General features: G+C 45.1%; 14 protein-coding genes across 26 annotated transcripts in view; 8 read left to right on the top strand and 6 right to left on the bottom strand.

The window, feature by feature from the left end:
* The first annotated feature begins 12,910 nt into the window (after window positions 1-12,910).
* Window positions 12,911-19,337, top strand: ncln (nicalin). 4 transcript variants are annotated; one of them, XM_029827599.1, is made up of 15 exons: window positions 12,911-13,188; window positions 13,844-14,034; window positions 14,226-14,370; window positions 14,449-14,543; window positions 15,302-15,382; window positions 15,544-15,647; window positions 15,732-15,820; window positions 15,894-16,033; window positions 16,426-16,604; window positions 17,047-17,134; window positions 17,224-17,262; window positions 17,431-17,591; window positions 17,701-17,754; window positions 17,947-18,025; window positions 18,146-19,337. In XM_029827599.1, the coding sequence occupies exons 1-15, from the start codon at window positions 13,014-13,016 to the stop codon at window positions 18,206-18,208; spliced, it is 1,683 nt and encodes a 560-aa protein (XP_029683459.1). In that variant the 5' UTR covers window positions 12,911-13,013; the 3' UTR covers window positions 18,209-19,337. The 4 variants fall into 4 exon arrangements, with proteins under 4 accessions (XP_029683459.1, XP_011613161.2, XP_003974248.2 ...); XM_011614859.2 differs by having other exon boundaries at window positions 17,428-17,591; XM_003974199.3 differs by having other exon boundaries at window positions 16,426-16,652.
* cers1 (ceramide synthase 1) lies at window positions 19,215-35,920 on the bottom strand. 2 transcript variants are annotated; one of them, XM_003974198.3, is made up of 7 exons: window positions 34,795-35,920; window positions 26,332-26,491; window positions 24,009-24,189; window positions 23,763-23,924; window positions 23,499-23,646; window positions 23,239-23,399; window positions 19,215-22,410 (listed from the first exon to the last, which is right to left on the bottom strand). In XM_003974198.3, the coding sequence occupies exons 1-7, from the start codon at window positions 35,041-35,043 to the stop codon at window positions 22,368-22,370; spliced, it is 1,104 nt and encodes a 367-aa protein (XP_003974247.2). In that variant the 5' UTR covers window positions 35,044-35,920; the 3' UTR covers window positions 19,215-22,367. The 2 variants fall into 2 exon arrangements, with proteins under 2 accessions (XP_003974247.2, XP_029683460.1); XM_029827600.1 differs by lacking the exon at window positions 34,795-35,920 and adding an exon at window positions 26,863-34,166.
* A 324-nt stretch (window positions 35,921-36,244) lies between these two features.
* cope (COPI coat complex subunit epsilon) lies at window positions 36,245-42,030 on the bottom strand. The gene is made up of 10 exons (XM_011614857.2): window positions 41,870-42,030; window positions 41,668-41,730; window positions 41,449-41,549; window positions 40,992-41,144; window positions 40,594-40,647; window positions 40,343-40,424; window positions 38,748-38,903; window positions 37,378-37,446; window positions 36,731-36,805; window positions 36,245-36,350 (listed from the first exon to the last, which is right to left on the bottom strand). Exons 1-10 carry the CDS (start codon window positions 41,969-41,971, stop codon window positions 36,297-36,299), a joined length of 909 nt encoding a protein of 302 aa, XP_011613159.1. The 5' UTR covers window positions 41,972-42,030; the 3' UTR covers window positions 36,245-36,296.
* Window positions 42,031-42,797: 767 nt separating this feature from the next.
* On the top strand, window positions 42,798-54,861 carry tnfaip8l1 (tumor necrosis factor, alpha-induced protein 8-like 1). Of its 2 annotated transcripts, none has more exons than XM_003974174.3 (3): window positions 42,798-43,145; window positions 52,979-53,258; window positions 53,541-54,861. In XM_003974174.3, exons 2-3 carry the CDS (start codon window positions 52,987-52,989, stop codon window positions 53,827-53,829), a joined length of 561 nt encoding a protein of 186 aa, XP_003974223.1. In that variant the 5' UTR covers window positions 42,798-43,145; window positions 52,979-52,986; the 3' UTR covers window positions 53,830-54,861. The 2 variants fall into 2 exon arrangements, with proteins under 2 accessions (XP_003974223.1, XP_029684337.1); XM_029828477.1 differs by lacking the exon at window positions 42,798-43,145 and adding an exon at window positions 47,270-47,385.
* Window positions 54,862-60,047: 5,186 nt separating this feature from the next.
* LOC115247236 (uncharacterized) lies at window positions 60,048-70,259 on the top strand. The gene is made up of 3 exons (XM_029828361.1): window positions 60,048-61,747; window positions 64,066-65,111; window positions 70,035-70,259. Exons 1-2 carry the CDS (start codon window positions 60,710-60,712, stop codon window positions 64,987-64,989), a joined length of 1,962 nt encoding a protein of 653 aa, XP_029684221.1. The 5' UTR covers window positions 60,048-60,709; the 3' UTR covers window positions 64,990-65,111; window positions 70,035-70,259.
* Window positions 67,804-72,864, bottom strand: mydgf (myeloid-derived growth factor). The gene is made up of 6 exons (XM_003974197.3): window positions 72,633-72,864; window positions 71,831-71,881; window positions 71,282-71,343; window positions 70,979-71,060; window positions 69,736-69,808; window positions 67,804-68,929 (listed from the first exon to the last, which is right to left on the bottom strand). The coding sequence occupies exons 1-6, from the start codon at window positions 72,780-72,782 to the stop codon at window positions 68,850-68,852; spliced, it is 498 nt and encodes a 165-aa protein (XP_003974246.1). The 5' UTR covers window positions 72,783-72,864; the 3' UTR covers window positions 67,804-68,849.
* A 3,414-nt stretch (window positions 72,865-76,278) lies between these two features.
* On the bottom strand, window positions 76,279-81,355 carry loxl5a (lysyl oxidase-like 5a). 4 transcript variants are annotated; one of them, XM_029828331.1, is made up of 9 exons: window positions 80,210-81,355; window positions 79,751-80,066; window positions 78,126-79,347; window positions 77,872-77,980; window positions 77,345-77,482; window positions 76,919-77,075; window positions 76,749-76,844; window positions 76,556-76,671; window positions 76,279-76,473 (listed from the first exon to the last, which is right to left on the bottom strand). In XM_029828331.1, the coding sequence occupies exons 3-9, from the start codon at window positions 79,252-79,254 to the stop codon at window positions 76,467-76,469; spliced, it is 1,752 nt and encodes a 583-aa protein (XP_029684191.1). In that variant the 5' UTR covers window positions 79,255-79,347; window positions 79,751-80,066; window positions 80,210-81,355; the 3' UTR covers window positions 76,279-76,466. The 4 variants fall into 4 exon arrangements, with proteins under 4 accessions (XP_029684191.1, XP_029684194.1, XP_029684193.1 ...); XM_029828334.1 differs by lacking the exon at window positions 78,126-79,347 and having other exon boundaries at window positions 79,751-79,825; window positions 80,014-80,066; XM_029828333.1 differs by lacking the exon at window positions 78,126-79,347.
* Window positions 81,356-81,492: 137 nt separating this feature from the next.
* On the bottom strand, window positions 81,493-84,376 carry mibp (muscle-specific beta 1 integrin binding protein). 3 transcript variants are annotated; one of them, XM_029828337.1, is made up of 8 exons: window positions 84,216-84,376; window positions 83,533-83,623; window positions 83,074-83,119; window positions 82,660-82,834; window positions 82,171-82,242; window positions 81,985-82,091; window positions 81,824-81,909; window positions 81,493-81,734 (listed from the first exon to the last, which is right to left on the bottom strand). In XM_029828337.1, exons 1-7 carry the CDS (start codon window positions 84,245-84,247, stop codon window positions 81,824-81,826), a joined length of 609 nt encoding a protein of 202 aa, XP_029684197.1. In that variant the 5' UTR covers window positions 84,248-84,376; the 3' UTR covers window positions 81,493-81,734. The 3 variants fall into 3 exon arrangements, with proteins under 3 accessions (XP_029684197.1, XP_011613157.1, XP_029684198.1); XM_011614855.2 differs by having other exon boundaries at window positions 83,074-83,122; window positions 84,216-84,375; XM_029828338.1 differs by lacking the exon at window positions 83,074-83,119 and having other exon boundaries at window positions 84,216-84,267.
* Window positions 84,377-86,872: 2,496 nt separating this feature from the next.
* atcaya (ATCAY kinesin light chain interacting caytaxin a) lies at window positions 86,873-92,746 on the bottom strand. Of its 2 annotated transcripts, XM_029828336.1 has the most exons (13): window positions 92,238-92,746; window positions 90,769-90,868; window positions 89,797-89,855; window positions 89,461-89,706; window positions 88,750-88,920; window positions 88,541-88,643; window positions 88,344-88,475; window positions 88,176-88,262; window positions 87,938-88,036; window positions 87,589-87,624; window positions 87,382-87,450; window positions 87,244-87,296; window positions 86,873-86,887 (listed from the first exon to the last, which is right to left on the bottom strand). In XM_029828336.1, the coding sequence occupies exons 2-12, from the start codon at window positions 90,843-90,845 to the stop codon at window positions 87,272-87,274; spliced, it is 1,104 nt and encodes a 367-aa protein (XP_029684196.1). In that variant the 5' UTR covers window positions 90,846-90,868; window positions 92,238-92,746; the 3' UTR covers window positions 86,873-86,887; window positions 87,244-87,271. The 2 variants fall into 2 exon arrangements, with proteins under 2 accessions (XP_029684196.1, XP_011613156.1); XM_011614854.2 differs by lacking the exons at window positions 90,769-90,868; window positions 92,238-92,746 and adding an exon at window positions 90,297-90,669.
* Window positions 92,747-93,968: 1,222 nt separating this feature from the next.
* zfr2 (zinc finger RNA binding protein 2) lies at window positions 93,969-105,802 on the top strand. 2 transcript variants are annotated; one of them, XM_011614852.2, is made up of 19 exons: window positions 93,969-94,233; window positions 95,085-95,340; window positions 95,503-95,617; window positions 95,790-96,023; window positions 96,361-96,689; window positions 96,935-97,123; window positions 97,260-97,503; window positions 97,647-97,846; window positions 97,968-98,087; window positions 98,708-98,853; window positions 98,963-99,089; window positions 99,174-99,364; window positions 99,998-100,166; window positions 101,012-101,186; window positions 103,422-103,513; window positions 103,600-103,695; window positions 103,945-104,056; window positions 104,373-104,470; window positions 104,698-105,802. In XM_011614852.2, the coding sequence occupies exons 1-19, from the start codon at window positions 94,181-94,183 to the stop codon at window positions 104,869-104,871; spliced, it is 3,120 nt and encodes a 1,039-aa protein (XP_011613154.2). In that variant the 5' UTR covers window positions 93,969-94,180; the 3' UTR covers window positions 104,872-105,802. The 2 variants fall into 2 exon arrangements, with proteins under 2 accessions (XP_011613154.2, XP_011613153.2); XM_011614851.2 differs by having other exon boundaries at window positions 95,500-95,617.
* Window positions 105,803-105,952: 150 nt separating this feature from the next.
* On the top strand, window positions 105,953-113,443 carry matk (megakaryocyte-associated tyrosine kinase). Its single transcript, XM_003974193.3, has 14 exons — window positions 105,953-106,160; window positions 106,246-106,332; window positions 106,418-106,468; window positions 106,780-106,893; window positions 106,990-107,105; window positions 107,330-107,549; window positions 108,139-108,232; window positions 108,310-108,375; window positions 108,451-108,550; window positions 108,623-108,707; window positions 108,993-109,066; window positions 109,152-109,347; window positions 109,467-109,553; window positions 111,174-113,443. Exons 4-14 carry the CDS (start codon window positions 106,780-106,782, stop codon window positions 111,339-111,341), a joined length of 1,320 nt encoding a protein of 439 aa, XP_003974242.2. The 5' UTR covers window positions 105,953-106,160; window positions 106,246-106,332; window positions 106,418-106,468; the 3' UTR covers window positions 111,342-113,443.
* Window positions 113,444-115,914: 2,471 nt separating this feature from the next.
* Window positions 115,915-121,909, top strand: rx1 (retinal homeobox gene 1). Its single transcript, XM_003974173.2, has 4 exons — window positions 115,915-116,140; window positions 116,654-116,978; window positions 118,788-119,041; window positions 119,533-121,909. Exons 2-4 carry the CDS (start codon window positions 116,669-116,671, stop codon window positions 120,019-120,021), a joined length of 1,053 nt encoding a protein of 350 aa, XP_003974222.1. The 5' UTR covers window positions 115,915-116,140; window positions 116,654-116,668; the 3' UTR covers window positions 120,022-121,909.
* A 3,045-nt stretch (window positions 121,910-124,954) lies between these two features.
* haus5 (HAUS augmin-like complex, subunit 5) lies at window positions 124,955-130,303 on the top strand. Its single transcript, XM_011614850.2, has 20 exons — window positions 124,955-125,115; window positions 125,193-125,291; window positions 125,372-125,434; window positions 125,529-125,561; window positions 125,795-125,819; window positions 125,962-126,094; window positions 126,203-126,362; window positions 126,444-126,537; window positions 126,945-127,036; window positions 127,138-127,192; window positions 127,285-127,412; window positions 127,515-127,596; window positions 127,686-127,840; window positions 127,981-128,137; window positions 128,312-128,392; window positions 128,503-128,648; window positions 128,818-128,914; window positions 129,384-129,522; window positions 129,641-129,773; window positions 130,025-130,303. The coding sequence occupies exons 2-20, from the start codon at window positions 125,194-125,196 to the stop codon at window positions 130,125-130,127; spliced, it is 1,974 nt and encodes a 657-aa protein (XP_011613152.1). The 5' UTR covers window positions 124,955-125,115; window position 125,193; the 3' UTR covers window positions 130,128-130,303.
* Window positions 130,304-130,516: 213 nt separating this feature from the next.
* The window catches only part of sin3b (SIN3 transcription regulator family member B), an 11,672-nt gene continuing 10,885 nt past the window's right edge, over window positions 130,517-131,303 (top strand). Inside the window, exon 1 of the mRNA XM_011614848.2 lies at window positions 130,517-130,993. Within this exon, the coding sequence (XP_011613150.1) occupies window positions 130,883-130,993 (111 nt within the window). The 5' untranslated portion in view covers window positions 130,517-130,882. The remainder of the gene's footprint in view (window positions 130,994-131,303) is intronic.

Here is a 131,303-nt window from a genome sequence, read left to right as displayed (position 1 = left end):
CACGCACGAGAGTAAACACGTCTGAGGCCTTCCAGCCAAAATGTACGTCATGGGGCTAAACGAAACAATGATCCAGCCGCGGGTGCTGGCAGGAGCACAATGCATGACAGTGCATGATGGGAAATGGCACCGCTGCGTTAACTCCTGCCAAAGGAAACCTGAATCTGATAGCAGCACCCATCTCAGCTATTAGCTAAGAGCTGCGGATACGCTGATAACGTTTGGAAAACCTCTCAGAAACATCCTGGGACCGAAGCGCAGCCGAGCAACGAGCGAAAAACAGGCGCAGAAACGCAGCAGGGGGGGCTCGGAGGTCATTTATGCCCTTGGAATGTGTTCTGGCGCGATGGAGTTAAAGAGGGTTCAGGACGCGGTTTCATACCTGTCTGAACTCAACCGTTTTATTTTGGACACACCCTGAACATCCTGATGTGCCCTTTATAGGTCCTGACCTTCTAGAATTGTGGTCAACGGTGACAGCGGGCGGCAGCGGCGGGACGGCCCAGCAGAACATCTCTGCTATTGGAATTCCCGAACGTCCAGGGCTATTTCGACGTGCCTGCGAAGGCCGAAAGGAGTTGGCGCGTTGGAATCGTGACCTCTGGAACACGCAGGGTCCCTCCCACTCCAAGCATGCAAGCTCTCCACAAACGAATGCCTGTTTTTCCACAACACATGGCTTCAATTGGAGGGCCGCCGCCGCCACCGCCGCCGCCGCCGCCGCCACTGCTGCCGTGTCTGCAAATGAGAGGAAGAAGAAGAAGAGGAAAAAACCAGGCAGGCGATCCTCGACAAACCTGATTATAAAATCAGAGGCTGGTAGACAAATTGAGCTGGCAGCATCCTTTTATCATGGGTGGGTTGCCAGAAGATGATTATAAGCTTCCCACCCCCCCACATTTAGGCTCTCACATATATTCTCGCTACACAAGCTGTTTACTGCTGAGATGGTTGTAAAAAGGGAATTTGAACCAGCCGGCGCCTGTCGAAGCCTCCGTCATTTGCTTCCCCCGACCACGACTGCATCGTGTGCCTGGTGTAACCGCCCCGGCTGTCCTGTGCACTTAAACACTCCTGGAGTGTAGGAGAAGCTTAAAAGACCACACACACACACACACACACACACACACACGCACACGCACACACACACGCACACACACACGATATAGACGTGTGCTAATACTCCAATAAACTCTCATGTATGACAACAAAATTATCGGCCAAACTCAAATAGCAAACATCTGCTCAGTACGAGACAACGCCCATATCGGCTGCCAAAGGGGGGGGGGGGAGACAAAGAACAAAGAGAAAAGTGTGCATTGTTTGACCTTAAAGTAATGTGCAGTTATAGTTGATAAAGATGGGCGATGGCAAAACCATTAAAAATATTGATTGGAATGACCAATGTGCTGAAGTATTTGCGTTATTCAGCTTCATATCTGACAAAAGTGAATGTTCGTGTTTACATTAGCTTTTGAGCATTCTGATACATCACCTGCAAAGAGGTCGCTGCCCTGCGTGTGTGTGTGTGTGTGTGTGTGTGTGTGTGTGTGTGTAGGATGAGCCCAGCGGCATGGCCCTCAAATGGAAAGACATCAAACATGCTAAAAGCTCCTCTATCTTCTATATGATATTTCTGCATTAGACATAAAGAGTCCCACATAAAAGGTTCCATTAGCGTTAGCTTCATGTGTGACATGTCTCATACACGTGGGAACAGCGACTGTGATTGCGCAGACCCAGATAAAGCCTTGGAGCGTGCTCAAATATTTCAACTATTTGTCCGGGAAAAGAAGTTCTGTGCTGGAGGTTGACTTCAGTTCATCATGTAGGATTCGTTCTCCAGGCTGTGGTGAGATCACAGGGTTCAACAAAGTAAAGTCTTTATTGGGCAGAGAAAAACGGTGCAGGAACTACGCAGGTGGCTTAGCATGGCTAAATCCACTAGCTTGCATGCTAAATTTGTCTCAAAGTAAATAAAGATCTTATCTACATTCATCTCTTATTTCTTTTAAAAAATGCATTTTCCCACAACAATCTGTGAAACGAACCTCCTTCTGCACCCACATTTACATGCCTGAATGTGACAAACACAAAGTTGTTATTGTTTTTGTATTCCATGAGTCAGCGGCCGATGAAAAATACAGGTTAAAAGTGAGAGGCGCATTGTTACTCACCCTCTCTGCAGGTTTTCCTCCTCCTCGATGAGCCTCCTCAGAGTTCAGATGAGGATATTGGGATAGAAGGAAGGCTTGACCCTTGGAGGAGGGTCCCGCTGGCCAGCGTACAGCCGGTCGGGCTCAGCGTCTGATTGGCTGGTGACTGACAGCATGACTGTGCCAACTGTACCACTTCACATCCAAGAACCCTTCAGCTGTGCAATCCTCATAAAGCCCCAGTCCTCTGTCCTCTGTCCTCTGTCCTCTGTCCTCTGTCCTCTGTCCTGTGCAAGGGCTGTAAAAGTCTGATGGGAACCAGAGGTTCCCACAGTCGGGGGGAAGGAGAGGCTGCTCTGCTCCTGTGCAGGTCAGATGTGGAGTTAACACACCACTGCTGCCTGCCCTGCTACTGGAATTGTCCCTCCCTCCCTCTGTCTCCTCCCAGCAAACCTGATAAATCACTCTGGAGACACAGCAGAGCACCGACCCACTAAGCCACACACACACACACACACACACACACACACACACACACACACACACACACACACACACACACACATTTCCAACCACTTGCCTCTGGAGACCCTCTGTCCATATGAGAGTCTGGAGGCAGAGCTGTCACTTTTTCTCTCGCTCCCCTCTGTCCCTCCCTCCATTCTTCCCTCCTTCTTCGCCTCTCCTCTTTCATCCCCTACAGCTCTTTTACAGCCTCCGCTGAGACCCTTATTGTGGCAATTGCATTAGCCTTTAGCGAGCGAGGAGCGGCTCTTAGTGCCTTAATGCAATGTTGTCTCTCTCCGCCTTTGTCTCTCTTTCTTCTTATCTTTCTGCACCCTCCTCCCTCTCTCCAAGCGTCTGCCAGTTCGTCATGCACACACCTCCTTTTATTCCCCATTTCCCTTTCTTCTTGCGAGCGTTCCCTCAGAAAGACGCCGTTTCACCCTTACAGTGGTGTTTTCAGGGGAGCCCAGGTGCGGGATTGTGTTTCGATTTTGTTGCGTGTCCCAGATTTCCTTATTTACCAGAGTGCAGCGACAGCTGGTAAAGTGGGACCCACATTTGTGTGAGAAATGAAGATGGCACGAATCAGTGCCCTCGCTGACAAAATGCCTGATAAAGTGCAAAAAGGTCACGAGCGGCTGACGCCAGACAACGTGGGCGTGGCCTCAGTCTCGTCACCTGATCTCTGACTTACTCTGCAAAAAACCTCAGCACTGATGCAAAACAAAACAGAACAAAACACAGGACGATCCGACCAGTCAGACCAAAGAGTCTGTGTACATACACAGGATAAAACACACACACACACCCACACCCACACACACACACACCCCACACCCACACACACACCCACACCCACACACACACACACACACACACACACACACACACACACTTACCCTTCGTTACATGTGGATTACATCATTGGGATGAAGCCTGAAGGAGGAATTGACCAGTTCAAAATCATTGCTCATACAATAACAGTGTAACAGTTCCATTGGATTTGAGCTAATATATGATATATTTTCGCTATTATTAGATATATTGTGTATCTATTTCTTTGGAAACTGCAGAGTCACATCCGTTCCAAGGTCTGACATCAGTAAGGGAATCACGGTCAACAGAAGCAATAAATGGCTGACAGAGTTTCGTCCGCACGACCGATGCAGCAGTTTTGGACTCGACGCGGTCGAGTGACAGCAGGCCCCAGAGAAAAGGACAGATTTGAACCCCCCCACCACCCGCAATCAGTGAGTTCTCAACCCGAAAAGGAGCCATCTTGTTTTGGAAATGACTGAACCCTGTTGAGGAAGTTGATATTATTGCATCAAAGGACAGAGGAGAGGAGACATCTTAATGATGTGGCTCTGAGGTAGAAATACGGCTGCTGCTGCTGCCGTTCTTGGCTGTAAATCTGAGATGATTAGTGCCAACAGCCGAGAGTAGACTCTATTTCAAAGATTATTACACGTCCAGACACAACATTCATTAATTAAACTGCTGCGTTATCTTTTAACATAAGATAATATCGTGCAGAAAAAGCTGTTCTAAGGTCCGAAACCTCCTTAAATGTTCTCGGCGCCACTAACGATCAGTAGCTGCACAAATTCAGACGTTGGTGCCTTTTTCCAAGATGGGTTTTTGGCCTTTCTGAACCGAGGTTACTCATGCGTTAGAGTCTTTCTGTCGCTCCAATTAAGGCCATTTCCAGCAGCCGCAGGTAGCTCTTTTCAGCAGGAAAGCACTTGAAATTTCTCTGACTGAAGTTAACGATTAAACTCTGGAGCATTTAGCTGCATGACTGGTTCCCTCTGCTCCGAACGGCTTCGCCAGCTTCACAATAAACTCGCTTTCCTGCACTTTCATGGGCACTGGGGGGGTGATCAGAGATCACCGAGTTGTTGCCGCGTCTGCACGCAGCGGGACATCTTGCAGGGAACCAATTGACTCTCGTTTCCCAGGTTTTCATGAAGTTCCTTAGAGTTCCCCTCTGGACCTGTTTGTTTGTTTAATCTGGTCTGAAGCCTTGAGACTTTCCAGCGCAGCGAGCCAAGATAAAGTGGCGAGGGAGGGCGACCGGCTGAGCTCAGACCTTCATTTTCAGCGACTAAATCCAAACATTTGCACAAAAAAAAAGCACACCAAAATAGGTGGTTTTGCTATGGAAGGCATGCCGCGCAACACACACATAAACACCGCCGCGTGTTGTTTAGATCGCGCTCGCAGGGAGAAGCTTCTGGTTCATGTGCCTCGAGGATGGGATTCTCAATCTGCCTCAGATTTAACCCTGAAATGATCCTCAATGGCCTCTGCTGCAGGCAAATATGGGGGTTCACATGTTGGCAAATGGGGCACACAACAATTGGCCTGAAAGTGTTGGGCATCCAGTTTTTAAAGAGGTTTTTCAAAACTCGGATGGATTTCAGTGGATCAAGATGAGAACTTGGCCAAGAAAGAGCTGTTAAATTTCAATTCAATTACAGCTATCATCTTCAGTGATAACAGCCATGTTTTGGGAACATGATTTAAAGGGCAACCAAGATGGGGAGATTTAAATCCCCTGAGATGTTGATGTGGTGCGCTGATACTGGCGTTTTTAGTTCGTAGTTTTCTGTAAGAACGATAAAAAAAAAGCTCATTTCATCTTTGACGTTTTGAAATGAAGGTGGGTATAAAGAGCATCCAGGCTAACCAATCACAACTTTTCTGGTCTTAAGCTAGCTGTGTATGGAGCTTCAGCAAGTGCCCATTTAAAGCCATCTCCACGTGATTTAAGTGCCTCCCTGCGTCTGCTCAACTACCTCCTGTTGAATGCTTGAGGTCACTGACCCACCATTACCTTTTATATCTCTCTGATCTTTCCTGATTGGTTACTTTCTTCCATTCCACTGAAAAAAAAAGTCCTTATAAAGTTGTTTTGAGTCGCGCCCTTCATACAGATGCTGAATTTTCTTCTGTCTGTCCTTCGGTGCCTTGCTCCTGTCACAACCGTGTCACTGTTGCTGAAGCGCGCTGCCAGAGCAGAGAGGCTCAGAGTCGGGACTGAAGACAGACTGAGAGGGACAGACTGTCTGGCTGCCTTTTCCAGGGTGGGCTGAGGACAGTGCCAGGGGGGATGCCGTGCATGCTGTGCCGGGAAAAGTAGCCTACACTTGAGAGGAGGAGTGGAAAAAAAATCCTATTTATGCATGCATGCACACACACACAGGCGCGCTCACACACAAGTGAGCCCAATGTTCTCTATAGTAAATGCTACGCAAATCTGCAGCATGCAAACACACGTGAACACATGGATTTGATTGGAAGTGCGGCGACAAAGCAACACGTGCACAAACACACATGCAAATGAGCTCTATAGAGGCTCTGTGGTATGTGGCAACGGCCCGAGTTCGCCTGCCCACATCCTGTTTCCAGCCCTAACCAGCGCTCGCCTCTTCAGGGAAGATTAAGGATCACACTGTCCCAAAAAAATGACTTTTTGAATGCAGGTCTCATTTTTCACATTTTTCATTACAGGATTCACTCGTATTTTCTGGTATTTTGGATGCATATAACACACACACACACACACACACACACTCATACACACACACACACCCACACACGCACACACACACACACACACACACACACACACACACACACACACACACACACACTCAATCCCAACCATCACAGCTAACTCCCCAGCCCTAATCTAAACCCACTTCTAACCTCAACCTTAAAACCATGTCTCAACCCTCAAACAGTCCTTTGAAGTTGTGGGGCTCCACGTTTCAAACATGGCCTCACTTCTCTAGTAGATTGATTATTTTGGTACTCACTGTGTAATAAATGTGACAACACACACACACACACACACACACCCAAACAGATCTGTTAAAGGGTTTTAAGTGAAAATGGACACATATGTTCAGTAAAGCTGCTGAACCTTTGGCAAAAAGCCATCAGAAGACGGGAATTGTGCACGTGCATGCTGCCTGGGGGTCTCTGTCATAGTCCTTCAGCTGAAGTTTCTAATATTTCTCAGGAAAGGCCGTCTATAGCCGGGTTTACAGCAGCCACATGTGCGTCCATTTCAAACACACACACACTCCTCCACTCTGTCCAATGCAATAGATTACACATCTCTTTTTGTGTTTTATGAGACAGTTTTCCGATTCTTTGGGATGAATATTGGATTTCTCATAGCCTGAGAAGACTGGGTGTAACTAATAATGTTAACAGTGGTTCAATTATTTCTCAGTGTTTCGGTCGTGGCTGTGAGGCAGCGTGAACAATACCGAGGCGCTGGGTGCTGCAAACGTTATTAATTACACTTGCAGTCTCTCTCTGCAACGACTTAAACAGCGATTGGCAGCTTTAGCATAGGGACATAAAACTTTAAATAAGGATGTGGGTGCATGTGAGTGCCTGTGTGTGTGTGTGTGTGTGTGTGTGTGTGTGTGTGTGTGTCAGCACACAGAACTGGCTGTGTGGCTCTTCTAGGGGAGCTCTTCTCATGTGAGGTTTTAGCTCTCCTCCGCCCCCACATCTGGATGGCACATTATTGCCCGGCTTAAGGAGCTGAGGAGGTGAAACACAGGTGATTGGGTGGTATGAAGTGAGCACACACACACACACATATGAGAGCACACACCTCTTAAAAAGCTTTAACAACAGTGTCTAATTGTGCAAAAACTGGTATGTTTGGGATTGATGAAAACAACTCAATACAGCTTGATAATTACCGTGAAATTGTGTAAGGAGATTTATGGAGCCCACTGACATTAATGATCTCCTGTTTTTCCCTCCGGCAATGAGGCAGCTTTGTATTTGAGCACAAAAAAAGGGAAAGAAGCTGATTAACTAGACTTAATCAGACGGTGGATTGAACATAAAGATGGGCAAAATAAGAGCTCACAAAAATTGAAATTGCAAGTGTGAAGGATATGAGAAGAATGTATCATTTTGATTTGATTTGCAGTGTAATTTTATTTGAAAATCCAACGTCGGCGCAGTATTCATTATATGACGCGTTTCAATTATGACGATGGGATAATATGAAAATGAATTGCTCTAATATAAGGAGGAATGTAATAAGTCAGCTGTTGATAGGCCAGAAGCTCATATTGGGAGGAGAGTCACCATTGGAACAAGTGTGAATGTGATTCTGCTCTCATGTCCCGACATCATGGGGGGCTGATCTGCCCAATAAACCCCTGAAATTGTTGCGCTTTCATAAAAGTGAGGACTGAGAGCTGCTGCAGGTTTGATGAAGGTAAATAATGAAAAGACTCGCTTCAGTGGGCACTTCCAGTAGAATCTGGGTGCTCCTCCACCAGAACCTGATTAAAAAAAAGGTCCAGAACCGCGACACTACATGAGCTCAAAATAAAAACTTCGGGACTTGATGGTTGTGACCTCTGAGATGCAAATTTTTAAATGTATCTACCTGAACAAACTATCCATCATCCCACCTCAGAGGCACTCGTGGGATCATGAAAAAGTCCGTTTTGTTTGTTGCTCATTTATAACTGTCTGTTTCCGTCATTTACTTAAATATTAATGCAAATTTCTGCTGACTCAGCGCCGTTATCCCACACTTAGTTGCCATAATGGCAGTAAAATAACTCTTAGACAACTGCTGAAATCACTTGGCATTATTTTCAGTGTTATGCTATAAAAGGCACGACTTCACCATGATCACATGACCAGTCGATCTCAAAGTTGTCTGAGTTAGATAAATGAAACCCTGGATGGATCAGGATCCTATAGCTGATGCCTATTTTGTCTTTCTCTTGATCCATCACTTCACCGGTGGGTCTGATCCCTTTAATCCTTGAAGTGAGACCGAGCACCCAGCTGGGGGAAGGGGGGGGGGGGGGGGGTGCAGAGCGCTCCTTCTGGTGCTCCTGGGCTGTCGCCCGGCCCAGTGCCGCTCCTTATAGCCTGGCACCAGTGATGGATGATCTGCAGGGGGTGATGAATCGGCTCCTGTCAGCCTTCGACCTCATCTGGAATTCAGACATGAAGACAGAGGAGCGTCGCCATCATCCCGCTTTGTGCTTAAAATACAGCTCGTATTTCGGGACGGAGGGATGTCCGAACCGTGGGACATGTGAGGAGGTATCGGGGACGCTGGGGGGATTCATTTACAGTTGTTTTATTGAAATGTAAAGCTTTCATTGTATTAAGAGCTCCTATAATGTTTTAATGCATTGTCGTGCATTTAGCATTATTAAAATTTGGTTTAAACAGTTGTAGAGTATGAGAGGACTAAAAACAAATCCTTAGATGATCCATTGTGGAGCTTCACATGGCACTTTGGAACGTTTAAATATTTAAACCTTCACAGAACTGACTTTAATCTCGAGATAAAAAAGCATAAATGAATAAATATATTGCGATAAGATAGACTGTGCTCTTTTCTCCATGGCCGATTGTTTTGGACCGTCCCAGATGTGGTTTTTGGAAGCAAAGAATTTCCTCGCATTTTATCAATTTCCTGTGTGCAGCAGGCGGATGGATCCCGGTTTGGCTCCGGGCCTGAGCGAGCGGACGTCTTCGTGGTAGACAGTTTGAGTGGTCGGCAGGAGCCGGAGAGACAGATGTTTCATGTGCTGATTACACGTGTGGCGCGTCAGTCATGTGCAGGAGAGAAGAGATGACGTGTGGGGGCTCGCAGAAGCATACGGAAGCCATTCCCTCTGTCCTGCACGGTTTGGTCCAAATTACATCCTGAAGCTTCACCAGAATCTTAATCACGTCCACCTCCTCTTTCCTCCTGCGCTCTCGCGCTGCCTCTGTCAGACACCGTTGGATGTTTATATTCATAACAAAGGATAAATCCACATGGTGGGTCCACAGCCGTGCTCAGAGGCCGCCGCCACGCCGGGCTGTGGTGTTCTCCCCTCATAAAGCTTGTCAAACAGGATGGATGGAGGAGAGACTCCAAGGCCTCAAAACCCGCCGCACTGGCCAATTACAGACCAGATGTGCTGCAAGATCCAGGGATCAGGGCTGATCGGAGCATCTCCTGCTGGATCCCAGGTGTTGATTTAACCAGATTCGATTGTGCCCGAACAGTCCCAAATGTTCTGCAAAAGTTCGAATCGTTACAGTATTTATATTGAAAATATTGGTGCGTAAAAACGAACCTATTGCGGCTTTACGGTTGCTCTGTCTTACACACACTTCCTGTTCATGCTGGTTCACCTCACAGTGACTCCAGGAAGTTGAAAAAAAGAAAAACAATATTGTGTTGAACACTAGTATAAATAAGATCTGTGCTGAAGATAAGGAACCGAAGAAGCCTTCTGGATAGAAGACGGTCGCACTGCAGATGCTTCAGCTGATTTCTCTAAGAAACCGACTTCACCAGCCTATATAAAACTCATTTCGTGACAAATTGAGCCCTAAATACGTGGGCGCGTGTAACACTGCTTCGCTTTAATCCCTGCCACCTGAACAACTTCAAACTACCTGGCAATCAGTCGGCAATCAGGCCAATCAGGCCGGCAAACAACCAAAACAAACAGCGGGAAGGTGAGCGATGGTCGCCCGGTGCTCCCGAAGGTCTGACCTGACCCCGGGAGGGGGCGGCCTCATGACTAATGGGTGTTTAAGCTCAATCACAGACGGCGTGCTCCACTTCCGCCCGCTAAATGGCTTCATTCTCTCTTTCACACCACAGGGTCTCCAGCGCCCCCTCCTTCTGTCTGTCATGGCTGAGGAAGGGAGGGTGGGGGGGGCACCGTGGGACTTTAATTGCCTCTGACTGCCGCACAGCCAACTTCATTACATTAACAGCTTCGACCCACCTTTGATGCATGTTTCTGATCAGTCGCGATTTATTTTATTTTACTTTTTATCCATTAGGCTGGGGGGGGGGAATCATGGAGGAGGAGGTCAGGTGAGGGACTGATACACAGAGGCAGCTGAGGTGGTCATGGAGGAATAAATGCCAGGAACATTTGGACATGCGCCGTACTCGGCCTAGAGAACACGCCGAAGCGTTTCACGCCAATCAGCAAAACGTCCTTCAGTAAAATGACCAAATACCAACAAACTTCCTGGCAGATCTGATCGCTCTGTAACAGCGGCCTGACAGTAACAACGGAAATCACAGAACATCCTCACCCAGTTATGCAGACATTCCCTGAGTTACGCAAGAAGAGAATCTCACACACCCACACACACACCCACACCCACACACACACGCACACACACATGCATGCACACACATGTCACCATTCATGAAGTCCATTCTGTTCTCTCAATTCCACACAGTGACACACATTTCTTCACCGTGGACTTCCAAGTTTACTACACAAGCTGTGCTAATGGCTCAGAGCCACACACACACACACACGCGCGCGCGCGCGCACACACACACCTGAAAATAATCTTCTGTGTTGCCTTCTCCATTCAGAAAACTGTGAGTACCCCTTGGGTGTGCGTAACGACTTTGGGGGTGGTGTTAAAAAAGGTCACGTCCTGATGTCAAGCGGCGCCACTCGCCATGGTCAGCGGCGTCGGGGAGCGGTGGAGAAACAATCATACACAACGACTGCAGGAGGGAGGAGAGAAGCAGGCCAGCTCCAGCAGGAAGAGTGAGTGCCTCTGAAAGTGGATATGAAGGCGGATGAGCCACGCCAACCTCCTCTGACCACATTAACAAAACCTAATGGAACGGCTGGCTCCACGAGGCCTCGTCATCCATTATCTGACTGTTGCCCCACGCAACCAGATAGGCTCGCAGCCTCGGCGGCTGCAGCTCGGTCGCCCTGCGCAGGGATCTGCCTTTTCCTTCTGTCCTGTTTTGCTCTGAACTTAAAACAAATGATTGGTAAATGAATTGGCTGGTATGTAAAGAACCCGGAGCAGAATTACCTCCGCCGGGCCCGTGGCCACAAATCACTGTAAGTCATCAGGGGAGGAAGGAAGAGAAAAGGATCCAGAGCAGGTCCACTGGGGCAGGTCAGGTGGAGAGCAGCCACAGCGCAAACGTTAGTGGATCAATGTTTTTCTTTATTTGGTTGGTTGAAGTTTCTGGTTCCAACGTCAGGGTTTTCACCATATTTACACAGGTGCTACCTCTGATTCTGTTTATATGTGTTTATAAAAACCTGTTTACTTTATAATAGATAGGGTGGAATAGGTATGAAGTTCCCTGTTGAGATTTCAGTAGCTCGTGGCTTCAGCACGTTGTCCTCACAGAAAATTCCCTCTCTTGCAAATATTTATCCTGCTAAATATTTGGTATTTTAGGTTTCACGGTGGTGACGCTCTGATAGCAGGATGTTGGGAATTCAAAGAAGATGATTTCCTCTGGAGGCAGTTAGCTAAAAATTTTCAGCATGTTTCCCCTTCAGCAGCTATTAAAAGGAATACATTTTCCACCGTGTGCAATTATTACAATTAGTTTTAATGTCCGTGTAGGTTTGTGGTTTGCTTTCTGCTTCCCCTCCATCACCACCAGGGGCCTGGATTACTCATAGAACGGGAAATAAAGACGCCAAAGTCCATTAAGTGGGCTGGTAGGACATCAGATCAGCATTAATCTGGCACTTAGTGTAGCAGTCCGGGGGGGGGGAGAGACAGACAGAGAGGGGTAGAGAGAGAGAGAGAGAGGGGGGAGAGAGGGAGAGAGAGTTGGGAGAGAGGGGGAGAGCAAGAAAGGGAGAGAGGAGGGAGAGAGAGAGAGAGGGGAGAGAGAGAGGGGGAGAAAGAGGGAGAGAGAGGGAGAGAGAGTTGGGAGAGAGAGAGGGAGAGCGAGAGAGGAGAGAGGGAGAGAGGGGGGAGAGAGGGAGAGAGAGAGGGGGAGAGAGGGGTAGAGAGAGAGAGGGAGTGAGGGGGAGAGAGGGAGAGAGAGAGGGAGAGAGAGAGAGGGAGAGCGAGAGGGGGGAGAGAGAGGGGGAGAGAGGGAGGGAGAGAGAAGGGAAGAGGTGGGTGACAGATTGAAATGTTCATTTGAACATGACCCCACATTTACAGGTTTCCCCCACGGTAAACAGCGCCCCCTAGCGTGTAAATTTAAAATAGCCAATTCGCTTATAATCGTCCTCGAAGATCCCTGAAGGACCTCTAATTTCAATTGATTCGGTGTAACGACATGATTTCTATTTATTACCACTATTAAATAATTACTTAATTTCATCCGGTTACATTCTAAAATTAAAAATAACAACAACTCAATAATTGTAAAGCGATTCTACCCCTGACCCGCGGTTATTAGTCGTCCAGTGATATGCCTGATCAAAAAGGTCCCAGCACTGTTGGCTAGCTTGCTAGGGTCCCAGTTTGGCAGCGCTGAGAGGTGACAGCTGAGTCCAGTCTTGTTGTTGTGTGCCGAACCAAATCGCCACGATGTTTGAGGAGGCCAGCGAAGTATTCGATAACATGTTTAAATCTTCATTTCCCCTCACCTTCATCGTTTTTATCCCCGCGGTGCTGATTCTGGTATCACCACTCCCGGCTGAAGCGGCACATGAGTTCACCGTTTACCGCATGCAGCAATACGATTTGCAGGGACAGCCGTATGGTGAGAGGGCGATTTCTCTGTTTTATTCGTTCCGATATGTATGCAAGATTTTGTGCATATCAAATCATATCGATACCTTCGCAGGCGCCTTCATGTAATTTTCTGCAACGTTTCAATGACAGTAGCCTGTGTAGTACTAGCCTGCGAGCTGCTAATGTAGCTTAGCCTTGCTAGTAGTTATCAAGCTAACTAAGTCTAGGAGAAGTTCAACATATTTGTGTATAAAATGAAATCTCTGTGACACAAAAAATGGAAACAATATAGCCAGTGTTGGCACAAAATAACAGTAAGAACGCCGAAAATATTTGAAATATTGATTAAGGAATAAATATAGTGCAGATTGTGTTGTTCACTAAATGAAATATTGAAGTTAGGGTTTATATAAGATTTTGGAGCAAGATAGATTTGATCTCTGTAGATCACTTAACCTACAATGTAGGACTTACTGAAGCTTTTTGCTAAATGAGACATCTAGATCAATTGTTTTTAATTCAGTTTTATTTTACCTTAATTTGGTAGCATTTCATTCCATGCTTCAATGTTATGAACAGGACATATAATCCAATCGTGTCAATGTATCCAGAAATGGTATGGCTGTACACCCATTTGACTCGCTGTGTCCAGACTAACTAGCGGCTCTGTATGGAACCCCCAGGTACCAGGAATGCCATCCTGAACACGGAGGCCCGTACGGTAGAGGCAGAGGTTCTAAGCCGTCGCTGCGTTATCATGCGGCTGGTAGACTTTTCATATGAAGAGTACCAGAAAGCGTTGCGCCAGTCGGCTGGGGCCGTGGTCATCATCCTGCCCAAGAACATGTCTGCTGTGCCACAAGATATAGTACAGGTACTAATGTGATTTAATTCAATAATTAGGTATACTTCACATTCATTCTATATAGTCCCTCTATCAAAAGTATTTTTTTTAATTGAAGCTTATATCAGGTATTTCAAAAACTTGGTGGTTTACTTTTTTAACATTGTCTAGTCAAGTAGGAAGCATGATTATAAAGACCATGTTTTGATTATCATTTGCAGCAGTTCATGGAATTGGAGCCAGAAATGTTGGCTACCGAGACCATCGTCCCCATCTACTTTGCCATGGAGGACGATGAGCTGCTGTCCATATACACTCAAACCCTGACCTCTTCCTCATCACAGGGGTCTCTATCAGCAGCTGAAGGTAGACATTCATCTGCTACAGGCTGGATGTTCTCTGAGGAATTAAAATACATTCAGCTCTGATGATTTGTGTCTCTAGTTTTGCTGCATACGGCCACAGCCAACGGCTTTCAGATGGTGACCAGTGGAGCTCAGAGCAAAGCCATCAGCGACTGGGCCATCACCAGCTTAGAGGTGAGTGACTACGTAAATCACAATCTCTCAGATTCATTGTGTTTGCGACAGATTACGCTTTCACATTCTCTCAGAATTTACGGTAATTTCTTCTCTCAGTCAGTGCTGTTCACTTTAATACGTTTTTCTTTGTGTGGTGACGCTCTAGTTAGTCCCTGAATCTCTTCGGTTGATTCATTAGGCTGTTTATCTGGACCATCTTGTTCTTAACCCGGTGACAAATAAAGCAAAGTTGGAGTTCTGCCCACATTCCTTAATGTCAGAGATAAACACACAATAGATCCCTGAGCTCATGTTCAGCAGGACGCTGGGCAAAACGTTAGAGATGCTAACTGGACTTTACAAGGCTACAACCATCTGTGGTTGACTGCTTCCAGCAGATATTAGAGTTAACATTGTTCAGAGTGGAATGTAGATCCTTTTTTTAAATTATTAACCTACAAATTATTCTTATGTGGTGCACAAGAGAGAGAACGGAATAATGTGTAAAAAGTTGCAGCGTCAGACGGCATCAAATTTGTCTCAGATCATTTTAAGTCTGAAAGGCTGCGAAACCAAGTAGCATGAACAAAAGCGTTAGAGTGGCCAAATCTGGAGTTTGTGTTGAAACCAAAGGGAAAGTGTTTTAATCAGAGCAGAGGGGATTAGGAGACCGAGGTGAGATCGTGGTCAGGAGGTTAGCATAATCTGGTGCAACCCTTAAATTAAATACGCACAGATATTTTAGTCTTTTCTTCTCGTGTGCCTTTAATCCCCAGGGTCGACTTGCTGGAGTTGGAGGAGAAGATCTGCCCACCATTGTCTTAGTTGCTCACTATGACTCCTTTGGCGTTGCCCCGGTGAGCTTATATAAGCCTTTAAATGTATTTATTTACCTCACACAGCAGTCAAGCTGATGAAATGTCAGGGAAATGACCCGAGCTTGGTCGCCTTTGGCAACCGTGTCACATGCACAGTAAAAACCAGTAGATTAAGCTGACTGTGAACCTGTCGTGTCCAGTGGCTGTCCTACGGCGCCGACTCAAACGGCAGCGGCGTCTCCATGTTGCTCGAGCTCGCTCGTCTCTTCTCGAAACTTTACACGTACAAAAGGACACACGCTGGGTGAGTAACCATGATCCCTGTGGGACTTTACTCACTACCAATCACCTCTGAGTTGTAGATTTATTCTGATTATGTTGTGTTCAGGTACAACCTGCTTTTTTTTGTTTCTGGTGGAGGGAAGTTCAACTATCAGGGTACCAAACGTTGGCTGGAGGACAACCTGGACCACACGGGTACTGCTCGGTCATGTATTTGTGTTTCCTGGCGTATCGTGGTTGATATATTTAACAGTCCTGTGTTCTGCAGACTCCAGTCTGCTACAGGACAATGTTGCTTTTGTGTTGTGTCTGGACACGGTGGGCAACGGAGACACCCTGCACCTCCATGTGTCCAAACCTCCCAAAGAAGGAACGCCTCAATATTCTCTGCTCAAAGAGCTGGAGTCGGTAAGGAGAGCAACACGCTGAGTGCTGAAATAGGGGGTTGTCCTTGTCCTAACTCAGGCCTCAGGAGTCGCTCACAAAAACACACATTTTAGTTATTCAGGGCCATTCATGATTGTAGTTCTTCAGTAATGGGGGAAGTAAATGCAGCCTTGGTGACGTTTAAAGGGATACTTACTTATAAGAAACCCGATCTCCTCTATTTCTGCTCACTTTCTAATCTGATTTCACAAGTGACAACAGTTTCCTGCTCGACAGCTTCGTTTCACAGCAGAATAAACTGATAAAGGAATCAGTTTCATGATCAGATTGTTTGGATCACAGGTCTCTATTGTTCTGGTTTCTAAGTTAAAAAAAATAGGACTTTGTGTTCTTTCCCCATCACTTCCTGTCAGGTGGTGGCCAGCCAGTACCCAGAGGTCAAGTTCTCCATGGTCCATAAGAAAATCAACCTGGCTGACGACATGCTGGCCTGGGAGCACGAGCGCTTCGGCATCCGGCGGCTGCCAGCCTTCACCTTGTCCCATCTACCCTCCCACCGCTTGGCGCGGCGATCCAGCATCATGGACGTGCGGTCAGTGTCCCCCTCCTCTCGCCATGGAGCGGGAGAGCCCCCTGCTGGGTGGGTTCATTACTGCAAGTTTCTGAATTAACGAAAAAGTAGTTTATGGCGGTACGCAGACCTGCTCCATTCCACGCTGTCTGACTCACCTCATTTAGTCGCTTAACGAGACGCTGAGCGGTGCGTAGGTTATACAAGTCAGCCCCGTGTGGTGTAACCACGCGAGGTCTGCTTTACCATTTTCTTCCCCATTCACTCTAATCTTGTCCTGCTTTTCTAACCCTCATTTCTGAATCTCTTTGTCACTTCAAATAAAGAGCCTCCGGACTGACATTTGACCTTTTATACCCACTTTTTCTTCCCATCCTTGCTGCGCAGGGAATTTGGCGTGTCTCCCCATGCGCGAGACTTTCAGCCTCCTCTAACTGTCACCACACGGTCTTGTGTCTTACAGGCCTCACGTAGACGTAAAGAAACTCAGCAGGAACACCAAGGTGATGGCAGAGGCCCTAGCCAGGGTCGTCTATAACCTAACTGAAAAGGTGCAGGACACAGCGGACGGCCGGTTTAACCCCTGATACCATCTCTGCTCTTGTGAAATGACCTTTTTCATTCTCTCTCCAAACCCAAGGGCACCCCCGGTGACCTTCAGATCTTCACTGAACAAATGGTAAGTGGGGAGGGTATAGATATGAGATGAGGGGGATGATGATCCCGGTATAGACATTTTCAGCTTCATATTACATCATTGTTCGTGAGCAGTCAGCCGTTACTGCTATGCTGGTTTACCACTAGGGGTCAGTCTTGTCACCGTGTAACTGAGTGGTGGATCCAGCAGGTTCAGGAGGAGCAGCTCTCAGCAGTGGTGGACTGGCTCACAGCTCAGCCGCGTGCCGCTCAGCTGCTGGACAAGGACAGCAGCGTGGTGTCCACCCTGGAGTATCACCTCGGACATTACCTCAAGGATGTGAAGAGACACTACGTCAAAGCTGATAAAAGGTAAAGAGGAGGGCCGTGGAGTGAGTGAGAGTTTATGAGGAAGTAGTTTATTAATCAAATAAATAGACGTCAAAATGTGACTCGTCCACTCAACCGATGTTCTCTTTAGGGACCCAGAGTTTGTCTTCTATGACCAGCTGAAGCAGACTATGAACGCATACAGGTGAGTTTGACAAACTGATGGATTGTGAAGACTTCTGCCCTCATAGAGGACAAGTTTAGTCAATGAAGGACAGTCTGAGGACATTTTCCTTGGTGACAAATGTTGTGGTTGACATATGAGCTGTAACTCAGTGAACCTTTCATGTGATGATCACTCATTTTCTCCTTTGCTCCCGTCTTTTTGCTATTTTAGAGTCAAACCTGCCATCTTTGACCTGCTACTGGCCGTCTGCATTGCAGCCTACTTGGGGATGATGTATCTGGCAATCCAGGCAAGTCAGAATAGTCGTTCCAGCTGTGCTTCCCCTGAAACCCGATTGGTTGCTCCAGCTGTGTGTGCAGATGTTGAACCCAAAATGAACATTCTCTCCTGTCCTTCGGTGTGTTCACAGAACTTCGGCTTCCTGTACGGCGTCGTCCGCAGGGTCACCCAGCCCAAGACGAAAGCGCATTAAGGTGCAACCCCCCCTCCTCTGATACGACCTTTGTTCTTCAGATCAAAGACTTGAGCCAGTAAGAATACAGATGTTGTGTCGTGCTGCTTTTTTTTTTTTTCCCATCTCGATCCACAAACAATGATGTCAGATCCTGTCCTGCTGCCAGAAGACTCCTTTGGCCTCCCGGACTGGTTTAATCAGGAATCTTTTTTTTATTTTTTTTTTACTCGAAGTCTAAGACAGCTGTGTCCTCTGTCCCACCACCCCCCCCCCCAGTTCACTCCTCAAGAATCGAGTGTGTGACGCTCTTGTACCATCGATGGCTCCTCAGTCTTCCTCTTTACTGTTCATTCTGCCAGTATGAGATCGGGCGTCGCCACGGGCAGCTACAGGGGGAACCTGACATTAGTCTGGACAGATGTGTCCACCCTCCCGTCAGATCCTTTCACATATGTCATTTTAAGTAGGGCTATTGTTTAAAATATTACTAAAATTCACTCCCAACGGTCTAAATTGAATCTAAAATAGTGTAATGATGTAATGTTTTGGTGTGGCTGTGACCTCCTGGGTCTTTTTCATCACTTGATCTTTGTGTAAATGAATCAAAAAGGTCGATAAAATCACTTGAAGTCTCAGGTCAACAGAAAAATAACCCAACTTGTGTAAGATTCCGTGTGGAACACTGCTACTTGCTCATTTGACGGGGAGGGAACGTGCTGACGGCGGCAATAACGTGATGGTTTTTAGGGCCGTTTCCCTCGGTCGGGGTCAGCGCTGCAGCATTTCTACACTGGGGGGTCTTAAAAATAGGCAATAACACAAAGGGTGATGAAACAAAAGGGGCCAAATATCTCAAAAACATGCAAAATAATGTGTTCATGCAGCGGTTCTTTAGCCTGGTTCTCTGCGTGATTGATTCTTTGCTGTTTTGTATTTTTCCATGTCAGTGCATGACTTGACCCCCACCAACGCCCCCACCCACACTTTGATCTCGAGTGGGGCCGAAAAAACAGACTCGTATGAATTTTTAATTTATTGAAGCAGTTTTTGTGCATCTGGAATAAACTGTTTCACCTCATCTGCAACACTTCCATCTTTGTAACGCAAACGACATCAGTTGTGATTAAATTAAAGAAAGTGAACGAAATCACCCGTCTCATTTGTCAACATGATTTTATTTTGGGGGAGGGGGGATGAAACGATAACATCAGCTGGATGGTATTAAAACTGCATTACAAAAGAGCAATTGTGTGTTTTTATCAAGTGGTCAGATTGGGGGGGGGGGGGGGGGATTGTGGATACAACATGTCCCACTAATCCAAAAAAGAAGCGCATGCATCATTAAAATACACTTTAGGTACAATCGTTCAGAAATTCATACAAATCCCCAAATTTCCTGAAAATTTTTGATCGAATTTCAAAGAATAATAAATTACAGTGCAATTGATAAGAAACTCCTCCTTTTACTCAACACCATCTCAAAAACCCCACTTCTGTCTGAGTGGGCATTTTGGCACAATCAAACCGTTGGTGAAGATAAATGTGCGTGTTGAACCACCTGTCTGGTCCGGGCCTGTGGTCCGGGCCCGGATCAGGAACCGCTTCCCGATCTTTCTCGCTCTAAAAAATGCAAACCAGGACTGATGGTTTCATTTCATCGCCATCGCTGCTGCACCAAGTTGTGTTTGCAAAGGTAAACGGAACAAAAATACAAGATTTCTGTGTGAAAGGTGACCACAACCGCGTTGCTGCCCTACATGCTTATTGCACCCTTTAAAAGGCAAGAGGCCCCCTATAAATTGCATTGAATGATAATAACTTCTTTTCAAGTAGATAGAGGTGAAAGGGGACAAGAAAAATGCTCCTTTTAGAAGATATTTGCCAATCTAGAATCTTTGTGAACTCCCCAACAAAGGAGGGAAACAATTTCAGGGCGATCAAATATGCCCAGTGCCGTCATGAAGACGCCCCAGATGGAATTCTGACCAGCTGCTGGTTTCTAACACTGTTGGTTTCTGAGAATTGCACCTAACCTAGGTCACTGTTGTCTAATGTACAGCAAAAACATCAGCAAACTATAAAAACCTCTGGTGGAGCACCTCTGGACGACTTCAGAGGTCAGATCCTGGCTCAGGGAGACGCTAGCGAGGCCAACGCCGCGTCCGATAAACCTGTTAACGTACGGCGCAGATTTATGACTGCGGCAAAAAGAGGCTGAAACAGCATCCAGATGTAAAGGAAGAGATTAGATTTGATTATTCCTGATGTAGATGAACACAAATGCTCTCTCTCTGGTCCCTGGAAACATTGATTTGATTATCACCAACTCATCTGCAGCAGAAAATAACAATACAGCTGAGTACCCGCGGTCTGAACGAGCGGGGCGTCCAATAAACAACAATGAGAAGTTCAACCAAAGCAACACCAGCGGCAGCTTCAACCCAAATTAAAAGTTGACTTTTCTTCTGATAGCGGATTAAGAGATTGGTGAAGAGAAACCAAAGCATATAAGAGTGGACAGATGACATCTGCAAGCCTGCTCAAGCACCACAAGCATGCCGTTCCTCCAAACAAAAGCCCGAATTTGATCGAGAAGCAGAAGAGAATAACTGTTTTTTTGGGGTTGTCGTTTTTTTTCTTTCAACTTTTCTTTTTTGAATGAGTCCAGCAGCTGTTCCCACTGACACAGCTGGAAAAAACCAGCGTCCTTAATGGGGGATCCCACTGGTGTGTATGAAGTGTGTCCAGTGGTCACAGCTACTCTATTAGAAAACAACAGTTAGGACATTAATAAAGACATGATTACATAGTGAGAGATTTTTTCTCTTCAATGTTTGTTCATAACAATTTCATAGCATATCGCCTGATTCATTCAATGTCATGCATCCCTCATTACCATAACATGTGCATACATATGTTGTTGTTTTTTTATCCTCTTCATTTTTAAAAGAGCTTTGGGCTGTTGTTCTAATTAGCTGTGAACCCAACAGCCACCGATCTGTCATGGTGTCACAATCATTGTGACAATTAAAACCATGGCGATTGTACTGAAACTCAATCAATTCTAGCCTTTTGCTGTCATTAAACCAGCATTCAGCTTGTACGCCTTCATGTCAGTGCAGCAGCAGACACGTGTCGCACACAAAGACAAACTTAATCAAGAAGCTATTTTCTATACATCATTTTCAAGTAAATATTCATAATACCTGTTGATCATCAGTACAAGAAAAATAAAACTGAGAGGTGAAATGTTGTGAAACTAAAGAGTTGAAAAGATTAAGCTACATGCTTACTCACTCCATACACGCGCGCAGACACGCACACGCATACGCATTCAAACTAAACAACCCAGTGTGCACGTTGAAATATTGGTGCAGTACCACAATCGGCCACTAGAGGTCGATACCAGTCACATGTACGTACACACGTAAGAGTTGTGAGAGTTATGGAGACAATTACTAAAAGAAACAGGACACTAATTTGAATGTCTTTTTTTTTTGATAGATCTACGATTATTATAATAAACGGTAAATCTGCTTTTGTCCCCATGATGCAATTAAAAGAAGCAGGCGTTTACCATTGATGGGTTTTGTTAGTCTAACTAACAAATGGAGCTGGGGCCGTGTGGTTACCGCCGCTAACGTTTGCAGTGATATAAAAATCAATACATGCGATAAAACTGCAAAATGGAGTTTGTAATGGGAGCGCTAACTTGGAAGTACTCAGTGTATCCCGTTGTTAATAACAATTTAGGTTTTTGTCTTCGCATTTGGAACCAGAGGGGACGGACGGAGGATTTCTTGGACTGCTAACCTAAAAACCAGGTTTTAAAGTTTACTACCACTGACATCCACCACATTAGCCAAGGTGCAACACTAACTTAAACTGGTTTGCTCCCTCTGAACTGAGAACGTGTAAATGCCGCAATAGTATAAAACAAAACAAAATACTGCTTATGAAATGTAAAATTAGCAACCACAAGACAAAAAGACTTCCAAAGTAAGATTCACAGTCAAACCTGGAAAAAAAACTGATGAAATGTCCTAAAACAAATGAAATGAGACGCATCGCAGCCTAAGTTTTGAGACACTATTCCCTTTAGCCACGATGATCATAGGCCATCTCTTTCTTGGTCGTCCTGGGAGCCTGGTGCCGGGCGGTGGCGGCGGAGAGCCTGTTATAGATGTTTGTCCTTGGTGATCCCGTTCTGCACGTGCTTCCTGTGAACGACAGAGGACGGAGAACTGAGTCCAAAGGAGTCTCTATCAGGAGGGGAGCGAGGAGGAGAGCAGATGCTCGTGAGATGATCAGGAGATGTGAGGCATTAGCGGGCAGAGAGGTTATCGTCAGAGCTCAACGCCCAGAAGATAAGAGGTGCCACGTAGTCACATGATCATACGGCTGAAGCACTTTGATCTTACACGTGAGGATGGCTCTTTGCTCTTTAACTCTCTGAACAACAATGAGGGGACTATTTTTTTTAGAGTAAAAGGGAGTATCAGACTTCAGGATCTACTCAGCAGCAGCGTACACATGACATGCAGTCAGGGGATAAAGGTAACATCACAGATAAAAGCAACTGAATCTATATCTTTAGATAAAGAACCAATGCAAAACCATCCTGGGTCCAGTCATGTTAGCATTCTATAGTTTAAAGATCACCGTTGTTGCGCACGTTTGCAGATTTGGCTGCGACACCATACTGTGGAGGTCGTTGGGGGTTCTTGCTACACAGATTAAACCACTTACATATTCCTATTATAGAATAACACTGCTGCACATGAGGCGTTTGCTGAAGTTCTATGAAATAAATATTCTTTCCACACAAGTGTCCTATGAAGAGCCTTCTGCCAGCGAACAGATACAAACCCCCAATTAAAGTAAGACTGTCGTGTTGGAACAGTACTTTGATAATTGTGATAACAAGGCCATGAACTCCTGGCCCAGCTGTGAACTTGCACTCACTGATAAGTTATTTTTGGGTTATACGAGGAGCGCGGAGGCTCAGATGAGAGCTGTCAAATTAAAAAGGAAAAGGCGCCGCTCACCCCTGAGCAGCGACGTGATGTCCAGCACCATCATCCTTGTTTGCCGCCCCAGACTGGCCGAGCAGACCCGCTGCCGCCTTGCTGTCCTCTTCCTCCTCGTACTCCCTGACGTCATTCACTTCCTTCACCTTCAGCACCTTGACTACGAAAATCACGATGAACTGCACGCGGCAGGGAGGGAAGAAAGCACACAGAGAGGAAGTGATGTCACAGAACTTGAGACAAACGGAAGCAGGACAAACGACTTGTGCAGCCCTCACCAGGAACCAGTAGATATTCATGAGCAGCAGTGAAAAGAGGAGAGCGTTGAAGAAGAAGTAGAAAGGGATGGTCGGGACGGACCGGATGCTGGACACGCAGGTGGCATACAGCACTTTCAGAGGGAACCAGTAGAGACGGAACCAGAACCTGAGACAAGACGAAAACACAGTACATGTGTATTCAACTTCCTGAGCTCTGCGTTAAGGAACCAAAGCCGGTGAGATAGGAACAAAGAACAAATGAAAGCTTTTGCTGAGACTGACCATGTGATACTGAAGCTGACCGAGCCCATGTTGGACAGCACGTCGTTGAGCAGGTAGTAACCTCCTCCCCTGGACTTCAGGTAGACGTTGAGCTTGGTGAACTCCAGCTGGATGTCATTGATGTCGTGGAGAAACAACACCAGGATCCCCACATTGTGGTACCTGAAGGGCGGGAGGGGGGGGGCTTTAAATGCTTGTTTTGAGCGCGATTATCAGGGATGAACATGAAACCAGAGGGGAAACTACCTGAAAGCGAAGGAGAAGCAAATGAGGGCCAGCGTGATGATGTGGTGCACCACCATCACAGCCGAGTCCTTCCGCCACGCATCCATGTAGATGGTAGCGTAGATCGAGTGGCCGTAGAAGCTGCCCTGGATCAGGTAGGCTATGGCGATATCAGTCGGCACCGACATGCCACTCTTCCAGTCTAAAGAAAGAAACAAAATACGGTCGAATTCATGAGCTTGAACCCTGTCCTACGTCACCCTGGGGCTTTATTTCTGATCGGCGTCCCGATAGCGCCAACATTCGACCTCTAGATGGCAGTATATCAAAGCACGCCCATGAATTATCAATGGCTAATTACTCTTTGCGGCGTCTCTGGGGTGCTGGCATTTCTCCCAGCTGACACTGGGCAACGGCAGCGGGAGGCTCGCCGTGGACAAACCGCCAGCTCATCACAAAAGCCTGATAAATGTAAAGAACCATAAATCAGGTTTTAGAAAAACGCTGGTTCAGGTGGATCTAAATGGCTTTAAGCCATAAGTAGATCGCGCTTTGGCATTTCTGTTGTTCCTGGCTTACAGTTGACACCGTGCTGGAAAACGTCATGAGTCCAGATTGCGTTGAATTTGTTGGATTCAGGGTTTTCGGGTTAGCAGCGAGGCTCACAGGGAAACCGATCCGATGTAGGAAACTTTCGCCTCCGATGTTGTTGACTCGAGTTTAGCAGGATGGGGTTACAGCTGGATCCTGTGTAATGTTTATTGATTGGCCCTTCTGTCATAAAACATTGAGAAGGAAGCTGTTAAATGGACGACATGACGAGAGCTGTCAACGGGGGGCATGAGAACGCAAGGCTTTATTTCCTTCTTCTGGAGCTCATGTTTCCTTGGCTTCCCCACGATACTCGGCCTTTTTATTCTGTCTTCTCCACATTCTCACCTCCTTTTTCAGCCCGCTACTCTCTCCCTTCTCCCTTACATTCCAGCCACACTACACCGCCTCTGAGCAGACCTCAGGACGACAGCCATTAGAGATGCTGCATCTATTAAAGATGAGCCTGATACCATCAACCAGGTTTCACTAGTTTCCCTGCGAGTGAATTAGGACGACGCCATTACTGGTGGAGAAGAACAGGAAACTATAAGAGGCACGTATGGATTAAAAGTTAAGGGGCCGTCAGCACTGACAGGGGGAAATTCCTTTTAGTTACATCAGCTTCATGAACTGCGTGGGGCCCCGTCACTTTAAACAGTTTTATTTGACACAAGTGAATGATAAAATAAATAAATTAAGGCAGTGAGCTGCAGTTGAGGTAAGCTAAACAACAAAATGGGCCTAAGATGAAGCAAAAGGTGATGCAAGCTGCAAAATGTTTCTTCTGAAAGGAGAACCTGGCCTTTATGACTATGCAGATTCTGCAGCATTAAACCAAAATGCCGCACATGACTCAGAAAGCCTGAAAAGGGTTCTACTCAAACAGCCATGGAGATCACCTCCAAGCTGAGAACAAGACCCCAACTGGCTAGAATATTAAATCATGATGCCGCCATGGTCATTCAGATCAATAAAATGACTGTTTTAGAATATTTAAATGTGTGGATTCAGATATGACAGGAATGACACAAGTGAAAGAAAAACATTCCCCTTGGTGAGAAATGTGCTCCCAGAACCACAAAAAACAGAGGCTTCTTTACCAACTGGCATCATTATAACAGTAAAATTAGCGTTTCCCATGACAATCTGTGAAATTCTTAGGTTGCATTAGGTAGAAATGCTCCTGAATCAATCTGAGGATCCTGATAAATGTCTCTAGATGAACATTTAAACGTCTCTTTTTGCCCATGCAGACTGTCAACAGACTTAGCTAATGAGTGCTTCATTAGCATAAAATGACTGCAGCAGCCTTGTCTGAGGTGAGACTGGCTTTTAATGTAATGTGGAGCAGATGACAGAGTGAACAGCAGGACATACAACTGAGACAGTCTGAGTCAGTTAAATGATCTCAATCAGGCCTGACCACACACCTGATTAAAACAGGAAACACATTCAACTCCGAGTCAGTTAAACCTTAAATCTGCCTGCTGAAGAAGGAAACCCAAGTGTCTCTGAAGCAACTTATGTGTTGGCACAACTAAAACAAAAAGACGTTTGCTCTCTTTCCACTTTCTGACTGTTTCCTCTCCATCTGTGTTGTTAGAGCGCCTGCCGCAGCCCTGCATCTGCTGCCAGTGAAATGTTGATTCATAATCATTTGCAGGAACAATTCTAAGAACTTGGACTGGCTTCCTGGCACTCAGGCCCCTTAGTTGTCAGCAGAGTGGAGCCACGCCGGTGTGCATCTTACTGTAGAAGACAGAGGGCGGGTCGTGGAAAAAGGAGTAGGACGTGAAGAAGAGCAGGTAGGTGCTGTATGACCACGACATGGTGTAGAAGACCAGCTTCCATGCGCTCTCCGGCATCTTGGCAGCATCTTTGGGCATCAGCCTCCACCACCGTGCAAGAGGCTGCAGAGACAGAGCAGAGAGAGGAAGTTTGAGCCACTAATACATGACTGGTTCCTGCAGGCCTGCAGCCGTCTGCAGCGGCTGAGGGAAAATGTGAGCGGTTGCTAGAAACATAGCCAGTGAGAGGAAAAAATAAACAGGCACGTTTACTTTGTTAAGCATCTGGTGCAGACATTTTTGTGGAAAAACGGAAGACCTGGAGGCACATTTAGTGCAAAAAAACAGAGGCACGAGTCCATTAGTCCGTCACAAAGAATGTCAGAAACATGATATTTGCATGAGGTGCAGTGACAATGTTTGAGGGGATGCTCTGCTTCACAGTACGATGACTTTTGTGGTGATTTTTGCTTTTAAAAAGTCCAATGACTCACTCCTGGCCCGTTAAATGATGCAGCATCCGAGAGATGACGGCGCTACCGACGGTGTCGGGATGTCCTTAAGATGCCAGATTTCTTTCTTCCTCTCTCTGTGCTTTAGTAAATTGTGCGTGAGCTAAAATAAATTAAAAACACACAACACAGCGTCCGCCCACAGAAGCGTTTTCACATGTCTGCTTATGGTTTGCAGCACAAGCAGAAGCAGAGGAAGCTAAAGGAGGCTTCTGATGGCGCCTGATAAACGTGGCCCCGCCCCCTCCCTGCCGAGGACGTGTTGCTTGAGATAACCTCCCTTATCTTCAGCTTTCCACGTGCCATCTCACACCACCCTGAGCTCACCAATGTGTCAGCAGAAACTCGAAATCAATTATGATTCGTCATTTATCTCAGGTTTTTTGGATTCTTTTCTTCCTTTTTTGGTTCTTCCTCGTCACATACGAGGTGGGGAAGGAAGTGGAGAGGCCTGACAGATAGAAATCTAACAGCAATGGACGGGGCGGGCACCCTGACAGGATATGAGTGTCCTGGACTGGTTGGTTGGGACGCGTTCGGTGATCACCAGAGCACAGGAAACTCTGCGATCACGAGTCCCTCAGACTGTATCGCCCCCCCTCCCTCAGTCGTCCGCTTTAACACCTCCCTCCCTTGTTCTTCCTCTCAACCCACAGGTCTCCCCCCGTCTGTGACATTTATTTATAGTAGCCAGCTGTCAGTACACAGCGTGCCTTCCCGGTCCTCAACTACACCCCCCGCCTCTGCATAAATTCATAATAGTCGCTGCAACATGCTGGTGGTTTCAGCAACTCCCCATATCCTATTGTCTTCACCACTGCCTTTGCTTTGTTCCGCTCTTGTATTTACTGTAACACCACATGGCATTTCTAAAAGAACGCCCATCAGCCCCGTTGCCATCTCGCATATAACCCTGTGTAGGCACCAGCCTGCAGGCCAGCTCTGAGGGCCTGAGCTAAATTAAGGAAGACAAACTTTACCAGCATCTCACAGTTTAACGTGCACCGCAACCGTTTCCTGTCATTTCTCACACGCTCTACCGGCACCCTCCAAAGCAGTTTTATGCAGCATCAATGCAGACCATCTCTGGATTGGCACCTGTTGTATGGTATATGCGTACATTGTGCATTCCCAACATCTGCAGGGTGATGGGGACCAGAGGACTTTGTTCTCTGAGGGGCAACAGACCCTGGACATGCTGCCGTTCATCCAGCTCATAGAAATACGTGTGTGTGTGTGTGTGTGTGTGTGTGTGAGCAGCACCTCTCGTCCACGGGTCGTCCATGTTTAGCTGTGCATCAGTCAGTCTCACTCTTGTGTTGACAGGATCACGACCTCCGTTTCTATATCAGAAATTAGTTGGGGGAATATGGATTTTTTTTCTTTGCTTGCAGAGTAACTCTGCCACAAATGCAGGTCGTGAGAGTGCGTATAACAGCCTGCCAAGAGCTCCAATTCTGGTCGGGACGATCTCCTCTGTGCTGCACCATTCTACAGAGTATGATGACAATAGTGGGTCAAGGACACCGAGATCCTCGCTCGTTCTCAGTCTAGTAAAACACCAGGACTTGGATGAGTCTCATTTGGGCCCTACAAATCATGTTGCCTCTTTTTTTCTTTTCATCTGACAAACAAACTCTGGCTGAACTCTTTTTCTTGCTCGGATCATGAAAGAAAGCCAGAAAATTTAAATAGTAAAGAAAATTAGAGCGAGAGAAAAAAAAAAACCCTGAAAATTAACCCTTTGCAGCTGCTGGCAAAGGGAAGCAGGGAACCGTAGGATGTGGATAAAACCCTCTCCAGTCCTTCCTCATCTGTCTTTCCTGCCCATCGTTGGAAGCTCAAATACAGCTGCATCCTATTGCTCTCCATTTCATCCTCCACCCCTACAATCTGCCCTTCCTGGAAGCCAGTGATGACAGAGAGGATGAATGGGCTCCACTGGCCTCTTGTGTAAGGAAGCAAAGTGGGCCAGTGAGTCAGGATGCTGGCTCATACATGACTCCATTCATTAAGGATCCCACTCGCCTTTCCTCGTGTTTGTTCCTTAAGCTCCGTCTGATTTTGGTCTTCTGGGTTGGTCCAACCTCACAATGACCCTCTCTAGCTCGTTTCTCATCCACAGCCAGTAATTTGACTTTGTACAGATGCATCCCGACGAGGCCTTTGAGGGGTTAAAAATGCCCCCATTTTCTAATTAGGTTTGGAAATATGTTGGTAGGACAGACATCCAGAAGAGATATTGGACATAAATTTGTTCATAAATTTGTCTGTTCTCTTTTGTTCAAAAGGTAGGAAGTCATTATTCAAATCATTTTCCCTTTTAATTACCTCCAACCAGTCAGGCCATTCTCCTCTGTCTCAGGGCAGCAAAGCATTCCCACTGACCGGACATTCTCTGGCTTTTAGGTCATTCTTTGTAAACCTTATATGGTTATCTGTGCAAATCCCAGTGGATCTGTTTCTGGAACCCTCAGAGCAGCCCCACCTGCCACCAACAGTCAAACCCTTCTGGGTCATTTCACTTGAAGCTGCTTTTGCTTTCAGGTGCCCAGAACCTCAAGGCTTTTTACATCACTTTCTTTCTCACTTTTGGTCCAAACTATTGTGAGGAAAACCATAATATGGTATTATTTCAGTCCCTCTTAAAGAAATAAACAGGACGTATTGATAAACTACAGAATATTCTTCAAAAAAACCCAAAACCCTTTGTAATTGTGACAGTTTCTCCAATGCATCAGAGGTACGGCTGTTAGCTGTGGGTGAGGCCAACTGTGCGGCCACAAAAGCAATGATAACCCAACAGTTGTCAGCTAAATTAAATGATGCAGCATCCGAGAGATGACGGAGGATTACAAGACGTGCTCGTGCGAACCTGCACGGCATCAGCCTCTTCATGGAAAATCAGCAGTTCGCAAATTGGCAATTAGCAAAATACCGTAGCTTTGGATGTGGTTTGAGAGTGATTTAATTAGCTGATTTTCTTACATTGCTGCTCAAAGAGCACAAATAGATCAGACAAAAAAAAGTGCTGAACCACTAAAGAACACGTATTCGTGTGCTACATCTTTATACCAGCGCACACAATTACACATAAGCACAGTGTCACCACCAAGCGTTAATATATTCACACAAGCTGTCCACATGGATCACTGCAGGACATATGGTTGTGATTCATAATGCACTACACTTGTCCTGCAGCAAAACAGGGAAATGGAGGACTGTGTGGATTCAGCTGGCCGAGCCACAGTATGTCCGCCTCAGCGGTTCACGGGTTGAGCAGCTCGCAACAACAATCCCACTGCTTCACGTGCACAATCATCATCAGGCAGAAAGAATGACCGCTCGAGACCGCTAATCGACCCCCCCCCGGGATCGATGGATCGGAGCGTGGAAAACCAGCCACCAATCGAGCTATTCTCAAACAATTCCGACAGTGTTGCGGGACAGATTGGGACACGGAGCCTGAATCAGAGTGGTTCTGACTCACATTCAGGCAAAATGATTCCACGCAATCTGCAACTCTATAATTGCGGCTGCGTGTGAGCGGGACTGGAGTCCCAGTTGAGCGGCGATGGAAAACAAATGGCGGGTGGAGACACGGCAAAGACGAGGAAATGTAGCAGCACTGTGAAATATGTGAGATGAGGTAAACCTTTGGCTCAAAAGGAACAAACCACAGGCTGTTTTTCAGTTGGCATCTGCCAAAGGCAAGTGGGTGTTTTCCGAGGGTGATTCCGTGCAGATGCTCCAGAACGCTCCCGACATCCGAGCCACAGCAGTGTTGGGTTTCCTCGGACCGCTGGGATAGAAGGGCCCCGGACGGCTTCCAGTTGTGCGCACCGGCGTTGCCGTGCACCGGCCTGTTGCGTGCGAAACGAGTGAGCGCCTGCTGGGGCGGCGATGAGGAGGCTGCGCTGGTCAAGGCCAGGCGGCGCATTCCTGTTAATCAACAGAGGCTCCGAGTGTCACCGTCAGCAAACAGAGCTGGTTCACGAGCTGACTGTAAAGGTGCCAGGTGCACACGGGCGCTCTGGCTGTGGTTCACGCTTTAAAATACCTCACAATCGCTCGCTCCACTCCTTTCTTTGGTGGAATCATTGGTGGGGCTGTTTGTGTTCATGGCTGGAACAACCCAGGACTCATCCAAAAAATACTGCCCTATTTAGGAATATTAGTCTCATTAAACATGGAGGAAAACCCCAGAGGACCGCGTTTCATCCTGTTTACTTAAGTGGCCGCGAAAGAGAAAAGAGGCAACCAGTAAGCGCCATGTTATAACCCGGAGCAAAGAAAGATTTGTGTTCCGGAGGAACGAACTTTAACATCGATTGATCCGTGTCAGACAAACAAATGCGCACACATCCGTGCATCCGTCATTGTGGAGTGTCTACAAGGTCCAAACTTCAGGGTGGAAAAAAACATTCCGATGCTGCGTGGTTTCGGTTCCTCTTCAAACCAAAATAAACTGGTGCCACTCATGAATATCTCAAAAAAAGACTTTGCACTTGAAGAACAAGGCTGAAGGCTCTGCTCCTCGGGCTTGCTTGTGAAGCAGTTTCCCATCAGAAATGTGTCAGGAAGCAGATCCACCAGCTATATGGCCCCATCAGAGGTGATAACCCTTCAATTATCGGCCAAATCAACTGTTGCATCTGACAGAATAAAAGGATTACCAGATGTTCTCCTGCGGGCCTGCAGAGCATTGATGTGTTTAATCTATTATAACAGATAGCCATTGGCCACTTTTGGATAGTGCACTGTATTTGTGTGATCAACAGTTAATTGGTTTAGTTAATTTGATTTCCTTTCCTTGTCAGCCCAGGTCAAATGAAAATAACAGACCGCAGACACAAAACAACCCACGGAACTCGTTAAAGAAGTGAGATGCATATTCTGGTCCTCGCATGTTCCAGAAAACACACACAAACACGCATTTGTGCAGGAGTTTTTTTGATTAAAATATTGTTTTCTTCAGGTTCCTGTTGACAAGAAATAAACAAATCTGCATGTATTAAAGTGACAAAGTAGGATTTATGGAAGTGGGACTTAAATTGGGGAACATAAGAGGCTGACAGGCGTCTAAACGCACCTGCTCAATATTTATGATAGACGCAGGGAGCAGTAGATCGTGTGTCAGGTGATCGCGAGAGTGCGCCTCAATTAAACGCTATGTGATGATGAATTAGATCTACAGTTACTGGTTTTTGAACCATTAGCATATTATATTGAACCATTTGATGGAATCATTAAGAGAGCAGGACTAAGAATAATCTTTTCTCACAATCAGTGTCAAAATAACAAGCAACTTTTACCTGAGTGGGCACTTTTGGCTGAAAGGGTAGCACTTCCCATGCACCACAAATCCAATATCAGGTTTCGGTCTGTGGCTCTAATGCACACCAACGAGCACGTGCTAAATGGAATGTGATCTGGGATCTGCGGTTGGGGACTTGTCCAACCTCATGCTGCTTTCACGTATAGAACAACAGGAAGGGATAAGATGCTGCTCCGCTTCGTGTAAGGAGATAGGAGATGTGTAATGGGCCCAGAATGGCATCTATCCGGTTATAACATAGACCCTGTGTCTGTTTTGAGGTAGGCCAGATTTATGGCCGGTACTGAGAATTGATCCTGGACATGCACTGTTTATATTTCTTTTCCTAATCTGCTTGAGTGAAGGATGGGCAGCGGAGTTACTCATTGGCTGAACATGCTGAATCAGCACGCTTGGCCCCAGCTATATGACCCAACAGCCCACTTCTCTTTTCCGTCCCCCTTCCTTCCTTCCACTATCTGTCCTGTTCCTCTCGATTTATTTATCCCCTGGCAGGAGTTCCAAATACAAGTTAATGACTGGCAAAATGTATGCAAACGAACGCTATATGTGCACCCATATGCACACATTCACATGTGACGGATACTTTTAAACTGCAGCGCGACACGTGCGTATGTAAATCATGCAAAGAAGTGGGCATAAACCTGCCGACGCTCCGACAGACGGGCAGGGGGATGTAGAAAATGCTTCCTCACAGCAGTGGGACCAATTTCATTTACTCTTGAGTCACTTACTGCGAGATTAATGTTATATATATAGGGTTAGAACTAAATTACCCTAAAATGTCTTTTCCATTTCAGCATGAATTAAAAGATTAAAAAGTTCCTCAGCCAAACACAGATTGAATCGACATGGTGCCGCTTTCCTCGCAGTTTATCCACTCGACCTCGGCTTCCTTGGCTCCGCCCACAGCTCTGGAATGTGACTTGGCTCGCTGTGTCTCCACTTCCAGAGTATCTACGATGCTCAAATCCTTTGTTTTTCCACAGCTGATGCCGTAGTCTTCTGTGGACACATCAACTACTTAGCTCGGTTTGAGCTTGCGGATGTTTTTCATTTTTCCCCACCTGTGTGCGTTCGCACAATCGCTGTGTTTGACCCGTTGTTGTTGGCTGATCCAAAATGTGCTGAAATTTTGGCCCCGGGGCGGAGCATCTTTGTGGTGAAAGGCACCATCAGATATCTGTTAGGATGTATTTGAATTCATTATTTAACTGAGCACAATGGAGATTAAATATTTGCCAATCTGTAATGAAGACACTGCAAACATCCACGGCAATAACTCTCCGTCCACGGTTTTTTTCAGGAGTAAAATATCGATTCCTCTCGTGTGTCACAGGATGCCGGCGTCGCTTCCACAAGATTAATTGATTACATGATGCTTTGTCCACAACCATTCTAATGTTCGTGAGGTGTCATTAGCTCTCAGCCTAATTAAGCGATGTTACTCCCAGTTGATCCAGGATAAATGCTGGGAGGCACGGTGGTCATGCAGCTAAACAGGGTGGACTTTACATCCGGGAAACATCTCGATTTCTTATAGTCGGTGAATGAAAACTACAAATATTGTGGCTCGTCTCGCACTCCCTCCCCCTAATATTCCTACACATGAGCTCAGCCTGGCTGACCGGAGCTCTTCATCTATGATGTAAACACCGTAACGGTGGAATTACACACACACTAAATCACCAAAGGTGCAGCGGCACACATTTACAGTTCACCTGACATTTAAAGCCTAACATCGCCTTCGCGGCCCACATCGGGGCCTCTGGAGGGGCCTCGTCCCATGTTTCACAGGAGTCAGTGACTCATAGGCTGAGACATGTACGAGCCACATTCTCTGCATTCCCAGGCCACATCTGGATTCACACATGGGGCCCAAACTACAGTAATCCAGCCGTGAGCATCCGCATCCCAGCATCCATCACATAGATAGATGACCCCTCATTCTACCGGCCTGTGGTGACCACGGTGGAATATTTCTTTATAGATTCTTTCTCACACTCCCAACAAACAGCCAACGAGAGGAGAACGCTGTCAACACTTGAGATGAGGGGCCAGAAGAAAGAGGGGGACAGTGGGAGGGTTTCCAAACTGACATATTGGGAGAGGTTCCGTTTTATAAAAGAGCCGAGACCTCGGTCATCATCACAAAAGAAGAATCTTTAATATCCTTGTCGATGATTATTGCGTGGCGTGGACACAATAAATAAAAACGCTGCTCTGACACCATCCAAACAATAATATTAGATTTCTTACTTCACTTTATCTTTAATCCCACACCTGTTCACTTCAAATATCTACCTGACCGGGATGAAATATCAAATTTACTGAGCAATCCAGATCTTAAACCCACAGCCTGAACTCGTGCAGCACCCAGTCTCACCTGTTTATACACACAGTGTTGCAATCAGCCCGCGTTTGGCCCCCTCAACTCCAGAGGGAGGGGAGACTCTGGAGGCCACGCTTCTGCAGCACTGGGGCTTTATTTAGACAAATTAGCTTCTAAATTCAGTAATTAAATAATCAGACCAGTGGGGATCAGTGACATGGTGTGTTGTGGTTGTATCACGCACCTTAAATAGACTCTCCGTGAGTCTCCACCTGATCTGCGTCCACAAATAGGCGCAAAAGAAGAATAGGGCGATTTCGGTCATGGTTATGTACGCGTTGTCCAGAAGAGTCCTCTTGGAGAGCTCCAGACCACATGTAGCACAGTCCCTCCATGCCCCCAGTATTACGGTAGAAGCTTTGGTGATGAGGTCCAAGTATCCCGGCATGGGCTCCACGGCCCCCGGCCCGGTGTCCCCGGCCAGACTGTCCATTCTTGTGTCGCTAAGAGGACAGAATCCGATAGAGTCCGGGACAGAGGGAGTGCTGGAGTCCAGACGGTGCGAGTAATCCGTCAACCAGGTTGCTAGCTCACCTAAAAACCGATGGAACAAGCTTATCTAACCCGCTTACTGTTCAGCAGCCTAATTCTTTGTTTTCCAAATTGACACATGGGCCACTCTGCGCGCACGGAATAGTAGCATCTAAAAAAAAAACCCAAGATAGACAAAAGCACAAACTGCGAGTCACGCACATCTGCTACAGTAGACGGAGCAAGAAAAATATTAAACGGGCTCCTGAGTAATAATCGGAGCGAGGGCTTGGTGCGGATTTCCTCTGCTCATCATGCCGCTCCGGCCACCACCAGCAGCGCGCTCAGGTTAGCCGCTTAGCTTAGTCAAATCAGACGCGCACACTCCTAAACGGGCCACCATTGGCAGCAGCTTCCTCAACACCGAGCTACTCGGATTAACTATCACCGACCTTGATGTCGTGGCTCCCGTACAGGTATTCAGCCGGCGGGCCCAGCCGTCAACACACGCCGTTACTGCGCCGTGTGCGCGGCCGCATCTCTGTCCGTTATTCGCCTTATATAACCCGCGTGCTCTACGCTCACAGCGGGGGACGCGCCGGCGTCAATAACAAGAGACAACGTTGTTCCAACGAAGACCAAAAAGGCAGGAAAAAGCCGTCCTGGCGGGGGGTAAGATAGGTGATTTTCGCCGCCTCCTCCGGGTCCACTGCCGCTTAGCGTGACCAGAGCGGCCTCTGACAAGTGGCGCTTTTCTTTCAATGGGAATCAACTAGTCCGTCAAAAACAGGACGGCGCGGCGAGGACGTGGGGAAAGATGCGGGGCGTGGCCAATTTAGGGCCGCTATCTCCTCTTTTGAGGCCTTTGCTTGATTCGTGGAGGGTTAAAGGGGACTTAAAGAGACAGTGCAGACACAATCTGGGAGCACCACCACATGCCTGGGTCGGACATCTGTACAGTGTCAGAAATAAAGACTCGGAAACACCACATCGCGGACACGGTTGCTAAACATTTATTGTAATCTCAAAGAGGAATGCTTTGATAAATGGATGTTATCTTCCATTGAAGCGCCGTAAAGCGTCGAGAGAGAGAGAGAAAGAATGACTTCTGCTCTGGGTTTAAATAGAACAAGTAAAAACATCAAAAACAAAGAGGGATGTTGAAACGACTCGGTGCTCTAGTGGACCAAGGTGGAGTCCCGGCCGACGGTCTGTCTATGCTGTCGCAGTGGGAACGTACTGCATGGCTAGCCGTTCAAACTCATTCTCCTAGCGGGAAAAATGACAGCAGATTGGTATAGTTAATTCCAAGAATTTAAAAAAAAAAAAAAAAAAATTTGAGCTGAGGAACAGCTGTGCATCACATGCCTTGTTTTGCATCAGGACAACCCAGTTTTCGAGTGTGTATTTACATTTACCCGCTGTGTAATCACAACAAAATGTGAGGCAAAGGTTAAAGATTCAGAGTTTAATGCACCCACTGGATTTGCTCCAAAGACACCTGCTGTCTAACTTAATCAAAATCCAACCAAGCAAGATAATTATATCATCGAGGATTCTGTAGGCTTGGCAAAAACCCCAAGTGGGTCTAATGAGTTCCAGGTACAAATCAGAGGCATGGCTGACTCAAGTAGAAGCAAGCAATTCACCTTAACCAAATAATCTTTGAGGAATGGATGAGCTCTGTGGGCATCTTTTAGCTGAGAGAGATACCGATTGGTGACCTGGAGACAGATGAAAACACATCGCATTTACTCAGTGTTTACTGACATTAAGCTAGAAAATAGGGGGAAAACACACAATAGACACGGACTGAAAACATCTGTCAAGACACTGTTCAAAGGATTTAATCAAAAGTTACAGTACTAATGCTTCATCTGTGGGTTGTTTACTACGAACATTAATATAATGCCAGGTTACCTTGACCAAACTGTAATAACTACTTATCACAGTAGTGATCTTTTTAATGACAGCCTTGAGTCAATAGTCGAAACTTAAGAGATAATTGACGTTTTTATCTTATGAACTCTGAGTCCATGGGTGTTAAAGTCATAGGCAGCACTAAAGCAATATAAAAGATTATTACGCACACAGAGTAGAAGACAAAAATGATCAGGTCTTTGTGCTTGGTTGAACATGTCATCCTGTTGCAACCAAAGCAAAAATAGCCATAAAATGGCTAAGAGCAGCATGATGCGAACTCAGCACAGAGTGGCTGACGCTTTTTATCATAACGAATGTGCTTTTGTTGATAGGACAATCCAAACTGATGGCTGCTTAAAGAGCAAAGTCTCACCTCAGGAGCTTTGCCCAGGTGCTGGGTCAGCACAATAAGGTTGATCAGTGTCTCAGGGTGGCTGCTGTCCTGAAGGGAGCAAACAGAAATCAACATTGTTAATTATTGCCTTTTACGTATAGCGACGATTATTTGTTTAGATTGTCCAATATCACACACAGCAATCAATGAGGTGGCTGTTAGAGCTCTACAGCTACAGTTGTGTCTGTCATTGCAAAACTGTTATTATTACACTTCAAATGTTGCCATGGTGAAATGCTACTTCAGAGCAGCGTGACGACAGCACCATAAAGTCACTGCCAGCAGAAACTTCGAGGTAGGGGTGGTCCAATTTACTGATGGGTTCAAGGTTGCACAGCTCAGGTGAAATAACATCTTAGACAAGGCTGAGACATTTTAGAAAGGCTACTTTCAGACATTTAAAAGCTTTGGCTTTATTGTACCACTCAGTGGACACAAGCATAAAAAAATGATTAACAGGACAGAGGAAGCAAGAGAAAAACAACCAGTTACACCGTTACTAAGCTTTACGTTAAACTGTTTTATGGATTTATTGTGTGTGTGGGGTGTAAGATAACTAATGCAGTCTGACAACATGTTTATGAAGCGCCCAAACTGTCCCTCGATCATTTACATTGATTTTGATGCATTTGCTCCATTTATAGCCGTTCTGTTTGCTCTGCTTTATTGTGTCTGTATTAGCACTGATATAAAATGATATTAGACTCTTTTCATTGTTCCAGCGGAGTTTAATCAGAGTCTGGTTAAATGGTGACCATAGCAACGGTCCTTCAGCAGGTTTAAAGGAAAAAAGATCCAACCCCGATAAAAATAAACAATCTCCTGAAATCTTGTTGCTGATTATAAATTAAGATATTCCTTTTAAAAGTAAATAAATAAATAATAATAATCAGATTCCGGCCTGTGCGTGGCGATTATTTTGAAAGAGTATGTGGTGCCACCTGCTGTTAGATTACCCGCAATCAAACAACACATGCTGGGGAAACAATGACCAAACAGGAAACATCTGGCCGCACTTTTCAGTCTTGTGACTTCAAAAAAAAAAAAAAAACACTAGGTCAACCAAAACACGTGTTGATACTCCATATACAGCGACATATAAAACAATAAGAATACCAATTCTATATATTTCAATGCATATATTAAGGAGATGGAGATGAAATTTCTTAGCCAAACTTTCAACACCAAATAAAAATCCACTCTGCTCACTTGAATATAAAAGCATCTTAGAATGATGTTTAATTCTATATTCACTTGATCTGGCATCTCGCAGCATTTCAACGAGGTCAACGAGGAAGCTGCACAACAGTTTGAGTAATTAAGAGAGAAGCTGTACACGGTCACCTCACCTTGTCGAGTGCCTCCTGAAGTACCCCCTCAGCCTCCTCCCACTTGCTCTGAGCCATGTAACAAGCTGCCTGACCATTGAGGAGCAGCAGTGTAGAGGAGTACTTGTCGGACATCTCCTGGAAGATGTAGTAAGCATCCTGCAGCTTCTCTCCACCCTACAACAACGAGTAGAATAATTCAGAAAAGTGAAATCAGAAACTGTGATGTCTCTTCTGGAACACAGAAGTAATGACGTAATAACTAGATTTTAGAAGTTCGTGTGTGGTCTTGATATATTCACTTATCCTGTGTTAAAACAAGAAAGATTCTGTCAGTCAACATGAACAATGTTGACCAGGCTCACAAGGGAAGAGTGAGCTTCATCTCATGCATGACAACTGACAGCAGAGCGCCAGTGTGTGATCTGGAGGTCAATAACTTAATGAGACTCGTGCTTGCCACGTCCAATGTCTTACAATAATTGATTTTGGTCAAACACTGTGGTCTGAGCAAATAAGATTAAGCTACAGCAATTAATGCTTATTACATAGATATTGACATGCGGCCAGGTTCCTACAATTGTTAGCATCTATAATTAGAAAACAGCACCCAGAGATTGCAGATCTCTGCCAAGCAGGTTGCTTGACCATCTGTAGGGTGTCACACCTGTAGCAGCGTATATATACTATGTATATACTGTATATAGGCAGCAGCGATGCAAATGACATAACATGGTATGTTGCTTTATGGCCAAACCATCACCAAAATCGAATCCGCTTTTCCTTGAACTATCATCATTTCACACCGGCAGCCACATAAGGTAACAAGTTGACACAGCATATTAAGATTTATTTGACGCTCTTTGGCATTTCAGAAGCAACATTTAACCACATCAGAACCTGGAAGTCATAGATTTAACAAAGATTTTGTGAAAATTTATAGCAATATTTATTTTCATCCTGTTTACATGTTCTATCTCTTGTAAGAACAAATCACTAACTTTTTTCTAAGTACAGTGATCCCTCGCTATATCGCGTTTCATCTTTCACAGCTTCGCTGCTTCACGGATTTTTTTTGCGAGTCGTTCATTGCAGTTCTCAAATATAATCGAAGGTGGCATATCCGTTTATAAAAATCTTCTTGCTCAGAAAAAGAAAGAGCGCCAACAACTACCCATAACAATGTTCTTCTCTCGGAGAAAGACTCCTGCGCCTTCAGTAGAAACAGACGCTCCAGCGGAGCGGAGTCAGGACGAAGAGGCACAGCTGGGACTGAAATACGCCAGTGACAATGTTTCCAACCTTGTATTACTATATTAAAATTATTGTTTTAAACAAATTTTGGGCTTTAAAACAGGTTTTGATTTTTGGTTTCATTCTATAGTTCAGTATTGCATTGTAAAATAATAAAAAAAAATGAAGCTGACTACTTCACGGATTTCACTTTTCGCGTGTTATTTGTGGAACGCAACTCCCGCGATAAACGAGGGATCACTGTAAATGAATAACAAATACTAAAGTAATTACATTTACACTGTTCTGCACCGGTTTTAGTAATAGAGGGTTTTCCATCGGTAAATCATCTGCCAATGTTTGTGAATGAATGAACGACTTACCACAGCAATGTTAACCCAAGCGGTGGCCAGCTGAGTTAGAGTAGCATCCTCGTCCTGTTCCTGCATCTTCTTCAGCTCTTTCCTGACCATCACAAATAAATAGAAGTCAGTGTTACTTTTAAAGAAGGCTGAGCTTGAAAACAATTGCCTCTATTCTTGTTTGAGAGAAGAACAGGCCAAGATTTATTTGATGTTTCCTACATGTCTCAACTGAGTCAACTGCATTGTTTGTCACATGCTTTATCTCATACCTTGCCAGGTCAACACGATCCAGGCTCAGCAGGATCTGAATGGTCATGGCCATGCTAAAAATACACAAAATGTTTGCAAAAGGTTGATCATTTCCAGGTCTTTGGATTGAAACATTTTTTTTAAAAACTTTGGGGGGGAAAGTAGGCACAAAGATCCATGTAAAGAGCAAGCACTGAATGTTGAAATCATAATTTGAAGCTAAAGTAGATGAGGAATAAGCTCCACATAGAAAAACAATTGGTATCAAAAGTATAAGTTTAAGATCTGTTTAATGCAGAATGTAAACCAGATGTGGTAATTACATCCATACGAACACATATTTTCTGTGATTTCAAACGCGGTTTTGGTCAAATTTCGCAGCAACTTACTTCAAAGCAAAATGTTAGACCCTTCTTACCATTCCAGACTTTCTCCTTGGTGCAGAGTCCTGAGGGCAGCATCAGAGTTCATCTCATGGTAGTAAATAGATGCAGACATGAGGAGGAAAATGGTATTGGCAGCATCCACACTCTTAGCCATCTTCTTGTCTAGATCAGCAACAATGGCATCCCTGCAGGAAAAGAGAGACGTCAAGAGTCTGTCTGCTCTATATAAATTTAAACTAATAAAAACTTTAATTTCAAAGGTACCAAATCAGCAAGAATGATAGGCTGTACCCCCCCCCCCCAAAGAAAGGAAGATGCATAAAGAGAAATTAGTGTTTCAGAGCAGATGTCAAAATTAGTTCTAACCTAATTATAATATCATTACGATGTCATGCCTGTCTATACAACGCATCGGCTGGTAATCTGTATGATAACATTCATCCACTAAGAACTTCGAAGGTTTAGTGTAAGACAATCCGAATCAATTACCTTTTGCTTTCACTGGACAAATATTCTGCAAACATCTTAACAGCCTGGAGTTCAGGCCTTGAGTTGGCCTTGATGTCATCCAGAACAACAGCATACTTTCTCTACAACAGAAATCAGTTCATGCTGAACATTTCTTAAACATAAGTGACAGCTATAAACGTGCGTATTATTTAGTAATGGCATCATAATGAGCCGGTAGGCACTTGTTGAAAGATTTACCTGGGCAATGTATGCTCTGTACAAAAACGTGTCCCTTTCAACCTCCTTTTCAGGCGAGGACGGCTTTAAAAATGAAACACAGATTGTATTTTAGATTTTTATAACAAAAATGCTAACATGTAGCTTAGCGCAGGTGCATTGAGATTCATGGATAAACAGAGCTGGATGCAATAAAACCTTATCCTGGTGATTAATTACCTACCTTCACCTTCTGTGCCTCATTAATACACTGCTGATAACTACCGATATAGAAGGCATTTTTAACGTCAAAGAGTTCATCAACATCGCCCTGTTGTGCCGCCATGTTGACTAGAGAACTTCCTGACACGTAGCAAAAACACGTCCTTTTCCTCTTTCAGCAAAGGATTGTGGGAGATTGAGTTCAACTCCAGGGACGGCGGGTTATAGAAAACACACTTAAGAGATACCTCAATTAACCACTTGGGAAATTAAAATATTTTTGTTTTATTCCACATTTTGTACGTGTCAGAAGTTGGGTGACCATGTATTTTTTTTATTTCTCGGAATCCACAATAAAATGCAAAATACGAAAAAGATGTAACTATGAAACGTTAAGGTTAAGCTGTAACTGTGAAACGTTAAATTTTGAGGGTCCCCCCCCCCAGGCTGTACAGTATATCCTCGCTAAGCATTTTCCATGTCCCCCATTAATCACTTTACACCACTAGATGACGCACCAAATCAATTTCTTTGCTGCAGTTTCCAATGGCTACTTTAGCCTGAACATGGACAGCTGTGGTGTAATTTAACAAGCACACTTGGCATGAATACACTGCAAACTACAAACGTAATTACTTTAATAACGGTGATGCAACTTGCGTCTTTATTACAATAACAAGCGTGGCTCGGCGATTTATTAGTCTATTGAGCTGTGAAATAAAAAATTGCGTCACACAGTTCCTGTTCATTGTTCCCTAAACACCATTTCCTCTGGGTAATATTCTGGTTTGTGGCTAAGGACTGGACAAGGATAATTACTGGAAACCCTAACGGGGGCAGGGAATGTGTTGGCCGTAAATGCTCTTTTCTTTTGGGCTGATTGGGCTGGTCCACTCCCGCCGTGGCTCAATCATTGGCCCGCACCAACATCAATCTGATGATTTCCAGGTTCCCTCAAGTTTGAAACTTTGGTGTGTGTGTGTGTGTGTGTGTGTGTTTTCCCCTCTAACGTAGAGGAGGAATCGAATTTCAGCCCACTCTTGTAACCGATCTCGCAGGAGCAGAGAGAAGAAAACACTGTTTCAATAATTTACACATCTGTGCCCGGTACACAAGCGCGGAACATAAAAAAAGAAGGAGGGAACATTTGTTTATCAGTGGATTCCTAACAGAGCACATAGAAAACATGCTGTGAGGCGACTGTGGCTCCCGCACCGCTAAGATGAAGACTTGAGGGACTTTGTTGGCTTGTCATCTTGTTTGCTGGCCCCTTTCCCCCCTCCCGAAGTGAAACAAAGGTGAGTTTAACAGCCGACCGGGTTTTAATGCAACACCGCACCGACGCTCAGTCGTCGTTTGTTATCGGAGGCCTCTGATACGTCGCCGTTAAAATGGCATGTTTTTTAATCAGATGACATAATCAAGTTGTTTTGTGTTGAACGGGACTTTTTAGCGGGAGGTTCCGCTTTTTTTTAAAGAGTTTTGGTCCAAAGTTAGCGGAAGTAACGGTTATGACCTGTTTCAAATGAGCGTTTTCTAATGAAAACGAACCCCAAATGCCGATAATGATTTTTATGCTAAACGCGACTATGGTCGGTGACGATAATATTTCTAATTTAGTGAGAAGAGTAGGTTCTAAAAACACAGATAAGGGGGGCCCAATAAAAACACACGGATGGTTTTGTCAGCCCTTCTAAATTCCGACTCTTTTGTATGCAACTATGATGGAGAGGCGTAATGAGATTCTTTATTAGAGCATGACAAAGAATACAGCTAGCCATTCTTCTCTCTTTTTTTTTTGTATAATTATAATCCACAGAACCCAAGCATGGAGCATAAATCAGGAAATACAGAAGTATCAATTGAAGGGAGGGGAAATGCTGTCTCTGTGCTGGGTTGCAACCAAATGAGCCACTGCAGATCCAAACCTGAGGTGGTGAATGCATGTGCTCTGAAAACATAGATGTGTTTTGTGACACATTACTGTGTTTATGTTGTAAATCTTCTCCCTGGAACAAAGCCGGAGCGTGAATGAATGGCTTCACTGTGCAGCCGAACCTCTGGCAGGTAGCAACACACGAGTGTGCACGTCTGAAGCATGGCAAAGGGTTCCAGGCCTCAGGTCAAGACTCTTGCATGAGCTGAACCAGTGTAGAAATGACTCGTTTTCCCACCTGTATCTGTTTTAGTTGCCTGTGGTCTGCTCGTGCACCTGTGTTGTCAGCAGCGATGGTGACAGTCCAGCATGGGCAGAGTTACAGTCACACATTAACCACAAGCCTTTTCAAACCGGCTGCAGCTGTTTCGTGTACATCTGAAGCCAACCTGCCAAATATTTGTGAGCATCGGTTGTTTTTCCTTTTAGCATCACCGTACAGCTACTTGGTTGATGAAATATTTGGTAATTCCTGGAGGTTTTATTGGCCAAAACTCACGTTTCCCCTTTTTTGATTTTGATGTAACCTAAATTTCTTTGCTTTTTTTGGTCGGATCACGTGTTGTGCAAAATAATCTATGAAAGCCACTTTATCAGAGAATCCCGATGAACATCAGTGACTTAAATAAAATGATCATTAGAGCCTTGGACTAATCATATTGTATACATTGCACTGGAAACAGCATCAAAGGGAAATTTAAAATAGAAAATGAAATTATAATTAAGCTGTTGACTTTAGATTCCATCCATCATTGATTTTAATTATTAATTTGTTTTTATTAATTCATATTTTTTTAAGATCTATAGCAGTCAGGGCTCAACAGGATGGAACCAGTTTTCCTATGCTTCATCTTTAGAAGCTTATTTCAGTGAAATTGTATCCATAGAGCGAGTGTCCTTCAGGGCAGAACAATAACCATGTCACGAATGTTGGGAGCGGGTTCTGTACTGGAGAATCCATGGCAACTTGTGGACATGGCTACAGAGGTGTTTGACCTGCTTTTACTGGGCTGCAAACTTCAGTCGCACAGGCAGGTGGCCTCCAGTTTCCCTGGAAACCTGAAACACTCGGTGCACGTAGCCTTGTCTAAAAATGCACAGCTGACTGACCAGAGCTCTTTTTGATATGAGAGTGAGAGTGAGCGTTTCTCCAGCAAATGGACTTATTCAAGATCACACGCTACTTTCTGCAGACGAGCAGTGCGGATTGCTTGAAATGATCCCTTTCCCCTCGACTGCAGTCGTCTACAATTAGTAGCAGATTCAGAGCATTTGATGTTACATATTTAAAGATTTACCACGGTCACAACGCAGAGAAGCAATAAACCACGCTTCGAGTCGAGCACAACGGCTTTTTGTTGTTTAGACTAAATCTCGAATCCAGAATTCTGTCCTATTTTAATAATAATCCAATTTATAGATATGTGGTGCTGTATAATCTGAAGAGGCTGTCACCCACCTCCTGGTCACAGTCCCAGCTGGCCTCTTTGTTACTGCTGTCAGGTCAGCTCTGGTATTTGCCACTTTGCCGACATGGCGGGGTAACAAATTAGGCTCTCTTGGCTCCAAGTGAAGAAAATTACACGTGCCTTGTCCTGCTCTTAGGGTGGGCTTAATTAAAATGTCAGAGGACCAGGCATCGCCCAAGCGCCATTTAGCACAATGATCGCTGTATGTCTTCAATTAGTCACACCGTTACCCGTGTGCCAAATTTATTGTATGTTACATGCGGATGAAATCTCCTCTTGGCTGTCGCGTGACGTTATGTGTGAGTGGACTGGTTTGTTCATTCTTCACGGTTGTTTTTAGTCCAAATAAGATCAGCTGTAGCCATAAAAAAAAAAGTCTGCCCACTCATGAATTTTAATGACAGAACAAATGTTGTCAGCGAGCGTTGTGTCAACTGGGTTGTGGGCAGCACCGCAGCTACTGTATTCCCAGCCTCATTATGCATTCGTTACGCTTGCTGCTGTTGCTAAATGAACGTCGGAGCATCTTCCACGTACTGGATGTGCTATCGGTCCACTCCTCTGGCACCACCTGTTGCCTTAAATCCTCCTCATTGTGGTCTATTTTAGTCTCAATCGACAGGCTGAATTATTAAGCCCTGATCTATTACATGCCAATGTGTAAATAATTAATAGCTCGGCAGGCAGATCTGAGAAGAGTGTGAAGAAAAGGTAGGAAGGGACGGGACCCAGGGTCTGTGGGAAAGGCACTGATTGCCTCCCCCCTCGGGTCTTGCAGGAAAGATGAGCAGGCTGAGGGTTGCACATCCATCAGGGCATGGCCTGCTTCAGGCCAGGCATGCGTGATCACATGTTGGTGTGTTGCGGATCAGGTCAGGGCTCCTGAAAGAGACACCATTTCCTGCTACGTACTGTTGTTAGCAGACACTGCCTTATTAGCGTTCAGCAACTCCTTTGTTACGTAACATCTCAGGAGAAGAGCGAGACAAACGGCGCCCGTTGAAAGACCAAAAGGCAGCGTCGGCTCGTAGTGAAACCCGACTAGAGCGGTTTCAGTAGTGCAGCAGTTAGGCATCGTCCCTGAGCATAAAGCACGGATGTTGCTTATATAACGATCCAGGGCTGTCTATTGTTTCTCAAAGTGGAATTATGCCACCTAGTCTGGGAGAAACTGTGGAGTTTGCTCATTTACACAATCAAGATCAGGAATTCTGTCTCATGGACACAAACGGCTCCTGTCTGAGGGTTTTCTGTGCAGTGTTGGAAAGTGTAGGATTGTAGTTGCATATTTTACCCCTCTTCACGCCATGTATGGTCTTTTTCCTTAATTTTATTTGCCTTTGGCTCGTGGGAGGTCTACCAAACGGCAACAAAGCAAATACAGCATGTTCCATCTGTGTACACAGAACAAATATTGTCCGGTCCAGTTCAACAGACCTGCAATAAATGCTACCTTCATCATCTGTGACTTTCAGTTGCTAGCAATGGAGGGCAATTTTCCAAAAACTATAAAAGATTGTGTCACACAAAATAGCTTTCTTTTGACTTATTAGAATAACTGTAAGCCAAAACAGGCCAATTCATATCAACCGCTTTCAAATCTTCAAGCCTGAATAAGAGATTTTCTTAATGTTTTAAAGTATTGCCTGTCCAACTAGAGGTCTTTAGGCCATAAAGGTATTTTCTATGTAGCAGCATGTTTATTGAATGAAGAAACCATTTCCTGGATTGTGTCTGATTGTGTCTGTTTTGTCTGTGAACTCGAGAGAAAGACACGAGAGGAGTCGATTTTGCCATGTTGCCTGTTTAATCCCAGTTTTCTCAGGCGTCACGTGTGTGCAGGCCTGGTTGGTTCATCACTATTGTGAGGCAGGAGAACGTGATTGCGCATCGACCAACAAAATCATTGCGTAAACTCAATGCTGCAACTAATTTCTCAAGTCATTTGGGAAGGGGGTGGAAGTCGATCCAAAACTGACTGGGTGTCGCCAGCAAACCGTCCGTTTGTTGTAATTCAGAAATAACTGCGCTCGTGCCTGCGTGTACCAGGCTGTTATTCCACGTCTGCTGCTCTGGAAGTAAGCAGATCCTCACCGTCTGCTGAACCTGTTTGGATGTGGAGAAGAACACACGGTATAGGATCATCTAACTTCCAGGAGCTGCTGCACTGCCATTAATTATCATTAATCTACATCCTGTTGGTGTGTAGCTAATCAGTGAATCAAATTAAGCTGCTGTGCATAAATGCACACAGGTGCCTCTCTTAGGAGAAGCTTGTTTGATTTCTGCTTCTGTGCTTTTTGCCGCAGGTAGTGTCGTGCTAATTTGCAGCATTACTTCACCCGTATTCATTATTAATCAGAAAAATGCTAATTTACGCGGCTTGATCGACGAGACGGAATATGTAGATGCTTGCACGGGAGCGAGGTGCAGTGTGTTGCAGAGGCATAAAGGGGGGCCACGGTGCTCCACCTGTGAGACGTGAAGCTCGAGCTGGTCACGGAGCGACGCCCGATAACAAACATTGAGGCAGACAGTTGTGCGAGGAAACTACAAACTGCAGAGATGGTGGGAGATGAGGAGGAAGTGAGCAGATCCCACCTAACGGGAACAGCAAATGCCTCCTCTTTTCATGTCGTGCTAAAGTCTCAGGAGCAGTGAGGGGTGCACTTTCCACGGCGTTTCACGGCGTCTGTGCAAGAGGTTTGGGTCTGAGGCAGCTATAAGTTGAAGGGATAAATCGTCGGGAAAATGGCTGCGCTCCGCTCACGACAGGGCAGGTTACAGCATGGAATAGTTGCAACAATGAGTTTTCGATCTTGGTATCAATCAATATGTGCCTTCAGCGTGACTGGCGTCTTCCCCCGGATGACAGTTGGGATATATTCCGTAAAATTCCCAACATTTTTCTTTTGTTTAATCTGAAAACTCGGGTTTTAAATAATCTAATGCAGGTTCTTCCACCTCCTCTCAAAGGTTTAAAAATCTGACCCATTTGAATTCGTAACAGCAAAAGCCTTCTGGCCTTCTTAAACGATTCTGTTTATAGTTTGCATTAATTGAAGAGCCTCCAACAGCAGGAAAGAGGGAGTCTGGGAGCCTGGAAGATGATCTTCCAGCCTCTAACTGGGGATGTATGAGTCCGGGCATATGTGTTCTGACAGGTGCATTATGTCAAAGATCAGGATCAATAAAAAGCTTCCCTTGCATTTCCCACCTCCCAGACACCGGTTGACCTACGATTCTGAGTGTTCACCTGATAATGTTGAGAGCAGGTGGAAGTCAAATACCAGAGGTAACGATGGCTGATGACATGGTGGGTTTATCAAGTGGCTGCGACTCTGGAGCGATTTCTCCCAACTCTGAGCCGTCCGCAGTAATCGGCCCCATCTTCTAACAGTGCAGTTTTTTCCTCTGCTGATAGAGTCGTGGCTGGCGGGGTCACGGTGGCCCAATCTGTGTGACTACTGATCCCAGCAGAATATGAAAGTCGTGACATTTTCTGCTGCCATCAACCAGTCACTTCTAAGATGAAGTGTCATGGAAAGTTCTGCAATCTGTGCCAAAACCGTTTTAGCAACTCGGTTTTCCTCCTTCCTGCTGCCTGCTGTCACTCTGCACCGGTTATCCTCACCAGCAGTTAGCGCGAGGATATTTTGGGCACGGCGGCCTGTCTTTGGATGGAGCCATGGAGCGCCATTTGTGGATCCTCCGCTCTCTTTCCAGGCTCGATAACCAGTTTACGTCGCGTTGGATGATTTAATAAGTATGTTTGAGTCAAGTGGAGACGAGGACTCGCCATTATTACCGTTATTCTTATTACTGTGAATCCTCAGGGGCTCGTGGGTGGTTGTCGCAAATGCTGTGGACAGAGCATCCACATGCACGTTTGAAAGGTCAGCATAATGGCAGAGCTTACTGACCTTTGGGAAAATCACTACTGTGGCAGCTGAACGTGAAGGAGGGTGCCGGGTTGATGACTAGCCATACGCACCGTGGACTACAGTAACTTAACGGGAGATCGTTCATACATGTGTAAAACCTGTTTTTTGGAACTTGCATGTGACTGTTTGATCGTCTGCACCCAGTCTTTCCCCTCTGTTTTCTAATCGCTTATTAATGTCATATCCAATATTGAGTGATCATCAGAGCTGATGTTGTGGTTAGTCTTGGTTGCAAGGTTACAGCTCCTAATATATGGACTTTATGGAACATCAGTGGGGGATTTAACCACCCGAAGAACCACTGAAAAAGCGGGTGGTCCCTGTCGAGCTGTAAAAGAGCCGAGTTTATTAATCTGGCAGTCAAAGGAAGGGGATTTCTTTTATTTATTTAGTTCCTGCTGTGAAACCTCACTTTACTTTTGAAGCGAGGACGTGTCGGTATTCAGTTCTTCGCTATAAAGCTGTTCTTGCCTGTAACGGACTGACAGTGTAAGCCAAGATCCCTCGCCGCCACTAGAATCTACGCAAATGCTGTAATTCAGCCGGGCTTCTGGTCAACCTCTAATTTCAGTTTGAAGATGAACCAGTGTGGAGCCCAATACCAGAGGGAGCATTCCTGCTGGTGTGAGGGTGCTTATGTGCACCACAACACAAATGTGGAGTTGAAAGAAATGCAGACCACTTCCTGCTGTTATGGTCAGTCTCCAAGTGATGCCCCGGGGCATTTCTATTGGACTGCGTGCCAGAAGAAGAGGGCCGCCATTGTGGACGGCTTTAACCTTTAACCTCCACCAAAAACCGCGCATAGAAACTCAACCTAAAAGAAAATTCCAAAGGTTCTGACCCAGTTTAATGGTACCCATGAAAACCAGACTCCCTCACCCAGGTGCAGCCGACCAGGCCGCCTGTACCTGGCGACGGCCGCGAATCCTCGGCTAAAACTACACAGCCTGCCTCGGTGTCACAAGACCTCCACCCAGCACTGCGCGGGATCCGGTTTCGTTTCCATGAGTCATGTTTGCTCAGCCCTTATCGTTTCAAGAGATTGCACACGGGTGCGTTTCCAGGCGAGGCGACGCGTCTGCAGCTCGTCTAACCGCCTGTTTAACTGCTGCCAACTGCCCCTTTCCTTCATTTCCAGAAGCCTGACCAATCGGCCTCATCCGTGCAACTGCTAGAGCGGATGTATATGTATAGTTTAGTCACGGAGACCCTTATTTTTCTCATCTTGAAGGAAAATAAGAGGCAGAAAAGCAACCCCCCCCCCCTCTTTCCTTAAGGTAACAACATCAGGTGTCTGTCTGAGACAAAGCGTTTGTGTTTCCTGAGTGTGAAAGACAAAACCGCTCTTCTTTTTCCATTGTTCGCGTTGATGGCTCCTGTCTCAGACAGCAGCAGGATTTAACGAGTGCTGTAAAATCACTCCGCCCCCCCCACCCCACCCCCCCTAGCCTGGATGAGAAGGTCCTTTTGCTAATGTGCCCATTATCCAGTTGCACCTCGATAAACAAAGTCTACCAAGACAGCAGACAGACGACGGCGAGACAAAGCGTCCCTTCTCAATCGCCATTCAAATTCAAGCATCTCTCACCCCCCCCCCCCCCCCTTTTATCCTGATGTGGCCCATCTCTGTCTTTGATTTCTCCGTTTCACATGTATTGCATCAGGGCGGCATTTTCTCATAGTTTAGAATTGTCTTAGCGGCGCAACAGTTGGTGGAGTCCTCGCCCAGCAGAGCAAGAGGCCCAGTTATACAACCAGCACCGAGAGGGTACCGGGGGTTCGCTCCGGTCCGGGAGTTCGCTCCGGTCCGGGAGTTCGCTCCGGTCCGGCCTTTCGCTCAACGCTCGCGTTTCCGACATGCTTGAGGATTGATGTCTTAACACACCTCCCGGCCTCTCTCCCCGGATTGCTGTGTCTCTCACCTTTTGCTCTCGCTCCTTGCGCGTGTCTCCTCCCTGGTAAGAATCCTGCTGACACGCTCTCCGGGGAGTCTTATTGATATTCTTGGAGGGGGGAGGCAGTGCTCAGCAGACACGCTCGCTTCTAATACCAGCGGAATGAAAAATCACAAGTCACCCAGCGAGGATATGTCACTGTTCTCTCTGTTGGGCCCACGGAGAAAACCTGGGATGTTGGTTATCCTCCAGCACGCTCGCCGTTAAATCGCCCCTTTTTACAGATTTCCAGTCAAGCTTTTGGGCGGCTTTCGTGTTGGGGGTGTGTGTGTGTGTGTGTGTGGGTGGGGGGGGGGGGTGTACATAAAGCTCAGCTCTCTAATGTGACATTTCTCTAATGTGTAGTTTCTTAACCCTAATTATGTCATCGTGACAGTTGTGTATTTGATTATATTCAATGTGTGGGACCCACTTATTGTTTTAGTGCTCTAATATATTTGTCCCACATTCCGGGGGGTGGGGGGGGGGCAGTGAAGAAACTGCTGTGCAGTTAGATTTCTGTGGGTGGCGAGACAATGGCGGCGCTTGTTGGACGATCTTGTCATTTTAGTTGAAGTAATGCAAACGGCTCTGATACTGTCGTGGGTAATGTTTTCCAAAAGGAGGCCCAAACCTGCGGTTTGTGCCCCCCCCCGCCACACAAAGGCTGAGGTTTAGTGAACAAAGATGGATGAGTCAATAGAAGATGGCTCTAATAGGATTCGCTGTGGTGAAATTTGTCTTTTCTCTGCTCCCTGAACCTTTGTGCATCATGTAAGCTGCAATCATGTTGCTCCTCTCCAGAGACTGTGAAGGAGAAAAACCCATCCAGAAAGCACCACATGTGTCTCCGTGCAGGTCTTCCTATGTGTTTTTTGTTGTAGCCGGACTTTTTAATTGGGTTCATGGATTATTTTGTCTTTTCATGCTCTTTCGCCTTCGCTTTCTTACATAAAGCTCTTCATTGAAACCCCATTTAGCAAAGCTCATGTTGTTTTCCTCCTGCTACCTTTTTTTAACCGTAAACCCTTTTTTAAGGGACAGAATGTTCAAGAGGGTCACCCAGGAGAACACGCAGTTGGAGCTGCTGTAATGATGTCCTGTGCTGTTGACCGCCCTCATTTCTGATGGGATGTGATGGGACGTGAGTGGTCTTCACCTCTCTGACCCGGCTATTTGTGCACCTCTGTCCCGGGCACAGTCCTGCCTATTTTGGCACAAAAGCACACGCTCGGGAATCGGACAACAAGCCCGCACCAAATGGGTTCCCAATCGCACTCTCGGGCGCGCACACCCTGTTTCTCGAATGCATTCGCCACATCCAGATGAAGTTGTCTGCTTAACTGGCATTATAACATCCTCTAAGTTCGTTATTAGCCCCGAGTCGGATCTGCTGGGACTAATTTGACAGCTGCCACGTCTCATTATCTGATGAAGGAGACTGTTTCTGGCCCCGTGCTTGAAGCTAGTGTGTATATGCAGTAACCCCAGTACAGCGCGAGCTGTCCTTGGGTTATAATGGGACTGTTTTGCTTTGCCAGTGAAAGTCAGACTGTACCTAAGAGCCACTCTCTTTTTTCATTAATATCCACTCAAGAATTGTCTGTACCCTGTTTACTTTTGAAGGTGAGTATTTGTTTTACTGTTGCGGGTTTTTTTCCCCGATGAACTGATTTGATTTGCGGTCAACATATTTCCTACAGTGATGTCAGGGTTGATAAAGTCTCTTTCTGGCCAGTCTTCAGTGAGGCCATGATGACCAAAAGGAGAAACTGAGAGCATAGTTTGTATTTTGGAATTGGTGTCTCATATCAACATGGCAACTCCTCCGTTCTTCTGTTCCAGCCTCGAGGATGGACTCCTTCAACACCAAGAACTTAGCCCTGCAGGCACAGAAGAAGCTGATGAGCAAGATGGCCACCAAGAGCGTGGCCAGCCTCTTCATCGACGACACCAGCAGCGAGGTGCTGGACGAGCTGTACCGCGTCACCAAAGAGTACACCCGCAACCGCAAGGAGTCCCAGAAGATCATCAAGAACCTGGTCAAGATGGTGGTGAAGCTGGGGGTGCTTTACAGGAACAACCAGTTCAACACCGAGGAGCTGATCCTGGTGGAGAACTTCAGGTAGGCGTCCCATCTTCTGCCTGCTGGGGCGAAGAAATTAATGAAATTATGTTTTCAAATAACTCAGTAGAAGTCAGCGTGAAAGCGTCTGAGCGGAGACGCAGCGCGGAGAATGGTGATTATCATGGAGATGTGGTGCTGTGAAGGACAAGGCTATAAATGATGCTGTGGGGGTGAAACTCGTGAAATCCACAAGACAGCAGTTTCTATTTTTACTCGCCCGCGCCGCTCCGGTCAGACTCAGAAACTTGACAGCCTCTCGTCTCCCCGTTTGTCTCACAGGAAGAAAGCCCACACTCTGGCCATGACGGCGGTCAGCTTCCACCAGATTGAGTTCACCTTTGACCGCCGCGTCATGAGCGCCATTTTGAATGATTGCCGCGAACTGCTGCACCAGGCCATCAAGCGCCACCTGACAGCCAAGAGCCACTCGCGAGTCAACCACGTCTTCAATCACTTCGCCGACTGCGACTTCCTGGCAGCTCTCTACGGCCCCTCTGAGATTTATCGCGCTCACCTGCAGAAGATCTGTAATGGGGTCAACAAGATGCTGGATGACGGGAGCCTCTGACCCTTCAGGTTCCTTTACCCCTTCTCTCCCTCTTTTTAAAAAAAAAATTCCCTCATATCACGCGTTTTTGTTTTGAAGGCGACAATCGTGAACATTTACGTCCGTCTGTACCTTTTCAGCCTTATTCTGACACTGAGGACACGTTGGTCCAAAGACTTTTTTTTCTGTACTCCAAAGTAACCACCACCCAGCAAATGTCGTGCTCTCTCTCTAAATGAATGTAAAACGTTATGCTCTTATCAGTAAATTCAGGGGTTAGTGCCTTGACAGCTGTGCCTTGGAAGAAAAATATATTTTTATCTCCACTCCAAGGGCACCATTTTTGCTCTCATACTTAATCAAAAAGACGTGAACCCGGGCTCAGGCCTTTGGTGTATGATGCTTTTAATGGACGAAAATGCTCGGGGACCACCGGGAGATGAGAGACACGCGTTTCCTCATTTTCGTGAATACCCAAGGACATTTCTGTTTCTTTATTTTTCTACCTTTTTTTAAAGTGGTATTGCACTCGACCCCAAACAAGCGCTGTACTGTACTTTCCTGCATGAATGAAAGCAATGTGAAGTGTGGCGTCTGAATAATCCCGCTTAGCCCGCGTTCCACGGCTTTTACCGTAAAGTCCTTTGTCGAGAGAGCAGCCAGTTGTTCAGAAAGCCCAGAGAAGCCGAGTTTTGATTTAATAGTCTGGTTTATAGCCACCACATTAATGGGGAGGTATCTGAGGCATAGAGGGACCATTAGCATGAAGGAATTTGATTGCGTTGTGCATTGCTGATTGTCTCAGCGCTGACTCAAATATCTGCTCCGTACAGGCTCAGACTTATCTCTTTTCTTTGGGGGGGGGGGGGGTCATCGGGGTAGTTGTGTCCAAGTGTAAAAGGTTTGCTTGGCCAGAGTTGTTTGAAACACAGAAACGGTTGCCCGCCTGTCACAACAGGTGTTTGATCCCGCTGTCGCCTGCCTTTTCAACTCGCCAGCATCGCCTTGGGTTTATAAAAAATACTGATTAACCTCCGGTTTGAGTTCCGACAGCCCTGAACTGAAAAGACTCCCAATGAGCTGTCGGATGAAAGGCTGGACAGGAGCTGCAGCTGGATGCGCACTGTATGAAAAGCACCGCGCAGGTTTTAGAGATTAGAGCACAGACCAACGCAATGCCTGATCTTACTCCCCCCAAGACCGCCACCATCCTGCGACGTTGGGTTGAATCACACGACAGCCCAAGATGAGCATCTATAAACATCTTTGATTGCATGAGATGAATAAATGATGTTTTTCTTTCCCATAAAGGAGCTGGTGAATGGCTACTACTATCTCCTCTAAACCTCACATAATGCCCGCCTCTCCCTTTTGTCTGTATTTTCTGTGTCCCTGAGCCTGTCTGGGAGACTGTTTTGTGCCGCGGCCTCATTTCGCATTCTGCATGCGAGCGTGTTTGTGTGCGTACCTGCGAGAGGATTGGAAATTGAGCCTTTCAATAAGCACCGCGCCTCTCCAGATAGGACTGCTGAAAAGTTTTAACTTCATCCGCAGCCGCTCTGCCAAAGAACAAAAAAACGACTGGTCCTTCTCCCACTTCAGTCTCCTTCCATTAGAAGGGGGGTGTAATTGTTACCCAGCCAGCAGTGATAATGAAGACAAAAGTGGTTCCTGTACGGTGTTTCAATGACCTCTCTCAGCTTGTTTTCATTTGAATTTAAGACCCGTTTGACTTTGCTGACATTATTTCAGGAGGCATTAAAGCAAATCCGTCTCCCCGAGTCCCTCGAAACAGACTTTAATTGTTTTTTCGATGCCATTTTCTACAATCCCTTCACATCTCAGGGTCAGTTTAAATGTCCATCAGTATAAAATCCCTGACATTTTAAGCCGAATTTACAAGGAACCTCTGCTACAGCGCCTTTTGTTTCACCGTCTCCATTTTTTTAAACGAAGTGTACTCGCCATGTTTACTGTTGTGTGAATCGTGAAATGTTTTGTCTTTTTTGGCTCGTGTACAAATGACTGTTCTGTGTCTCTGTATCCAGATGCAACAATATACCATTTACTTTTGTAAAAGAATAAATCTGTCGTCCTTTTTCTTTCTTTCACTGCAGTCCTCGCGGTAGAGTTGTCTGACCTGGATTCCTTCGCTCAAAGCCCTTCTCGCTGCTCCCGGCATTGTTGCGAAGCAATGAAAGCAAACACGATCCTCTCTGGCAAACAATCAAACTTTTGCGTTGTTGTTTCTTGTCCACTTCCTGTAGGACCCCCGCCGCAGTCAGCTGTAGAACAGGAAATGAGTCATCCGGAAAGAGTTCTTGCGTCTTTTTTTGGAAAACTAAACATTCGAGTCAGCTGCAGCCTTGCCGATGCTCGGCGTGGTTTCGGCCTGTGTGTAATCTTCTGTAGACTCTGATTCCCAGACTGTGGAATGATAATTTGACTTGTGCATTTGAAGATCCTCCCCGCAGTACACTTGAAAGGCTACGGCGGTGCCAAGTGCCCGATCATTATCGGCGATCATCTTGGCGTGCATTTCAATTCCTAATGCGAATCCACCTGGGACGTGCGGAGCTGTAACCTAACTAAACCTCAGAAATGTGTAGGTTTAGCTCGAGTTGTGTTCGACGCATCAGCGTTGGTGAATAGGGCAACCCCCCCCCCCCCCCCCCCCAACATCGGGTGTAATGAATTTCCTCCTTCCTGCCGTTTTAGAAAGTTGTCTTTTCTGTCTCAAACTGTTAATAAAAATTAGAATTTCAGTATGAGAGTGGAGACTCGATTATCAGTGGAAGTGACTGAGAGCTTTTAATGTATTTTGTCGAAGCCAGCTTCCACTGGGGCTCAATTATCGTTTCAACGTAATGAAGTGACTACAAAGGAGCCGCCCTGCATCTTAAGAAGAGGGGTTTTGGGGAAAAAAGCGAGGGCCCATGACTCTCTCCTCTCATGTTTGCAGATTAACAATTTATGGTCTGCTGTGCAGGCGTTGAATGTGAGCAACGCCAAAGCAGAGCAGCATTCTAAAGGAGGGGCCACGCACAGGTGCAACCCTGGGGAAGGACAAACTGGACCAGATCACCATCGTCCATCACCGCAAGGGTACGGTCGGTTGGTTTTGGCATGACTGCTGCGAGCGTCGATACAGGCGCAAACACCCAAATGTTTGATCTCTGAGCGCTGCGACAAAACAAACCAGCAGCGTGCGGGTTGGGGTTTTTTCCCCCCTAAACACCTGACTCAGGCACCAAAGTTATATCTCTAGATTTCCCCCAGTGGCCAGTGAGCAAAAGAGGACAAGGACTGCAGTTCAGAGACCAGCGACACTGGAGAAGAAAAATGACTGCCGCTTTGACGGTGGTGGGAACTATGGTGAAAGAAAGGCCCAGATAAAAAGTAAGTTGCAGGGAAAAGGCAGCTAATACGTACAGTATATAATACTGTCTGGGTGTCGAAACCTACAGGAAGTAGAGGCCCACATCTCAGGCTAATCAATCCTTTTCACGCACGGCCTTTATTGACCTTTCAAGCACATGTATTTGTTCATTTCTCCACAGCGGTCTCATGCATTTGAGCTGGCAGAGTGAACATGGCTTATTACTCGACTTGTGCAGTCGCTCCACATCATTACTCATCCAGTATGCTTAGAGGTGCTCTCCCCTCCGGCAAGCACTGCCATGACAGTCGGCACGGAAGTTGGAAATCTTTCAAAACTCCCGTTTTCTGTGTGTCTTTACTCTTTCTTGGTGTCCCCACCTCTCTCTGTTCCTCTCCCGCTCTAATCCACAGAGAGCACCTGACTGACGTGCTGTTCAAGGATGAAAAGCGCAGCAGAGGGGGAATCCGAAAGCAAACAATACAAAAATATACACGGCAGGATGAGGAAGATGGCTCTCTGCACGCACACACACCCACACACACGCACACACACACCCTGAGGATTATCACCGGCACCGTGCTGGACACTTCAGGGAAGACAGCATCTGTTCACATCCATATTTATGCAACAATAAAAGAACAATGTGTTCTAAGAAAAACTCATTTTCACTTTGAGAAAACAGAATACAGCTGTGCGCACGCATAAAATGCTCTCCAAACTGCGCATTCCAACCGCCCGGCTGGTTACAGAAAGTTCCCCGCTGCATCGGCGGCGTGATTTACAGAAACATTGACAGGCGCGGGGGGTCATTGCCTTTCAAAGCGCCGCTTTCCCAATCTGCATTTACCACCAGATTACATAAGAGGAGACAGGAGCTCCTGCACGAATACGCATCAGCACTGGCAAAGTTCAGCAGGCACATGCATGCGGCACGCACGGTCTGCTGCTCCTCCACAGGCTGTCAGCCTCATCCAGGAACCAAACAAGTGTGGCGTCGTAGGAGAGGATGGATAAGGTTACAAACAGGCCATATGTTATGTTATGTTTCCCTCGCTGTTGGAATCAACAGGGGAGGACAGGCAGGTCTTCGATTTGAGGAGAAGAAGAAGAATATTTCCTTCTAGCTTCTGCGTGGTCACCTGCTCGCAACAAGTAAAATGAAGGCAACAAAGCCGGTCCCACATGACACCTAAATAAAATGGGCAGTGTGGTCACAGTCATTAGGAGCGGCCGTCAGCACAGCAAACATCGCCTCAGAGTCAAACATGAACCAGGTACGACAGAAACCTTTCCTCCAAATGGGATCTGTGCAAATATGAATCAAAGATGAACTGTTCAAGGCAGATTATACATAAAAATCAAGGTCACTGCAGCCTTTTTGAGCATTCCCCGAATGGAAATGTATTTTCCCAGAAATGCCTTGAGGGATTTTCTGGTAATGCAAAGTTTATTACAAAATTTCCACGTAAAAATGCAGCTACCACTGTCCTGGCAACTATATAAATGTCCCCCACACGCAAATCGTTGCGATTCGACTGGGACTCAAACCCTGTAACATCACATGAATGTGTGCGTTCTATATACAGAGGAAGTCATTGCCTCTGTATAAGGACTACAACCCCAAACAGTTAAACAAACAGTTTAAATGGAATCTTAATGCAAATGGAACCTACTAATTCCCAGAAATGGGCCCCGGTTGTGTGCAACAATCCTTCGAAGGATTAATCATTGCTGCCCTATTACCTCTTTTTTCATGCAGACCAGTAGCCATGACAGCAGCAATTTGTCGACATGTAGGCAGGAATCTTCTTCGCTGGTGGTTCACAGCGAGCCCGTGTCTCCTGCTAACACACCTGTGCGAATGGCGTGGAAGGAAGTCAAACCTGGGGGGGGGGGGGGGGCGCTGCTGTGTGAAAAGGGTAGCAAGGCTGCTCCCGAGTTAGTTCTTTTTGGTGTTAGCAGCACCGCTGTCGCAGGGATCTGGGTTTTGACTTTGACTGAAACCAGGTAATTTCTTGTATAGATCAAGGATTGCGGAATGATGGCGCCCATTTTAAAGATTTAAAGAGATGATGGGCACCGTATTTCCTCCTGTAACTTCACTGTTCTCTAAAGGATCAACATGTGTTTGGGCTGAAAGCCTCTACGTTGCTGCTGTGGTCTCTACTGAGTCTATGCTACCGTCAAAGGTCCTGTTTACTGTTTGCAGATGTCACTGCTCTCCAGTCGGCAGGGCGGAAAATAGAGAATCAACAAGAGCCATTTTATCATCATGACTCTGAGAGGTAGCATCATAGAAGGAGGCAAGAACCCAAACACAGTGAACCACACTAACAATCCTTCTGTAGCTCTCATCAGCACCTTTATTTCTGAGAGGGAAGAACATCTTTAGACTCGCCAGGCAGGCACAAGAAAACCCAGATATAAGGCAAGTTGAATGTGAATTACGTGCCTAAAAATAGCTTCTGTCTACACTTAATTGGAGCAAATAGAAGTTTGATTTACGACAAAATAACAAGAAGGAAGCTACCGGGTGGTTAAGACACTATTTGCTGACAGTTACAATAAACCGGCGACAGCGCTGCCACGGGCGGGCTGCTGGTTGCAGCCTGGGCAGCTTCCAGATTCTGTCAAATTGGAGCAGATCTCAGATCTTAAAGGATGCTGATGTGCTCCCTCACTATTCCTCCTTTTTTGCTCCCCTCCTGCTGTTCTCCTCCTACTCCTTAAACCTCCCCGGTATCCTAAGCAGCATTTAATTGTGAAGGACTGAGCCGGGGTAGGAGTAATCAGATAAGGGGGGGGGGGGGAATCACGTGGGTGCACATTGGCTAACGGAGGATTAATAACACGGGTTCAGATTGTCTCCCCGGCAAATGGGAGGTAAAAAAGAGTGACAGGAAGGAGAGCAAAAGATGATAAGGAGGATAAGGGGTTCTCAGATGAGCAGAGAGTGAGAAGGGAGGAGAGGGAAATAGAGAAAGGGAGTTGGAGCAGTGAGAGAGAGAGAGAGTGGGAGGAAGAAAGAGCGAGAATAGGAGGCAGCACAGCGCAGTGTTGGGGGGGGCAGAGATGTAGACACAGGAAGCCTCTGCTGCTGCAAGCCACTGAGGACGGCAGGCAGAGAGAGAGAGAGAAGACGGAGAGAGAGAGAAGCCCCCAGCATTTCCGAGGCCAGCCCAACGAGGAGGAGAGGGCTCAAGAGCACTACAGCGGATGGTGGGAGGAGAAGCTGAAACAGAGGGATAAAAAGAGGGGAGAAAGGCTGTGATTAAGTCAGATGCAGGCTCGTGCAGCAAAGGGGGATTAGGTGGGTGGGATCTCCAACTGGGAGGGGACAAAAGCAGATAAAAGTTTTGGAGGCGGCAGAAGGGGAAAGAGACTAATAGATAGATGTCGCTGTTAATGGCCAAGGTAGGTGGAGACCCATGGAAAAAGAGGAAGAAGCTCCCCGGAGTCGTCCTTCCCCTTTTCCGCTTTTTTGTCTTTCTGTGAGGCTGCCGGACGACATCCATCACAATGTTCTCTGACAGCGGGGCACCGGCACCTGGGGAGCAGAAGAGCTTCAAGCACCACACCCCGCACTTCATCCCGTGGCTGCGCAACAGTCTGAAGCCCCAACACGACAGTGACCTGGGGCTTAACGGACCGTACAAATCCGGCTCGGAGGCCCCCGGCCATCTGACCCCGCTGGAGAGAGCCAAAGGCATCGGACTCTTCTCCATTCAGGGTAAAGAAAAGAAGAAGGGGGAGCTGCGTCTCAATGGCGTGGGGATGGCGAGGATATTGCCGGTGGTGCTGAGGGGGCACCACATACTGCCCGGGGGCCTGGGGAAGCAGAAGCAAGACAGAGCTTCCAAGTGGAGCCAGCCTCCAGAGCTCCCCGCTGACCTGGTTGCAGGAGATCTCCAGCAGGGTCTGAGCGACAACTCCACATCTGCACCGGAGCACAACAGCAGCCTCCTCCAGGCACAGAACCACGGGACCGGCACCTCAACATACGGACCGCTTGTGGGAGCCCCTCCTGCAGCCAGTCCAGAAGATCCAGAACGTAAAGCAACTGATGTGGAGGAACCCAAGGTGAATGTGTGGGACTATGGCAGCAGTACCAACTACCGCCAACGAGAGCTCCATTCATCCAGCTGGATCGGTTCTGACCGCCGGGGACTAACAGAGCACAGCCTGACTTCCAGCTTCGGCCGCATCCAGCAGAAGAGTAGGAAGTCCCAGAGCCAGAGAGACCTGAGGGAGCCACCTGTGGAGGGCCTCAGCAGGCCCCTCAACGGAGTCGTGCTCTCCACCGGAGTTTCGGAGAGAGGCTTCAACTGCGCGGCAACTCTCCGAGGCCCCAGGAAGCCCAGAACGAACTCGGAGTACGCTGGGATCCTGGGCCCGAACCAGACACGTGTCCAATGCAGACCGACCGCTGATAGAGCGCTGCAAGTGAAGGAAGTGGGCTGCAGCGGGAAGGTGGTTAGAAATCAGATCAAGAGAGTGGTGGACAACCTGGAGCAGGTTCTTCGTGCGCTGAGGGACGTCCAGCAGGAAATGAGAGAGGTAAGGTGTTGAATTTCATTCAACTCTACAGGAAAGACCGGAACAAAGATTCTAAATGGCTTTTATTGATGTTTCCCACAAACAGCTGACCTTTCACTCTTTTCTGTAACACAACCTGGGATGAGAAACTATTTATATCCTCTCTCGTTTATTTCCTTGTGCAACAAACATCCGTCTTAGAAGAAAATGATAAGGGCTGGAGGTGGTTGTAACAGTGCCCGACACAAATGCACGTCCTCAGCAGAATTGAACGAGCATTGGAAAGACAGCAGCGGGTTTGCAGGAATCCGCCCCATTCGGCTGCTTCTCAAAGCCTCCTCGGCGTCCAGCCTCCAGCTCTTTTGCGAACCTTTGTAGGAGCGCCTGACATGCTAGTTAAGTCCCATTTGCATGATGTAGAGGCAGCTGAGAACAGGCTGTGACAATGGGTGAGGCAGCCACCTTCTCTCCTGCTTCTCTCTCACCCCCCCTCTCATCTCGCCTCTAATCTACCTCCTCATGGACGAGTCAGCTCCAGGCACAGCTGGATGGAGCCTGATGCTTTTAATAATCGCCATCCAGGCCTCTTGTGCCTCGCGCTGCTGTGACGCGTTCGCCTCACCTCTGGCCGACCCATCTGAATCTCTGGGGTCTCCAAAAGCCAACGCGGTGACTTTACCATCTTGTCTTCTACGTGACATCGTGAATATCACGCTGGTGACGGAGCGTGTTGGTTATACGAAACGATGAGGAGCGAGGAACAGTGGGAAAGAAAATGGCAAATTTTCATAACAGAGTGACAGATCAAAGGCACACTGAAGACATATTTATTTCAAAGCCTTGTTTTATCATTCTGTTGCATGAGCAGTAACCCCGGGTCTTATTTAATAATCAATCCCTGTGATAAAAAGAAATCTTTAAAGTGCATTAAAGCACCACAACACAACTCGGGAGGTAGAACGGTTAGCGTCGAGTATGACTAGAAGGGTCGCGAAACATTGTTTTTAAGAGTCACTCATGGGAGTAAACCAGGACCCTTTTCTCTTTGATCTCCTTTGATTTGTGACGTTAACAAGCGGCCCCTGCCCGAAGTCACTCGACGGGAATACAGTATGTGCGCGGCAGTTCAGTCACACAAAATGTCTCACCCGTAGCTCTGGGTTTGTTTTATTTTTTTAAAAAGAGGTAGAACGAGACAAATCCAGGCCACCCTTTGACGAGGAGGCAGCGGAAAACATGGAACAAACCAATAATTCATCTGTTTCAGCGGGGACTGAGGATTTATTATACAGCAGGTGGGGAGAGGTCAAGCATTTTCCAGTGTAATTTTCTCCAATGTCTGGCCTACATCATTTTGTGTGTGTGTGTGTGTGTGTGCGTGTGTGTGTGTGTTTGTCTATATAAAATGTAATAAAAATAATGGTGAAATATCAGGACTGCGCTCCAACTGGCAGAAGAGGCTTTAGATTACTATAAATGGTGGAAATTCCAGGTGGAATGAGGGTTTAAGCTGCTAAGATGACAGTAATGCAGCGCTTAAGTCTGGTTAGATTCTCCTCCTTCCTCTGTTTTGCTCTCCATCACTCGGATAAATTACATAAAACTGTCAAAATCGCAGAGAGATTATGCAGCCTACTAAGTCTTTCGTTAATTAGCTCCTCCTCTGAAAGACAAGCACATCTATCGAACTCTCGTCTTTTATTTTGCAACCCAGGCTCCCTGTTAATTCATTCCTTCATAACCGAGATAATGCTGTGACATCTTTGTGACATCATCGGGATGAACTTATCAGCATGCGTCCTGACAAACAAACTCATATTCATCTGTTATATCAGCGCCCCCCTTTGCACTTCTGGTTTCCTTTCACCGGTCCTCGAGGCAGTATATTGATCCAATCATTCTTCTTATAATGATGGTGTCTTCTGGTGTCCATTCGATGTCTCTTGCTTCAGTTGGGTGAGGTGATGCTGGGTTGGATTGATAAAAGCGTGACGTGCGTGGACTCGTATTGTCAATATGTGAGGGACAAAGTTGAAAGAGGAGGGCGTGTTTTGACAATCGATGCAGTTTCTCGGAAAGACCAAGGTTGTTCTGTCAGAATTCTGTGAATAAGTCAAGCAGAACTGTGAGACAATCTTCCTCCGTCTTTAACCGTCACAACAAAAATCCTTCCAAGAAAAAAAAACAAAAACCTTTTTCTTGGTTTGCGCTTCTTGAGATGAATTAAAAAGATCTTTGACAGATGAGGTGTCGGCACATAATGGACCTCTCCTCATTCTGACTGCTCCACATTGACAGCTGTTGTTTCAGTCGATCAAACCTCTCGCCGTGTTTTCTAGGTGGTGCAGCAGATCGATTTCCTGACCTCGTCTATCGACGTGAGCGACGACGAGCAGCAGAGCGCCGCAGGAGGCGACGGCGCCGACAGCTCCCCCTCAGGTTCCAGTTCCAGCGTGGCGACGGTGGGCGGTTTCCGTCGGAGGCCCTCGGAGCTCGGAGACAAGCCGAGTGCCGCGGGTTCATCCGGCCGAAGAGACCATCACCGCAGGAGCGTTTCGCCACCAAACGCGCTCCTCAGCGCGGTCGCGTCTGGGCTTTCGCCAGACAGGGTTTTGAGTCTTCGCTTCACCTCCCAAGCGGCGCCGCTGCGGCCCGGCGGCAGCCTCCGTTCCTCCAGTCCTCCTCAGTTGGAAGCCGATCTGGACTTTAATCCAGCTCCCCAGAAGAGCCTCCCCGTCCGCCCCCCCACTCCTGGTCTATCGCCTCTGACGGTGAACCTCCATCACCCCAGCAGCCCCGGTTCTCGACCCCACTCCCCGGGGCCTTCCACCTCCATCCGAGTCTCTCCGTCCTGCCCCCCGTCTCCAAAGATTAAGCCACCCCCCACACTCTGCCCTTCTGTCATCATCGAGAACAAAATCCGGCATTACCAGAACCTGCAAAGTGACCACCCATCTGTTGGTCAACCTTCGTCTCCGTGGCTTCAGCCTCCATCTGCCTGCTGCCCACCCACCAACATGGAAACTCAATTTCCAGCTGGTGATCACAGAGAGGAGCCGCCATCCTCGGCACACCCTGTCAACGGACCGTTGCAGGGGCGTACGGGCCCCGTATCCGCAAAGCCGTCGGCGGCACAAGGCGGCCGGGGACGCAAGCCGCCCCCGTACCCCCACCACAGACTCTCCGAGCAGGGGAAGAAAGAGGAACCCCGCAAAGCTCCCCCCTACCCCGAGAAGAGAAGGCTGCTCTCAACCACAGTGTGAGACCACGCAGTGGGAGGTGGAACGGAGCCACATGCGCAGCGCCGATCGTGAGCGTGAAAGGACGGAGAGTGATTCAACGCTCGCCAGGTTTCCAAGGTGACAAGACGCACACACGACTCAGGGTGAGTATGTCGGGGAGAACAGCTTGGCTCTGCAAATGTCCTCTCCACCCTCTCTCCTCCTATAAGAGCCTCTTGGGCATAAAAGCTGAACACACAGGACATTGTAACATCTGTCTGGGTTAATGCTCCGGTAACAGGAGCCTCTCTACAGATGCTCACTTCTCACCCAGGCTCTCACACTTGGTAAAAGGGCAATGGAGATAGTCCAATTAGTGGGAAATATGAGGGAAAATGGAATGTCAAGACAAAGTTCTGACTGATTAGTGGACTCAGCCTGTGTATCAGCATGGACAGGGTTAGATAATTGCCGCCGGGAGGCCCGACGCTCTGTGGTGTGAAAACCTGATGTTACGGCGCCTTCGAAAACCTGATGTATTGTAGACAGAAATGCAACTGGACGGATGTGTCAGAGTTGATATTTATATTTAAGAGAAAAGTGATACTTCCAACACGTTGCACCAAGCAGGAATGACACTGGGGTGCTTTCTAAGCGTCCGAAGAACTTTTTATAGGATGGAACGGTTCCAGGCTCATTCCATTCCGTTCAATTCAAATATATTCATACAGCATCCGCGGCATTCAAGATGGACCCCCGAATAATAACAAGCAGAATCCCTCTAACAGGGAGAAACCTTGAGCAGGCTCATATATCTGCTTTACATGTCAGTAAAATAATATTGTAATGATGACCAGCAGATATCTGCGTCTGAGTCACTGCCCTCCACAGTCTTTCCAACGCTACCGATGGTGAGCAATGCATCCGCAAAAATGTGCAACAAACACATTGTGCGGCTACCTGGGGGGGGGGCGAACAAACTCCTCTCGCTCACAGTCTCGGCCAGCTGTTGTGCTGTAGTTGTTTTCCTGGCTGTCTGTGGGAAGAGACTAATAAATATGCATGGACTTTAAAAAGAAAACCTCCCCAAAACCATGCAGAGCTACTTTGTTGCTCTAGTCTCCCCCGTGTTAGCGTTTGGGGGACAAGAAGATGGACAGTATGGACAGACGGTATCGCCCGTATGGGTGGGGCACAATCGGCCGCTAGTTGTGGTGGGCAGCAGCGCACCGTCTCCACGTGTCTTTTCGGAGGCCAGGGGCAGCTGGTCACGCCACCAGACGGCTCTTGCTCGATACATCGTATTTCCATTGCTGCCTGTGGCTGGACCGAGCCGGCCGCGGTCCCCATCTGTTCCCCTCTAAATGTCAGGATGCTCAAATTGAAAGAGGAGGTGGCAGGTGTGTGCGTGTGTGTGTGTGCGCGCACGTGCGTGTGTGTTAAAGGCAACGGGCAGAGGAGATTTTTATCCCTTGTAAAATGTGTTTTGGTGGGTTCGCGTGGGTTTGAATAAAGAGTCGGGCCAGCGTTGCTCTTTATTCCCAGCAAACAGAATCTATTCAAAGTCGGAAAACAGCAAGTTAATCCGTCTTTTAAATAAATCTTACAATTATCTTCTAGGAATTCACATTCAGGCATATTTTTCCGCAACTCGAGTTAAGCCCTAACGACCCAGAACGTGCTTCCTCATTAATCTGCATTTACAGGCCTGCGGGGGGTTAGCAACATCAGGCCTCCGAAAACACAGAGGGCTTCTTGCTGGCCTCAATTACTTACTCAAGGGTTCTGCCAAAGTTTATAGAATAACTTTATAAATAGCCAGGCAGGCGCAAACATGCTAAAAAAAAAAAACCAACAAAAAAACAGTTTACGTTAATGTAATGCCACGTTGTTCAGCGTGAGCATGTCAAATTTCCCAGGATTCCATTGTGCAGATGGACGCCGCAGCGAGCCCGATCCACCCGCCGAGGAGGACTTTCAGGAAGCTTCGACTGCAACAGTTGGGATGCCGATTTCATCCCCGAGGTCACGTTAGTCTCTAATGCACGGCCTCTTAACAGAAGTAAGCCCCCGGGCATGAGCACCCCCCCCCCCAGAAGAGTCTGCAAAACATCTGGTACCAGATGGTGACCAGTAGGGAAAGCATTAAAATCATGGATGGCAGCACAAAGCCAGCTCTTCCTCCACAGACCGGCCAGCTCCAGAGGAGACGACGTTCTCCCTCACCAGGATCTGAAGTCACCAGATTCCTTGATTACCAAGAGCTTCAAGTGTTTTGGCTCTGAACACATTCCTTATTTGCAGATGTGCCTCAGTGATTCGGAATGAACTCCCGCCAGTTTGAGTGCGTTCTTGATTGCCGGTTGTGCTTAACGGGGGATGAATAAATCTCTCCTGACTCCATAAGCCCACAAAGATCATCGCTCTATACGTTCTCATATGCGCCTGTGGATTTAGCAGATCCTCCCCGCAAAGCCTCTCCCCCCTAGAAATTAAAAAGAAACAATGGAAGCTCTTTATCTGGTGAAAACGTTTATCCGAGGACAATATACGCTAATTGCTTCCCGAATCACTTTTTTTTGGGTGGGAATTAATTCAGTATAAAACTGCAGAACCTTCCTTTTTAGGTTGGGAATAAACCTCTGCTGCTGCACGTTTACATTAAGCATACATTGAATTCCGCCTTTAGTTTGCTTGACAGATGTCGGCCGGGCTTTTGAAGCCCGCGGCGTCGGCTGTGACCGAACGGTGACACCGCTGGGATTATTTGATGCCTCCCCCCATTTCACGTTTACCCTTTAATGATGCTGCGGGAGCTTCAGTCGGATCGCGGCTGACGCAAGAAGACCAAAAACATCCTTCTCCAGAAGTGTCTTTATTGGAACGGTCGCTGAATCAAAACAATATAAAACAAGTCTGACTTTAGTAACGTTGGGATTTTCTTCTATTCTGGGTCAGGCTGGGGACGCCGCGACCCCAGAGACACTTCTCTCTCTCTCTCCAGCTCTCACCAAAAAAAAATCACCTCCGGACAGAAGCTGAATCCAGACCAGAGAAGGTCTCGGCGCTTAATCCCGGTTCGGAATTAAAATCCGAAATCAATTCCACGAACTGTCTCCATCGATGTTGGGAAGATGAAGGGAGAGGAGGCAGTGGCACCCGGAGATAAAGGGGAAAGTTGTCGGGAAGGTGCCGGAGAACCTCCACGTAAACACACATTCAAACCCACATTCATGGCGAACTCAGACTGACACCAGAAAGAAACGTGACGCGATCACTTTATCAACGTTGCTGTGATAAGAGGCTACTATCCGCTCTATTACAAGTTTACCTTCTGGCCAAGACCACTATCAGAACGCATCGCGAGCAGAACCAATCTGTTTTTGGTGGATGAAATGTGTGCTTACTCATCCGGAAAAGAATGAGCGGGTGATGATAGCGCTGGGGATTACTCACTTTGGTCTCAGGATTACACATGATGGATAAGTCCCTTCCAAAGCAAAGTGTTATCTATATTTCACATGCTGGCTACAATCCTCTATACATCGCTATACATCCCGAGTGGATCAGAACAGATTTACTCTCTGGAAAGCCTCAGGAAAAACTATGGAAGCACTTTATCTTGTGGCAGGCTGTTGCATTTCAGATCACTTTTAGTAAAAAACTAAAACAAAACAAGAGTTTTGTAACAAGTCGCAGGTACATTTGCAGAAAACAAACCTAGTAATTAACGTGACGACAAGAAATGTCGTATCATCCCATGTCCCGATTTTTGGTCGTCACTGCTGAAGAGTTCCACCCATTCCATCCTTCATTAAACAGAGCTGACAAGCAGGTTCCACGCAGAGCTCACCGCGGCGCTCTGATGGCTCCAAACACCAGCCAAAGCCAAGTTCGGCCGCTTACAGTTCGTCGTGTTGCGTCCGTCCAATGACGGTCAGCTTGGCCAGTTGAGCTCTGAACTTCCCGTCCTTCTGGGTCACTGAAGGCAAAAACATAAGCAGGGGTATTAAAAGGGAGGACTTCCTGTTTGGTATAACCTCCCAAAGTAGACAGCCACAAATCTCAACTGGTAGCAGTAAAGTGGGTGGACAACTCAGATGCTATCAGCAAAAAAGCTGTAGTAATCTTTCTTTCCTGTAGATGGTTCCTTCCTGTATACTTAAAAGAAATAAATTGAATTTTAACATGGCTTGGAGAAAAGGAGCCCCTTTTACCGAAGCCTACCAGGAGAGGGGGCTTTAGATGATTAGCCCTCGTTTTGGGACACTTCTCCTGTCTTGATCTTTATTTACCTTAACGATTTATGCTCGTTCTGACGGCTGAACAGCTCCCCCTGGTGGATCTGTTGAATATTATCCCCTCAGTGGCAGTTTCCCCCGCTGCTTTGCAATTTCGCGCATGTATTTCAAAATAAAATAAATGTAAATAAACCTCGTGAGCTGAAATACTCCCAGAGGTCCAACGGAGAAGGGATTATCTAAATCTGTTGAAACTGCTGGATTTGTTGGTCTAAAAGCCTTTGTTCTTAGCAGCTTATCTGCAGAAAATCACAACTACTGTAACTCTGATGACTTGTCAAATCTCTCTAATTAAAGTCCGGAGCTGAAGCCACCATGGGGATTCCCGCAGTAGCGGGAGCAACAAATGATGCTGCGGGGACAAATGGCAGCCCACTCACAGCTGCAGTTATGCCTCTGAAGGGAAATCAGCAGGGAATGAGGGGAGGGGGATTGACAAGGCAAGCAGGGGCTGATTGAACACCGAGGAACGCAATCAATTTCTCACCTGTTGTTTCTCCAACGGTAAATTCTTCTGGGTTCAACTGCACGTCGCCCTGTCCTGCTGCTGATGTCTGTGACTGGAAATGTATACATAAGGGAAGAGAATAATGAGTAAGCGGAACAGGATGCGAGGCGGAACAGTAGACGCTTATTTTTTGGCGTTTCTTTTGTACAACAGATTGGCCAAGAAAAGTGGGAGGATGCGATGACAGGGTCAAGTAAATCCCGCGCGGGGGTGGCAGGTGTGCGGGGTTATTTTTGAAATGGCGTTTATGGAGTTATTTTCTGGATGTGTACTTGCAGGGCACGGAAACGGCGGGGGGAGGACACTAGCTCGCTCTAACGTCTGTCAGAACCGTTCGTGTGAGGGGAGGGGGTAACGAAGACGAGTCCAGGAGAGCTCTGCTTCACCAGCCACTACACCTGACCCCCGCAGGGGAAGTGAGTTCGGAGAGTGTCCTGACATTAACCTGCACAAATATGGTGATGATGATTCTTGGAGAAATAAAAGTTGTTCTTTTTTTCTTACTTTCTCCGCCTGTGTTTGTGAGTCATGCACGAAATGTGACATTTCTGACGTATTTAATCCCAGATCCAGTCGGCGCAACGACGGCAAAATACGACACGGCCTCATTAAAGTCGGTTGCAAATGTTCTCCTTTTGTTGTCAAAGTAAATAAGATCAGAGCTGCTTCTTTGCTCTTGACAAAAAGGTGGGGGCGTGGGGGGAAACCCTCCTTAAAAACGAGCTTTGTGTCTGACACTTGTGCCGACGCTGTCAAAGCTCAGGAAAGAGAATGTTTGATCTCAACGCTGACGGAAGGTAGACACGTGCAACACAAGCCCAAGACAAAGAAAACTCCCGACTGCAGTTTGCTAAGCCGGAGAATCTGAGCTTTTACACTGAGCGCTCAGTAGAAGAAAAAGCTCAAGTGTGAAAACTGATGTTCCAACTGCAGCATTAGAAGATCGGGCTGCAAATGCCAACAAGTTAAATCCACGGAATGCTGAACGAGCACCACAGCGCGTCCAAAATGCAGTTTTACGCTGCAGTTCATCACCATATGTTTGACACCGTCTGCTTACAAAAATATGCACGTGAGGCGACCGGCTCAATCCTCTCGGTCTCCGAGTGCCCTTCACTCTGTCACATATTGTTACTATAATGGAATTTTCTGCTGAACCAAACAGATACACAACACAATGCCAACAAAAGAGATTTAACAGGGCTGTTTGTTTGATACTTACGTAAGCATTAGCATATTCAATTTTGGCTCCCTTCAGTTCAGCTTTGAACTGAGTGAAGAACAGGTACGATTTACCCTTGGGCCTGGGTGAAAATGAAAAGCAAATGCGTTACAACGTGAAACCATTTGCATACAGTCTGAACGTGTTAAGTCAGTAAGTTGTGAATAAATTTAATCCACCGAGGTAGGAATGGTTGTTTTGTTTCCCTGCTTTCTGTTAATTATCACATCCAACAGCGGGGTCGACCTACTGAAGATGAAACAGGTTTCTCTGTGTGTGTGTGTGCGTGTGTGTGTGTCTCACCTCCACACGGAGCAGGAAAACAGTCTGTCGTCGTCACTCAGTCCCACACTCATCATCCATTGCTGTTGGCACAAAAACAGTCCAAATATTAATATGGAAATAGGCCAAAATCAACCGTGCGAACTTGATGAACAAGTGACCTTCGAGAATTTCTGCTCAGACGTGCAAAAGCCCGTTTCTGGCAGTTGCAGCTTCTACAAAGCGTCTGTTCATGTCCCTGGCATTTACAAATAGAGTGTGTGGACTTTAAAACAACAGTGTGAACACATTTATCAACATCTTGCAGAAATTCAAATTTGCACAAATTTTCAGGATCTGCCAAAAGCCTTCACTGGCTTGGCAACATGACACAAATACAAGCAGAACATCGTCGCAAAACCAGATTGTCGCACCCGTTCAGACAGGTTTCACTGGTTTTGAACCAATTTTATTTCTAAAGTCAAAGAAGTGGTAAAACCAGCCAACAATGTGCTGGACAAAGATGGTGAAATACCCAAAACAAAAATAATAGAATCATTACCACAAGTGAAACAATCAAAGAACACTCACCTCATTTGTCCCCCCTTGTGAAGCATAAGTGAATGTGCATTCATAGTCTTTCTGAAATAACAACATACAGCAGGTTAACATAAAGTTAATGCTGCAGACTTAATGGTAGACGGTGTTCATTCATAAAAACATTGGAAACATTATAAAAATTGAAGATAGGTTACAATCGTCTACTTGTGAAAACGAGATGAAAAAAATATTGTAATTTTAAATCATTATGTAGGTCATTTTGTCATTCTACAAGAATATCGACGTCATTTAAGAGGAAGAAAATGAAACTACAGATGAAGCGTCTGACACTGCCTTAAACGTGACAAAATGGAGCATAATAGCACAGAGTTAAAGCTAAATTATTGAATATATCTTCTATTAATTGCAACATTAAAAATAAAAATCAGTTAAGGTCGCTCCATGTTCAGCCAATGAGCGACGCCGTTGTGGCAGCCTGGCAGCGACGTGTCGGCCTCTCACAGGCCGTGTCGTCATCAAGCTGCGACGATAACTGCTCAGCGGAATGTAGTTTTTCCCAATCACTCATGAAAGATATATGTGCAATCAAATAAACGCATGGGTAACCGAATTCACGTATTCTTCGTTGAAACACTGCACGTTTGATTATCATTTTTTAATACTAATGATAATCATACATTTGATTAATACCAATTTCTGTAGTGACGGGTAAATTCATTGCTCTGGGAGCCGGTAAAGATGTTTAGTTTGACTGCATGGTGTACCCATTAGATCTACTAAAACACAATGTAATCGTAAAAAGAAAGTAAATACTGGGATAAAAGTTTCTTACAATCCCCTCGGTAAAAGTGTACACCGTTCCTCCGGGTCTGATGTCCAATTCGACGGTCTTAGTAGACTCAGCTGAAACATCAGCCGGGAGAAACGCCAGTGCAACCACAAACGCCAAACGAACAGCGAAAAGATAATTGTGAATCGCCATTTCTTCGTTCTTCCGACTTTCTCTGACAGTAGCGTGCAGCGGAGTGGTTCCTGATCCCCGATGTATCTGGTCCGCCTCTCTTGATGACGTCACGGCGAGCGACACACCGTCAAATCAAGGAAATAACGTGAAAACCTCAAATAGAAAACAACAAACATCACGGGGGTTCTCTATTAAAACTAAGCAATAAATTTCCCTTTTTTTAAAAAAAAAAAAGTGGGGAAAAAAATCGAGAAATGACCAGTTAGTTGCATGTAATACCACTTGATGTCGCCCTTAGCCAAGCGGAGTCATATTCAATTAAAAGAATCTGGCTGCTCTGGTATTTTATTTCTGGTCTTTTCCACTAAATGCTTTTTCTCATGCTGCATTATTCACTCAAACGACTCCAGTTTTACAGAGGCAAAATTTTTGAAGCTGTTTTGAATATCCATTTAGGACAGGGAAACTGGATGTGCAGATATCAGCAATATCAGTGCTAATCATATCTTTCATTATGGGGATCCTGGCTGTTATTTTTATGCACATATCTGTATGAAACATATCCCGTCTGTCAGTCTGTCTGTCCATTGGTGGTTCTGTAGTCCCACATGCAGACAGGATATTTCTGTGAGACAACAAAGCAGCATTTAGTCCACATAGAGACCACCTCTGTCTCCTCTAGAGGTAAATGTTTCTTTTATGGGCTGGTCGCAGCTCCAGTTGTTGTGTGTGGGTGTAAAGGAGAGGTCACAAGCAATCTTCTTTAATTTATGACATCAAGTTTACGTGTCACCAAGGATGGCCTACATAACACATGGGGCTTATGTCCGTCTGTCTTCATCTGAATCATTTAATTTCACAGCAATGATCTTGGTAGGAGCAACTGCAAATGTTGACAAGACTTAGTGACACCTTTGATCATTTTAAAAGGGGCTGAAATGGAGGAGAACGATGATTGCAGAAGAGATTAAACTGGTTGTGAGCCCACTCATTCAGGCACTTATCCAAACATGACCTCTCTGTGGAGCCCACACCATCTTTGGTCAGTGAATTTGAGCATGACGGTGGGTCAGTAACCAAGCCTCCCTCAGCTGCCCCGGCTGCTGTTTGCTCAGGGCAGGTCCGCCCGGGCGTGTAGGGTGGGCAGAGGTGCCAATTGCCTCTGCCTGTTCCGTGTGGAGATGGCAAGGAGGGGAGAAATTCCACAGATATGCAGGCAGCCAGGAGAACCTGAGAGGAAGCTGCTGACATCAGCAGCGACGCAGCAGCCGTCTTGATCACGCTCTGCGACCAGGAGCGACCAGGAGCGACCAGGAGCTGACTGTCTGGGAGTTCCGACCACAAGTGCCAAAGCCAGCAGCAGAGACCACAGAGACACCTGATGGAAATCTTTGCAGACGCTAACTGCAAAATACAGCTTCCTTCCACCAGAAGAAGGCTGGTTTCTTGTTTCATTTAACATTTAAATCACTTAAAATGATTAGGATTCTACCTGCAGCGTACTTTTAACCACTTGAACATGTTTGATTATCGTCTTTAGGGCAAAAAATGTTCCTTCACTGAGAAAACTCACTAACTGGTATCAGAGTGGCCCAGTTGATATCTGATAGCCAGCAGGTTGTGGGTTGGATTCCATATCTTTCTATATGGAGTCTGCATGTTCTCCCTCTACCTGTTTGGGTTTCTTCCAGTTTCCTGCTCGTCAGGCTATTGAAGACTCTAAAGTGCTCCTTGGTGTGATAAACTTGTGATCTCTGTTTGTACCTCAGCCTCTCACCCAGGGCTGATTCATGAAGGAGGGATGTTCTACAGTTCATTAATTAATATGATCAGTTATAAGTTGATGTCACAGCGTTTATTTATGTTTATGGCCTCTTGTGAGCCAAGTTGTTCCTCTGAACGAGGCTCATTCACACCCGTGAGCTCATTATAACAGACGGGCTGAAGAGATCCATCTCTTGCTGACAGGGTAATAATCGACACTCTGCCAGGGTACACATTTATCAAGCGTGACTAATATTCAGAGCTGGAAAACACAAACAGAGCTGTTCATTATGTTGTCAGGACAGATCAGGGCGTCATTTCCCACCATCAGAACCGGCTCTACTGTTTAATTACCGCGACCGAATGTGTTAAATCACCTCGGATGTTCATTTTTAACACTCTTTTTTTAAAGTGTGATCATTGGTGAATGCATTCAAAGCCAACTCACACACGCTGTGGTGTGTTTATGTCTGGATACGTGGTCTGTGTTTACTTTGTACAGAAAGTTGCTGTTTGTTTGAGAACGGTGGAAACGGCTGGATATTTTCTGTCCTCTTGGTATTTCCGACATCCTGAACAAAGAAACGATGTTTGACTGGGCAGGACGGCCTGTTCGTGGTCTCTGCGCGTCTCCCCGTTTACACGCAATTGTGGTTTTTAGGGCCTGTCTGCATCTGATATAGGGAAGCGTGACCAATGATCCGCGCACTTTTCCTCCCTCCGCCACTGTGCAAACACTCAGTGGACCATCTGGGCGAATTAGTGTTTTATTGATCGAGGGGTGTTGTTATTTTCGTTGCAGACAGGCGTCCCACAGGAGGCTGCAAACGAGGCCAGAGGCTGAAAGGAGGGCAGCCAGGTTATTTAACGGCAGCCATTCTAAATGTGTGCATTGTTACTGGCATTTTTACGCATGTGCGCCAGACAACCTCATCGTGTCCCCTCAGCTACCAAACACATGTTAATCCGTCTGACATACATGTAACACACACAAGACCGTCTGTCTGCTCAAACGCTGACTTACTTTTGACTGTGAAGCCGCGAAACATTTGTTCCAGAGGCAGAAATTCCACCTTAGGCAGAACAGGAGGTTGTGCGATATGATATAGAAGCTGGGAGATCCGTTATAATGCCTGGATTTTATTATGCTATATGGTTATATATCTATATGGTATGATTTACGACATCCTCATCTCTCTGCCACCAGGTTCTGATACAGATTTTGTGTTCTCCAAATATGGATCGACAAATTTTATTTAAACTTGTCTCCTGACCCTCATAAGTGGGAAAGTGGGAGATCGAGTTTACATCTTGTAAGATTAAAAAAAAAACAACCATATGCTTAGAGGAAAGGGTCTTGTGCGGTATAATAAGGGAAAATAACATGATATTAAATAAAACACTTATTTTCCACTTACAGTCAGTTAACATTTTTAATAAATATTTGAAAATGTGTGAATAGACTGAAACATTCCCAGACACCTCTTAAAACTTATTTCTAGGTAAATAAATATTTAACAAGCTCATTTATTTGCTGCTGACCACCGTGACAAACATGCAAACATGAAAAACTCATCATTGCAGGGATTTTGCTCAGGTGTTATTCCAGCACACTCACGGTTTCACTGACTAACCTGGTTCTAAAGTTGTCAGCAGATGGAGGGATGACTTCGCCTGGTTAAATATTTGTGCAGATTATCTCATTAAGGATGATTTATTAGCAATGATGATGTCAGACATCAGCCTTAAGTGACGTTTGTGCAGCAAATCAAATACTGTTTATTGTAAAACACGTCAAATATGCAGGTTTACATTTGAGCAACATTAGCAATTAAATCTGTTCAGAACGCTGCATGCATGAGAACAGTTGTAGCTCCAAGGGATGATCTGCATAAATATATACACGCAGGATGGATCTAGTAAGCTGTGGGAGTTGGATCAGCTTCTGTGAAACAAAAGACAGACAGCAGAAGTGAGTTTATTCCACTTCCTGATCCTGCTAAATCTGCTCAGAATGACCCACTCACTCAGTGATCCTGCAGTTCCTCGCCTGGACGTGACTTCCTGTGTACCTGATGTCGCAGCGCACCTCATTGTTGGAGAAGTCCGACTCCTTAACCAACTGGGTCGGGTTAACCGTCACCTGGGAAACACCAGAAACGCTCTGGTTAAGTCCTGTGTTTTCAGGAGATCGCTCCCTTCGCCCTCACGAATGCCCACCTTGAGGATGTAGTTTCCAGGCGGCACGTCGGTGATGTCGATCCACTGGCAGTCGATGTTGGCGTGATATGTGTCGTAGCAGCCGGGACTGAGCCCCTGTGGTGTGTTCAAAGCAACGTGTCCATCAGATTAGTGTGTCAGATTCAAAATCAGAGTGTTTGAAGGCTGACCTGTGTGTGGACGGTGCAGGCAAAACGCCGCCGAGTCCCCGGGTCGCAGGACGTGTCCTCCAGGCAGAAACTGGCCTTGTGTCCCTCAGCCACTTTCTGTCCGGTGGAGACGTCCAGCAGGTCATAGTTGCTGAAGGCCTCCATGCTGTGGAAATGTCTGCAGGCGCAGGAAGAAAGTGAAATGTGCTGTGTGGAAGCTGGAAGAGCTCTATGATTTGCATCCAAAAACACCAAAATCCTGACAGATCATTGTGGTTTTTCCACGAAAAGGAATTTGTTCTTCAAACATTTCTCCAGCGGTGGAATCAAAGCAGGATGTTGACATGCTTCGACTTCATTTACAATGTTTCCGCAGCTTTTTGGAGTGAGTTTGTAGCTCTTACAATAAAGTTTGTATATTTTGATCTCATTGGGGTGTGAACTCACTGATGGCAGCTGTGCCATTCCCACTCATGTCTGGGCTTGATGGGGAGAAAATCGGCTGTTCCCTGGTTTTTCACCCTCTGTGGGAACCGCAGCAGGACTCTGTAGTCCAGATCTCTCACCCTGGGATGATACGCAGACCTGGAGGTAATAACACAGGAAAAAATGTCCTCAAATGTTGCCAATATGAGCGGAGGATTCCAGCCTTTTCCCCCTGGCATTAGTCTCTTTATACACTCCGTTGCACTCGAGTTTGAAGGTTTCACTTTTGAATCAACTGCTCAGTAGAGGAAAGAATCTCAGAAAGCTGCCAAATCTCCGTCGCCCTGGCTTCCAGATGGGCCGAGTCCAGCAAACATTCCGATGGAAGCTCAGTGAGACCTTCGGTGAATATCGCCATCGGCTCTTCATAAGGGCGCAGTAAATACATGTACGCAGACAGGAAGTCAGAGGAAATCTTCCAGAATTGACTTGCAGAATGCTGCTGATTTGCACCAGATGTGGTGGAATGGCAAAAATAAAAGGTTCACCTGGAAAGACAGTTTTCTTCTGCAGCACATCGCAGTGCGTACATCTGCACCCTCTGGATGTAAGATGCAGCTTGGATGTAATATGGATCAGGAACCAAGTCTGGGAGACCTGTGGAGAGAAAAAAAGGAATCAAAACAAGAGGTAGGCTAACTGCACACTAGTGGAGGAACCCTCAGTGCTCCCAGTCAGATTTACCGTCTGAATGAATCAGTAATACACTTCTTTTCACTTAAATGTGGCCTCTCCAGCTCACCATTGTCAAAGAACCTAGTGCCGTGACCTTGTCCCGGGGAGCGCATATCGACCCTGTTTCTTTGATCTGGAGGGTACAAATTATAAAACACAGAGTTCCTGTGGTGGTTGCTGTGTGGATCCCGTGGGTCGCCGGACTCTGGGCTCCGTGAAGCATCCGGCCTGAGACGACGGGGGTTTATTTCTACAGTGTTTGTATGAAGCGCGGTGGGAGAGACGCTTGGCTCCGGTGTGATCCTGGTTTGTAAGCGTGCCCCATCGCGAGCATCTCCCGGACCGGTGCGCTGAGGTCTGCGCGCGTTCCCGCGGTCCTCAGATATTCCGACCATTGCAGTTGTGGCTGCTGACCGGCCATTGGAGTCCGAATTGCCAGATATGCTGATTATCCTGCCACCGCGGCTGTGCGTAAAGTTCGGTGATGGCACCGCAGGTGCCGCGGCTGGTCCGGTGCGAGCCGCATCTCCAGGTGTACTTCGGCCCCCTCTGGGGACCCCGCTGCCGGAGAACTCCTGAACGGTGGTAAAAGCGGCGGCGGCAGCCGCGCTGACATTAAGCCGCTCCTGCTGCGGTCGGTGTCTCACGGCGACGGATCCAGGTTGTCCAGGATTCGCGATGCGCAGCGGGACAGTAATAAGTCTTCTGGGTTGTCCAGTTGCGAGCAGAAACTGGCGCGCATCTGTGCCAAGGACCGACGCATCTGCTTGTCTCCCGGCGCTTCGCTGAGTGTATCTAGCGGATGCGACCTCGGTGCCTCCAAATCTGGTTTGAATAGATCTCCGGACCTCAGCGGGGGGCTGAAGCTGGTTAAAACTGTTTTGGGTCGTCAGTAAAAGCCGAGTGCGTCCTCTGTTCTGTGCGGGAAACCGATATTGCGCCCCAGTGCTCAGTAAACTGTACACCTGGCCGTTATTCTCCCACTGGACGCGGTGTCTCCACGGACCCACGCGTGTGCGCAGATGTTGCTGACCAGCAGCCAAACACAACAGAGCATCCAGCAGGAAAACAACGATTACGGAGCTGCCCATGGCTCGGTGATGTGGTGCCGCTAGTGCAGAGCTCCACCACTGACAACGGGACCAGCAACAGCTGAGTGGGGCCAGCTGGGTGACTGGGTGGTGTTTTAAACACATTCGCCTCCGTCACGGAGTTGCGCACACCATTCAGACATGATGATGACCGAATGAATGGTTTCACTCAACAGCGCGGTGATCGCTCACAGTGATCTAAAAAGTGACCACAGATTATGCATCATTAGGCCTATTTAATGATAATGATGAAATTAACGGGATTAGCAACAGTGTGCATGCTTAAGGAGCCAACTGAGATCCGTTCATGAGCATTTCTCATAACGTAGCTTTTATGTAGTCGAATCAGATTATATATATTAAGCAAAGGACCCTTCGGGATGAAAAAATACTAATCATGTGAGTAAAGGCAGTCTGATAGTTTTGATGTACTAAATTCATTACTCTGATTAAAGGATGAACAAGTCAAAGAAAAAACAAACATTTACTAAAGATGCTACTCTAATCCTCATTAATATATATACAGGTGCATTGATACTAATCATAAATGTCGTATATTACCCCGAACTGCAGCATAAAATGGAAAATTTCACTTGTTTACCAGTCTTTGACGTCATCTTCAGCAGCTCTCGCCACAAGGTGGCGGCAGAGTTCATCTGGAGACTCCTCGTATCTTCTGGAAGTGTGTAGATGTTGGAACAAGGTCGATTTAGATCAAAACGCAAACTTTTCTGGATGTTAAACTGGAGTTAAAGTTCAGACTCGGGTTATATTTATTTCGCAATTTTCCCTTTGAAAAGACTTTTAGCGTCCATCTTTTTATTCTACAATCCACTGGGATGCATTAGAAGTGTTTCCTCTCACATTTAAATTGTACTTGCATATTTTCCATCTTTAGAACAGGATGATGACAATCACTGTAAAACAAGAACACATACAGCGTTATGGCTTACTTGAGTTTTTCACACTTTACAATTTTGAACATCTGAAATTGGGTTCAAATTAAAACTACAGAAAAGTGCAGTGGGTGCTTTAGTTTGAAGACCGAGTCTGTTCTCACATTTTTGATTTGTTTCTTATCCTCATCCTTATTTGACTGGTACCCAGCAGCCCGAGTGTCCAAACCCTCTCTTCATTGTCCAGCACCCTCTCCCATTCTGCTCTTAAAATACCCCCAGAAGCATCTAGAGCCTCTGAGAAATCTGTGTGAGCATAAACCCGTGACTGTGTGTGTGTGTGTGTGTTACAGGGGATAATCATGGGGTCCTTGTTGGCTGGGCAGGCTAGAACTGGACGGGTGTCACTGCCAGTATAAATACACAAGCCCTCCGTCACACACCTGATGACCAGGCCGTGTTACAGTGGGAGCTCTGACCTTTGTAGACATTAATTAAGCTATTTTAGTCCAATAATGTGCTTACATTTCATTTACAACTTCCAGTTACAAGAATTTCTATTTTCTGGTCCTTTAAACCTATATTGCTGTCAAATCTTGTATTTTGTAATAGAATGAAATCAAATTAGAATGGGCAATTAAAAACCTCAGATATTCCCCCTTCTATGTAAATAAAAGTACTTCTAAGACCAAAGATTCTTAGAAAACAAAAACCCTTTAATTGTGTTTGTCATACTCAATGCAAAGCAAAAGAACTTCGATTTTAAGAAAACAAACAAAAAAAATGTATTTTTTGTTTTATTACACTATTGAGGTCCCCGTTATTAGAAAGAATATTTGGAATGCTTAAAAAAAATCCACCATTTAAAATGGCTCCATGAACCAAAAGTTTCAGAAATGATCTTCAAAAAGCTTTTTAAATTTGATCATAATTGCCCAGAACACTCCATTTGAATTAAAAACGTAGTACAAGTTATTTTCATGTTGTAGTTAGTTATTGACAAACATCACAATGTTGGTCACTTATTTCCCTTACACACGCTCAATAACCTAATTCCGAGGCAGGCTCATATCAGTAGAACTTCAGTCACATGACTGACCCAGGTTGTCAGAAACAAGGTCAGATGTGTAGAGCAAGACTGGACTCGTTTTCACTGTAGTGGAGCACACGGCCGCTCATTCACACGCCTCCTCTGTTCTTATATTGAGCAGAGTTAGAATATACTTCAGTAACAGTAACAGGGGAAATGAGAAATTATCATGCACTATTTTTACACGAGACCTCTTCAACATGCTCCAGACCTCACGTTTCACTAAATCTGGTGCTAATAGCCTAAATCTTCCCCTCGGTCTATGGCCTACTTCACACAGCTCTCCATAGAAGTGAGCTGTGTCAGAGGGGCCAGGCTCTCCTGGACGAGGACAATAAAGGACAGCAAGTCAATAGTCTGTTCAGCTACTGAAAATTTATTCAATCAAGATATTGTAAAGCAGACATTTGAACGGTGACATCAGGGAGCTGAACTGACACGTCCTCAAAACAAACACTGATCATCATCATCAAAATGACAAAAGTTAAGTTAACAAGGCTTTGTTGATTTACAGGAATAGAATAGTATTACAAAAGGATTTAAAAAAAAAAAATCCTTGGAACTATTTACAAACTGTACAGGAAAGAAGAAGCCCTGTGCTGCAAGAGAGAAAGAAAACAGATGAAATGCATGTGTAAACACCTGACGTGCATTTACGTACGAGGAGCCGCCATTTCAGGCCATTTACCTATAAACGGTTGAGGAAGTTGCTCTGAATGTCCTCGTACACCTGGTTGTAGATCTCTTCTTTCGTTTTCAGTCCGTCGAGGTAGTCTGCACGCAGGGGGAGGCCCGGGTTTGAAAACAGCCCTTAAAATTACATCAGCAAAGAGAATAGTTCTAACGCACCGACTGTCAGGTGGCTGGCTTCCATCATCGTCCTGTGTTTCAGGTACATGGGCCACACATGGCCATCGAAGAGGCCGGGGGGGTCGGGCACCGTGTACTGTCTTGTACTATAAAATGATGATTAAACTCAGAGATCCATACGGGGGTAAACACGTCACTGAAGCAGGTGCTTTTGTCTCCGCTCACCTTCTCCTCCTCTTGCACTCCTCATAGGGAATCGTGATGTAATAACACTTGTCAAAGACGTCCAGCAGGGGCCTGGAAGGGGGTCACACAAGAAAGATAAGTGCAGAAAGGTACAAAGGACGCACGTGTCGGGGGGCTTTTTATGTGCGTCAAAACAGGTTCAATAATCCTCATTATGCAACTACTCAGATTGGGTCTTATCGGAGTGCTTCACACTCATGCTGGGTACACACAGCACCAGCAGCCAGCGTGCTGATTGGTGCAGGGACCCAGAGAGCCTCTTTCAGCTGAACTCCTTATCTCTGTCTGCGAGAACCAGCCTGGGCCCTCAAGAATATACTGTACATACACGGGTCACGTGACACCTCTGCAAACCCCTACCCATGCTAGAGAACAATTTGAGCTGAGAAGATACGAATGCTTAAAAAGAAAACAAGGGGTTCTGACTTTAAAATAAATAGAAAAGCTTAGACGATTTTGGCAACTTACTGGTAGTTATAGAGCAGGAAGCCTTCCACAATCAGGATGTGCGTCTGCTCCTCGGGTTCGCTCACATCATCTGTACGTGCGAGGTTGACGCCATGCGAACGGGCGAACTTTACCGGGTTCTCAATCCAGCCTCTTATCGTGTTGGTCATTGCCTCCATGTCCAAAGCTGTGATCACTGTAGGGACAAATAGGAAACAGCAAAAACAGTCTGCTGTTTAGAATAAATACATACTAATTATAAATAAAATACTTAAAAAGAGGTCTATATTTCGCTCCGAAATACTGGAGGAGATTATCAATGGTGCCAACACACTGGTTGACTTAAAATGGCTGTGTGTATGCGGTATTAGAGGTGGAAGTTTCTGACACTAGAGGGTAAACATGGATCACTGGCGGGCTTCTGTGAAGTCTTACCATCCCATTGTTTAAAGCCGTCCTTCCCGACTTCTATCTGATCAGGCTTCTGAAATAACAGTCACCAATAAAACACTGCTGCAACCTCACAGCTGCCAACAAGGGCAGTTCACACCCACATGCCAGAGCCCGCGCACAAGGACAATAAAGGACGGACACACACACACGCGTCCGTGCATAGTCACACACACACACACACACACACACACACACACACACACACACACACACACACACACAGACAGAGACACACACCAGGGGATGAACAAAATTAAGGAAGTCATTCAGACAACATCCCATCACTGGGGGACAATGTTGCATGAAAAGGACATCTTCCCCTCCAACACAGAATTAAATGTGCAGGGGGGGTGTGTGTGTGTGACAGAACCCCCCTGTTTCGCTCACATCAGTAAATGGGACAGGAAGAAAACCCTGAAACATCCACACGCCGAAACTCACCTTGTAAAAGTCATCTTGGTGCACAACACAGCAGTTGGGCAACATCTTGATCAACCTCTGGGTCAGGGTTGTTTTGCCCCCGTTCGTGACCCTAAATCAAAAGAGCACAATTTAGAAACTTTAATTGCGGCGGTCGACTTTTCTCGGTGTGAATTTAGGAATAAATAAACAAACGCCTGGCACCGGACAGGGCGCGAAAACACCAACATTTCAAAGAATAATTAAATAATTAAAACCCTGTGATAAATACGCCAAAACCGACAGACAGCAGAAGAACTGACGGATTTCGTGAGCATTATTGACTCTCCCTCCATTTCTGACCGGGACCTGGCGGGGAGTTTTCAAAAGTCCCGCTCGATTAATGACAACAAAGCGGTCCCACGCGCGGAAACACGCCTTCCTGGCTGCTACAATCTGGCGGGCAGCTGATAATAAATGTATACTAAAAAGGCTGACTGACGTGTGACATCTCTCTAAGATACATTTCTGGAAAACCGCCTCCACAGAATGTGGGGTTTTAACGTCATGTACAGCTACAGTTCTAAGCAAGGCGCTATAACGCCCCTGAAACACCAAAAATGGCTCTAATTAAACACCATTAAAACACTGCAGGAAGCCGTGATGTGACCGTGATGAATTTACTGCCCCCAAAGCTCCACACTGAACAAAATAATCCAACTCACCCGCCGATTCCTATGATGAATTTCCTCTTCATCTTCTTGCAAGCGCGAAGCCTTTTATTCTTTTTTTAAAAAGTCGAACTTTGCCGCGTGATAAAAGCACTGACCGCGTACACCGTCCTCTCGCGACGCTTGTCGCAAAACTCCATTGGCACGCGCGGCGCTGCAGTATTTAAGCGGCCTGCGTCCGGCGACGTCACCGCCGACGCAAAAGTGGGCGGGCTCATTCCTCGCGCTCTTACGTGCCTTTACGCACGACTCCTCGGAGGAATGTCTCCGGCAGCCAATCGCAGCCCTCCGAATCTCCTCATTTGCATATTTCCGAGCGCTTGTTGTTCCACCGAGCTGTGCACCTGACCCCCCGGGACCACCCGGGACCACCCGGGACCACAGTGGAAAACTACCATTGTTGGTGTCGCATCGGCTGGTTGAAAAGTCCGTCATGCAATAAGATGTAGCTGTATTTATAAACGCAGCTTCTTGTTTCTACCAGCCCGCTCCAGTTTGTCCCAGATAATTAACTGGTACATTTACTTTTAATACTCGGATGTTTAGCTTCTTAGGCATTAAACAGACGTTAGATTTACAGCATCAGTGCTTATCTAAACGGATTTTCAGCAGCAGTGTCATTAAAGAATGGAAAAAGGGGGCATAGGTTGAATGGACCGCGGCAAAGGTTCATAACAGCAGTAAATTCGTGTATAATTCTGCTATACCACTGTACAGATATAGACATGTGTGGGTATGCCATTGTCAAACGATTATATTGAGAAAGTAATCGCCTTTGTTTAAATCTTCTTATTAAAACGTGTTTAAAATAATTTATGGAAAAGTCTATGTTTCACACGTGCATTTACTAATAGGTTAGTACCTTTGCTGTATAGTATATCTTACACATCATACTGGTTTATACACCGTTCATTTATTTAAAATGTTATCGACAGCCTCCTGGATTCATTAGAAAGTAATAATAAATTGACTAATTTGACAGTTGCTCCAAGTGTTGGACTAATTTAATCACTTAGGAAAGAGATTGACAGTATAGAATTTGTCCACATTTTGTCACATTAAAGACTTTCATTCGTCAAACCAAGTGTGTGAGGAGTGTGAAGTCAGCGGAGGTTAAAAGTGAACCTGACAGAACAGACGTCGTGTGTTCTGACATGAACACATGACATCATGGATGCTGAGGGGTCAGAGGTCATTGTGATCTCTCCTCTGTGATGCTGTACTTGGAGTATCACTGACATTTACTCACCCCCGCTGTAGTGAAGTCACACTGAAAAGTAAAATCAACCTGTTTATTTCTTTAATCCAACAAGGAAGCTCCTATAAGTGAGAATATTATACCAAAATCTATTACACAAATATGTGGGGGGGCAAATAATTTATTACAATACAAATATTGTGCTTTATAGTTAGAATTGGCATGTTGCTTTTCAGGGGTGTCATTAGCCATTTTATGGAAACGATATAATTTGGGGTCTGAATTAATCAGGAACGTTTATAATCTTCATCAAAATAGTAAATTAAATCAATAAATAAAAGAAAAAACCACTAGAAGCATCTTAAATGGAACATTTTAATGCTGATTCCATTCAAAGTTTATGCAGCAACCAAACTCAGTGCAAAATAATGAAGGCAGGCAATATTGTTATGCAAAATAATAATAAAAATCAGATTTATAGGATTTACAACCTGCTACATTTAGCTAAACAGATGGAAGACATTAGAGGAAAATCAGTGTAACCCCTTAAAAAAAAAAAGTAAAGTGCATTTTAATTATATAAAATTAAGTCTGAAATGCTGACATTCCCGAAAGAAAACAAATCCTCAGCATCTATCACAGTTCACTAACACTTCAGTCAGAGGCCACTTTATACCTGCAGTAACGCTGATCTTCCCATCTGAAATGCTCCTCTCAGTCTGCCTTACATATGCTTCTCAGCACATATCTAACTCCTATGGTTCGGGTCGTGTAGGCGCACCAGCGTTAGAGCAGAGCACATTCCTGGACGTGTCGACTCGAGGCACATCGTAGTCAAATACAGCTGTTAGTACGTCTGCCAACGGGTCAGGGCAGCAAAACAGAGGGAGCGTTGCAAACGGCTGAAAGTGCAGCAAAAACGAGGCAACATAAAGATGAAGGCATCTGATGAATCCACTGCTGTTTACATCACTCATGTCATATTTACACGTGGAACAAACCTATGGCCACAGTCTGAACCAAACTCTCTAAACTCCCAAATTAAAAGCTTTTAGATGCACAAATCCCCAAACTTGGTGCCCAAACTTTTTTTTTTTTTTTTTTTTTTCTAAACGGTCAGTAGAGCTTAACATTTTGTAGATCCTCAGTTAAGCTGAAGGTAGTAACAGTTTGGGAAGTTAAAATAGTTTCCGCTCCATATTTCCAAAATCACTTGTCTCAGAGGACGAGAGCTCGTGTTGAGGCCGTCGGAAACACGCGTGACACACCGGGTCAGACGGGATGATAATAAACAGGTGAGCCGTTTCCCAGCCAGAGCTCCTGACTGAGCAGCGGCTTCCAGCGGAGTTCCAGAGGGACGGACAGATTCACACATCAGAAGCTGGACGTTGAAACATGGAAGCACAAGTAGATTTGAATGGGCCGCGGCTTCTCGTGGGTGTAAATCACAGGGTTCATGTTCCAAACGCTGCATAAAGAAGATCACAATGACACAAAATGATTGTGTTACATATATACGAGACACAGAGTTACTGTAGAGTGGTTACAGAATTGCATGGATCATCTTTCGTCAGTATATTACAACACAAAAATCCTTTATTATAGCTGAATTTATAATTCATAAATGATGAATGATGCCAACACATAAACTTCTACGCCACATTAAACTGCTCCCCTTAACTCGCTGGGCTTCAGAATGAATTACAATGTCCTTTTGTTGACCTTTAAACCCTATGTCCACCCTCTACCTCTACTAGTTTTAGAAAATCCCTGAAAGGACGTGTTTCACTTTGGAGCTGTTACATTTGAGATACACACATTTACCTTCAACAGAAACGCTCTGCTGTTGTCCTTAATCGACAATCATCGACTTGGGCCTGAAAGTGAGGAAAAGGACAAATGATTTTTTTTTTAAATGATAAAATATTCAATCTCTCAGTTAATCTCTCTGCAGATTGATACCTCTCTGGCTTTTTGAATGCATCTTTTGTGACTGATTGTTCCTCCTGCTGTTTTTTTTCATGTTCCATTCTACACACACACACACACACACACACACACACACACACACACACGCACACACGCACACACACACACACACAGAAAGAGAGGTTGAGTGAGTGAGTGAGTATTTCAAGTGTAGGTCTGTCAATCAGTGTTGAATATTACCTTTCCTTTCGTGCTTTAATTCTCTCTTCATCAAACCTGTAAATAAGCAAAACTGTGTTGTTAATATGACTAGAGTAAAAACCATATTTTAATTTTATTTGAACATTTTACATTCATTCTCTGTTTATTAAACCTAATTTGAACTATTTGCCCAAAGATATAAATGAGATAAAAGATGGAAGATGGGCAGTGTGAGCTGACTGAAAAGGTAAGAACAGGTGGGACAGGAAATGAATACATTTGACTAAATTACACGCTGATTCTCAGTTTCATTATTTGACAACCGTCTGTGCACCAGGCGGACGGAACCACAGTCCCAGTTCGCCACCTGGTGGCCACTGGTACTTACTGCATCACACAGTCTGGAACATGGACGTGCTCCATGGGGACGATCTCAGCCAGTTCATCCAGGCTGTGGACGTACTGGATCTTATTCAAGAACTTCATACTGTGGAAGACAATTTTAAATTTTTTTTTTTACCCCAACTGATCATTGGGGTTATTATTCAGCATTTCACGATTTTTAAGTTGAAAAACGTTTTACAGTGCAAAACTTGATTGGTTCAACATTTATTATATAGTGTTACCTGATAAAGGGTCTAGATATAGCCAGGACAGTCCGTATGAACCATGTAGGATGAGCGATGACTAAAGATTTTAGGTTCTTTCTCAGTCTGCAAGTACAGCACAAACAGCACAAGTCAATTCAGCATCAGAATTAGAAATCCAGCTGTTTTACAGCCTATTTTCCTCACCTTCTGTCAATCATTTGGTAACATTTCTTGAGCCAGCTGATCCCAGGCATCCTACTCCGAGGAGTGGCCCCGTTCATGTAGATGATCAGGTAATCTTCGGCCACAAGCATCTCCAGGCTGCTCACCACATAGCTGCAGGAAGGACACGTTAAGGTAGAACAAGGTCCGGAGAATGATGTCAGCCATGGCACACTCACAGGAAGAGGTTTTCCATGATGTAGTGATAGTCGGAACAGCTGCTGTCAGGCAGGTAACAGGCAGAGAAAACAATGATCGCGTTCAGGCCTTCGCCATAGTAACCTGAAGGGATAAAGTTGCAGTGAGGAGCCGACAAAGTTTAGATCACCGTGGGAAACAATACAAACTGCCTTCAACATCCGTCTGACGGTTCCTGTCACTCACTGACCTCCGTGCGTGATGACCCGCAGGTAAGGCCTGATGATCTGCATGTCAATACGATGCTCCTGCTCTCCTATGAGCACCGTCCTCCAGAGACGTCCGTTGGTGTTCCCTTCGTCTTCCGCGTCTCCTAAACCGTCAGCTGGGGCAGCTTTCGCTGAGGCCACCGGCGCATCGTCTGGACAGAGCGTAAAGAACAGGTTCTGTTTACAAAGCTGACCTTGCAGCAAAAATTAGAACCAGTGAGACCCAAAGTAAATAAAAGAAGCAATATTGGTTTGATAACTGTTGAGTGCCTGTTATGCTGTCGCGCTAATTCATATTTTGGTAGAAAAGGCACAATTTGAGCTGATCTGAAAACTCAGAATATCCAAATTTAGCTAAATATCGATGCCATCTCTAAGGACCTGCAGGGACAGAAACCTTACACCCAGAACCACAAACCACCCTCACAGATTTGGCGTCCTCTCTAGGTCAGAGGTGTTTGGTGACATAGGAGTAACATAGAAAATGCCAGAGAGGTGATCGTAGTGCGTAATATGTCCTACAACCATCCATTTTCTGTCATCTATCACTCCGGACACACCAATCACTCATCCAACTCAGTCCTTTCACTGTCCTGGAATTGAACCCAGAACCTTTCGGCTGATTATTACCACTGCAGGACGACATATTGGACTCAATTAGTAAGACTAGAATCTGGTTGTGTTAAACTCACCTTCCCATTCAAGCTCATTGCCATTGGTGATGAACTCCAGGGAGTCCGTCTCGTCGGGCGTGTCAATGTCATCGACGTTGATGTCCAGGTCGTCCGGCGTGTCCAAGAAGTCGTCCGACAGCAAAGAGCCCTCGCTGTGGTCCAGTGAAAGGTTCAGCTCGGGTGCGATGAGTGTTCTGCGCTTGCGGTGGGACGAAGCAACGCCGCCGCCTCCAGGTGGGCTCACGTTCAGAGAGTTGGGGGGAGCTGCAGCGAAGGCATCACAAAACAAGCGGCGTCATACTAGGAGGTGTTATGTTATATTCTGCCCATTGTTGACCCCTCGGTGTTACCTACAGGGTCTGTCATCTGTGAGACCACAAGAGGGGTCCATGTCTCCGTACTCTGGAAGTAGTCTGAAGACAAAACAATGAGCATCGGGTTAGGAACACAACACCAAAGCTTAAAGTGGAGTAAAAAATATAGTGCATGTGAGAAAACACAGCGAGGAAGTGATGCGCTGTTTTCCATTAGGGCGGGGGCACGCACACGTGCGTATCAATAACAAGACGATCCGACTGCAGAGATGCTACAATGCAGTGTAGCTGTAACGTGTGTGCGCGCGTGCGTGTGCGTGTGTGTGAGAGAAAGATAGAGACAGAGAGACGCTTCTGCTGAGACAACAACACCGGCTCACTGGCTTTAATGCAGACAAAAGAGGGATAGGACTCTCCTCCCCGCAGACCCCTGCGGTCGCCCTGCTCTCTTTTGTCAGGAATGATTACGATAAAAACAGATTATTGGGTTTGCCTTCAACAGCCACGTCGTCCTTCAGCGGTAAACATTATGACGCTTACCTTGAGGAAATATCTGCTTGTGTCAGTGCCGACAGAAATGCGCTTTTACGCACACTCGCTTTTTATGGGCTGCGTTCTCTCATTCCGCAGCGTCCCGGTCGGTAACATGCGGTCTAGAGCAGAGTGTCTCCGGGCATCTACCGCAGTAACGGTCCCTTTCTTGCTGCTTCTTCCTGCGTGTCTGTCTCTAAGCAAATCCTGCCACCATTTTCCTGGCGATGCTGTGTTGATGCTCGGCAACTGCTGTTGCGTCACATGACGTGGCCTGAGCCCATTTACGGACAGAACTACACCTGCCCCTTGCTGAATCTGACGGGGGTGGGGTTCTTCCTCGCTGCTTTTCTACACGTCGAGCATCTCAACCTTCTCTAATTGTCTCTTGCAGTAGCATTAAGGAATACAATAATAATGGATGAAAAAATTAGACAATTAAAAGATTTAGAGGTGAGGAAGAGGAATGAAAGGACTTTACCTTGGGAAGTCTTCATCCTGCCACTCATCTTTCACCTCCATGTTCTCCATGCGTAGAGTTGCCTCTGTAGTGCCCATCCCTCTGAGAGGGGAGCACGGACCTGGGGGTGGGAGGAGACGGGATTCACGACAATAGAGGACACCTGACGCCCAAAATGCGACCTAAAGAGTCTTCATGGGGGCGGTCTGCTGGAACACTTGTTCGGTGTTGGCAGGAAGAGTCAGTATCGCTGCAGGAATTTACTCAATTCCTTTCCCTACATTTTGGGGGCTTTTAAGTATTGTTGATCACATGGACTTTTATCCCCCTGCCCAGAGAAGCACATGTGAGGGGCATGTGACCGACTCAGTGCAGACCTCCTCCGAGTTAAATATCACTCATGAATTTCTTCGTAAGTGCAGTTGAAGAGGCTAACGAAGATGCCAGAAGAAGCCCACCCCTTCTCTGATCCAGCTAGATCATCTCGCTTCTCACTTCTAATCTTAGTTTACAGTTGTCAGAGGTGGTCGCAGCCTCCCGCCTGCACTCATTCATTTTCTGTGTAAGGCTGCATGTTTCCAAAGATAAAAACTAAACTACCACTAGTAGATTTCATATCCACTAAAGGTGTTATGCTGCAGAAGATGTGTTGTTTTTTTGTTTTCGCCATTTTTAAACGAAGGTCATCGGAACCTGTATCCCGATGGAGTCCGTCTAGTGGACAATCAAAGAACTGCATATTTTCAGGCTGGTGTCCGTTTAGTTACTGTAATCTATTGGTGCAACCACTAAAGACAAGGGGCAAAATAATACACATTTACGATGTACAGAGCATTTGGGTTCAAGTAGGTCGTGTAACACTTTTATTCAAGCCAACATGTATTCCAATATAAAGTACATTTGTAGCGAATGAAAATTGAGCATGAAGGAACCCCAGGTCACCCAGGTTGCCTGATTTTACACATTTGTATTAAAGAATGCACCCTGCATCATCATGGATAATTAGTCCTGACTGCTGAACTACAGCAACATCTCTGTGTCTGCAGGACTGGAAGAACACCGTGTGCAGGTCCCATGATGTCATTACTTCAAGAGGCAGAGTGATTACGTTGGTTCTGCCATTAGCAGCAGCCTCAAACGTGAAAGACAATCGAGTCAGGCACAGAGGAATTTCCACAGGACAGCTGCACAGTCAAATTGGCTTCCCACCAATAAATGAAGCAAACAAATTTCAATAAATACATCATTTTATCTCACACGTGCCCTTGAAATATAGTCCTCCTATAATGCTTATAGGAGGACTATATAATCAGGTTCTTCCAAATGTTGTTCTAACACCATCGCAGGATTAAATGCTCTATGTTTCCTTATGCACAGTAGATCCAACCATGACCACGAGATTTCTGTGTCAGGGATCACTCTAGAACAGGCAGGTGGAAGCAGCAGAGATGATATCAGGACATGGACGTGTATTCAGTGGTTTTACTCACATGAGCAGAGTGGGACTCCACAGATCCTCCCGCTCGGTCGGCGTGTTTGTGTCCTCCCTACGACCCTTTCGGAAATGCAGAAATTCAAGAACTCCTACTCCGGATCCTCCTGATCTTCATCATCAGAAAAGTAGGAGTCGCGCTGATATTTCTCCTCTGTCCCTCATTCACATGCACACGCACCCTCATGCAGACACAGCCCTGCTGTGTGCGTGTTTTCAGTCACTGGCCGCAGGTGTGTGAGTACAGGGAGGACCTCTGTGCTAGACTCCCCCTCCCGCTCCTTCTCCTCTGCTTCTGGACACCTTTGTTGTCAAAGGACTGGCCGCCCGGACTGATTCTCCTATACGCTCCAGCAGCCATAAACACAAAATTTCTTTAAGAATCCATCTGCTCAACCGTCAGTATCTCTATTAATTTCTGCTGGAATCTCTCTGGTTTACTCTCTATCTGATCTCATGGGGGGAGATTCAGCAGAATAAGGGGCTGTTTCCCTGACCTGTTTTAGGTGGTCCTCTGTGTGTGCTGTTCCCTAGCAACAGCATCTCTCTCTCCATTGCTTGCACCCTCCTTCTCGGTTCCCTTGCTCTAATATCTACCCCAATCCTCTGTCTGCATATAAATTATTCTCTGCCTTATTTCCCCTGCTCCATTCTCCCTAATGAATAGCCTGTTGTTTATAAACCCAAACCAATTTCTTTACGGTTGTTTGCACTTGGATAGAGCTGACAGTCTATAAATGATTTAACTCGGTATTAATCCTGCAAAAAAGGCTTTGTGTTTTGGCTCTGTTTTTGCTGGATTGCACCACAGTTTGCAATAATATTTGGATCACAAGGTCTCGGCCAGGCGAGGCTTTGAACCGCTCACCTGTTAGCAGCAGTTAACCGAAGATAAATACTTTAACCTCTTTCAAAACGCCAGACCAGGATAACAGAGAGATGCTGCCGGCACTTGTCTGTCTCTCATCTCCTCATTAGTCATCAGGTTAAAGTGAACATGAACTCTGTCCTCTCTGAAGGACATTGCAGGGGACCCCACATCTGTCAGCGGACTGAAGAGGATCAACAGCTGAACATGCAGGATGAAAGAGTAAAAAAAGTAATGGGTTTGACTAATGGGTTCAATTAGAGACGGAGAACAGAGAAGCAAGAGGATGAGGAATATTATATAGTAAGAGAGTCAATGTCAATCAAGCCTGCAGATGGGCAGTATGTCAATTACGGGATATCTCACTGATACAGTAAAGAATGAACGTGGACTTTCTCTTTTACGTATTGCTTGTGTTTGGGCTTAATGAGCAAAAGTAGCAGGGATGAAAGCAAAATTCCAATGAAGCCAAAATTGAAAAGCCACGTGCATTTGTGTATAACATTTTCTATGTGTGATCATTATTAGTTACATAATTGCTATTTCTGACAGTCAACTTCTCAAAAAGACAATTATTTATTCTTTTGTGTTACCATAATTCTTGAAATTCTTGGTCATAACATTTGTAACTGAGAATTTGCTAAATATAATCTAAAATCTTTTTTCTTTTTAAAAAAAGGATTTATAATATGAGTTTAATTATTAATTTTATTCGTTTGCAAAACCCTGTTCAGTATAGCCCTATGATGTAACACGTTCCAGTTATAATTGGTAGATTCATGCGGTGATATGAAGCCGTTTTAAACCTTTTTATGGTATTTGTTTATTTCCCCCCGATGGTCATTCTCTCCAAAATGTGGTGACGCAGATTTCACACGTCATCAAGATGGCGGCGGTCGAAGGTGTGAGGTGTCTATCGTTCTACCCTCTAATCTGAGAGTGCAAATAGCACGCAGCATCACACACACTCGGTGTGAACACACTCTTAAAGCATTAAGTATTTAGTGCAGAAGAGCGAAGAGCCGAGACGCAGCGAGGTCTTCTCTGCCCTCTGAAGGACTGGAGATGCCAAGATGGCTGCTAGCAATTATTTCGGCTTCACACATGGTGCCGGTCCCCAGTACAGGTAATCCAACCTACAGAAGACGATGTCAGCGTGCGTTTTGGGCTGCATTTGTCTCTGACTGGCCTGTCTCGACGGGGTCATGGACGCTGGTGGGGTTTTAAGTGCGTGACATTTGGAGAGACGTCTTAAAATGTAGCTCGACCCGTTAGCTCGATTAGCTACTGTCGGCTGTCTGACTTGGGAGGCCAGCACACCAGAGCACCGGCCCGGTGTTGAGCGCTAAATGGGTCCCGGTGGTACCAGCACACGCTTTCCTCTAAACCAGTCCACCCAGTCGATATTAAAGCCAACGTCTGGCAGCTTGTGGCACGATGACAGCGGTTGTAAAGGTTGAGGATTTAGCTAGCTTCGATCCAGCTTTCCGAAGGTGTCACTGCAACGTAGTTACATGTTTAGTCATGAACTAAGACCTTTTAAACCGGTTTATATTCGGGGTTTTTGATAATAATTAATGCGACGTAGAGCATGTTTGTAATTCAAATAAGTCTTTTGTATTTTTGAGAGGTCATCGCGGTGCTATAATGCTATTGTTCTGTTAGTGAACTCTTAGTGAAGCAGTCTAGAAAAACTGGAGTATGTTGTCTTTATGTGTGTGTGTGTGTGTGTGTGTGTGTGTGCGCGCGCTGCTCCTGTACTCTACATATTACATGCATGGCTCTGTCCACTTATTTAGGGTGCAGTTATTTTAGTTTATACGCCAATATCAATGATGGACATTTCTCCTGGTGCTGCTGTCAGTACTGTTCATTTACAGATTGGTTAGACCTATCTCTTGTAACCTGTTGTTTATGGCTACATCCTTTGATTTTTGTTTAAAGCAAATTCTCTCTTCATGTCACTGCTCCCTGCAGTGCCCAGCCTCCTCCAGCCTACTCCCATCCCTCTACGGCCACCTACAGCGTCCAGCAGGCCTCCGCAGTTGGCCATCCAGTGACGGCATCCTACGCTCCGGCTCCAGTCCAGGCAGCGCGGCCTGTGGTCTCTGCCCCCTATGCTGCCTATCAGAACCACCAGGCCCCCCCTGAGTACGCCTACAGGCAGCCTGAGCCCCCGGCTCCCCCTCAGCCTACTACCACCCCGCAGACGTACCAGGTGTACTCGGACACGGTCAGTCTTCTTTTGCTTCTTTGATGTTTTTTGCCTCTTTCTTTATACAGGCTGTGATATTGAACCAACTGATTTCATGTTATATATTTTGATTTGATTTATACAGTCATCTGCTTAATTACCGCAGTCATTTGAACAAAATATATCTATGATTATCAGCAGGACAATTACAGCTATGGTCGCCCTGCAGCTGTGTCTACCTTTGAAAATAAACAGTTCTACCAGACTAGCATAGCATCAGCTCAGAGGACACCCGCAGAGGCTTATTACCAGACAGGTGAGTCCTTTTTTAAAAAAAAAATAAAGTTTTATTTTCTATTTCTTCTCTTTGAATTGTGAGAACTGAATTAGTAACCAGTGTGAAAAGGAAACACTATTGAGGTGTCACCTCAGAAATGTACCTTTCCAGTTGTCTTTTCCTCATTTCTCCCCTTCCCCAACTTTTCCAGTATCAGTTGGAGTAAAGACTGCCTACAGCCCCAGTCCTTCCACTGTTTACAGCCAGCCGCCTCCTCCCCAGAGGCAGGTAACAGCTCTGAAGCCTCTTGCCCCTTCAAGCTCTGTGTCAACAAGCTACAACATCTACCCAGTGTCCACCAGTGTCCAACAACCGTCCACCCCCATCTCCTCCTACAATCTTGATTCCTCGTTCGGATCCACTGTTTCAGCCACAACATACTCGGGTAACGCAGACAGGAAAATAGCACTTTTCGTACTAGTATTCCATTTTTAAAAAGTTTGTCTTTATTAGCTTTTAGATATTGTCATCACAGAACATAATACGCCAGATTTCTAGCTAGCTCTTGGCAAAAATAGCTTTTTTTACATGATGTACAGGGTGGTACTTTATGGTTACTGGCAAGTAAAGGTAGTTATATCTTTTTCTGAGCCTTGAAGATTAAGACTTTCTCAAAATAGCCTTGACATTTTTCAGAGAGTAGTCCCCCTGCAGCTACCTGCAGTATCCTTTTATCCCTCCTCTATGGTGTCCTCATTGTTCCATTCTGCACTCGCCTTCAGGCATTAACTACTCCAGTTATGATTCAACTGGCTACACTTCGACATCCACCCCCTCCTACCACTACCAGCCTGCCCAGCAGAACCTCGCACAACCGCAGCCTCCCCCTCAGCAGCCACAACCACAGCAGCCCTCCGTCCAGCCGCCACTCAAACAACTGACCAGTTCTTCCTGGAGCAACTCGGGCAGCAACATGGTAACGGCTCCATCTGTGAACACCTACAAGAAGCCCACTTTTCACCAGAACAAGCTGCAGAAGCCAAAAAGGCCCCCAAAACAGCCTCAGCTGCATTACTGCGACATTTGTAAGATCAGCTGCGCAGGCCCGCAGGTACACATCTATACACACGCTTTATAGTAATAAGCTGATTGTCAGATATGTGATGCACCATTATTATTTACAAAAAGAGTGTTTGTTTTTTTATTCTTTATATCTACAAAGTTATGAATTTCATTTTTTCTGTTCCAGCAAAGAAAATCAGTTAAATCAGACCTGCTTGTCATACTATTTACTTTTACAGTATAATTACTTACTTTTTTATGTGACATGGTAACTGATTTGATTTACTGCATCAGACATACAGAGAGCACCTTGAGGGGCAGAAGCATAAGAAGAAGGAGGCAGCACTGAAAACTGGGGTGCAGTCAGGGGCCACAAACGGACCCAGAGGGATCCAGACTCAGTTACGCTGTGAGCTGTGTGATGTTTCCTGCACCGGGGTGGACGCCTATGCTGCACACATCCGTGGGTCCAAACACCAAAAGGTCATCACTTTTGCCAATTTTCTTTTGGCACATTTTAAGAAATTCTGTTCAACTAGCAAATCTTACAAACATACGAACAAAGACTTTCACGTTCCAGCAGATTTGAATGGTTTTATTTCCCTTTGTGAAATTACAGGTGGTGAAACTTCACACCAAACTAGGCAAGCCTATACCATCCACTGAGCCAGTGTTGGTCAACGCAAATCCAGTCCTCTCAATGGCGACGGTGGGAAAACCTACGGCTGCCAGTTCTACAGCTTCTCCTGTATCGACCAGCTCCAGTTCTGCTACAGCATCCAAACAAGCATCTGTTAGTAACCCAGTCAAAACAGCTGCAGCACCTGTTAAGAAATCAGCTCCTTCCAGAATAACTGGCATTTGTAAGTGTCATCGTTTGTGTTGTGTCTATTACTGTCACTGTTGAGCTTTGTGGTTTCTTCACCAGGCATAAAAAAAAAAAATCAATTAGTAATATATGTTAATTTCCTGCTGCTTTGTTTGTGGTGTCCTTTCTGATTTGTAGCCACCAAGCCTGTCTGTGCTCCTGCTGGTCCAGTGACCCCAGCAGCAGCTGCAACAACAGCAGCGTCAGCGGTGTCAAAGGTGGAGGTGCTTACGCTGCAGCCTCCCCAGAAGGTGGATTCTCTGAGTGACAATGAGGACAGTGATGTGTCTGGAGGTCAAGGAGACATCCAGCCAGTTGGACATGACTATGTTGAAGAGGTACGGTACACTGGAGAAGAAAAATAGAATTTGGAACCGAAAGCCAGTCAAAAAGATCAGATCAATTCTGCGGCAGTTTGGTTTCAGTTCACTTATTAGCTATAATTGTCTTTGCTTTTAGGTCCGAAATGATGACGGCAAAGTGATTAGATTCCACTGTAAACTGTGTGAGTGCAGCTTCAATGACCCCAATGCAAAAGACATGCACCTGAAAGGAAGAAGGCACAGGCTCCAGTACAAAGTAAGAATGTTGGAGCATCACTGAGCTCCTGTCTTTTCTGAGTTATCTTGACAAAAATTATAGCAGGGTTTGGATATTGGTGCAGGTTTTTAAGACATTGTTCTAACCTGGCTCAAAGCTACCGAAATGCTCATTACTGTGACACTGGTGTCACCGGTTTGCCTAACTTCCGTTTAGGTGCACCAACACTTGACTATACATTTTTCTGCATGCATTTTGCTTCATTACACCAGTTTCTGTCATTATTATTTGGAATTAACAGTGATGAGTTCTAATCATATTATTCAAATTAATTTAAATTTGTTAATTGAAATGAAAGCAATTGCTATTCCTTTATTGCAATTTTCAGCAGGAAAATAAACTGAACTTTAGTCAGAGCTGTGGCGGCCTCCTGTGGATTATTGTGGGAATGCAGGGCTATCGACAGCTTTGCACTATTCAGTGCTTAGTACTAGTTTACACTCAATAAAAATGGTCAATTTAGCATTTTGACAGAATTTAGATACATTAAAATTCACATTTAACTTTATTAAAATAAAATCCATTGATCGTCTTTACCTTGTTGCTACTGATTTTTGAGTTCAGTCTTGCAATTATTTTTTTAAATTCTGTCTCTTTAGAAAAAGGTGAATCCAGAGCTTCCCGTGGAGATCAAGCCCAGTAACCGAGTAAGAAAACTGCAGGAGAACAAGCTGAAGAAGCAGAAACAGAAAGCAGTGCTCAAGAGGCAGAGAGATGATGAGCAGCGCTGGCACATGGAAATGAGGTCAGAACTGTAGAGAGATGAACAGAAGAATATTCCACAAGAGCAAAATGTGACACCTCAATCAACAGCAAATATCACCAAAGCATTGAATACACCTTGTCCCATACAGGAGATATGAGGAAGACATTTACTGGAGGAGGATGGAGGAGGAGCAAATATACTGGGGTGAACAGAGACGCAGAATGGCTCCTCTCCCACTGATGAGCCGCCCTGGCATGCCAGTGCCCCCTCTGCTGGTGAGTCTTTATTAAAGTTCTAATACTGTCTAGACTGAGGCTCAGTAGTAAGCCTTATCAATGACTTTATGGTCCCGCTCCCAGGCGTGTGTGCGTCGGCCAGACTCTCCTGACGATCGACACATCATGGCTAAACACTCCACCATCTACCCTGTTGAGGAAGAGCTACAGGCTGTTCAGAGGATTGTCTCCCACGCTGAGAGAGCTCTCAAACTGGTGTCAGACTCCTTGCTGGATAAGGACACACAAGCTGCTACTGAAGACAATGATAAAGGGTAAAAAAGATAAAGGATAAAGTTGAACATACACTGCCTGGCCAGATAAAATTCACCCCCCAAAAACACTCATACTCGATGACAAGCTAATTATTGCACCAGTTTGGGTTAACTAACTTGTTGGCAGCAGTCAGATATTCACCCATATAGTAATAGGATTATCAAATAGGAGGCTCTTGCATATTTGCTTACTTAAGACCAGGTGGCAAAGGTCTGACGTATTTTCCGGTTTTATAATATTTGTTCTTTGCTCTGCAGTAAAAACAAGCCAACACGAGAGCTTAACTGGTCACCACCCAACTGCTTTTGATATCCTGTCATGTCAGATGTAAACCTTGAGTCAATTAACCAACTCTCTGTTCACTCTTTTGGAAGCATATTTTCATTTTCAATGCATAGAGATTTTTTTTTAACCCTCTCTTTTCACCTCTGTTTATCTTTAGTGGCAGGTTAATAATGTGGAAATCAAATTTGTGTAAAGTCCCACAAACACCAGTAGAAATTGTGGCAGTGGCTGCATTTTTGAGTCTTCACTGCAATGTTCCGCACATGTAAAAGTGGAGGAAACGCTTGCTTATGCTGAGCTGTTGTAATGTCAGCCCTTCCTGTCTTTTATTTTGTCTTTCTGGGCAGTACTGAGAGCTCAGCGCGGGTGCTGAAAGGAGTGATGAGGGTAGGCATTCTCGCCAAAGGCCTGCTGCTCCGTGGAGACAGAAATGTGCAGCTCATCTTGCTGACTGCAAAGAAACCCACTGTTTCTTTACTTAAGAGCATCGCTACACAGCTGCCCAAGGAGCTGGAGGTAGGAACTATTAATCACAAGGCTTTTGAGGTTTTTTTTTTTTTTTTTTTTTTGTCCCGTCACAAGTACAAAACCACACATTGTTTTGTCACATGAGAAAAACCCAATGAGAAAAACACAATCTGCCCACTTCCCCCGAATTTCTGTAATATCTTTTCAGCTGTAATTATTCTATCTACTGAGGAAACTAGTCTTTTTTTAAATCACATATTTCACAGTTAGATTTTACAGAAATGTGTGAAATTGTCCCGCACAGCCAGATACTACTAAGCTGTTTGATCACCAGATGTGTATTAGTAATTTGACTGTTTTAATTAAATAAATGTCCTCCCGGCTGTGTTAAACTCATGGAAATGTGTGCTTTTGGTCTTTGGAACAGGTTATCTGTATTTACAAATCAACAATCTGTCATTTGGAGAAGAGAATAAAACTATTCTGTGACATTTAAATCTAAGTGAACAGAACTGAGAGCACTTAATGGCTGTGTTGTAATTCCAAACTCTTCCTCCCTCCTGCTTTAGTTCTAATGTTTTACTCAAGGTTGCTGTTGACTGATCTTTAGATTCACTGCCTGGTTATGACACCTGAATCCTACAGAGTGAGATGGGGCTTTACCTGGTAAACTGCCACACCAAGTTCAAAATGAGGAGGAATATATCCACCATTAAATAAACATACGGTACATGTAAGGCGCCAGCCAGCGTAAGGGAAACAAATTTGTCAAATCAGGGTTAAGTAAATAACTAAATAAATGCCTTGAAACCTCTGCCATACACGGCTGCTATTTGCCCCACCACCCCTCCTCCTCTGTAGTGAGTAATTCCAAGTGTCCTTTTAACCGGCAGACATTTTCTGAAGATCAGTATGAGGTGCAGGCTCACCCTGAAGAGGCCAACATCGTGATATTATCAAGCAAGGAGCCCAAAATGCAGGTGACCATTTCTCTCACCTCGCCGCTGATGAGGGAGGACACTGCTGCTGAGAAGGACAAGCAGGCAGGAGGAAAAGCGGCTGAGAAAGGTTAGAGAAGCCAAAGCTTTCAGTACCAGACAACTGGATGTCAGCAATGTGTGTAATGCACTTGTATAATTATCCCTCTTTTTCCTCTTTTACCTCAGTAGTGGCCTAAATTTAAGGCTGAGCTGCTTTCGAATTACTCAGAGTGGGACTTTAAACCAAGCCCACGTTTATTTTTTCGTTATTTAACTCCTTAAGTAATATTTAACTCATTTATCTTTCATTTCCCCCTTTTTTGCAGTTAAACTAGTCCCCGATTTCTTTATTTATTTTTGACAACATGGGGATCAAAAGCCGGGCTCTCCGACCTTTCTGTGCCATCAGGGTGTGTGTTTATCTGGTGAACACACACGCACACACACACAGATGAAATCTTTGGAAAGTATTATAATGATATGACATTGTCAATGAGTAATGTTCCGATAATGCCCAGGGATGAGATAAATGAGCCTCAGATGTATGTAATATTTCAACAATTATTCTCAGTTTATAGCCTTAAGCTAAGTTTAGCTTGCACTTTTGCCAAGGAGGGGGTTTTGAGGTCCAGCGACTCCCGACCCCATTCTTTCTCATCCCTGTTGTTGTGCCAAGGCATTATCAGCAACGGCATTGGAGTGTCATTTTATTGCCACACAATGATCACTACTTGAATTAAAACAGATGATGTGTTTCATGCTGGGATGTACATCATCATCATCATTCTTTCTCTCACCATCCAACATTAAAGGTAATTTCCAGGATCATTGTGTTGTAGAAAGTCGTGTGCTGGTGGTCAGTAATTCATTCTGTCGTTTCCCATTTGGAAAACATGGTAAAAATGTTTTCTGTGGCCTCTGTCTCTTTATTTTCTGATATTGTTGGGGTTTGCTGATCAGAGTTTCTGTATCAGCGCACCTCCACAAGTATCAGATCTCTCACCCCACTAAGGAGAGGAAAAGTCTTTTATCATGCAACAATGGGTCGGTTTATTGTCCACAGCTCTCTAGAATTTTGATACTTTGGGGTCTAAAAAATGTGGCTCTGTGTTTCCATTTGCATTTGTGTTTGAAAGTTTATTAAAACTGGACCCCACCCAGAAACTGTTAATATATATAGTGTTCAGTCCTCCCATTTTAAGCCGTTCTTACCATGTGTACCTTGACACTTCCCTTTACTCTGGATCCGCCTTCCCTGTTGTCTATAGATTTCTATTGTTCTAAAAGTGGCTTTATTGGGGTTAAACTTTCAGTTACAAGATACATCAACATTGAAAATGAAACCTTTTAGCCTGTTGACCTTCTGACAGAGGTGTAACAACAGCGAAGGATTAAAACATTGTAGCATCTCTAAAAACCTGTAATGTTGAACCATTTTTACACCTGAAAGTGTTTCTAACAAACAGACATTAAGGGTCCCACTAACAATCTAAAAGTTCCGTTTTTGGGTCTGATATTGCTCGTCATCCGTTTGTTGCTATTAATATGGCTAATCCTCTCTATTCATCTACAGCGTTTTAGTCGAAGGCTGGACATCCTTTAGGTTAATGAACACGTTTCATCTCTCGTCTGAGAGGCTGATCAGCTGTCTGCCCACAGGAATACTGAGAATCTACACAGGCAGTATTCATCCATAGACATTCTGGACCTGTTTTCATGGTTTCTCCTCTGGTGATATTGAAAGTCTCAATCTCACAGATGACAAGTTTGATTCTGTAATTAACTGTAACCTTAGAGGACCAGTGAAAGCCGTTCATGACCAGAAAATGTTTAAATGCTCAAATTTGTTTTAACTTGAAATGATTTCAGCAGAGGTTCCCTACTAAACACCTTTCAGTCTGGATCTAGCACAAAGAAGAGGAAATCCAGAGCAGAAAGTTAATGAAAGGTCTAAAAATAGCCGTTAGGATTATTTTTTACTCACAGCTTGTGGAGAATTCCTGAGAATGTTCCCTGTTCTTGTGCACATTCAATAAAATCAAACCAATTTTTTTGTATTTTATTTCCTTTTGAAAAATTGGGGATAGAAATTAGTGACGCTTGTTTTGAGCTCATTGTATTTTCTGATCCTTTTTAAGCATCACTTCATTTTTTTCTATGATTATTATACTCAAGCCAAAGAGTGTCTCTGAAGATGTGTCTGAACCCATGAGATACATTTAAATGTTATTCTCTTTATTTTTCTATTAGTGTGTCAACGTCCACAGCAAATACACTGTATTTTAACATCTTGTAGAGTTTGATTGTATATTTTCCCCTTCAGAACCTGAACCTGAGATAGATCCTCCTGATCTGCTGAATAAGAAGAAATGTCTGGAGTACCTGGCTGCCCTCCGCCACGCCAAATGGTTCCAGGTCATTTAAAGTCCTCAGTTAAAGCGCTTCAGTCATTGTGAAGTAGAAGTCTGAGTTTTTCCTGTTAACGTCCCATCCTTCTGAAGGCTCGTGCCAACGGGTTGCAGTCCTGCGTGATCATCATTCGGGTGCTGAGGGATCTGTGTCAGCGGGTCTCCACCTGGACAAAGATGTCTGGCTGGGTAAATAACTACAACTGTCTGTCTAACTGTCTGTCAGGCGTGGCTCCAGATAGGTGTCTGTCTGATAAATCTCCCCTACAAATCTGATAAACCCTAACAAATGTGAAAATGGCAGATTTCTGACAACTAGCAGCCTATTCATTAAATTAGAATGAGAAAGATCAGTTTAACCAGATTGCAGAAGTGTGGGCAACGGTCACTGTGACCGTTTTTTGTAGCACTGTTGAGTAAAGTTTTGTTGTTGTGTAGGCGATGGAGCTGCTGGTGGAGAAAGTGATCAGCAGCGCTGCAGGTCCACTAAGCCCAGGAGAGGCCTTGCGGAGAGTCCTGGAATGCATTTCTACAGGCATCCTCCTATCAGGTTGAACAAATGTGCATGTTGAAGTGCAGTTATCCTAAAAATATCCTCTTGTATGCCTATAAAATTCAGACTGAATATATATGAATAAGTAAAGACAAAACAGGAATGTGGTTATAAAAAGGTTTGTAATCCATCCAAGATCCATGGGAACTCAACAGGAAATATGGAAATTTAAAGCAAAGTGGGCCTTTAAGCTAAATAAGGTCTAACTCCTGTACAGTCCTGAAGACCATCTGATAGAACAGGCAGGGCCAAAAAATACTCTTCCAAAATGCTAAAGTTAAAGAAGCTTACTTTAAAGTGTTTCCTCCCTCAGACGGACCCGGTCTAATGGACCCCTGTGAGAAAGAACCCACTGATGCTTTGGACAACATGGTGCCTCAAGACAGAGAGGAAATAACTGTGGATGCACAGGTAACCAAAGTGCTGCTGTTTATATCGACTGTGAGTAAAGACGGAAATGTGTGCGTGTGTGTGTGTGTGGGGGGTGTCTGCTCAATGACAACTGTACAAGGCAACAAAAGAGGAAATGGCAACTGCAGCCCCGATCTCCTCGGTTTCTGCCTGCACATTTTGTTCTAATTTGTCCAAAATGCATCCATCCGTACTAAAGCCCGTTTCTCTTCCTCCTCCATTTGCAGCAAGCTCTGCGGCAGCTTGCCTTCCGACAGATCCACAAGATCCTTGGCATGGAGCCTCTGCCTACATCCAAGGCCAGCGCTCGCAACCGCAAACGGCGGCTGGACGGCAGCAACGTGGGCGAAGGAGAGGGGGAGGGCAAGAAAGACAAAAAGGAAGAAGCAGACTCTGCTTGACCGCCGCTTCAACCCACTTTATTAAAGAGACTGGTAGAATGTCCCAGTTAAGAAAAAAGAACTCGGAACAATCCTAACATGCAGCTACACACACGGTACATTATAACTGACCGTATGTGTTACACCACTGAAGTCTGAGTACTGGTGCTGCAATTTCCTCTCATTCATAGGTATGTCTCGCAATTTTAGTGTCTATAAACCTCAGAAAGATACAGATTCTGTCAATCAAGTTTTCACCGAGGGAGAAACTCCCTTTCCACCCACTCATGGTGGTACCTGTTCAGGCCTTTAGTCAGGAAGTGGTGAGGTTGAAAAGAAGTCCTCGCAGGTCTTCTTATATACCACACCCGCTCTCAAAACACCCACGCCACAGCTGAAAGACCCTCTCTTTGGAAAAAACGGTTCCTTAAGAAATAAAACTAACCTGCACTGAGACTGACGAGCGATTTGGTCAGAATCTGGAGGCAGTCGCACAGCCTGTCGCATGTGGACGGAATTAAGCACTTAAGGAATGACAATGTTGCTGTAAGCAGCCATAAATTCAATATTAATATAATTAATTCTCGTTTTTGTTTAGCAGGAGAGAGAATATACGACTGATGAACTACTGTAAGTCCAGTAGGCGTTCCACCTTCTTCTTTGTGCCTGCGTCAAGTCGTCTGTTGCAGCAGACATTACGGGGGAACTTTTGAGTTGATATCGCGGCGTCACCAACACATGGGACAGGAAAGAGCACAGCCGGCTCAGGTGTGAGCAACTCGTTTTTAGTTTGTTTTGTTTTACTCTTAAGTTTCGCTTCTTTTATTTCTGAAGGAGGTCGCAATCTCTTTTGTACGAGAGATGGAAGGTGCGAGCATTGCTGTCCCATTGTTTGAATGTGTTTGTAGTGTTGCCTCAAAGCGAGGACATATTAAAAGACACTCTTAAGCCATTTTGCTTTGCATCTGCTCTTTTTAGCCGTTCTCTCCCCACTTGTAAAAAACAAAACAAAAAAACCCCACCAATCCCTCGGCGGCAGGAGCAGCCCTCGGAACTGCCGCTTCTTGCGTCACCTCATGAAATGTAAATGACATTCCCAAGTATTGAGGAAGTGTCGTAGCAGACTGATGTCAGACGCCACACAGCAGCCGCCGAGCGTCTGAGCTGAGACGATATCGAGGAAGTGCGTTCCTGCAGGGCTGTTGTCTGTATAAATGTGGTGGATCCCCAGGATGGTTTCTAGTGCTGGTTCTTTCTGAGGGTTTTCTGAAACATCTCCTGTCCTGAAGAGTCTACCCAGAGAGCTGCAGGTACTGAAACATTCATGTGGACCAGAAACTAGAGCGATCACGCTGTCCTGCTTCTTCCATTAATGGACTTTATCGTTATTTTCAGTCAAAGTGAGTAGAGCAGCAGTTCTGTCACAGGTTCCCAGCACTGCCTCGTCTTTACAGTCTGCAGTTTAAAATTGAAACAAAAGTAGTGAGTATTCTTTAAATACCGTGCAGATTTTTCTGGTCATTTACTGGTCGTTTTACCCGTGATATTCTCTGACTTTGTGGCAAAGCTCGAAACCTGGATCCAGGGAATTTAATACGCTGACGACTCCCAAGTGAAGGTAATTTAAAGGAGTTTTCTATTTTCCCCATTTATAGTAGTTAATGCAAGATAATTGTCCTCTATAATAAATAATAGTAATAAATATGATGAATACATATATATATATATATATATATATATATATATAAATAATAAATGTTACTAAACTGGCACCTCGTGAAACAACTTGATGTGTAAAATAACGATAAAATGTCACAATTGAACCAAACCAGAGTTCAATTCATAGTTCATAAGTTCCGTTGAGTTGACGATTCCTGTTTGAATGAGAAACGAGTGCACAGGGACTTCAGAGGTGCTCTGTCTTTGCAGATGAGCTGGTCTGCCGGGACTCAGTGTGTGGCCAAGCGGCACCACACCAAGCCCAAATCAGGAGAACTGGCCTACAGCAAAGGAGAAATCCTTACCATCTTGGACGAGAGTGAGGTAGCGTCAGATTTTTATTGTAATATCACAGCTATTCAATAGAGAGAATTATTATTTTTCCACATTTGACAGACTTTTATCACTCTCCTTTTTCAGAAGAAAGGATATTACAGAGCCAAACATAACACGACAGGAGAGGAAGGGCTCATAAACTCTGCGAATGTTCGTGAACGCCACGCACTACGGGTGGTTCCCAGCCTCAGCCTCATGCCGTATGTCATGTTGCTGTGTGTCAAGTTCAGAAACTGTGTGGGTGTGTTTTTGTCAGCAGGAGGAACTTCTAATCTTGTGCTCATGACAAAGCATCATGAGCACAGAGTACGGATGTGCAACAAAACAATTTTGCAGAACTACTATAGTTGATCAGTCATTTTTTCCCCATCTAATATGTATAAATAGATTCTTTCACACACTTCTTTGCTGTTTGTCACTGTAGCTGGTTTCATGGGAAGATCTCTGGACCTGAGGCGGCATGTAAGCTGCAGCCAGCTGAAGATGGCCTGTTTCTGGTCAGAGAGTCCATTCGTCACCCCGGCGACTACGTCCTGTGCGTCAGTTTCTCGGGCGACGTCATCCATTACAGGATTATTTATCAAGATAACAAGCTCACCATTGACAACAAGCAGCATTTCTACAACCTCATTGACATGGTGGAGGTACGACATTCAGCTGACTGTTGCTGTCTTGGGGCTCATCCTCATGGACTTATATATCCAAATATTAAAAGTGTTTCAAAAAATAAAGTTAAAATACCTCCTCACCCCATACTGTAGCAAAGAAGTCCATTTGGTCAACCAAAGTTAATTCAGGGTAGGACGGTAAATAACTCCACTATGAGCCTGGGCCTCATTCCGACTGTAAAAAAAAAAAAAGGTCAGGATCTTCAAACTCCTCATTGCTAAATGTACATAACACAATGGCAGAGCAGTTATTGTGTGTCTCACACCAGTAAAAATATACTGGTCTTTGATGTGTGAGAATAGGGCTAGTTGTCACAGGAAAACTGCTTAACCACAACCTATTCCTGGTGTGTGTGTTCAGCCAAGGATGACAAAATATAGCTTATCAGTGAGCCACAGAAGTGTCATGGCCGAGCAGTTTTGGGGTTGGGGGCAGGACAACAATGAGAAGAAGAAGAATTTTATTGATTTTATAGTGTGTCCTTGTATTCATGCCAAAGGGAAACAATGTTTATGATCAGGAATTAGACGTGGTTAGTGAGTGTTGTTGTTTCCTTTTGTCCAGTTTTATTCCAAGAACAAAGGCTCCATTGCTACAACTCTTCTAAAACCAAAACCAAAACAAGGAGCCAAGTCAGCTGAACTGGAGCTGTCTAAAAGTGAGACCTCAGGACAATGTTGTGGCCTTTTTCCACTTCTCAGCAGCGATGTTAATAACACTTCTCTGTCTCTCCAGACGGATGGCTGCTGGATATTAAAAAGCTTCAGCTTGGAGAGAAAATTGGAGATGGCGAGTTTGGAGGTGATCTTCAATTTTATTCAGTATTATTATAATGTTATTGTTGCCTTGACAAAAGCTGCTTATTCTGCATTGCAGCTGTTTATGAAGGAGAGTATATCGGCCAGCAGGTGGCAGTAAAGATCATCAAATGTGATGTCACAGCTCAGGCCTTCCTGCTGGAAACTGCAGTCATGACGTGAGTACGCTGAACTTTTCTGTTCCAGAAACCGATGTGACGTGAAATTCAGTGTTCTTTGCTCTTTTTCAGGAAGCTGCAGCACAAAAACCTGGTGCGGCTGCTCGGGGTCATTGCTCACAAAGGGCTGCATATCATCACGGAGCTGATGAAAAAGGTGCAGTGAACACACAAAACTTTGTGGAACCTGAGAGTTTGTTCTTGGTTGTGTCACAAAGCTCTGCCCTCTTTAGACAAAACCAAATATGATATTTTGTGGTTCTGTCCATCATTTTGAGGTTCATCAAGAAAATTCTGATGCTTTTATTTTTAGTCAGAGCGGAACCAACTTTGTGACTCATATTCCTTCTTATCATTGGGAACTTCTATGATTGTGAAACTCTGCTCATCCTCCTGGGGAAGGCACTGATACACGCTCATGTCTGTGTTGATTGTGTTTCAGGGAAACCTGGTTAACTTTCTCAGGACCAGGGGACGTTCCCTTGTCCCAACACTTCAGCTGCTGCGCTTTGCCCTGTGGGTTCATTTGTGAATTTCACACGCAAATTGAATTTAATAACTCATCAGACTGTGTGATAACGGCTGGTGTGTGTTTTCTTAGCGACGTGTGTGAAGGGATGGAGTACCTGGAGTCCAAGAAGCTGGTTCACAGAGATTTGGCAGCTCGTAACGTGCTGGTCTCTGACGACATTGTGGCAAAGGTCAGCGATTTTGGTCTGACTAAGGCGGACTCAAAGGTGTCAGATGATGCCAAACTGCCAGTCAAATGGACGGCCCCAGAAGCTCTCAAGAAAGAGGTTTGTTGTGAGCAGCTGGATCGGCCAGGTTCTCCACCACCTGTTACCACATCTTTATGATGCTCAGTTTTAATATTGGTTTACATTGGATTTTGTTTGTTTTTGTGCCCATGATGAAGAAATTGTCTACAAAGTCTGATGTCTGGAGCTATGGCATTCTGCTGTGGGAGATCTTCTCTTATGGTCGTCAACCGTACCCTAAGATGGTGCGTATGGAGCCAACATATGTTACTGTAGCTTGTTTTGTTTTGTCTCTATATGTCTGTTGTGTTGTGTGTGTGTGTGTGTGTGTGTGTGCCAGAGAAGGTGACATATGCACCATTAGATATGCTGTCAGCATTCTCCCGTCTGGGGACTTTAGCCCATCTACCTGAACAAGGCCGAAATGACAAACCATTTTTACCCCTCCGAGTTCCTGTGATCTTAAAGAACCAGGAAGCTAAGACTTCCTTTCCCCGAATCAAACAGGAAAAACTTTGTTATGCAACTTTTTAAGTTTGGATTTAACTTCCCGGGCTAGTCACAGGTGACGTATCGGAAAGGCTTCTCGGTCAAGATTCACCACAAGACGATTATCTGGATTGACGTACTGTGTCTGAGCAGGAAGCCAACTTAGTAGTGGCATGTTGGTGGTATCTAGACTGTTGCTGGACTTGTGATGAGATAACCCGTAGAAATAATCTTATTGGTCTCAGTAAAACCTTAATCTGCTTGATAATTTATTCTGTTGTTGGTAAGAGGAAGGTAATCTTTACCTTACCACCTACGCCTACATTTAAGCGGCTACTAACAGGCTAAAGCAGAGGGACCCGATTTTGTCGTCATACAGAGACCCAGTCAGGGTAGAGGACCAAACTACGTGCACACAGATCTGCTTGTCATAATCTGTTTTGGTTAATCCCTTCTTCCCGAGTGCAGACGTGATTTGCATCTTCAAGAGCAGGCCGTCGAGGATTGATGTCTGATGATGAGGCAGCTTTAATCAAAGGGATAATTAGAGCCACTCAGCATTAAGGTGTGTCATTTGTACGTTAATTCAGCCGGTGTCCCTTTAAGTGCTGATTATTTGGCAATTACAGCCTGTTTAGGTGTGTGTGTGTGTGTGTGTGTGTGTGTGTGTGTGTGTGTGTGTGTGTGTGGGTGTGTGTGGGTGTGTGTGTGTGTGTGTGTGTGTGTGTGTGTGTGTGTGTGTGTGTGCGTGGGTGTGGGTGTGGGTGTGGGTGTGTGTGGTGTGTGGGTGTGTGTGTGTGTGTGTGTAAAGATTGAGGACCAGGATACACATCTCTACAAGCAAAGTGAGGATGTTTTGTCTAGTCTCATTAATTTCAAATATCTACTTGTGGGTTAAGACTTGGTTTTAAGTTCAGAACTGGGGTTCGATCAAGGGTAGAGTTGGAGATAGACATTTGGTTGGGGTGTGGGGCTAAGGAATGCATTCTTTCTATGAAAGTCCTCATGAAGAAGTACAAAGATGAGAAAAGCGTTCATATTTAGTTTTTTGTTGAAAGGTTCAATGGGGAAGATTTTAAATAATCCAATATATAACATAATATGCATGGACATGCTTCTGGTTTGAATGTAAGAGGTCGAGATTCAAAGTGTTAATTGTCATACAAACGTCTGCATCGGAAGCACTTGTACTTGTTTCTGCTGTGGAAATATCTCTCCTGCTGTAGGTTTTCACTCTTAGGACGGATCTTTGTCTTCGTGTTATTGGGGTTTCTTTCCTCACACCCAGTTGCAACTAGATTTCCAACACTGGCCCTGAAATTCCAGTCAGCACAAACTCAGAGCTGCTCTGCTCTCTGTTCCTTCTGCTCTTGTAGTCTCTCAAGGAGGTGAAGGAGGGAGTGGAGGCAGGTTATCGCATGGAGGCTCCAGAAGACTGCCCCCCTGCTGTGTACACCCTGATGAGGACCTGCTGGGAGCAGGACCCCCGCAGGAGACCCACCTTCCACAAACTGAGAGAGAAACTGGAGCAGGAGATCAGTTGACTGGCTCCAGGCCCGGCGTCGGCGTTCACACAAGTGGTCAAACCCGGACCGGGTATTTGCTTGGACATCATAATGACGTTCAGAAGCGAAGCACTGGATGATGCTGTCGCTGGTTCATGAGGCCCTACTGCCTGAGCCCACGCACAATTCTGCCATCACCACCTAAATCACCAAGTAAAGGGCACCACGTGTCTATAAAACATGGGGATGGACCGTTGCTTGATAAAAACACAAGTTTAGTTTTACTGTTTAAAATAATGGGTGGGAGTGGCCTGTTCCTCTTACTTCAGTCTACCACAAGAAGGAATCAAAATGCTTATCCTTTGTTTTCAGCACCTATAATTATTTAATTGAATCTTAAGGTTCTGAGTTTGACATGTTAAAAACAATATCAAACGATGTAAAAAGTCCAGCGCCCAACGACTGATCGACATCGTTGTCCAACGGTCTTGCATCGCCGGTCAGCTGTCACCTAAACACCTCCAATGGAATAAGATCACATAGTGTTGGAGAATGCTCCCCAGGGAGGGAGGAACAAAACTCTGCTCAGCTTGGAGCTTGTTCTTCAGCCAGTGGAGCGGGTTGTGTCCTTCGAACATGCTCGGAAACAGCTAATTGAGCTATTCCACAGATGACCTCTGACCTCTATGTAGATCAGGTCATTAAGAGCTGATAGGACATACAGTATATTGATGATGTAATACACCTTTAGAGAGGACAATAGAAATCTGTCTGTCATCCTCTTGATCAGAACCGCCTCAGATGAGCGTCCGGGCCCGAACCACATCCACATCAGCTGTGGCGCCGAGCGTGGACAAGAGCAGTTTTAACTCTGGGACAGAGGGACAGAGTGTCCTGGCACCAGCGCACCATCAGCCAGATTGGTCCTTCCGCTATATTGATTTGCATTTTCAGATTTATCCAGGACTTAATCACAGATCAGTCAAATCTGCTTGTAGCAATATGTCATGGACACACGGCTTAGCGAGACAAACACTAGAGGATTTGGCTGCAAATGTAGTGGAGAATTCGGTTGAGATGCGTCTCGGCGATATGCTGCAGATGTCACTGGGATTTCTATTTTATTCTTTGACGGTTAAAGCACAGTCGCATTTTGACTTTCATCTCAGCCTTTATCAGGGTTTTGAGACTAGCGCCCATCTTTTATTCTTCCTCGCTGTTCTCTCCCCCCCCCCCATCCCCCGTCTCTCTCTTCAGCAGGTACAGATGATTATTTTACACGTGCGGTTTCTTGTTCTGTTTACTTGCGTGTAACTCAATCATCAATTAACAGGACGTGATTGTCGGTTATCTATTATAGAACAACGCCGATGCGCCGCAGTTATAAACGAGACCTCCTTTGTTCAAGATTGTTATCACGTCACAAAGACCAAATTAAAGATGTCATCGGGTTTAAGCCTGGTATTTGTCTTGGTCCCAGGAGACGGAGCCTGAATTGAGGCTTGATCATCCGTCACTTGTTCTGGTCATGGGTGAGGCTCTGCTCTCTGCTGGGACTGGCAGCAATCTTCTGTACAGAGATTTAAAATAGGAACAAACGATGATAATAAAACATGTTCCGTTTGATGTGGATTGCAATATGTGGGGAGGGGGAAAGGCAGCAGGGTTCATAGGTCAAAGCCTGATTATCTGCGTTAACGGCTGTGCTGGCGGTTCCTGTTCCACACAAATACCTGTTAACCTGGTTATAATTTAAAGACAAGTAACTTGCTTGTTGGTGGATTTTATTGGCTTTTCATAATTTTTAAATGCACTTTAGTACATGGTTTTATTTCTTTTTTTGGATTTTGGACATTATTGCTAACAGTAATCAAGTCATTAACCATTTAAACCCGAGTAAAAATAAAGACACTGGAGCTATTTGAGTTCAGGTTAATCAGAATATATTCAACACATTGTTAATTCGTAACTAAGGACTGTTTTAAAAGCGCACGTTATAATACACATGTGTATTCTTCAACTGCCGGGACTGTCAGGCTATTTAAAGGACTTATGAGGATAATGTGAGCAGAGAAATATCAAAAATGAATCACTAAAGCCATTGTCGGCCATGTTTTGTTTTTTCAATCTGATTGCCGATTTAAAAAAAAAAAAAAAAAGTCACGTAAATAACCATAAATCTACTAAATTAAATACATCCTTAGTGTTTGCCTCCTCTGTGCAGCAATGATGCCTAAAAATATTATACCTTTAAGTATACCTTAATTTTTCCCTCCACCTGCGGAAAAGAGGTGAAATGTACAAAAGCTGCTGTGATGGTTTCACGTTGGTGTGGTGAGGACTCAGCAGCAGGAGGAAGAGGAAGGTTCTGTCCTGGAGGCCTCTTTCTGGTCAGAAGTCACCCAGGCTGCCTGTTCCTTAGATTATTTAAAGCTCGGAGCGTCATATAGCCGCCAGGAATTGGGTCAGGCCTGGCACACACGTCATCAATGGCCTCTGTTTTAATATGGACCGGTAAAGATAACGGGCTTTGACATCAATTACATCATCGTGCCTAGAAAGGAAATTAGCACTTTGCTGGTTCCTAATAGATGAAAATATGAATTTAACAACTGGGGCATATTCTATGATAGTTGTCCCCTTTGTCACCCCATCCAAGGAAGTGCCCATGTGTGGACGCTCCTGAACTGGAATAATCCCAGCTTCATCTAGACATGCATAAAGACTTTTGCAAGTCTTTATTCATGTCATAAAGTCATAAAGACTTTGGCAGATGATAAAACCTCCTCGTGTGTATTCGTGTCAGTGTGGATGATGAAACCATTCGTCCCATATTCAGGGACATCAACAGACTGGAAGGACACAAAGTGAGGAATTCCTGCTTCAGAAGAGTTGAGCTTTGTCATGTGAGATGAACCCAAATAAAGTAGAATCTCCATAAAACTCCATCTGGGATCAAGTCATGTAATCACGTTGCAGGTATGCAGGTGGCTTCAGGTCCTCGTGGTCAGGAGGGGGTTTCTGTTCCAGGACTGGTCACATCTGGACTGATGTTCTGGGCTAGTAGATCAGATATAGACAGCCGCTCCACTGGACCATCCCTGATGTGAGGTGTGATCGATTTGAGTTGATTCCCGGAGCTCTGTGGAGTTCAGCAGGAGCAACAGCCATGCTGATAGGAAGGTCTGACATCTGACAGCTTTATAACATTCAAAGTGGGTTTCCCACCCAAGAGAAGCTGATCATGCTGTCATCTCTCTCTCTCTCTCTCTCACCCATCTTTTTCTCTCACCCCTTTCACTTCCCCCTCTCTCTCCCCCCCCCCCCCCCCCCCCCACCCTATCCCTCCCCCCAGTAAGCGGACACTGCATTTACACATTAGCTGCTTTTGCCTTTAATAGGATCAGATCATCTGACAGAAGTAAGCAGCTTGATAACTATACCCCCCACGCCCCCGCTTACCCAATTTACACTCAATTTGGAAATAAACTATAATGATGCCAGAATTTCATTAAATTAATTAATGAACTTTGGGATTACATATTCTTGCTACTTGGAGTTTTCTAATGTGACCAGTATTTGAAACGATGCTGTCGCTGATATTCGTCAAAAACGTGTTTCAATGAAACTTTCAAAGGTAAATTATATTTCCTAACGGAGCATTTTTACAACCCTTATTTTAATAAGAAAAAAACAATTGGAATTATTTTCTCTGGTTTGGCCTGAGCCTTTATTGATTTCCCCCCATTAACGACTGAACCCACCAGTTTGCACATGAGCGTTTTCCTGACTTCAGCTTTAGATATGTTTGAGGTCACAGGAAATCTCTTTAGCGTCTTTAGAGTTGGACTGATTTTTGTGACACTAAGCCGGGGTCAGCCTGGAACAGCAGGCTCCACTGAATGGAAGTGATCAGTCTGCTGACACGTTTGGGATCCACACAACCCCCCTTTATTTATGCTTATAAAGAAATAATGACTCAGTAACCAGCGTTGATTATTCTGATCAAGTTCAATATCATTGGGGAAGTCCAATTTCTTCATTTTTGTGTAAATAATCTTGTAACAGCAATATATGTTTCATTTTACAGGCGTCTCTCCAGAAAATCAAGGTCACCTCAAAGAAGCACGATCACAGACAAATTATATATTAAATAAATAAAACAGATATAACTGGAAGTATACAGATGAACACAGAACAAAGAGATTCTAGAGAGAGTAAAGGTGCATTTGAGTTGTGATGCTGATGGACTCTTTTGATGTTGAGGTTATTGAAATACGCTCTGAAGTTGTAAAAAGAAAAGTCTGGGCATCATTAATGAAGGCCTCCTCCTTCTGTGTGTGCGTGCACGCCCGTGTGTGTGGGTGTGGGTGTGCGCGCGTGCATATGTGCGTGTGTATGTAGTGATTGGAAACACATTTAAAACAATTACTGACCAAAAAACCCCAGCTGTCAATCACTCTTAAAGGGGAAGGATTCCAATTAATATCCCTCTCTAATCTCCTCATTTCACCTCACCCCCCTCCGCTTTGTACACTCCTCTCTCCCCCCCCTCCCTCCCTCCCTCTCCCTCCTCCTTTTCTCTGGGTTGGAGCCCCTGCATGGCATCCAGGCACTGTTGCACTTCACTCTTGGTGGCTCCGGCCGGGTGCAAGTGAGCCAAAGATTCTCTGTCAGGATTTGTCCGTTTCAGAGGAAATACTAAAGGGGAAATGCAACGTGAGCATCGGCGGCTGAGAGAAGACGAGCAGCGCGCGTGCTTCTGGGAAGAGTGAAGCTGGAGAGGAACAGGTGGAGGAACCGCAACTTTTCCGTCTCATCACATTCACTCTCAAACGGTCAGAAAAAAGCCCGACACTTCTGGTATATTTGCCTGTTTACGCGTGTTTTAATTATGTCTTTTTTTAAAAGATAAATGTCACTAAGAAAAGGATTTGCTCCAGTTTTCTCTTATCTCATAGTGGTATTTTCTCACCTTGTCACAGGCTCACTGTGCCTGTTGGTGTTGCTTGAATGATTTTAATCCAGGAATCTGGGATCCAGGATCACTTTGATCTGATAAAACCCAGATGTAGACACAACATGGACAAAATTAATCACTTTTTTTTGTTTGTTTTCCCTCAGAATTGCTCATCTTGTTTTATAAAAACACCCAAAAAACACTTTCTATGCTAACACTGGCAGTAAGTTTTCGTGACGGCTGTAGATCCTCCGGAGGTCGGCTCGTGGCCCCCTGCTTTATTTGTGGGATAAGCATGTTTAGATGGCTAAGGAGGGGACAGACAGCCAACCAGGTGACCTCTGACTAACTCTTTCCTCCTGTACCCCCCCCACCCCCTTTACGGCTCCAGCGCCAGGACGCTCGGATGCATTTATCACTGGATACCATGAGCATGGTGGACGACAGCTGCTTGTCACCTAGCAACTTCCACGAGATGGGGAAAGGTGGGGGCATCGCTGCAGGGGGCCGCGTCCACAGCATTGATGTCATCCTGGGATTCAGCAAAGACCAGGAGGCCCTGCTCAGCCCGGCTGGGGTCCCACCGCCCCATAAAGTGGACATTGATAGCCTGGCAGAGCACGAGAAGCAGCAGGAGGCCTCGTCACACCCAACATACAGCGGGCACCTCTCCTCCCTGAGGAACGGCGGCGTCGATCAGCAGCAGCAGTATCACGGTGAGTCGGGCCTCCGATGCTGGGGGCGACCTGCTGGTACCACTGGGCGTCAGCAGCTGTGCCGTTTACACGTTATGACAGCGGGTTTGATTTCCAAATTCACCACTGAAATCATAATCTCTGAGGTGATCAGTTATCACCCACTATCACTGTTGCACAAATAAAATCACAAAAATGTGAATAAGTTGAGCATCCTGTGGTAAATCTGCAGAGCAGCTGAACAAATTTAAACCCGTAAAGAAGAAGAAACCATCAGGTGCCAGGGAGCGTCTCTCTGAGCCCCAGAAGGTTACAATTATTACTTTTGCTGTATTATTTAGACCATTTTGTGATGGATAAAAGCAAGTGAAAATACTGTGAAAAGGGGAAATTGTCTCCTTTGGTGTTCTGCAGGTAGAGCCTGTTAGATGAACGGTGGAGCTCAGATTGAGAGATCACAGGGAGGAAACAGAGGATGGTGAGGGGGCTTTATGTCCTCAAGCTCAATCTCCTCTCCTTGTGGAATTCCCATAAGCTTCTCCTCTGCCGGATTAGATTGTAGTGTAGCTCATTCGGAGGTTATTGTGAACGTTGGGTCTCGGATTCATCATGTTTAATCTGGAGCTATTTTAACACGCAGGAGCTGACAGGTGGTTGGCAATTTTTTTTTTTGGCACTGATAAACAAACAACAAAAAGAAAAAAGCAATTTCAAATCCAGCCACCGATTCCAACCAGATTTCTCTTGATCAGCGGCGATGACATCATGCTTTTGTCTGTGACCGTCCTGTGAAGTCAGCCGACTGAAGTTTCTCCCTGAATGAGCAACTCTTGTGTGTTTGGTGTCAGTCCCCCCATGCTGAGATGTTCTGTTCTAGTGGCTGATAAACAGCAGGCAGCCTTCAGACTAGCAGCTATGACGTTCTGTCAGGCCGAGAGCTGGTCACTGAACCGGACCTGACCTCTGCCTTTGTCCAGAGCATGGCCTTTGTCAAAGCTGCTTAATGAGAGGTAGATAAATGAAGCCCCATAAAATCCCCTCCTGGACCTGCTCTGCCTTTTTCTCCACTCCCATTTGCCAGTTGGACGTCCGTAACGACCGGGTCTTTTGTCTCCATCCTCACGTTTTGGCTGCAGAAGCGCGCTCACATCTGAAGTCAAGTCACTTTGGTTGCATCAAAGCAGAGTCAGTGACAGGAAGCCCTTCGTTCTGGTTTAATCTTAATCTAATAATTTAAAGGCCAAAGGGATGATAAAACAAGATGAAGTGACCCGGAGGCTACTAGACTAGAAAAAAGTTTGATTTAATTGCATTACCAAAGCAGAAACAAGGTCTTTCGATGCTCCAGAGGAGCAACTGGTGCTATCACGTATCCATCTGGTTGAGTTTTGACTCCTGAACACTATTTAATAAATTCTGCTGTGATTTAATGAGACAGAGAACCGAATTGTGTTTTATGGTAAATACTCGACAGGAACTGTGGGGCCTACAGTCCAGTTCATAAACAGAAAAGGAACAATCTTGTGTTCAATCATCTCCGTTGAGGACAGTTTACTTGGGAGAGGATAAATAGTGGTTAGAACTTTTCTAAATCTGATTAGGAATGTTTTTAAGCTTCAATGAAGTTCAGGGGATTGCTTGCTTCACTGGGCTACAGTAGCCTATTGTTGCATGTGTCAAACTGATGTCTGCTCTGCTGGAAAGTGAACATTTACATTCTTCATTTCAACGTAAGATTGGAAACTCTCCTTTCCCTTTCTCACTTTGATCGTCGGATTAGAATGATAATGGACGCAACATAAAACTTCCCTATTTGTCCCCCGGGAACAGATTCTGGACTGTTTGCGAACAAGTGCGAGGAAGAGCTGAGCGAGCTGAGGAAGAGCGTGGAGAGTGATGAAGGCAAGTCTCCGGAGTCCTGCAAGGACGACCAGCCCAAGAAGAAGCATCGACGCAACCGCACCACCTTCACCACCTACCAGCTGCACGAGCTGGAGCGCGCCTTTGAGAAGTCCCACTACCCGGACGTGTACAGCCGCGAGGAGCTCGCCATGAAGGTCAACCTCCCAGAGGTCCGCGTTCAGGTAGGAGGAATGTGTGAGCGTGCACAAATACGAGAAGTGAGTGTAAGTGAGTGCTGTTTAGTCTGGCAGAAGGATTATAAACTATAAAAAGGGGTTTGAAATTTTAAAACGTAGATGTGGAAGCCTCCAGAAGGTTTCCAAGATGCTGGAGGTTGATGCAGAACCCATAACCTTCTTCCATATTTCCTGAATTTGTTATTTATTTATTTATTTGCTAATTTGCAAGAATGATCATCCGAATATAGAATCTGCCACATCGATTGACCAAATCCTCTCCAAAAGCTGATGTTTTCTGCATCGCCGCTGTTGTGACACAGAATATTTTCAGAATATTTTGAGGTGAAAAGAACATCTTGATTACAGGTAGCTCTAATCTGATCAAATAATTTTAAAACAGACACATTAACGGCAAACGATTGCAAGGCCTCAACTTTACAAATAGCAAATATCTGATATATATATCTATAATCACACTTCATGTTGGCCCCCAGGTCTGGTTCCAGAACCGCAGGGCTAAGTGGCGTCGTCAGGAAAAGATGGACGCCAGCACCATGAAGCTCCACGACTCCCCCATGCTGTCTTTTAACCGTCCGACGCCAGTTCACACCAGCATGGCTCCCATGAGCAACTCCCTCCCCTTGGACCCTTGGCTGTCCTCTCCTCTTTCCAGCGCTACACCGGTCCACAGCATCCCCAGTTTCATGGGTCCAACTCAGGGCCTACAGCCCAGCTACCCCAGTCACGGCTTCCTCAACTCCACTCCTCATCCTCATTCCCATCCTCACGCTCACCCTCACTCTCATCCATCCATGGGCCAGGGAATGCAAAGCATGGCTCCTCCCCCTTACCAGTGTGCGGCCCCGTACCCTGAAAAGTACCCCGTAGAAGATGTGGACCAGCGCAGCTCGAGTATTGCCGCGCTGCGAATGAAAGCCAAGGAACACATCCAGTCTATGGACAAGACCTGGCAACCCATGTGACTAACCAACCTAGCGGCGGGGGACGCTGGAAAAGGGAGTAGGGATTTCTCTGGTGTCACGGTGACAGAGGTGGTTACCCGCAGAGCAACGCAAATGGATCTTGAGCTGATTATTTTGAGACTTTATTTGAAATTTGTTTCTCTTCTTTTTTGCCTCACCGACAGAAGAGAAGCGTGTATTCATGAAAAACTTCATTATAGACCAACAATAATTGTTTTTGGTGCAGTAGAGGAACGCGTCTTGGCATTTGCAGCTTGCACACCAGGAGGACAGGACAAGTTATTCCTAACCAGCAGAGTGAGGCCCGCTAACATCAGTCCTCAACCTTTCCCATTTTCTCTCTCTCTCTCTGCTGTTTGTGTTTTTTTACTAATTAATCCTATTGTAGTGTTTTCATGGGTCAGCAGAGTTGTGAATGAAAGTCCAGTCTCAATTTAACGCGAGAGCGGCTACATGAAGAAACGTGGCGTTTCCGAAAGCAAAGACAAGGCTCGATAATTTGTCGATTTTCTCAGAATTTGTCTTGTTTTTTGTCGTAACTGACTGGGGGGGGACCACTGAACCTTGAGCTAATGCACTCTGATATAACTGGATAAAGATGATAATTATGGAGCAGCAGTTTCCCTGGGAGACGGCCCTGACCTCTCGCACTGCTACAGACCACTGAGGGGTGGGAAAGTGTGCGACGGTCTTAGATGCAACGAGACTTTCCGTCAAACAGGAACAAAAACAACAACACAAAACTCTACGTTTCCTTTCCCAGGTGAAGACTGTTGGGTGGCTGAGTGAAAGGAAAAGAGCAGGGCCAGTGCAGACAATCCTGAAAAGTCTCCATATAAACAATATATTGTATTATATGATCCGAAGGTGATTTTCGGTACCATCTTAACAAGGTTTGGGCCCCTGGACAAAAGTAAGCAGATTAACCCTATTTTTGCTTGAGTGGCTGTTGGAGGTAAAAACTATTGGCAGCTCAGTGATGTGTACGTGCAGGGCAGAAGAAAGAGCCCCGTGTGACGCATCACCCCAAATTTAGACTTTGTTCGGCACAATTGTTCCAAGGAGTCTCCTTTGTTTGAAACCAACGAGGAAGGGGAGCGAGTTTAGGTTTCGCTAACTAGGCCCTTATAACCATCTCATCATTAAAGATTTTTCCCCTCACTCGAAGGAGGAGAACCACTGATTGTAGCTGCTGTGGCCATGAATGAAAAATGTTGGTCTTCACCATCCGCCGTGGTGTCGAGCTGTAGAAACGTGCGTCATGTGGGCTGTGTAAATAAATCCAGTTCTATTGGCTGTTAATACGTTTTCACAGCAGGTAGCATCTGCACATAACTGCACATAAGCATGCAAATAAAAGCAATAACCTCGTGTGATAACTTTTTGTCTTTGGAGAAAGGGGTTAGGTGGAAACCCTTCATCCTAAAGTGCAATTTCAGACTCCTTTTTGTTATTTTTATACCGGTTTTTCAAAAAGGACAGCAATTTCTTTTTTACTGCCCAGTAGTCGTGCTTTAACTACAGCTACACTAATCATTTCTGGAACCTTTTAAGTCCATAACTGTACTGCTCAGAGAGGGAAAATCTTTTTTTAAATACCTGTTTTGTGTTGTATGTTGACATTTTTTTTTTTTTTTTTTTTAAATGTTGTGTAGTATTAAGACTTTTTGGAACAAAAACAAGCCAAAGGTTAGATAACATAAAAATGCACTAGAAGTTTGACTATTTTAATAGTATTTTAATGTAAAAAAAAAAATGTTTGGGGGATGTTGTTAGCTACATGTTGTAGTTCTATCTGTTCTCACGTGTTTCTGTTTCTTTTTGATTTTCTGAATGTTAATTTTCTGGGGAGAGTGAAAATCTACTGGAAATAAATATAGTTTGATAGAAAGTTTTCCTCCTCTTTTTCATTTTTCTTCTGACCTCTGCTCTTGTTCCCACACTGTCCCTATATTTTTTTTTACCCCCTTGCAGTGGAAAGACCAGTCCAAGATTACTACCGTATAATCTGTATCATCTGACAAACATGAGAAAAGACGTTTTTCTTTCTTTTCCTTGAACATTTGTGCCTTGTCTCTCTCCCTCTCTGTCATATAAAAGCTTTTTGGCCCCTCCCGATCCTCTGCGCTGTTCCATGGTTTTAGTGGCAGGGTTCCAGCCTGTTAGGAAGATGAGTCTCCAATCAATCAGGGCTTTCCAGGGGGGCCTCCGACTGTAGAACCCACTCCCTAATTGCCTCCAGGCAGGCGGGCGAGCAGGTTCAGTCACTGCAACACATGCTCACAGGGGCTGGTGCCGCTGTGTTAGCGCCCCCCCAACATGTAAATCACTTTCTTAGTTAGATGAAGACCTGAGTGGACATCACACCAACCGTATGTGTAGACATATGGATGTAGGAGAAGTCATACTTAGGCGTTATGTTAACTAGTGATTTAGTGGGTTTATCAAAGATGACACATCAGGCCTTTAAAATTAGGTTTACTACCATTACACACAGTGGTGGAAAAAAGGATTCCATGTCCACATGTGTCCAGTTGTTTATAACACGTGACATAATTTAGAAAAACAAAAAAAGTCACAAACCTCCTGAATTGTACGTTAAATTGTAAAGGTTCTGCTGAGATAAAAGAGTGTGTAAAAGTGGAGAGACCTTTAACATTTAACACATGTTTATTGACACGATGCTTCCTCAACCCTGAAGCAACCAAGGAAGTCTGGGTAAGAGAAGGGGGGAAAAACCACAATATAAAAAAATGGATAAATCAGGAAAAAGTGTGGGAGTGAGAGATGGAGGGAGTATGATTGGAGAGGAAGACGGGAGGGAGAGTGGGATGGCTGCTCGTCAGAGTTAATGATGCGGAAAATCCCCCAATTAGAGCGTTTTCCTGTGTTGCAGGATGAGTTCAGAGCGGGGTCCTCTGACAGCCCAAGGATTAGCACCAGGGTTGGACTGGGCCGGGCCGAGCCTGAGCGGACACTAACTAAGTTGTGGACAGCTTGGCACTGAGACCAGGTCAGGCAGGGCTCTAACCACAGCCGGAGGCCAGGGTAGGCATGCGTTTAGCCAGAGAGATGCACAAATTGAATCCTGGGAAAAAGAGCAGTGGCAAATCAGTGTGAAAATAAAGTTCTGGAACTGCTTTTTCATTAAAAACAAGTTTTTATTCACCTGAAAACATGGACGCTGTATGCTTAACTATATGAGGATCACCAATGTGGTCAGTTCCCATTTATGTTCGACATACAGAGATGATCCAATGGAAGCTGCCAGCTGGGGTGACCGAATTGCAAATCGAAGTGGACCCTCAAAACTCACTTCTACTATGCTGTTAGTGCGTTCATTAAATACAGCTGAGTCCCTGATGACTAATTGAGTAATTGTGCAGTCCATTATTTCGTTCCTGCACCCCAGTAGAGCTGAAAGGGCCACGGCTGGAGTTAACAGTCTTATTGGAGAGACGCGTTCCTTGCGAAGGACAATAAGGGAAAATAGCGGAATTAATTGGGTTTGATTAAGAGAGCTTTTCAATGGGACACAGCTTTTTTTTGCATGACATAATTGGAGGTCAGATGGGGCGAGTGGTTTGGTTGGGGGGGTGCTTGTTGGCGCCAGTGTTTTGTGGGTGTGTCTGAGTGACAGTCAGACAGAGCAAGGTGGTAAATAGTCTGTCGGTTCACTAAATATAAACCATGCAGCTTTTCTTAGCTTATGGGTGATTATTATTTTACTTTTACTATTTTACATCAGCAGTGACCTCAATCAATGGGGCATCAGCACATGCAAAGATCAGATATGTTATTTATTTGGAAAAAACAAGAACGAAAATGTATGTTTTATAAGTAAAACACATTTTTAATTAAAAAATACAGCCAATTTTAAAAGGTAAGCTATAAAACTACTAAAATAAATCCTAACTCTACTGAAGCAAAGCTGTGCTTTGTGTATGATTAGATTATCAAATATTGCATCACAACTCGCTTCACAGAACCACAAATGTTTCTGTGAATTTTTAATCTCTGGTGGAGAAAACACCCACCCACTGAGCAACGTGTTACACAATAATAATAAAGCAAATAAGGAATGTAAAGGCTACACATCTTAAATTATAAATCTAAAATTTGAATTAAATAACTTGCTTTATTGTTACTCAACTACTTTAAATCAAAAGAACTTTCAATTTGTCATACTTTGTAAGATTTTTTTTAAACAAACCAAACAAACAACAAAAGGACTTGCTTTGTAACCACTATTGGCCTATTTGTCATGGCTTCAACTGCTGCATGACCTGAGAACATTAATGCTATCACGCCCCCTACGGTCTGTTTAGGTATCTTGTTCAACAGCGAATCCTTATAATTTTCAACTGATATAAAAGTGTCGCAAAAAGAGACACGGGCTCCAAATTTATTCTAGTTTACCAAATGAGTATTTTTTAATGTTTCCCCCCCAAGAGTCTGTTTATTCACTCTGATTGTGCTGTGGCGCTCCACCACCGCTAAAAAAACATGAAGCGAAGAAGAATTCTTCTTCGTTGACTTGAGTGAAGAGAACGCGCGCCGCCAAGTGGTGAAAGAGACGAACTGCGTTGCAAAACAAACCAAAAGATCACTCAAAAAAACGGAATAATAAAGTGAGAGTATACAGCCTTAAAACTAACCGTGAATTAGAACATTATGAAGTGAGCCGTGTAGGCTTGTTGCTCACACTTTGTTATAAGATACTTTAATATTAAAAACATATGCTTGTAAAAACCTGGGATATATCACGCTGTAGCGTAAATGTAAAAGAAAAGGTGAATAAAATCATGATATAATATTAAAATGTATTCTAAAACGTGCCTGCATAAACCCATACGATTTACGCCCATGCCTCACCAACTGTTTTTGTTATAAAAGAGAGAAAGATTGGTTGACATTCATTATGACAACCACTAGGGCCATTAGTGGCGCTGTCGCAGCTGGTGAAGCAGCGGTAACCGGAAGTAATGTGACCGAGCGGGAGATTGAAATACAAATTTTTCCGGATTAAAGAAAAGCAAAACAAAGCAGCCGTGTGAATTTCGTTGTGCAGGACGCAACTCCCACAAGCTCAAAGTTAGTTTAACTATGTCTAAAATCGTTATAGGAAGCAGTTTTCCCAACAATAAATCGTTGTTTGTTTATGCTGACAGGATGGCAGAGAGGAATCTTGTGCAGGAGGTGAAAAGATGGGCGAAAGAAGAGTTCAGTCTTCCGCCGGACAGTTTGCCCAATGACGGCTATTTTAAAACGTGAGTATACGAATCGACATTTTTGCAGTACTTTTCACTGACAAGATGTGTGCAGATATGGCCTCTGGTTTGTTTTCTAGTCTCTGTGTGGGGACCGGAAAGTCTATATGGAAATATTTGATTCACCATGTTTTTCAGCAGAGGTAAGTCTTCACATTCTCACTATGTATCCGTATTTGTTTTATCTTTTATGGGGGAATGATTACAGCTTGTACCCTCCACTTTCTTTTTCCCCAGGAATGTGAGGATTATGCGTGGAAATTTGAAGTGGTATCCTTTTTGATCAATCCCACAAAAATAAGACCTTCCTGTCTTCTTGGTAACATTTTGTTTTTTTAAATGTTCAGGTACCCAAACTGTTACATGTTTATTTTAAGTCAGTGTAAGATTTGGCATCTTTAAAATGTACAGCAGCTCTCATATTTAATGCCAAGGTTTTAATAACAAAGTAAACTGTTGTATGTTTTAAAATGCCAAGGGATTTCTTTAACGTGATCTTTAAGGTATAAACTTCTTCAAGACAAAGAGGTAGGTCGCAGTTTGCTTTTACTTATTGTCATTCATTTTCATTTGACATGACTGAAGGTTAATGCCACTGTAATAACACATAGTTGTACTAGACAAGTGTTTATGAAAGGAGTGTAAATGTGTGTTGAATTACCTAAAACAGTTTAAGCAGGCTGAAGACCAGAGTGCAACTGCTAAGAAAAGAGAGCTTCAAAGAAAGATGGAGCAGCTGAGAGCTGAGATCAGTCTCCTGGACTCTCAAATAAGTGGAACCGAAGAGCAGTTGGCTACTCAAGGTTAGGCTCTTTTAAGGAGGACAAATAATTTCTTCAAGTCCTGTTTGCGTTTGTCTGTATTTGAAATGATTTTCTTTTATACCCAACAGTGTTTTGTCTTTTTAACAGAGCAGTCTATCGATCAAACCTGGGCCCAGGTGGAAGACAGCCACCGCAGAGAGCTGGTCCTGCAAGCTTTCAGACAGCGCTGTATCATGGGACAAAAATTGCTGCGTGATGATGCTAGTAAAATTGAAGAACATTGCCAGGCATTGGAACAAATGGCCAAGTAAGGCAAAAAATGGGAATCACAAGAGTTATTGTTATTATATAGTAAGTAATATAAGTAATGAAAATGTTAATATTGCAGAAAAGCAGAGATTGAAGTTCTGTTTGATAAGTCTTCAAGCTGCAGTGAGGGAGACACCCTCAACTCCAAATCTGCAGCAGAGGCACAAGTTCTGGTAAGTACTGGATGCATTGGTCATGAATGTTGGGTCAGCTACACCAACTACGGTAGTCATTTCTTATTGGCTGATACTTTTGCCTCTATACTTGACAGTGGTAATAAAATCATTTACAACAAGGTGGATCTTGCTGCACATTTTCACCTTCTAATTTAGGTGGTTTAAGAAAACCTGGTACTCATTTTGTGGGAATTATGGTCATTCATGCACATTTCCACAATTTTTAAGGACTCTAACTCTGCCATATTTCACAGTCTGTTGCCAGTGAGTGTTCCTAATGTTATTTAGGTCATAATACTATTCTGAATGTGATTAATGTGTCACTTGTGCTCTGAAAACCTGTCATGAAATCATTAATGTAGACTAATGATTGTTATATAAACTGACAATCTTTCCTGTTTTAGCATGATGTAAGAGAGCTGTGTGACCAAAGGGTTCACTTCTATCAGTCTCTTCAGGAGAGTGAATTAAAATCTGCACACCCAGCAGCGAAACTGTGAGTATTACAATGGATGAAATGTTTAAAGATAACTAAAACAGTCTTCCACAAATCCACAACCCTCTGTTTTGTATCAATTGCATGTTTTCTTCTTTCAGCATGACTCGTGAACAAAGGGCTGCTGTGTTTCAGGCCTGGCTTAGTGCTGTAGAGGTCGGTTTGGTTAAACCAAATTAAATATTCTGATACTTGTAAATCTACCGCTGATTGTAACTTTTATTGGACTTTACTTGTCTTGTGATCAGGATCTTCTGAATTGTTATCCTCCAAACCACGTCCTCTCAGCATTGGAATATTTAGCTTCCAGAGAGAAGAAGGAACTGGAGGAAAAAGTTGCCTCTCTGGATGTGACACAAGATGTGAAGGCTCTGCGGTAAACTTGAAAAGTTGTTGAATGATTTCCCCTGTCTGTAGGACAACAAAGCCCCCATTATATATATATGTATATATGTGTGTGTGTGTGTGTGTGTTACAGGTTTTGCTATGAAAGTAATCATCTCCTAGACATGTCAGCGGATGAGGACAATGACTTGCCATCAGTTAAAACCCTTTTACAGGTGCTAAACACTCAAAAGGTTCTTAGTTCACAAAGAATATATTGGGATTTTCTATATCTGCCCTTTGAATTGCCCATTGGTTCTTCCAGGCTGCTTGGGAAGAAGTGGAACAGAGTTTAGTGGAACTGTCCCAGACTCGCTCCAGTGTCCAGCAGCTCCAGCACCAGCTGCAGATGCTGAGGAAAGAGGCCAACCTGGAGGTGTCTGGTGCTATAGAAGATCTACACAATGATACGTTGGCACTGTAAGTTACGGTTGACAGTTTTTTTTTTTACCCCTTTTTCTCAGTTTGAATCTGGATTTCAATTCTTGTAAACAGAACACTGGGGGCTAAAATCACAGATGTATTTTTAAAAACTCACAGGTGTTTTAAATGTGTTTCAGGTCTTCTGTGGAGCTACAGTGTGTGATGAAGGCAGCAGCCAGGGATTATATCAGAGAGTGGTGTATCCAAGTTAACCAGCGTGCGAGAAGCCGGCAAGAGGCTCTTCGTAACCTCCAAAATCAGCAGCAGCGCATTCTTGCCTTTAGAGAATTAGTGGTGAGAGCATCTCAAGACCATTCATGACCCAACTATTGAGGAAAACAAACAGAAGTTTGTGCCTTACTTGTCTTTGGGAAAAAGTGAACCTTTTCCCCCAAATTATGTATAAATTGTACTAATTTTTCAGGTGATATGCTACCATAATTCTTGATATTTCTTTTTTCTCCTCAGGCTGTTAGACAGGAGCACATCAGAGGACTGATTAAAGGGAACTCTGTGGCCAAAACAGAACTAAAATGTCTGCATGCAGAGGTGAGAATAGTTTAATGTATAATTTGCTAAATTCTGCGGTATAATTAAAATGGTTTGGAACAAAAATGCATTAAAGCATGTAGCACATTCATTCCTCTGTCGTGTTTTAGTTACAGGAATTTGTCCAGGGCACATTAGTGCCACAGTTTGAAAATATCACCACTGCTGCCAACAATCTAAGGAATTCTATTTCTAAGGAGGTCAAAAGGTTTGGAACGGTTTCACTTCCGTCTCTGGACCGCAGGACTGTAGAAGGGTAAGACCAAGTTCAGCAAACACATGTTTTAGTAAACACATGGACAGACATTTTATAGATATGAAATCATTGCATACATGTCAAAAAAATACATTTAAATCCTGTATTTAACAAAGTGGTAACAACTGCTGATCAGATATTCAGAAGTGTGTTTTTCTCCCCGCTAAAGAATGCAGCGTATTCCTGCCTCGTGGCTCTCCATCAATCGTGTGAAGTCCCCAACCTTCAGCAGCTTGTGCCAGACGCTGGCATTTCCCTTGTACAGAGTAAGTCGGGTTATGTTGGAAACATAAACACTATTTCAAATAATGTGAGTAATTTCATGCAAGGATGGCTCGCGGAGGACGATGAAATGTGCACAGTGTGACACATTGAACAGATAATTCCTATTGAAAGTAGCTGTTCAGTGACTGTAGTAACACGACCTCCTCCAATGTGCTTCAATGTTGGGTTGTTTTTGAGAAACTCGCGTCTATTCTTTTTGTTTGATCCTATTTATACTCTACATGCCTCCTACACGTGTTTAAATACACATGCATTCTGAGTCAGATTATAACTGATTAATTCAGTAAAATGTGGCTATTCAGAATCAAGCATTGCATTTGTAAATTTTGAGTGTTAATTTAACCTCCTGTTCTAGATATGTTTTGATGTGAAGCACTCATGTTCAATGAGGACGTTCATAATTACATTTTGATAGAATACAATCTACATTTCATCTCTTTGCACCTTCAGGCTCCGGAAGAGTTGTGTGCCCATGCACGCTCACTGCAGCTTGACTGGCGTTTTCTACATCAAATCCTCAAACTTTACTCCGCCGTCCTGCAGGAAACGCAGAATGAAGCAGAACTGCTGCCTGCATCTGATCAGAAAGGTAATTGGGACACCTTTTTTACTGTTTTTAAATAAGATGGAGCTTTTTGTAAACTGTCAGTTTGTGCTTGGAAATTTGGTGTCATATTTAGTAATGGGAAATTGTGTCTGCACTACAGCACTGCTCTCAAGAGTCCAGGAAGAGGATCAGAAGCTTCTGAAGGCTCTGATACCAAGAGTCCGAAGTCTTGCCCAACATTGTGACAAAGGCCTTTCTTATGGTGTACAAGTCAAAACTGCAATCTCTTACTGGTGAGCCACAATATTGTTTAGAAAACAGTGCTGACATTATATTTACTGTATATAAAATAGTCAAGTTTCAGTCAGGTTTCCTGTGTAAACAGGGTGGTTTAACCACAACTTGTACAATTACAAGTTTCTTTTTTATATATATATAAATATGCTGTTATCCTTTTGTTAAAATTTGCATACAGTGTACTGAAGACATTTTAGAATAATTTAAATCTGAATTCAAAGGTCAAATCTCCCTGTGCTCCTTGTAGGTGGGAGAAGCCTGCACAGCACGTTCTCCCAGAGGTCAGCAAAGGAGGCCTGACTTACCAACAGTGGCTCCAAAGATGGAGACTTGCTGCAAAAGCTTCATAGGTGACACGTTGTGGTCTGCAATGGCGCAAACTGCACCGTTCACTGGCAGGATACTGTTGGATTGTTTTAGTTGTTTTCCCAACATGATACTATACAGTGGAAAAAGTTTATCCTGAATATTTAATATCATTTTATGCACCCTTACATTAAAAAACAATAAAGCTGTTAAAAATGGACTTAATTGAGTAGTGTTGGATTTTTTTTCTGACTGGAACGATGCATATAGATGTATAAAGACGTAAACAGACTCCTGCACGAGCAGAATGTCGTTTCCTTGTAGCAGTGAAGGGGGCGTGGAGCAATGTGATTCTTGTGAATTACGCCCCGCCCCTCGGCGCATGCGCAGTCCGGCGCCATCTTTTCTCTCTTTTTTTTCAATTTTCACTCCTACTCTGGCTTCCGGACGCCAAGACGGATCGCTGCCGCCGAATTTAAAGAGACAGTAGATGGTTATTTTAAAGAAGATAAACGACAACCATTGTCCCTTAGCTCATGTTCCATCGCTCGCCTAGTTCGATAGTCATGTTTAATCAAAGTCGCGGCGAGTAGCAGCTTGTCTGTCATCACCCGCCACTCTGCTGGATTCCCCGTCCTTTAGCGCTGTGTCGACTCTGTGCAGCAAGGTAAAGTAGGGTTGCTTACTGGTAGGCTGGCTTCCCGACCGAGAGGAAGGTCTCTCGGTTAGCCAGCAGCTGGAGGTAACGTCGAAGCTTCCCTCTCAAGTTGTGCCTCGCAAGTCTCCTTTCGCCGGGATCATGGCGAAGATTCAGACGCACAGCACGGCGAAGCAAATCAACCAAATACAGGACAAGCCTTACGTTATCACACAAAAGCAAGTGCAGCAGCAGCACTTCCAGAAGCTGAAGGTAAGACAACGGCCACGACACGGGGGGAAAAGTCCCTCAGAGTCAGAACCATCTTGTTTGTCCGATTGAATTTTTTTTCTTTCTCCCCTCAACGTCGAAAGTAGTGAGCGGATCGCCCGGCTAACGTCAGTTAGCTCACTGGCCTGTTAAAAGTAATTCATTAAAAAACAGCCGAGCGGTGACATTTGAGGTTGGACGTGAAGGCGACGTTTCATTTATAAATGTTCGAGTGACCCAGTGAGTGATAGTTTGTTATTCACGGTTGCAGTAAACGGCTACTGTGAGCAAACGTTAACTCAAACCTCGGCTG

The sequence above is a fragment of the Takifugu rubripes genome, chromosome 20 (assembly GCF_901000725.2).
Source record: "Takifugu rubripes chromosome 20, fTakRub1.2, whole genome shotgun sequence".
Lineage (NCBI taxonomy): Eukaryota > Metazoa > Chordata > Actinopteri > Tetraodontiformes > Tetraodontidae > Takifugu > Takifugu rubripes.
This window is presented reverse-complemented; position numbering and strand designations above follow the sequence as displayed.

Excerpts from the sequence above, each read along its gene's own strand:
- ncln (XM_011614858.2), top strand. The coding sequence starts at position 13,014 with ATGTTTGAGGAGGCCAGCGAAGTATTCGATAACATGTTTAAATCTTCA. Across the intron at positions 14,371-14,448 it reads GTCTCTATCAGCAGCTGAAG|TTTTGCTGCATACGGCCACA; the intron begins GTAGACATTCAT and ends TTGTGTCTCTAG. Across the intron at positions 16,653-17,046 it reads GCGGGAGAGCCCCCTGCTGG|GCCTCACGTAGACGTAAAGA; the intron begins GTGGGTTCATTA and ends TGTGTCTTACAG.
- cers1 (XM_003974198.3), bottom strand. The coding sequence starts at position 35,043 with ATGGACAGTCTGGCCGGGGACACCGGGCCGGGGGCCGTGGAGCCCATG. Across the intron at positions 24,190-26,331 it reads CCCGCCCTCTGTCTTCTACA|ACTGGAAGAGTGGCATGTCG; the intron begins GTAAGATGCACA and ends TTCTTTCTTTAG. Across the intron at positions 23,400-23,498 it reads TGAATATCTACTGGTTCCTG|TTCATCGTGATTTTCGTAGT; the intron begins GTGAGGGCTGCA and ends TGCCGCGTGCAG.
- cope (XM_011614857.2), bottom strand. The coding sequence starts at position 41,971 with ATGGCGGCACAACAGGGCGATGTTGATGAACTCTTTGACGTTAAAAAT. Across the intron at positions 41,550-41,667 it reads ACAGAGCATACATTGCCCAG|AGAAAGTATGCTGTTGTTCT; the intron begins GTAAATCTTTCA and ends TTTCTGTTGTAG. Across the intron at positions 36,351-36,730 it reads TCAAAGATTATTTGGTTAAG|GAGAATGAGTTTGAACGGCT; the intron begins GTGAATTGCTTG and ends TTTTCCCGCTAG.
- tnfaip8l1 (XM_029828477.1), top strand. Across the intron at positions 53,259-53,540 it reads ATCCTGGTGGAGAACTTCAG|GAAGAAAGCCCACACTCTGG; the intron begins GTAGGCGTCCCA and ends TTTGTCTCACAG.
- LOC115247236 (XM_029828361.1), top strand. The coding sequence starts at position 60,710 with ATGTTCTCTGACAGCGGGGCACCGGCACCTGGGGAGCAGAAGAGCTTC. Across the intron at positions 61,748-64,065 it reads TCCAGCAGGAAATGAGAGAG|GTGGTGCAGCAGATCGATTT; the intron begins GTAAGGTGTTGA and ends CGTGTTTTCTAG.
- mydgf (XM_003974197.3), bottom strand. The coding sequence starts at position 72,782 with ATGGCGATTCACAATTATCTTTTCGCTGTTCGTTTGGCGTTTGTGGTT. Across the intron at positions 71,882-72,632 it reads ACACTTTTACCGAGGGGATT|AAAGACTATGAATGCACATT; the intron begins GTAAGAAACTTT and ends TTGTTATTTCAG. Across the intron at positions 69,809-70,978 it reads TTGAATATGCTAATGCTTAC|TCACAGACATCAGCAGCAGG; the intron begins GTAAGTATCAAA and ends ATACATTTCCAG.
- loxl5a (XM_029828331.1), bottom strand. The coding sequence starts at position 79,254 with ATGTGTTTAAAACACCACCCAGTCACCCAGCTGGCCCCACTCAGCTGT. Across the intron at positions 77,076-77,344 it reads GAATGGCACAGCTGCCATCA|ACATTTCCACAGCATGGAGG; the intron begins GTGAGTTCACAC and ends CTGCGCCTGCAG. Across the intron at positions 76,845-76,918 it reads CCTGCACCGTCCACACACAG|GGGCTCAGTCCCGGCTGCTA; the intron begins GTCAGCCTTCAA and ends AACACACCACAG.
- mibp (XM_011614855.2), bottom strand. The coding sequence starts at position 84,247 with ATGAAGAGGAAATTCATCATAGGAATCGGCGG. Across the intron at positions 83,123-83,532 it reads ACCAAGATGACTTTTACAAG|AAGCCTGATCAGATAGAAGT; the intron begins GTGAGTTTCGGC and ends CTGTTATTTCAG. Across the intron at positions 81,910-81,984 it reads AGCCAGCCACCTGACAGTCG|ACTACCTCGACGGACTGAAA; the intron begins GTGCGTTAGAAC and ends CCCTGCGTGCAG.
- atcaya (XM_029828336.1), bottom strand. The coding sequence starts at position 90,845 with ATGGGCACTACAGAGGCAACTCTACGCATGGAGAACATGGAGGTGAAA. Across the intron at positions 88,037-88,175 it reads ATATCTAGACCCTTTATCAG|TATGAAGTTCTTGAATAAGA; the intron begins GTAACACTATAT and ends TGTCTTCCACAG. Across the intron at positions 87,451-87,588 it reads ATTAAAGCACGAAAGGAAAG|AATGGAACATGAAAAAAAAC; the intron begins GTAATATTCAAC and ends GTGTGTGTGTAG.
- zfr2 (XM_011614851.2), top strand. The coding sequence starts at position 94,181 with ATGGCTGCTAGCAATTATTTCGGCTTCACACATGGTGCCGGTCCCCAG. Across the intron at positions 96,690-96,934 it reads TCAGCTGCGCAGGCCCGCAG|ACATACAGAGAGCACCTTGA; the intron begins GTACACATCTAT and ends TTACTGCATCAG. Across the intron at positions 97,504-97,646 it reads TTCCAGAATAACTGGCATTT|CCACCAAGCCTGTCTGTGCT; the intron begins GTAAGTGTCATC and ends TCTGATTTGTAG.
- matk (XM_003974193.3), top strand. The coding sequence starts at position 106,780 with ATGAGCTGGTCTGCCGGGACTCAGTGTGTGGCCAAGCGGCACCACACC. Across the intron at positions 107,550-108,138 it reads ACCTCATTGACATGGTGGAG|TTTTATTCCAAGAACAAAGG; the intron begins GTACGACATTCA and ends CCTTTTGTCCAG. Across the intron at positions 108,376-108,450 it reads TGGAGATGGCGAGTTTGGAG|CTGTTTATGAAGGAGAGTAT; the intron begins GTGATCTTCAAT and ends TCTGCATTGCAG.
- rx1 (XM_003974173.2), top strand. The coding sequence starts at position 116,669 with ATGCATTTATCACTGGATACCATGAGCATGGTGGACGACAGCTGCTTG. Across the intron at positions 116,979-118,787 it reads TCAGCAGCAGCAGTATCACG|ATTCTGGACTGTTTGCGAAC; the intron begins GTGAGTCGGGCC and ends CCCCGGGAACAG. Across the intron at positions 119,042-119,532 it reads TCCCAGAGGTCCGCGTTCAG|GTCTGGTTCCAGAACCGCAG; the intron begins GTAGGAGGAATG and ends GTTGGCCCCCAG.
- haus5 (XM_011614850.2), top strand. The coding sequence starts at position 125,194 with ATGGCAGAGAGGAATCTTGTGCAGGAGGTGAAAAGATGGGCGAAAGAA. Across the intron at positions 125,820-125,961 it reads AACTTCTTCAAGACAAAGAG|TTTAAGCAGGCTGAAGACCA; the intron begins GTAGGTCGCAGT and ends TACCTAAAACAG. Across the intron at positions 129,774-130,024 it reads AAAACTGCAATCTCTTACTG|GTGGGAGAAGCCTGCACAGC; the intron begins GTGAGCCACAAT and ends TGCTCCTTGTAG.